Source organism: Mesoplodon mirus, assembly GCF_964341445.2.
Source record: "Mesoplodon mirus genome assembly, chromosome: 6".
Taxonomy (NCBI): Eukaryota; Metazoa; Chordata; class Mammalia; order Artiodactyla; family Ziphiidae; genus Mesoplodon; species Mesoplodon mirus.
This window is the reverse complement of record NC_138982.1, coordinates 117,988,819-118,131,905: the sequence shown is the minus strand read 5'-3', so window position 1 is coordinate 118,131,905 and position 143,087 is coordinate 117,988,819. Positions and strand designations below refer to the sequence as shown.

At 36.4% G+C, this 143,087-nt stretch overlaps 2 protein-coding genes across 8 annotated transcripts; one reads left to right on the top strand and one right to left on the bottom strand.

Moving 5' to 3' along the window:
• Positions 1–34,357: 34,357 nt before the first annotated feature.
• Positions 34,358–54,044, bottom strand: RBM11 (RNA binding motif protein 11; the record flags this gene model as incomplete). Of its 2 annotated transcripts, none has more annotated exons than XM_082624485.1 (5): positions 53,803–54,044; positions 50,199–50,361; positions 48,802–48,874; positions 37,009–37,105; positions 34,358–34,669 (listed from the first exon to the last, which is right to left on the bottom strand). In XM_082624485.1, the coding sequence occupies exons 1-5, from the start codon at positions 53,896–53,898 to the stop codon at positions 34,358–34,360; spliced, it is 741 nt and encodes a 246-aa protein (XP_082480611.1). In that variant the 5' UTR covers positions 53,899–54,044. The 2 variants fall into 2 exon arrangements, with proteins under 2 accessions (XP_082480611.1, XP_082480612.1); XM_082624486.1 differs by having other exon boundaries at positions 34,358–34,642.
• A 4,611-nt stretch (positions 54,045–58,655) lies between these two features.
• LIPI (lipase I) lies at positions 58,656–127,210 on the top strand. 6 transcript variants are annotated; one of them, XM_082624689.1, is made up of 10 exons: positions 58,656–58,933; positions 69,665–70,050; positions 72,270–72,378; positions 74,219–74,320; positions 84,648–84,737; positions 85,809–85,871; positions 87,538–87,642; positions 99,994–100,105; positions 110,134–110,310; positions 126,945–127,210. In XM_082624689.1, the coding sequence occupies exons 1-10, from the start codon at positions 58,825–58,827 to the stop codon at positions 127,030–127,032; spliced, it is 1,341 nt and encodes a 446-aa protein (XP_082480815.1). In that variant the 5' UTR covers positions 58,656–58,824; the 3' UTR covers positions 127,033–127,210. The 6 variants fall into 6 exon arrangements, with proteins under 6 accessions (XP_082480815.1, XP_082480813.1, XP_082480812.1 ...); XM_082624687.1 differs by having other exon boundaries at positions 85,704–85,871; positions 87,538–87,624; XM_082624686.1 differs by having other exon boundaries at positions 85,704–85,871.
• The last annotated feature ends 15,877 nt before the right edge of the window (positions 127,211–143,087 follow it).

Sequence of the window (143,087 nt, the reverse complement as noted above, 5' to 3'; positions counted from 1 at the left end):
TCCCCTACAGAAAACTGTTAAGGACAACAGGTGTCAGTAGAATTTTACAGAGTGAACTAAACTGCAAGGGCTTTAAAATGAGAAACTAATGAAATGCTTCCCTTAGTATTATAAAATAATAACAGTATAGGGAATCTAAATTTTACTTTTCCAATTAATCAAAAGCTATGTAATAAATGGGAAAACTTCGTAGTATAGGATTAGCAAAGAACTAAATGAAATACATGACTTATAAAGGGGGATATGAAAGTTAAGAAGAATAGCATTTTGACTTTTAATAAATATTGATGGATCATGAACCTTGTATAAATAAGTATTGGTGTATGCAACAAATCACTTTCCATGAGATGTGTCTAATGGTCTAATGAAATACTTTGTTTCAGTTCAGTAAGAAGGTGAAATAACAGAAGAGGGAGTAATTTTAAGAATTCTGTATAAATGAGGATAAGGCCATGTGATAATTTTACAAGGATGGGTATTGTGTTTGTATTATGTTTCAGGACCAAGGAACATTCTGTCTGCTTCTTGAAATTAACGTTAGAGGTAAATGGAAAGAATTTAGTATATAGGAAAAGAAAAGGCCAGCATCTTTGAGAAAGGTGTTCAAAAGATGTTACTTACAGGGAGTTTTAACCTGCCCACAGAATGGGTCAAACTGAGGTACCAAAAATGTCTACATGAGGATTAGACCAAACGATACCTCATGGAATTAAAGTACTGGGGAATATTTAGAACATTTATTTGGCTTTCTTCCTCCCTTCAGAGGGTATTTGTCTGGCCCCACGCAAAGAGGAAGTTGTAGATTTCACTTTAAAATAAGTGTGTCTGTGAAGAATTGAGGACTTAGAAATTTTGTTTCATGTCTTCCAGAACTTTTCACAAATTCACATACCGATTTGGGGGCATCTTTTACTCAGCAGCCTCAGCCTGAGGGGCCCTTTCTCCATCTGCACTTTTAAACTATTCACTCTGTGGATTCTTTGTGGAAAAGGCAAGGTGTTATAGAGATAGTTCCTGCTTTTTTCAGCTATAAGGAAAGAAGGAACTTGAACCTGAACCAGAGGGGGAAGCCAGGAAGAAGAAAAGGCCTAGAAATGGCTCAGGCTCCAAACTCAACATATGTCTACCTTCCTCCTGTTGGAGTTAATCCCCTCAGGAAAGGGCGGCTCTAGCAACTGGAAACAAGACAGATTTTCATGAATACTCAGCTCTTTAAAGAGACCCAGCTCCTTGATTGGTGGGGAAAGAGGAATCCCTAAGGTAATGGAATAGATGAAGTTAGAAAGGCCGATATGTGTGTTGGAGCTGGAGTGCTGGAGCCCCTACCCAAAGGGATTGAGGGAAACATCTCTGCAAGCCCCACAAAATTACATTTTAATCTCAAGCTTCCGCAAAAGGAGATACAAGATAAGACTGTGCTAATGAAAATGAAGGCATGAGTTTTGGGGTGTTTGTTTGTTTTTAAGAAAGAAATTACAGTTTTTATTGCTTCAATGCTTAGTTAAGGAAAACTCAGTGAAGTATTCAGATTTGTCTAAGGAACAGAAAATATTAAATAAAATGACCCTGGCATAAACAAACCTTACCACAAAATTAGCATTCTGATTCACTGAATTCTCATGCTAGCTGAATTGTGAAATATTTCCTTTCGCAGCAAAAAAAAAAAAAAAATCATAGGTAAGGAGTGGAACATATTTTATGTCACAATATTCAATTTTTTAGGTCGCTGGAAAGCTTCCTTAGTAGGATTCTTACCTTTCCAGGGATTCTGCTCTACTTTACATGTTCTGCAGGCACTGTACCTCACCCTTTCTTGTTGAGGAGAGCCTCATAGATCAGGGTCAGAATCCCTGAGACTGATTAAAAGTAAAGCTGAAAGAAAGAGCTGCCTGTTTCCTATTGTTACTTGGGCACATGGTTGTCACTGGGACAAGGGGACAATTCTTTTCTTCAAGGTGATTGCAGGTTATATCTTCATGGGAGGTGAGAGATGGAATAGATGTTATTTTCTTTGTTCTTGTTAACCTTGGTATTAAAATTGAATGCACAACTCTTCAGTTCTTGGCATACTATCATCATTTTGTTAAGGACCATTTTTATTTTATTTTGTTTTATTTCTATTTCCCCACCTTCCTATCCATTTTCCCCACCATAAGTCAACTTATCTGGAGTAACACATAAGTATCTTTTCAATTCAACTTCTACACATTTATTGAGACACTTCTTTATATTTAAAAACTCTATGGTGCTGTTTCACCTGTTTCAAATATATATACAAATGGTATTTTCCTATACAGTTATTGCAATACACCTCCCTACCTCCCTCCCCGCATATTTTTTCACTTAACATTATTTGTAGAGCATCTACCCATGTGAGGCTACTCACACATTGTTCCTGACTGCTGCGTGATGTTTTGTTCTATGCAAATACTGCAATTTCCAGGAACTCAGAATGTGATTGAGCACACAGGCTCCAAGGTAAGACTGCAGATGCAAGTCTGGCACCACCACTTACCAGCAAATCATTAACACCTCAGGGCTCATTTTCCCATTTATAAAATGGAATAGTACTGCCTCCCTCATAGGTTTGTTGTAAGCACTATGTGATTTATTCATGTAATAAGTAAAGCATTTAGAACAGCAAGGGCACATGGTAAATACTGCATAAATTATTATGATTATTACTTGACTAGTCACTTAGTGAACAATATGTAGGCTAACTCCAACTGTTTGCCCTCATGGTTAGTGCTGTAAGGACTCTCTTCAGGACTGATATTATATTTTTCTTAGATCAAGCGTTCTCAATTTTTGGACTGAGGACTTCTTTACATTCTTGAAAATTATTGACTACCCAAGTAACTTTTGTGTGTGTGGAGCAGCTCTACTGATATCTATGTTAGAAATTAAAATTTTAAGTGTAAAAATGTTTATTAATTATTTAAAGATAACAATAATAAACCCATTACATGTTTTCATAAATGTTAAAAATTAAAAACAAAGATGACAGGGTTCTCAGGATATATTCCAAATCCACCACATCACAGAGGAGGTGACCAAGTCAGGAGAAGGTTTGATGACTTTCCCAACATTACAGTCATAAGGAAAACTGGGGAAAAACATCAGATTTCCTTGAATCCAGGATTCTTTGTGTTTCTTTTTTCCACTTTACCCATCTGATACCCTTTCATTTTGCCTCAAGTAGCTACTGATTTGCAAACATAAGAGAGAAGATGCAAAGTCTGCTCATTTTTACACTAACAAAGAGTAACACAGTTTATTTGTGATTATCTTTGTTGCGATCCTAAAGTTGTATCCACATGACTTGGCAAAAAAAGGAGTTTCCAAACATTTTCCAAAAAATTTCTTCGGATCTCCACTGCATTTTGCTGAATGCTGTTCTTTACTTAATTAATATATTTAACAAGCATTAATTTAGTACCTCTGTGTGCTAGGCATTCTGGCAGGTGCTAGAAATGTAATGAATCATTCCTGTCCTCATCAAATTATGCACTAGTGGGAGAGACCAAGAAGAAACAAGTACACCAAAAATAAATAAATAACTACAAGATGTACAGTGCAATGAAGAAAATGAACAGGATGCAATATTAGAGAATAATCAACCAAGACAGGCACCTCCTTCCAGACTAGTTTGGTGAAGGCTCACAGGTTATGACATGATAAATACACTGTAGGGAGCCATAAAAATAGCTGGAGGCAAACTATTTCAGGTAAAGGAATACTATGGACGGAAGCCTGAATTCTTCTTTGTGTTTGTTTTTTCATACATTTTATGATGTAAATTACTTGAAAAATATAATATTCCCATGACTAGGTGTTGCTATACCTGCATCAGGACTGTATTCTTTATTTCTCCACCTTCCTTCCCCATCATTATCTGAAGCATTATTTGATTTCTAAGGAGGTAAATATGGGCTAAAGTCCACATTTACTGTATTTAAATGAACATTTATTGAGCCTTATCCCACATATCTGTATGGGATGCTTTCCGGACATTCTGTACATAATGCATTTCAAATAGATTTGAATATTTTTGCTCAAATTCATGTAGGATGCTAGAACAGAGCCTGGGAGGACTTTAAAAACATAATAATAGCTAATATGTATAGTCAAGTATATACTAAGATATTTACATTCAATATCTAATGAAGTCTACAAAACCAAACCCATGCATTTTTGAGAAAACAAATAACTTGTAAAGAGTCATATGGCTGATAAGCCAAGAGTTGACCAGAAGCAGTTTTACCATCAAGGTAGTCAGAAGGAAGGGAAACAGTGCACTCAAAACTCAAGAGCTGTGGTGGTTTGTATGTACATTCATATTAACACAGCTAGGGAGGATGGTGTCAAAAGGGGTGGGGTTTTTACCATAGAGGAAGGTTCGAGGAGAAATACATTTTCTCACTGTGTAAACCCTGTCTTTCAAAGGCAGGGTGATGCCTGTGAATTAGGAATACTTTTCTGAATTTTCCATAGTTTAGGTGAATAGTCATTGAGTCATTCATCAGTTATTCATTGACTATCTATTATGGGATAGGCACTGTGCTAGGTGCTGGGTAAAAAAAGGGTGGGGAAGTAAAATCCTGTCTCATAACACTTACAGTCTAGTGTGCTTGGGGGAAGACAATAAATAGATAAATGAGGAATGTTTTGATGTCAGATGGGAATAAATGCTACTGGGAAGAAGAATGAGGGGACAAGGAAAAGGAATATGGATGATGTTGTTGCATACAATGTTGTTGAATGGTGATCAGCAAGAGACTCCCTGAAAAAGCATCTTTCAGCAAACACCTGAGTAGAAAAAGGAACAAGGAATGTGGTATTTGGTAATATTCAAGGAAACCTTGACATGAAAACTTGCAAAGCGATGTCAACAGTTTGGAGAAAAGCTGGGACAACTGTGGGGCACTTTTCAGAATATCCACCTCACTATGGTTCTTGATGGGACAGTGGATGATATAGTGCGGACACAGAGGACCAAACAACCCTGATCCAAAGAAAGATTTATTAAAGTTGGATCTGAGTGTGAAGGTGTTTTAGAAATATATCAATTGACTTGGTTTGCTTCTATTTATCTTTTTTATGTAGGCACAACAGTGATACAATGAAACCACTGTCTAAAGTCTAAAGAAGCTCTCTAAAGAAGTATAAAATAACACATCTAATAAATAAGAGAATATTGTTTCATAGTTTCATTGATAGTTTTTTTGTTTGTTGGTTTTGTTTGTTAAAAAAATATCATTTCAAAATAAGGTTAATATCGTTTAAGTACCTAGAAGCAGAAACAGTAGAAACACAGATGTAGAGAACAGAGTTGTGGACACGGGCGGTGGGGGGAATGGTGAATTGGGAGATTAGGTTTGACATAAATACAGTACCATGTGTAAAGTAGGTAGCTAGTGGGAACCTGTTGTATAGCACAGGGAGCTCAGCTCGGTGCTCTGTGATGACCTAGATGGGTGAGATGGGGGGCATGGGAGGGAGGTCCAAGAGGGAGGGGATATATGTATACATATAGCCGATTCACTTCATTGTACAGCAGAAACTAACACAACATTGTAAAACAGTTATACTCCAAAAAAAAAAAATTGTGTCTATTTGAAAGCTTGAAAAAGAAGTCACAACAGGTTGTGTACAATTTCTGCCTCTTTCCCTATCCCTTCCTGGGCCAACATTCTCCTACTTAGAATCACTATCAATCTTTATCTGTTAAAGAAAAGGTGGTGGTTATAACACAAGAATGTAATCATTATCTTCCCATTAACATTAACAAGATGAATTTATGGGACAAGGATGAGCTATAGAAGAAAGTTTTATTAATTAGGCTGTAAAAATGGCATATTAATGAACAGAGGGAAATCAGAAAAGCTTTAGATTCTTCAGACTATGGAAGTGATTATCCTCAATCATAGTAAATTCCTACTAAAATTTAGACATGGTTTCTCCCCCCCTCCAGTGATTAGTTGGGAATTAATTTAAGGATTAATGAGAAAAAATTATTTTTATTCAAATTTGTAAAAAATGGAGGAGAAAGTGAAAATATATTATTTAATATGTTAAATTTATCCCTTTTTAATGAGCTGAAACAATCTAATTAAAGCTCACATTAATTTGAATTTAAATTTCAATATACTTATGTATATTTGGAAATAATAATTATATTTATGAATATATTAAGCAAATTACCTAAATGTATTATCTCCCAATTTTATGAATTGAACAAACATAAAAAATATTTTTTTTAAAAAGCGAAGAAAGGGCTTCCCTGGTGGCGCAGTGGTTGGGAGTCCGCCTGCCGATGCAGGGGATGCGGTTTCATGCCCCGGTCCAGGACGGTCCTGCGTGCCGCGGAGTGGCTGGGCCCGTGAGCCATGGCCGCTGAGCCTGCGCGTCTGGAGCCTGTGCTCCGCAACGGGAGAGGCCACAACAGTGAGAGGCCCGCATACCGCCAAAAAAAAAAAAAAAAAAAAAAAAAAAGCAAAGAAAAGAAATCACCAAAACTCCATATCCCCACGATGGTCACTCTATGTGTGATTTTCTGTGTAAGCACCATTATTGTAGTTAAGTGCATTTTACCAGGATTACATTTATGCTCTTCCTTTTGCTACAATGATTTCCTTTTGCTACATTATCTACACAATTATCACTTTAAAAAAATCAACCTACTATATTCTATTGTGTTAATGCAGCAAATTTAATTAATGAAGTAACGTCGATTCTTCAAATTTTAAATTATTTTCAAATTTTTACTGTCACAGAGGACCTAGTCATAAACCTCTTTGTGCAGAAAGTGTTTTTATCCACTTTTTATTACTTCCTTGAAACAAATTACCAAGAATCATTAGTTCAGGAGGTTTAAAATTTTTATTGGCGCTTGGTAACTTTTGGCAACATTATGTAAAAGTATACTACTAACATTGTTTCCAGGTCATATTTATTTCTAAATTGATTTATTTATTTCATCAATTCTGCAACTCTCCTCTAGTTCTATGGATAATAATGATTGTAATGGTGTAAACACCACTAACAATGATAAATCTATCTAGTTCAAAACATGCCAGGCACTATTCTAAGCACTTAATAAAGAATTGTAATGGAAAATTATAGATTTTGTATTTAAATATACTTGCATTTGATTACTTACTCTTTCACTAATTAGCACAGTGACCTTGGGTAAGTTACTTAACCTCTTTGAGATAAGCTTTCCCAGTCATACTATGCAAATAGTATTAAAAATCTTGCAGGATTTTTGAGAGGATTGGTTTTCTTAAGACTTGATTTTTTTTTTTTTTATTTAACCCTTTAACCTGACTGGAATTTATTTATGAACATGTTATAATTTGTGTAACTTTTTTTTCTAAATTGTTAATTTTTCATAACATTTCTTATTAAATATTATCCCTTTGCCAATATTTAGTGATATGTACTTCCTTATATTTAAATTATCATATACAATTGTATGTTTATGAACTTTCTATTCTTTTTCACTTATATATTTTCATGCCAACACAATAATACTTTAGTGATTGTTGCATCCAAATACGTTTCATTCTTTAGCAGGCTATACTTTGCTTGCTAAACTCATGGTTTTTATTGTTCCATTTGCTTCAAAGCACTATTTCATAGTTTTGAAAATTTATTTTTACCAGAAAATTTTAGAATTATTTTCTTGAGTTGCAAAATAAGTATATGGGGTGGGGTTTTGTTAAATGCATTCATTAGCTTCAGGAGTACCGATATCTTTTTAATATAATCAAAGTCAAATTGTTAAGGCTTTGTGGATAGTTGCTCAATGTAAACAGGTGCAGCAGTCTCTGTAAATGAGAACGCTGGGGAGAGAGGGGCCCTCCAGTGCTCCTATTAAAATCAGTCAGCTTTAATAAATGTTTTCACTAGAACAAAATCCATGTGTGATTGTATCTACAGAATTAACTGAAATATATTAAATCGGGTACCTTTTTTGAAATATACAGGATATGCATTCTAAACTATTCCAGTTAAGTATAAAATTTGCAATCCTATTTTAATTATCAAGAGTATAAATATTGGTATATTGAACCAGAATCTGGCATTCATAAAAAAAGCATGAGGAAATTAATTCTGACTAATGAATTAAATCCTGAGTTAATTGAAATCCATTTCAATTTAACTACATATGACCTCATTGTCATGCTATTTAAATGGAAGATAATAACATGGCATTTTATAAAGTTGATTTGTATGAAATATTTAAATAAGAAAAATGACAAACTTACCTTAAATGAATGGCCCAAGTTATATAGTACAATTTTAATATTTTAGACATCTGTTCACAAAATTTAAATTTGTTAAATAATAGTAATGATAATTAATATTATTAGCATTCATTTAGTGCTTCCTACATGGCAGGCATGTTCTAAGTGCTTTCTTTGTATTCACGTTATCTCAGAGTAAACTTATGAGGAAGAAATTATATGATCCTCATTTTATAATTGAGGAAACTGAGGCACAGAAAAATCTAAGAACGTTGCTCCAAATTATACAGTGTTTGAACCTGGGTTGTTTTCCAGAGACTGTGCTTTCAACCATTTCGCCCAGAACAGTTAAATACTTTATATAGTCTATCTTTCTTCAACTTTGCTTAGCAATTGCTTTTGATTATCTATAGATTTGTAAATTTTAGCTGAAATCCTTTACAATATTTTGACTATTTATTTCAGCTGATGAGGGATTCCTAGAGAAGATCAAACAAGGCTTAATAAGTGTTCTTGTTCAGGGTTAAAGGCTAATCATAGAACAAAACAGTGAGCATATAGTATTGATAAAAATAGAGCACAACTTTCAAATATGACTTTTCAATTAAAAGTATGACATATGATTATAAAGTATTGCCCTTTTGCCCATATAACACTTTCTGATTTAATTTCAAGACTATTTTATGATTTTATAAAAATTGTATCAGTAGAGGTTTATAAAAGATGTAAGGTATTAGTCTGACCTTTATTCTTTCTACACCAAAAGTAAAATAAGCAATTACATTCAGCTCCTATATAGAAGCAGGGGGATGTCCAGCTCTAGCATTAGCAATTGCAAATTCAGCCTTTACCTTTCTCTGGCAAAGGATGGCTGGTCGGAGCAAATCATCAGCCAATAGGAGCCCCCGAAGTCAACTATATATGTTGCTTGAGCACCATCTTCTGGACACTTTAAATAGCAACCAATTTGGAAACACTAAGATACCAGAGCAACGTTTGAATTCCAAATATACTTCTCTTTATGCCCCTGTGTAGTAGCAATCCATTTCCACTAGCTCTTCAGAATTAATTGCCCAGGCAGGATATTCACCTCCTTCTTTGCCTACTGATTCGCTGGGATGAGGAGCTGCAAGTGGCCAGGTAGTAGGCTAAACTTCCTAGTTTAATGGAACCATATTACTGGGTCTCCTGGTGGAAGAATTCCTCCCTTGGGAACCAAGACCACTAAACTAGCAGAACCACAAATCCTGAGGTCCCTAAGGGCTCTGACACAGCTACTTAACTCTGCCATTGTAGTGTGAAAGCAACCATAGACAATGGTGTGGCTGTATTATTACAATAAAAGTTTATTTAACAAATAAACCACAAGCTGAATGTGGCCTGTGGTTCATAGTTTACCAACCCCTGATATATATATGATACATCTCATATATATATATCTCCCTGATTTTTTGGCAAATATATACATTTAGAGATAGAGATAAACACGCTAGATATAGAAATAAATTTCTAGTAATAAGGAGCGTCTACTTGGCTGCTGAGACTGTTTTATCTGCCACCATGAACCAATAACCCTTAAAAGCCCTGTGCTAATCTTTTTCTTAATAACTGTGGTGTGTGTACACGTCTGTGTGTGTGTATGCATGTTAATCTAAAATCTTCTGTGATAACTAAACTTATCCTGCTTCTTAAGATTGTAAGATTGATTCAAATCCCAAATCCATATCTTATGAAATATTCAAGGGGATCCCCAAGGCTTCTGGGAATACCCAGCATAATCTTAGTCAGTGTCATCTTTACTTTCAAACTCCTACTTTAACTAAATTAGAACAAATAATTTATTGCCACTTCTCCACGACTTGTTAACTCAAACAGTGAACTCAGAGTTTTCCTTATTTTCTACACACACACACACACACACACACACACACACACACACACACACACTTTACTGAAGGCCTTATCTGGCATATCTGACTTTACGGATGTTCTGGACAGATGACCTAGGTTGACCTAGACTAGAAAGTAATAATTTGAAATTGAACATTAAACATTATCTCATGGTGCTTTCCACCAACAAAGGGTCCAGTCTCACAGCATTTTAATCAGCTCTCTCCCACACCATCCTATTCTGACACATTTTATTTTGTATTTTATATTTTATTTTACATTAACAGTTCTGACACATTTTATTTTCCCAACTTCCTGCTAACTATTGCCCTCTAGTGGCTTCTCAAGGTGTTTTCCTAAACACAGACTGCTCGCACCTAAAAAGAACTCAGGTGTCAGCTGTTCAGATAAACTCATCTTTAAACATTTTGCTTGCAATAGACTAAACCAGTATTCAGCATAGTCTTTAGATAACTTTACTTTGTAACTCATTTAAGTTATTGAGCAATAATTAGGAAGATATTAAGTATTTCTCCACATAATTTGCCAAAATATGGCATCTCTGATAATAAATGATCTGTCAATGAACAATATCAAAAAAAAGATATCTTCCAATAGGGTAATTCACTCGGCCACATTTCATAGTAGTTCATCTTATTTTGTGTAACACAAGAAATAATGAAAATTAGAAGGCTTAAAGGAACCATATTGATGTGTTTGTTGTTTTTGTTTTGTTTAATGGTACTGGCAACTGGATTTACTACCCATCTATAAAATTCTGTGGGCCAGAATAATATGTTTTAGTCTCAATGATCAGATCTCAGCCAAATACCTTTATAGACACTTGCGTGATTAAAAATATCTTTTGAAAGAAAGCTGTTCATTGTCACATTGTTCATTGTCCTTTGATACAACTCAGGTGGGCTCCCTGCCTGAGAGGGAATGTAGAGAGGACTCCTTATTTTTTGGAGCAGAGCTGTAACCTTAGCTTTTCTCCTGCTGGTCTTCAAAACAATCAAATATGTCAAGTATCTTCAGTTAAGACACATTATAGGTGCTTGTGAACAAGAGATCAGTATTCAGGAGTAAGCTCAGAGATGGAATATGAACTCAGGTATGATTCACAGAGGTCATGATGAGATATTTTTGACAAAGAGCACAGTGAGAGAAGAGCAAATGGTCAAGGAGATTTATTGATCAGTCCTAAGATATACTGAGTGCCCTTGACTCTGGACCTTTTACTAGAAGCTCAATGTCTAAAACTTCTTGAGTTAAGACTCTCGAGTGAAGTTTGATTTTGCTTAATATTTAGTTGACTACTTATTATGCTTTACTGGATTTGGTAATTCAGACAAAAAAAATATCCTCCACACAGGATTAGTGGGATCAATAGCCAAACTCTGTCTTTAATGATACTTACAGAACCCCAGGGAAGTGTCAATGGTTGGAAGTCAAGATGAGGAGTCCTATTCTCTGGAAGTAGTTTTCAGTTTGCCCTTATCGTTCTTGGGACTGGAATGATTTTCTTAACCTTCCTTTGACATCTGCTGGGTAGGATCATTGATTCTGTATAATGATTCTATATTCATGAGTGCCATCTATCTTTTCAGAAAGCTCTATGATTATAATATTACAACTCTTAGACACATGTAAGATGTAATTTTTCTCTTTTCTATTTCTCATTGCAAAAATGAATTTTGAAAGTGATTTTAATATTGCTATATCCATGGTAGCAAAGGGGGTGATGGATCAAAACATTCATGTTTTCTTTGCATAGAGAAAACTGGAGAATAAAGTAATGTGTCCCTACATCATCACTGCACTCTGGGATATCCAGATAGTTACCTTAGATTATGTTAAAAAGAATTTTAATTTACTATTTGTGATGTGTCACATTTAACAATCTGACTATGCTAGTTAGATAATGGTAAACAATTTAAGGGAATGAGATACATATCTCTTCTCTTGATTATGTTTTTTAGGGTGAAAAATATTAAAATTCATCCTTGCACTTGAATTGGAGAATTGTATAAATTATCTGTCTCAATAGATAAACACAGGCATAGAAATATGGAAAACTGAACATAGTTATAGTATATCCTTGTACATATTAATATTGAAAGCTATTAAATTGTGCGCTGTGTTGAGTGTTTTTTCATTTTCGTGCAAAACAACTTTGCTTTTGCTTTTAAGAACTGAGAAAACATCAGTCCTTTCCCACACACCCTCTCATGATTACATGTCAACTTCTTAAATTAAATATGGCATGTTAGATTTTTTTGCGGTCCAGAGGGTAAATAATATGTACTAAACATTTGTAAGATACCTAGGACATTCTTAGTTGCTTTATCCTTAACATGTGGAAAAGATTATTGTTTCCCACTTTGTGTATGAATAAACTAAGAAGAGAAATTGTACAAAGTTTTATTGCTGCATGTTTCTATATTTGATTTGAACTGGACATAGATTTCAGATATTCAGTTTCTTGAAGAAATATTAAGGATCTCTTCTATAGGGAATTTAAGATGACTAGTACATGGTAATTTATGAAAATGTCCTAAGTAATGATATAAGTCAATTTAATTGCATATGTTCCTACAGTAAAATTATTTTTCATTGCATCCTGACTTAAGTACCTAAGTATTAGTAAACAATGATATCTTCAGATGAATGGTAAGAACAATCAATACACAGTCCATTTGATTCAAAGTTACTATTTATCTCCCTTAGAAGCTATGGTGAAGGAACAGATGAATTTGCTTTCATGATATGACTGCCATTAAGAGGAGGAATCAAGACTAATGTGATTTTTTTATAAGATGTTTACTCTTTCCGTTTAAACTAATTGTACCCCAGCATGTATTTAAATGTTTTTCTTAGTAAAAGATAAAGTAAATGGCAGAAAATATCAGTAGTTTAAATTTTGAAAACAAAATCAATCTTTTATACCGTATTTTTCCCCACCCGGTTTCTTTGGTTCCCTTTTTACATCTCATGAATAAAAAGCCTCTAGTTAATGATCTCTTGTCTTTTGAGAAAATGGCTATAATTAATTTGCCTCACTCAACTTCTAACTCAGATAACTGAGTCTAGAAACAGAAGAAAATAAAAACTCACAACAGCCATGGTAGTAAACCTAACTGAATTTGGGAACATTTTCTACAAACTGCTAGGATGATAGAAATAAGAAACAAATTAGCTCAGTGATGGGAAGCAGTAAGCCATTCTCTCTGCATCCTCTGCCATTTTCTTCCTGTTTCAGAACCTGAAGGTCTTTATCAAATAGAAAAATTGACAGTTATTCTTCTATTTCCTAGATGCTACCTTGTGATGTCAACGTCTACAACCCAACTCAAATTTTTCTACATCTAATTAGAGACCAAAATTTCTGTAATACCAGTGGGATAGAACCAGGGGCCACCCAAAATTGAGACTGATGGTGGCAGCTTACTATCTTCTGCAAGATGTAATGCACACAAATAAGTATTAGAAAGAGGGATGGTGTCAGGAAGACCTCCAGTCATGGTACACACTGAGGGTTCTACAGATCCATGTGCATTATTCGTTCAGAGCAGTAAAAACCCAGGTGGTGAGTATAGAAAGGGCTCATTTCATTCCTTAGAAAGATAAAAGCCTTCTAAGTAATGAAAGAGCATATGAAATCAGCACATGCTCCTGAAACAGTGTTCTGGATAAAGTCCCAATAAAAGAATGGGACTTGCACCCAAGTTGGATCACAATGGACGTAAACTCATTGCTCGGTCCTTGCGATGTGGTAACACTGTGCCTGGGGAGAGTTCTCCTTATTTAGGACTGAGTACATTTTTAAAAGAGGGATTTTAAAATGTATGATAAAGCAACAGAAAAGAAGTCTTTGTGAAATTTCAGAGAAAGAGGAGACTCCAAAAATTATTTACTTGAAGACATATAATGATCAGCATGTTAATTCTCCTCAGGATACAAGGTGTTTCCACATTAATTAAGCATGGCAGAAGACCACAAAGAAAGAGCAGGTTGGCATGAAGGTGAGTTAGACATGACAAAAAGGAGATGGGTGAGAAAAAGAGGGACTTAATATATTCCATAAATGAAAAAACGCCAAATTGGAAGAAGAGTACAGCATATTCCAGGTAAAGTCAATGATAATAAATTCACACCTTAAAATATCCTGTGAATGAAAAGAAATTAACACCATGAACATACCTTCATATTTTAAGAAACAATGGTAAATAGAAAAATTCTAGAAATATCAAGGCAGGATAACTAAGTTGCTTACAAAGAATGAAAGAATATTTTTACTGGTCTCTGAGTTCATCTTTGGAAATTATTTTTCACATATTCACTGGCAATTTACTTTTCTTGTTTTGTGAATCACTGGTTAATATTATTTACTATTTTTAAAACTAAAAGATTTTAGTTTCACAACTGATTCATAAATGTTGGTTCTTATTTTAAAACTCAAACACTGTAGAAGTATAAAGGAAAAAATAAAAATCTGTTGTATCTCTCAACCTTCATCATAACTCCTCTGAGCAAATCTGGCCACTTTCAACTAATGCAATAGGAGGACTAAAAGAGCTCTTCTGAATCTATTAACTCCTAGAAATGTATGTCATTAAATAAAGTCATTAACAATCAGCAGTCTATACAGAGATGTGTAGTACAGCATTATCTATGTTAGTGAAAAACTTTTCAAATTCCTAACAATAAAGTAATGAAGCAATACTAAGAAATGTGAGTTTCTCAAGTCTGTATTAGCTCAGGGTTTAAAATGTGATCATATGAGCTCTAGTCTCTGTCTTGTTCTTGCCCACACCTGTTAATGGAAACACAGGAGTTGGTCTGTGAAGAGAAGAATTCTTGAAGTTGAAATATGGAGTGGTTACATTTTTTGGTAATGAGTCAAAATCTAAGATATGACCACAGGAGTGAGTGTATGAGGTAGGGCAAGAGTTGAGATCCTTAGAGGACAGTTCAGGAAACTAAGGAACAAGGGCTTTGGAAGGATCAGCTAGGTGTACATTGAAATCACTGAGAATTTTGGCAGGAACAGTATTGAAGAGATGGACAGTGAGCCAGGAGTGAAGTTGGACAGGAATAAAGATGCAGATGTAGAGAACGGACTTGAGGACACGGGGAGGGGGAAGGGTAAGCTGGGACAATGTGAGAGAGTGGTATGGACATATATATACTACCAAACGTAAAATAGATAGTGGGAAGCAGCCACATAGCACAGGGAGATCAGCTCAGTGCTTTGTGATCACCTAGAGGGGTGGGATAGGGAGGGTGGCAGGGAGATGCAAGAGGGAGGGGATATGGGGATATATGTATATGTATAGCTGATTCACTTTGTTATACAGCAGAAACTAACACACCCTTGTAAAGCAATTATACTCCAATAAAGATGTTTTAAAAAAAAAAAAGAAGTGAGAGAGATCACTGTAAATGATGCAATGGGAAGGCATGGCTGGTGATGTATCGGGATAGAGGGAAGAAGGGAGAGTGATCTTGAAGTGGCAATGCTGAGCAAAGAGCCAGCCACCCCTCCTCCAGGCTGAGCAGTGTTCGGTGGGTGCCTCCACCAGAGAGGGCTGCAAGGGAACCAGTGTCCTCAGAGGAAAACTTAGTTTCAGTTAGAGCAGGTAGTTAAGGGAACAGGTTAAGGATACAGGGTTTTTTTCTACTGAATGACTATGAGTTCTAAAAGCATAGCAGGAAGGTTCAGGAAGTGAGAAGGAGGGGAACATAAATAAGAGGAGAGATGTTCAGATGCCTCATGGTCCCTATAGTCTGGGAGAGGAGGGATGACCTGATGTGTTTGTTTTTTTTTTTTTTTTTTTTTTTTTTTTGCTGTATGTGGGCCTCTCATTGCTGTGGCCTCTCCCGTTGCGAAGCACAGGCTCCGGACGCGCAGGCTCAGCAGCCATGGCTCAGGGGCCCAGCCGCTCCGCGGCATGTGGGATCTTCCCGGACCGGGGCACGAACCTGTGTCCCCTGCATCGGCAAGCGGACTCTCAACCACTGCGCCACCAGGGAAGCCCTGATGTGTTTTTTTGTAGCAACTGAAAGCAATCCAGATGGATACCGTAATAAGAATCGTCTTAATGGGCTCAGGGGAAATGGTGACGGAGGAGCTGTGAGCACCAGGGTTGGCGGTAGGGAGAGAGAGAGTGATGAGGCTCTCGCCAGAGCATCACAGATATGGAGCCCTCCTTTATTCTCACTGAGGAGGCCAGAGGAGGGGACATCTTGCCAGTATACAGCTGTCCCTTTGGATGGAACCCCCAATAATCCAGTCTACTGAGGGATCTAGAACTCTGATTTAACAATGAAAGAGCTATAGATTCCAGATTCTTATTTATAGAATACCTTATACTCTATACTTTCTTATATCTAGATTCTTATTTAATAGTTCTAGGAAATACTGGGGGGCCTAATACCACTTAGATGTTTAGAGTTAGGAAGCCTGAGAATGACACGGCTGGATCTGCATCACAGTCAACTGTGAAGAAACAGGGTGGATTTGGAAAGAAGATGGGAAGAGACTATTTTGTCTCCTTGAATGAAATGTAAAGAAACGAAAGGCATTTAGTGACATAAACAGAGCTTTTGTAATCTACTTGACCTGAGAAGATTAAACTGGGTTTGAAGCTTTCTAGGTTGTGTGGCTTTGTGGTAGCCAGAGTTTAGGTGTGACAAAGGAATTCCAAGAGATAGCTACACAGATGGCCAGCTCAGAGAGTAGCTAAAAGCCAAAAATAAGCAGAATATGCAAATTCTTAGAATAGTTTTAATGCAAGTTATTTCCCAAGACTTTTTAAGACCAGGTTTTAAAATATCTGTTTATGGGGCTTCCCTGGTGGTGCAGTGGTTGAGAGTCCGCCTGCCGATGCAGGGGACACGGGTTCGTGCCCCGGTCCGGGAAGATCCCACATGCCATGGAGCGGCTGGGCCCATGAGCCATGGCCGCTGAGCCTGCGCATCCGGACCCTGTGCTCCACAATGGGAGAGGCCACAACAGGGAGAGGCCCACGTACCGCAAAAAAAAAAAAAAAAAAAAAACAACAAAACACCGAACAAACAAAAAAAACTGTTTATGGAAACAGCATATGATTAAATGGGATTTTTTTATGGTTAAAATGAAATGAGCAGTAAAAAATTTTACAGATTGCTCTCAGGATTAAAGCTCTGTAATTTTACTCACTCTCTAACCATAAGGAGGGAGAGGTGTCACGCTGATCTAAACTTCCTGGTTAACAAATATGCTGAAAAAAGATTAAAGGCAGGCTGACTTGCAGAAATGCATTTAAATTGTTCACTGAGCATATGGAAAGTTATTTGCATTGGTTAATGGAAGATGACAAAATAAAAATCAGTTCTTTCCTTTCCATCTCACTGGTATTTAAAAGCAAATAAAACCAATCTGATTGCATTAAAATTCTGAAAGTTGGGCTTGGCAGAAATACTTTAGAGAGGAATGAGAAAATATCCCTCCACATTTCTGCCTGAATTCCAAAGACGTCTGAAGAAAAAGGAGTGGCAGATGGAAGCCAAAACATAACACTTTGTTGTTGTTGTTGTTGTTTTTGAGGTACGCGGGCCTCTCACTGTTGTGGCCTCTCCCGTTGTGGAGCACAGGCTCCGGAGGCGCAGGCTCAGCGGCCATGGCTCACGGGCCCAGCCACTCCGCGGCATGTGGGATCCTCCCGGACCGGGCCACGAACCCATGTCCCCTGCATCGGCAGGCGGACTCTCAACCACTGCGCCACCAGGGAAGCCCCATAACACATTTTATTAATAAAGCTTGGTGGGAAGATGCAGTGGAGTATTAGATCCAAATGGTCCCAATAATGGGACTCTAAAATCCAAAAAGTTTACTAACGTAGTAAAGGTCGTGTTGGTAAAATCTCTGGTATGAGGAACAGAGAATTCCTACACCTTGAGGCCAAGTGACCACTAAGGAGACCAAGGGAAAGAGCAGTGCTTCTTTTTTTCCATTTTAAAATGATAAGAGTTTTTTTTTTTCCCATATCCCAGCTGCTGTACAATGAGATGTCTCACACTGAATGTCATTCCAGTTATCTATGGCAGAGTAATAAACTACCCCAAAACTAAGTGGCTAAAACCAAAACATTTTGTTATATTTCATGATTCTGTGGGTCAGACATCAAAACAGGGCTCAGCTATAAAATTCTTCTGCTCCCCAGAGCCTTGATCAGGGTCAGTTGGGGGTATTCAGCTGATGGGCTGATACAGAAGTCCGAAATTGATTCACTTGCATGCTTGTCTTAGCACAGATTGATGAAAGACTGGGTTCAACTCTGCTCTTCTATCTCTCCATGCAGTCTCAGGACCTCTCCACGGGGTTCCTCCCGCTGAACTTCTTACATGGAGACTCAAGACTCCAAAGGTGAATATTCGAGATACAGGAAATGGAAATGTTAGTCTGTTAAGAGTTGGACCCAGAATCTAGTGTCTCATCATTTTAGCCACATTCTATTTGCAGAGAAGTCAAAGAGTCCACTCAGATTCAAGCAGCGTGATAGTTTGCCTGCCCTTTGACTACACAGAAAATACATTCAGCCCTTCCCATGACCCCTCTGAGGTCTCATTGCACTAAGGCAACACGCTCAGGCCAGGTGCCAGGTGTGGATGAGCCTCCTTGGCTCTTGGGGTTTGATTCCTCTCTATCTGATGAGCTATGAACTAAAGAGACACGTTTTCCTAGCACCACACAATGGTGAGATAAAATAAGAGCAGTAGGAAACTCGGTTCAAATAAGTAGGGAATGAGAGGCACAGCGGTTACTGAAATCTAGGGTCAGGGACAGTTTTGCTCCCTGGGAATGATTCACCTCTGCTCTTGGCATTGCCTTTCAGCTCTTGGTTCTGCTTTTTAGGTCCTTATCTATATGTACTGATCAATTTTTTTTGTAACCAAGTGACCTCCTCAGCCTGCTTCCTGTCCATAGTAGGTTGGGGAGGTCCAAAGACTCCTTTGTATTTTGTATTGTACTTTTAAAACCCATGCTATTAGCATAAACCACTCACAATTTTTTTTTTTTTTAACTGAGACGGGCCCTTTTCTACCTCGGGCAGAGAGTAAGGCTGCTGTGGGGCAACATCTGTAAGATCCTTTAGAGTCCTAGGAGTCATGAGCTTACATTTTTTTGAGGTCTCAACAAGGAGATTTAGAGCAGCCACACATTTACAGTCTTTACTGTGAGTTTCTTTCAGTGCATTGGATTTTACATTTGCTGAGGCTATTTCTTTCTTTGAGAATGTTTTTGGGAGTAACTACGGATGAAAAACCATTTTATTTTCAAACCTGACAATCCCTGGATTCTTTGTATTTCCTCTAAATTCTTAAAGTCTAAGTGAAAATGGTACAATTCTTTCTTTACTTTCTCTTTCTTTTCCCACCCCCCTTTCATTATGTATTTAATCATAGAAAGAAGCCTGTTGGAATTTTTCATGTTCTGTCTATAAATTTCTCCAGCTATATCAGCGAGTTCATTAAATACTTTATTTATTTTCCACATTATGACTGGGAGCTATGTTACCAAACTTTCCAATAAAAATTTTCTTACTGTTTTTCAAATTTTCACTGTCTTCTGTAGACTCTTCAACTTTAACGAATCATCTTGGGAAGACCATTCCAGCTTCGGCCAGCTGCCTCTTCCTGCCATGCTGTCCCAAAGCCAGGGTCAGTTGTTTTAGGTTGTTGTTATGACAGCATTTCTATTTCAGGCACCAGATTTTGTAGGATGCAACCAAGGAAGAACTACTATGAGTGATAAGGAATGGGGATTTATTCTAGGGATTAAAACTTGTACTATCATTGAACCTGGTGGAGAAGTCTTGGAAGAGTGTTACCTCTGCATCCAGTAGCCAGCCTGAAGTTGCTATAGATCATTATGGCCAGAAGTAGAGAAAAAAAAAGGGGGATGTGAAAGTGGGGTGATCAAGGACAAACTGGAACCTATGTTTATTTCTTAGAATTTCCAACCAGGATGATGTGAGTGACTGCAGAAGCAGCTGACGCCTCACACAGACCTAGACACACGCCTGCCCCAGGACTCAGAAAAACTGAACAAGGAGATCCCTGAGATACTGAGGGGCTGTGGGCTTGAACGTGAACCTGCAGAACAGTAACAGTGTGGCAGTGGGCTGCAACAGTGTCTGATGTCCCACACACAACTTCAAAGCCTAATTGTTGCTGCTTCCATGTTTCCTTCCAGATACAGTTTTCCATATGCCTAACATGACCTGGAATTACAGAGACAAGAATTCTGGGAAATGTAGTTCCAGTTCAGCTAAATTGACACACTACAAATTCACTGAAAATGGGTGTAAGTCCTTCAAGGTGAGTTCATTTCCACCAAGTCCCTGATGTACCTCAACTTTTAAAGAGTTTAAGAGTTAATAGGAAGCTCATAAATATCCCAGCACTGACCAAACCCTCAGCAAATTTAGAAAAAAGCCAATTCCTAGCCATGAGGACTATAATTCTAGAACTCAATATTTAGCATTACCAAAGTCTATTGCAAGAGACTTAGCTGTAAATGAGTAGTGATGGGTAGATGGGACGATGGGTAGGGCATCCTGGTTTCAGTTCTGACAGAATGCTAGTGCTATCCATTTAATACCAGATAGTCAATGCTCACTGTATAGATACATAAATTGTAAACCTCAACTCATTCCTGTAGGAGGGTTATTTTGGTACAAGCATTTACCACATTTCTGGGTAAAATCCACAGACATATGCTTTTTTTTTCCGAAGTGGCAATCAAAACATTGCTAATTTCTCAGAAAGTGTGGACCTTTGCAAAGTTGGAAGCTTTTCTTTGCAATCTGGAAAACCCTCTTCATTTTCATTTCCTTACTCTTCATTGCTGTATTAAAGGGGAGCTTTGTCAGGTAATGTGGACTCCACACGTGGGAAGGTATTTTTAGCCTTGTTGCTTCTACCATTTGTTGTAGAATTGCTTAGACCTACAAAGTCTTCCTGCTTTCACATTTGTTTCAGCTAGAGAAAACTTCCTCTGAAGATTTCTCAGTTGAAGCTGCTGTTGATGTTTCTGGTGTTCAGGTACCTAACAGCCCAGAGAGAACAGATAACTCTGTCAGTCTCTCCTCCACTTCTGAATTCCATAACTTTCATGTACATGTTCATTTAAGAGAGAATATTTGCATGTCCACCTGTAATAACTACACCATCCTGTTATAACTCTAGTACTTCCTGCTCTTGAGCCAGAGGTCATGTTATATGAATTCCAGATTAGCCTTTTCCCGGTTTCTGGATGCTAAAAGGCTATACCATTGAAGATCTCTCCATGGGGAAATACTTGTCTTACATAGATATAAATATTCAAGGACTTGGGGATGTTTAGTCCTTTTAAAGTATTATGTGTCAATACCACTGGAACTAGGGTTGGCACATTTTTATAATAGGAAGAGAACTTGAAGAAAAAAAAATTTCATGTTACAAGAGTTACCAATTGAACAAAGAAGAGAGAAGAAAATATAAAGCAATATTAGATTGCTCACTTTCCCTTATTATTTATTTCTAATGACACAGTCATATAAACGTTCAAAAATATTGATTTTGTTTTATCCTTTTCACCCTGAATAGAGACTACTTAAAACTGGAATGACTGATAAAAATGTAAATTACATTGACACAAGAGGGCAGCCTTCTCATATATATTTTCAAAATAAATTGCCAGGACTTCAAAAAATTCTGTAGATATTTTAACTCACATTAGAAAAGAAGGAAAAAAAGGAATCCTAAGCAAAATTAACCCTTCAAGGTGATTATTTTGCTAGGTCCCTTATTTAATTATTGGTAAGTAGTTCTTGAATTTAAATTATCTTACATCAATAAAATAAAATAAGCAGAAAAACAAATTTTAACTGCAATAAAATTGCACTGATTTAAATGTTTTATGGAGATACAAAAGCCTGTGGAGATTATATTCTGAAGCTAGAGTAATTAAAACAATGTAGTATTTTTGTAAAGCCAACTACTTCAATGGAATATAGTAAAAAGCACAGAAACACGAACAAGAATTTATTATGTAACAGAGGAGTCATTTTAAACTAACTATTTGGAGAATAAATAGGTTAGCTCTTTAACTTATACCACACAACAATATTAATTCTAGATAGATTATATTATATATTTGAATGCTAAATATGAAATAACATGCCAGAGATAAAGCTGGAAAAAGTCACATAATTTAATAATGAAAAAGCCTTCCTAAGAAAGACACCCAAAGAAGGTACCACAAAGGAAAAAAATGACAGACTTGAGAACAAATTGTAAATTCTTCAGTTCAAAGGTCCCCAAACAAGACTTGACAAACAGGGAAAGTACATTTGTAACAACTATGAATGCAATGGTTAGTATTCCTTTCATAAAGGACCCACTTAAAATAACTAAGAAAATTAAGAAAAATATGAGTCCCCACTAGACAAAATGGACAAAGAACTTCATTTACACAGACCAGGAAGTGATCAATAATTAAAATAAAATAGTCACCCTCTTTTTCCTCATAAATTTCATTTATAATAAAGTAACAACAACAACAACAAGATAACATACTTGGCTTATTAGAGATTGGCAATTATAAAAGAAATTAAATATCTAGTGAGGGTAAGATTGTTGGAAAATGAGCTACCTTATATTGTCATGGATGAATGTTTGTGTTCCTCTAGAATTCATATGTTGAAACCGTACCTCTTAATGTCATGGTATTAGGAGGTGGAACCTTTGGGAAGTAATTAGGACTAGATGAGGTCATGAGGGTGGAACCCTCCTAAATGGGATTAGTGCCCTTATAAGAGTCATGGGAAAGCTTGCCTCACCTCTCTGCTCTCTGCCATGTGAGGAAACAATGAGAAGGTCACTGCCTACAACCTGGAAGAGAGTTCTCACTAGAGAACACCCTGGATGTCCATCCTCGAGAACTATGAGAAATAAATTTTATTTATTTATAAGACAGCCAGTCTATGGTAGCCAGAAGTGACTAATACTGCCAACAGAAACATAGATTACTATAATCTTTCTAAAGAGAAAACCAAAATAAGAAGTGTTAAGCCACTTACCCTAAGTAACAGATTGGATTTTGACACAGAGATCACTACCAGCTTGACCTATGATCCTTATGTTACAATAAATGCTTGGATTTAAGGAGTATATTATTTAGAATCTAAATCAAAGACCTAAGCAAAGAGAGGGAATTTATTGTAAAACTACAGATTCTTAGGTAGATTATTTGAACCATGGTCTCAAATGTCTTTATTACTCTCTTTTCTGCTTTTCTCTGCATATCTATGTTATTCTCTTCTGTAAAGAACTTTATCTGTTTTTCTTATACGCAAGATGAAAACGGCTACAGACATCTCCTAAATTTACATTTTCTGAATACAGCCACTCCTTCTCTTTCTCTTTTGTCTTTTCCAGAGGAAGAGACCATGACTGAGCCATCCTGGATTGGGTGCCAATTCTGATCAAGTCGTTTTGGCCAGAAGTTGAAGGCACCAAGAGACTCTGATTGGCTAGGCTTGGGTTTTGTACATTTAGCTGCTTCAAACATTCATGACTAAGGAACCAGTGTCATTTGGCTGCTATTGTGTGGATCATGGTGGTAGGGAATTGGTATTTCAATGAGATTATTTAAAGTGAGTCAATCCACAATAGGTGTGCAGATATAAGCAGGTTTCTGAACTTTGAAATGGAGGAACAGACTCTTCATAGACTGCTCTTTGTATTAAATTTAACAATTTCACCTTGTAAGTCCTCTTGTCAGGGAGCTGCTTACTCTCTCCAGACAAAAATCCTGCTTTATATTGTACCTTTCTTTCAAATTTTGGTACAGTCAATATGCCTCAAGTTTAGGTTTCTTTAAGCAAGTGACATAAAAACTAACCAAGCAAAAATTAAAAGTGAAGTATGTCATTTCATTGTCATTCATCTTTGTAGGTGTTGTCTTGCATTTAAAAATTCTTTTAATTTGTTTTTTGTTTGATTTTTTTGATACCGATAACTCTTAAACACAGACACCCATCCGCACACACACACAAACACACACACACTCCACTAGCTCTTTTAAAATTTCTCATGTTTTTTCTCAGTGGTGAATGTTATGTGGAGAAAAAGAATTGAAACTTCAGGAAATATGGGACTAAAATAGGAAAATTAGGGGATCAAAGAATGAAAAAGCAGTTTTGTCATAAAATGATTCTCTTCCAAAGAATATTTGCAGGAAAGCCTCCATTTAGTTTACCCAAAGTAACCTTAATAGATTTGAAATTTATACTAAGTTAAGGCAGAGTCTTTACACAGAGCCTCATTTTTAGTCACACTGACCATTAGGTCCAGGTTTGTATCTAGAAGAAGTGACAATGAAATCAATTCTAGCAAGAGGTAATTATGATAGCTGTTAACAAATTTCCATTTAAAAGCACCAGTCAGTTATTATGGATCCTGCAAGTAAATCTTTACTACCAATAGTGTGATAGTATATTTAGAGCCCGGGAACAGGTCCCATGACACTTATATCCTAGTTTTACTCTGCTGAAAAAAGATGTGCACTTTTGGGCAATTAAACTTCAGCTTCCTCATTTACAGGTGTTTTTCTCAGGACTAATGTCTGGCACACAGCCGTCTGAATAAGTAATAGTTATTCAGATTATTAGCTTCTTACAGCTTCAGTTCCTTATTCCTTCATTCATTAATCATTCACCCATTCATTCATTCATACTCCCCAAATCAAGTAATGAACATCTCCTGTACTAAACAAAGTTTGATTGATGTTCTATTCTGCTATCGCCTGAAGATTTAGTTCTTTGAAGCAGTTCAGTGAATTCATCTTCAGTGTTCTTCAGAAAAGTACATTATGGTAAACTGCACAATTCTTTCATAAGGTTCCCAATTATTTCTGTGGTACAGTGGACCAGAATGATTGTCTTAGTCCTACTTTGATGAGGGACGAGGAGGGAAGAAACTGCTGCATGGGCAGCTGGATAATCTGTGGGCAGAAGCTGGAGGTGGTACCAATTTGTGATAAAGACCGATCTGAGACTTTCATCAAAGCAATGGCATGTAACTGCCTCTCTCTTATGTTCACATACAACCCACAGGCTGACATTTGGAATTTCTTATCTTCTTGTTTCCTGGGTATGATGTTTATTTTAATCAGATTCTATCTTTGTGCACATATTCTGAGTTAGGTTAAGTTGGGGCAAATGGCTGGTCTGATCTGCCATCCAAAATCTGGTTGTATGGCCCTGAGCTTTGCTACTACCTAGGGATAATGTTTTAAGCCCAGGCGATTTTAATTCAATTTTAAAGCAATATAATCATTTAAGAATCTCTGGCTAAAAAAAGATGACAATTTTTCAGACCAAGTGTTGTACAGACATTTGAACAATTAAAAAATGTCTGGCCATGCATACAGAGGCATGTGTTAGTTGAGCCCAAAACACCTTAGCTCATAATAAACAGAATTTAAGGGTTACTGAATTTTGCCACTTAAGAAAGACTAATTTTTTTCAAAATGTAGTATCAGGTTCCTTACATAAATATAAACAGACAAGTGAATTTGCTAATAAAGGGAGCCACCACCCACCAGAATGGTATAAGGATTACTTTAAACTAAAAACATCTGAACAAACAGCAGCCTCAGAAAGAAACCTTATCTAAACTTCCCATTACTGACTTAAGCAGAGCCATAATCCCCTCTCTGAAGGAGTTTCCTGTTTGGGAGAAGACGGATCCTTAGCACTGGGATGTGAGAGTTCAACTACCATAAACTCTGCTTAGGGGGAGCTTCCAGCCCAGAAGGAGGCTGCCCCCAGCACCTGGATGAAAAATTGTGTAAACAAGCCTGATAGAAACTTCTATACTTTCCCACTGAAGCTCTAAACCACCCCTCCCCTTTTGTTAAACTGGTGTATAAACCATGACCTCTGGTGTTTGGGGAGCCCCGCCTTATAGTGTTCCCACATGCATGTGGATTAAACTGTCCTCCTATGTGATGGTTAATTTTATGTATCAACTTGACTGGGCCACAGGGTGCCCAGATATTTTGTGAAACATTATTCTGGGTATTTCTGGGAGGGTGTTTTTGGATGAGTCTAATATTTAAATTGATTGAGTAAAGTGGATTGCTCTCCCTAATGTAGGTTGTCCGCATCCAATCTGTTACAGTCCTGAGTAGAACAAAAGGTTGACTTCTCCCTGAATAAGCGGGAATTCTTCCTGCCTGGCAGCTTTGAAGCTGGGACATTGGTTTTTTAATGTTCTTCAGACTAGAAGCACACCATTGGCTCTCCTGACTCTCAGGCATTGAGTTGGACTGGAAATACATCACTGGCTCCCCTGAACCTCCAGCTTGCCTACTGCAGATCTTGTCAGCCTCCATATCATGTGAGACAATTCCTTACGATCAATCAATCAACCAACCAACCAATCCTATTGGTTCTGTTTCTCTAGAGAACTCCAATACATCTTGTTGATCTGTATGTTGTTAATTAATTCACAGGTCCCCACCCACTTGGACATAAGTTGATAGGGGAACTGTTTTCTCCCAACAGTTCTGATAATGAGGATGGGGTATTCCAGGCTCCCCACTCACTCTGGAGGCTAAAGTTGAGATTTTTGTTTTTTTAATTGGGGTATAGTTGTTTTACAATGTTGTGTTAGTTTCTACTGTACAGCGAAGTGAATCAGCCATATGTATACATATATCCCCTTTTTTTTTTTGGATTTCCTTCCCATTTAGGTCACCACACAGCACTATGTAGAGTTCCCTGTGCTCTACAGCAGGTTCTCATTAGTTATCTGTTTTATACATATTAGTGTATATGTGTCAATCCCAATCTCCCCATTCATCCCTCTCCCCCTTTCCCCCCTTGCTGTCCATACATTTATTCTCTATGTCTGTGTCTCTACTTCTGCCTTGCAAACAGGTTCATCTGTACCATCTGTACCAGATTCCACATATATGCATTAATATACGATGTTTGTCTTTCTCCTTCTTACTTAACTTCACTCTGTATGACAATATCTAACTCCATTTCGATGTGGGCCATTTTTGAAGTCTTTATTGAATTTGTTACAATATTGCTTCTGTTTTATGTTTTGGTTTTTTGGCCACGAGGCATGTGGGATCTTAGCTCTTAGCTCCCTGACCAGGGATCGAACCCTCACCCTGAACCATCGAACCTGCAAAGTCTGAACCACTGGACCACCAGGGAAATCCCTGCAGTTGAGATTTTGAAACCTCCAACCAAGCCAGAGAAAGTAAGCTTTCTTACCAGTCAGACTCTTGGGTCTCTGTTAAGTGTCCAATTAAGTGAGGGCAATAAGAACTTTCCCTTGACTTTTAAAAAGGGAAATATCCATAATTTAGATTTACAAGAAAAAAACTTTTTGGCTAGAACTTGTTCTCTGGGTATTGTGATTCTTGGTTTGGATTAGTCTTTCCCAGGGATAATCATTGCGTCCATTTGTCGTTGTCTTTTGTGTTACTGTTTTGTATTGTGCCATCTAAAAGTGTTTTTCATAAGAATGAGAATCGTAGGGTAGAATACAGGCATAGGTTTTATAAATCTGTTGTTTGAGCTGGCTTCATAGGCCAGTGAGTTTGCGATTCTCACTGGACTGCTGTTCACTTGGACAAACTTTTCTGTGAGTCACCTATAAAACTGGATGAGGCTCTCCTTCCATCTTGATTTTGTGTTCTGAAAGCTTGGCCTAGCTCCAGAAAGAGCATTCTCTCTAATTTTCTGCCTGCTGCAGGTGCAGATTATAGGGTCTGTGCCTGGGTGAGGTAGACTGTCAGGTCAGGGTTCTGAGACACGAGGTACCATTATCAGCTCTCAGGGGATTGTCTAATCTAAAACCTTTCCTATCTCACTGTCTTTGTAGTGTTGAGATTCTTTTCTCAGTATTGCCCACCCGGAATCATGGATTAGATGGTTCCTGATTAGAGGTGTCTTACTTTTGTGGGAGACTGGAGTACCATTCTTACTGCAGGTAGCAACTTGTTCTCCTTCTTTCCAGCTATATTTGGGAGTGACTTTGGATTATGGAGGCTGCATTTTCTGTGCCCTCTTCAGGGACACCTCTCATGTACATAGTTAAACCATATTCTAAGCCTGGAAGGTTACCTCCAGGTCTTCCCAAAAAGAGACTTATTGGTTTGTGTTACATTTGAACAGGTATACTTATGCGGATCCTAAGTGTCAGTGGCCAGACAATGGGTCCTATGATTTATAAAACTTTCATATTTAAGGGGATTTATAGAGAGCTCTCATCCTAAATAAATACCCTCTTGGTACCTCTGGGAGGATCAAATTGAAAGCAGGTCACAAAAAAGTATTACGGCTGGCTTAAAAGATTCCCTTAACAAAATTAAACAGCAGGAGTCAGACTTAGGACAAAAATTTAAGTTCACCATAAATTCTCCTCTGCCTCCCTCCTATACTCACCTTTAGCCCCAGTTCCCTGCTCCTGACCCCCCAGAAGAGCTTTTAGATCTCTGGACCCCTGTCCCAAATCTACATGCTTCCAAGCCCAGCCCCACTACTTTTTTTTTTTTTTTTTTTATGTGGTACGCGGGCCCCTCACTGTTGTGGCCTCTCCCATTGCAGAGCACAGGCTCCGGACGTGCAGGCTCAGCGGCCATGGCTCATGGGCCCAGCCGCTCCGCGGCATGTGGGATCCTCCCGGACTGGGGCACGAACCTGCGTCCCCTGCATTGGCAGGCGGACTCTCAACCACTGTGCCACCAGGGAAGCCCTCAGCCCCACTTCTTCAACCAATTATTTTAATCCCCCAAACGTCTCTGGCTTCCCCAGAAAATCTCTTGACCACCTTACACCTGCTTTAACCTCTCTTTCCTTACAACAATTATAGGAGGCTTTTAAAACTGACCTCAAAACATGAGGCAGTCAAGTCATTCATATGACTACTGTCAACCAAGAAGTAGCTCTAGCTGAAGCGCCAGAGATGCACAGCAAGGCTCATTTTACCATCCCTTTTGATTCCACCAACTTACGGTGACTGTAATCAGGCCTAAAACAATCAGGCCCAACCAGCCTCAAGCCTTCCTATGAAATCCCCATTATGCAGGTTCCCTGTATCCCCCACCACAAAGAATTCATGAACCCTGTACAGCAGCTGACTTTCTAAATTACAAAACCCTTTTCACCCCCACTTTCTGGAGATGCTACTACATCCAGAGAAGAACTAGCAATAGAAAGATGGCCATCCACAACCCAACTCACAGGGTTACCAAAGAGTGTCCTTCCCACCTCTGATTATATTAGAGTCATATGACAAGCCAGGTGGCCCCCTGGAGAAAATCCTCTTCACTGAGTATATAAACAGCCAGACCCTCTCCCAGGCCCTCCTCCAAATGATCAAGAAATGGCCCAATTGGAGCCATTTCTTGGCTGATATTTAGGACTTGAAAGGAGCGAGAGAAGACTTCCCTTCAAAAGTTAAGTGGGCTAAAGTAGAACTAAGTGCTCGGAAGGAAGGAGAATATTCTAAAGCCTTTGTGGAATGCAGTACACAGATATTCCAAAGACACAACTGCCCTAAATCCAGAGGCCTCAGAAGATAGAAATCTTTGAATTTATGTCTTAATTGAAAGTCTCTCTGATATAAAGAAGCACGTCTAAAATAATGTAGTTGGATGAGCAGGCAAGTCTCCATCCTCCCAGGTTTTATTTTCTTGAGGAATGGAGATTCTCATGCACTCCCATTGCAGTGTGTGTTTACATGTTATATATATGTTATATATATATATATATATTATAATGTTATCCTGAAATTACCTGTCAAGCTATGCTAGTAGACCACATGCTCCTTGAATGTTGGGACCACACTCTTTTAGTGATGTAACCTCAGCACCAAAATCTCTGTTTAGAATGATATTCATTCATTGTTGATTGGTTTGCTTAATGAAAACTTCCAGCAGGAAATGAACAGAACCTGGACAAATTCACAATGAGGAGCTAATAATCACTCAGAAACAAAGTGAAGGAAATTGTCTAGAGTAACTCCCAGGGTTTTGATTGGCATGCAGGAGAGTCTGCAATGTTTCACGTATGATTGACTTGGAGGTGGAATAAAATAATGAAGATACTTTCAGGCTGGGATAGGTGGCTGAGATGAGGGTTGTTTTTCTATCCAGGATCTTACCATTTTTCTCATTTAAAAATAGAAGCAAAGACATTAATTATTAGGATTCAGCTAGTGTGCTGGATGGATCAACAGTATGCATCTAAAAATGTTTTCATTTATTGAGCTCCTCAAGCAAGGTCAAGTAGCTGTGCCAATTATTGTTAGATCCAGGTTCCTTGCAGTAGATACTATACAGGCTTTTTGGGCTCAATCCTTCCCAGAGTTGATAACACAGGAAATATATTAGTATCCTTACCTACTGGTTATGTTCTCTAATTACAATGCAAGTAGCTTGTGTGTTTCTTAATCAGTATATAACCTGCTGGTAATGTAACAAGGTAGTACTGGAAGCTCAAAAGTAAGTTTTACCAGGAACCAGATAATAGATCACTTGTCTCACTTGCTAAGGGAGTTTCCGCATGTACATGAAGTACTTTTTGCAGGTTGGGCATGATTGGGAATAAAGAGACTTAGCCCACAGTCAGTTGGGGCGACATGTGACCTCATAGATCTCATCCTGATTGGGCAGAAAAACATCATCACTAACCACTTCAGCAAATATTGCTTAGTGCAGACTGGAGAGGCTGTGCTCACTGATCTTTTGTGGGCCTGAGGTATAGATGTAGATATCATCTTTGTTAAAAAGAGGTTTTTCTGAGCTTTCTGAAGTTAAATGTTATTTCTATAGAGATTTATATATTAGTGCTCATTTTTCACCAACATCACACCTATGCTATCAATTTACTTTTCTTGACGGTAAGTAAATTAATGAGAGACAAACTCAATTCTGATTTAACTAGCTTTGCTGGGATGTACAGAAATAGAAAACAGTGGTAGGATATGGACACTCTAAAGCTCCTGAGCTTTCAACACAGACCAGAGTGGCTGCAGTTGGTGTGCCATCGGTTCTTTAGGATGATATTATAGGAGCCATCTCTACTCCTCCAGGCTTCCTCCCCTTGGGAACCAAACAGCCAAGTCATCCTCCGGGAATAGCTACTGAAATCACATCTGCCACAGGCCACATCCACCCTAAGGGAAAATACACCCAGCTCTTAAATATATGTAAATTGAGATGAAGCTGAACAACCAGTGTCACATCTATCTTTTCATTTTGTTCACCATCCTGATAAATGGGCCTATTTTCATTTCTCTAAGTGCCTGACATCAAGAGTGCTTCCTTACCATTGAAGCATGTAAGTGGGCTAAGAAGGACTGAACAGCTCTCTGTTAAGTCATTGAAACGAGGTCAAAAATTGTCGAAACCCTCCAGCAACAGGTCCATAGTAGAATATTGGCCCAAGTTGGTCAAAGAAGAAAATATCTGGCGAGAAAAAAATTAGGGTAAAATTGAAAGTGTTGAATTGCAGTGCTAATGAGACACCCAGGTGGGTATGCTCTGTAGGCACAGGAGAAAAAGGTCTGGGGATGCCACTTTGGAAGTTCTGGCAAGAGGGAGAGGTCTTACTCTCTAATCACCCATCAGTTATTATTTTAGCCATACAAAGGAAAGGGTTGACTACACGTCAGTGTACAATGCCCCCAGCACCTGGACGGTGCTAAAGGAACGGTAATAATTCTTAACGCTGTTTCTTTCATTAAACTGTTACCAAAAACATTATTACATCAGAATTTTATAATAATCATGTTACAATAAATTAGTTATTATCTTATTATAGCTGCATTTAATGCTAGTATTTCAAAGGTGATATACTTGTTTTAACAGCAGTACATTTGAAACCATACCTCAGGACGTGTCATTTCAGCAAAGATTTCAAGGGTGTGTTCTGCATTCATCTTTTTGACCAACTTTAAATGTAATTTCCGCCTTGTTCTTCAACTGCCTTGTTTTTCAGTATTACAGAAAGTCAATTACAAAATAAAGTAGTGAATGTGAGAATAAAAAGATGATTGTTCACAAATTCCAAGCTTCTAGCATTTGAAGTAGAATGTGTACATATATACTTAAATAGATTTTGAGAGTGGAGAATTAAAATTGGAAAGATAATTTAAATACTGAAGGAAAATAATTCAAATAATTTTTAACTCAAAGATATAACATTGGGAAAATTGATAATTTAAAATCATACAGGATTGTAGATGATATTAACCTTTTTAAGGAAAGTTTTATATTTTCTAATAACAAAATACACCAGTGTAGATAGGTGAATTTGCCTTCTGCTTGGTTCAAATTGGTTGACTTGGTAGAGTTGATATCCAGATAATTCCTGCCTGTGATGGAAGGAGTTGAAAGAATTACTTGCAACTAAGATTTTAGTTCATGTAACAATATTTCAAGATAATTAAAAAAAATATGCCATCCTACTTGCTAAGATATTTCTTATATATATATTCCCTATAATGTCAATCACAATGAAATAATTTGGGGCTTAGGGAAACTGTAAGGTTTAAGAGTTGAAGAAAAGGCTGAGGTGAAGTTTATGTGTTTAAATATATATTATTTCCTATTTACATAGAAAGATATTTTTCCTTTGGTATGATTCCAAATTGCAAAAGTGTGAATTTAAAAAGAAAAAAAAGGTCATCTTTTTTAGTTTGAATATTCAATAACATGAAGTTATATAGGTCAAGCTACATCAAGAAGAATTTAGTTTTTCATGTTGATCAAATGGAAATAGACTAATATTTACATTTAAAATGCTATTGGGGCTTCCCTGGTGGCACAGTGGTTGAGAGTCCACCTGCCGATGAAGGGGACACGGGTTCGTGCCCCAGTCCAGGAAGATCCCACATGCCATGGAGCAGCGGGGCCCGTTAGCCATGGCCACTGAGCCTGCGCGTCCGGAGCCTGTGCTCGACAACAGGAGAGGCCACAACAGTGAGAGGCCCGCGTACCGCAAAAAAAAACAAAAAACAAAAAACAAAAAACAAAAACAAAAAAAGCTACTGCATTGTATATTTACAAACAAAAGTTAAATTCAGTTACTCATTTTGTTTAAAATATTTTTATTATTTTAAATAATAAATACCTATAAAGTGCTATGCAACATGCAAAAGAAATATCAAAGAATGTCTTTTCCTATTGAATTGGGTGGTTAACCCCCAATGAAGTTGTGCGATCCTTTCAATTAGCTTTAATAAATAAATATTTTCATCATTCTAGTTTATGATGAGCTACAAAGTTAACAAACTCGTCCAAATAAATCATTAATTTTACATGTAGTCTAATTACCTTCTGCAAATAAATGATTCAGAAATAGGAAACTTGATTTGATGATAAACATTAAATATCATACATTAATGAAATATCATTCCATTTATTGTTCATTACCAAGATTTAAATGTGTTGAATACACCCTCTCAAACCCAGTTGGCAAAAGAGCTGGATAATAAATAATGACATAGCCAACTAAAGGCAGGTATTCCTATTTATACACAACATATGAAAAGGACCAAAAACTAGCCATGTGATAATCATCTTTCCTTTGGTATCACTGTGATATATCCTCATTTTATTAAATAAACGTGTATGAGAATAAGGCTCAGAGACAACATATTTAGACATAAAAAATTAAATATTAGTAATAGAGGAAACTAAACTCTGCTTATTCTGTCTTCTTAGGAGAAACATGCAACTCAAATATTTGCACTAGTTTCATTCAGAAAATTGACCACTCCACTTCTCATCTCAGCCTATTTACAGCTGAGGGTTACAGGCGACAGTCAAGCAGAGCATGGTGCCTTATCTATAAGTGCTCAGTAAGTGACTTTTGATTAATATTTTAGCGCAAGTTCATTATAATATTAAAATATTACAACTCAAAGTTCATTTCTTGTTAACAACACCACTACAAATACAAAAAGCACACTATGTTATTTTTAAGTTTTTGTCATTCAAGACAAAAATTGAATAGCAAATCAGAGGTCATATTATTATGTATTTCAAAGAAGACAAGAAAGCCATGGAATTGGTCATTTAGTGGAATACAGAGTTTTCTTCTCTTTTAAGAGAATGAAGACCAGTGTAGATACATTTCATTAGAATGTAAATACTAGTATCTTTTTTTCTTACACTTTCGGAAAGTTTGGCTATATTCATTTCCTCTATTGTTTTCTGTGCTACTATCACTATCACTGGTTTGTTTTTGCCTCTTGCGTTTATTCATCTGATAAAGGTCAGAGTCACTTGGCTGTTGGTGAGCCCATTCATAAGAGCTGGGTCCAGCCTCTAGATCTGGAACACAATTCAGTGAGGAAGACACAGAAGTGCTATTAGGAAGTGGTGCTGTCATCTCATAGTAAGGAAGCTGCAGTGCTGGATTATATGCATGCCACTGCTGTGGAAAAAACCCACATACATTCATCTACCAAAACAAGCCCACAAAGTTAAAAAAAAAAAGAGTTAACAGTTTACATTCATTACACAAATAACTACAAGCAAACCAAACCATGTGTTGGTATAAGAAGGACAGTGACTTTTCATACTAGGGATATGGTAGTTTCCTTAAATGGTTAACATAAAGATTCAAGGTAGTGTTTAGCTTACTACAATACAGATTAGTGCTGTCCTATCGAAATATAATGTAAGCCATGTATGTAGTTTTAAATCTTCTAGTAGCCACAATATGAAAATAAAAATGAAACAGGTGCAATTAAATAAGGTAATTTATTTATCCCAAAATATCCAAAATATTATCATTTCAACAAGTAACGAATATAAAAATTGTTAGAGATATTTTACTTTTTTTATACTAAGTCTTTGAAATTTGGTGTGCCTTTTATAGCATATTTAATTTGGATGGTAAATTTTCATTGAAAATACTTCATCTGAATTTAGATTACATAAAATGTAGGTGAAAAAGTAGATATACTACCCAAGTTCTTTCAAACATACTTAAAAGTTTTGCAATAACTGAATCAAGTCTGTTTTTAAATTTAAATTTTAATTAATTAAAATTAAAAAAAATTTAAAACTCAGCTCCTTATGGATGGCTGATGGCCGCCATATTGTACAGCAGTTTTCAATTGTTAAGATAGACACCTCCTTGTTTTTAAACTAGTTTTTAACTCAAAGTAGATATTAATAGAGATAACATGATCTTGTGTGTGTGTGTGTGTGTGTGTGTATTTCTCATCTCATCAAAGATAAAAAAAAAAGCCAGAAAGAAGATATTGACAGTTTTAGATAAGAACTGGAAGTTTATTAATATCTCACTATAACTAAGAAAAGTTTTTTCTAAAAGTTAAATTATCAAATTTCCTTATGTTTGCAAAGTGAAAATGTCTATTTGAAAAATCTGAAGCTCACAGGTATGTTGGATTTTCGCAAGTAATCACATTCTGTGAATCAGAATACCTGTGTTATAGTCCCACATTTTTTATTAACAAGTTGTATAATCTTGGGCTTGTTGATTAATACTTCTGAACCTCAATTTTATTATGTATAAAATGAGGAGTTAGAAGAAAAAAATTTCATAAGTTCCCCTTTAACAATATAGACCATCATTATGATTTCTACGCCAGAACCGTATTTTTGAGAGTCTTTGGAAATAAAGTAGTTTACTCTATCAGTTGAGAAGCTTTGCCTTTAGTTAAAAGAAGAAATTTATTTTAAAAAATATCCATGTCCAAAGGCAATATATTTGTGATTGATGATTACATTTTACCAAAATATTTCACTAAATGAAATTATTCGATTCTAAAAACATATCTTCTAAAATAGTCATTTTTTCCACTTTTTTAAATTGGAGTATAATTGCTTTACAGTGCTGTGTTAGTTTCTGCTGTACAGTGAAGTGAATCAGCTATATGTATACATGCACCCCCTCCCTCTTGGACCTTCCTTCCCCTCCATCCCACCCATCTAGGTCATCACAGAGCACCGAGCTGAGCTCCCTGTGCTATACAGCAGGTTCCCACTAGCTATCTATTTTACACATGTATTTATGTCAAACCTAATCTCCCAATTGATCCCACCCTCTCCTTCCCCCTCTGTGTCCATGTGTCCATTCTCTACGTTTGCATTTCTATTCCTGCCCTGCAAATAGATTATCTGTACCATTTTTCTAGATTCCACATATATGCGTTAATATACATTTGTTTTTCTCTTTCTGACTTACTTCACTCTGTATGACAGATTCTAGGTCCATCCACACATCTACAAATGACCCAATTTCATTTCCTTTTGTGGCTGAGTAATATTCCATTCTATATATGTGCCACATCTTCTTTATCCATACATCTGTCGATGGACATTTAGGTTGTTTCTATGTTCTGGCTATTGTAAATAGTGCTGCAATGAACCCTGGGGTACATGGGTTATGGGTATATGCCCAGTAGTGGGATTTCTGGGTCATATGGTAGTTCTATTTTTTAGTTTTTTAAGGAGTCTCCATACTGTTTTATACAGTGGCTGTATCAATTTAAATGAGAACTCTATAGTCAAATTTTACTTGTACCATATCTAGTGTATCATCACTAGCACCTGCCCCTTTTCTGTTGACACATTGGCTGTTTGCTTACGTACTATGTGTAGGATTTCAGACGATTGCGTTAGAGCAGACTGCCATTGGGGCATAGAACTCAGGGCAGCTGCTGCCTTCATTCTAGGTTTAGATTTGAGCAGCTTAAGTTCCAAGTAGTTTTCATGTTCTGTATAGTTTGTATCATACTACATATTGAACCAAAGGCATATCAAACTTACCATCTTCGGAAAGAAAAGATATTCCTGAGGTAAAGCTGCATTATTAATTGGAGAGAACTGCATGGGAAAGGAAGTTCTGCCCATGACTTCTTCATTTCTTGGGGGACATAAAAGAAGTAACACAAAGTTAAAATTCCTATGCATACATGTCCTTTATTCTTATAATAAGACAGGTCTTCATAATTTAAAAAAAAAAAAGAGCTTCTCTAAAAGAACTGTATTAAGATAACTTTAAACACACGATCATTATAACACTGATAATGTAGTGACACAGCAGTACTGCAAGTCTTACTAATTACTACATACTGAAATCTCAATATTTAGAGTCACATTTGGCTTTCTGATAGGAAAATGTTAATCAATGTTATAGTTGTATAAAGACAAAGAACACTTAGATATGAAGAAAGCAAAGCAAGTCCTTAATAATCACCAAGGGTACATTCAATCTTCTACAAAAAAAAAAAAAAGTGAAAGGTAGAAATTTTCTCAATTTACTTTTGAAGGAATCTTCACTGTTTAACTACAGAAATTATGTTCTTTCCTAAATGGTCTGCTGATGTTAACATGAACACATAATATTTGCTTATTTCTTCCACACACTATTTAAAACAATACCAATCGCTAATTTAAAGGCAGTAGTGTCCTAAAGTTTTATTTATACATGTAATATTTGCTTCTATCAAGATGTCTAATAAATTCCAATGGTATGCATACTGACTAGACTCTACAGCTAGTCATTAGTCTACTTGCTCCATAGTATTCCACAATTTTAATGCTAATACTACTAATCTTAGGACAGGAAGTTTACTGTGGGGAAGGGTGAAATTAATACAGGCAGGAGGAGGCAAAGGCAAAGGCAGGAGAACAACAGGAAGCAGTCAGATTGATAGGCATTGGTAAGTGGTGAGAGTAGTATCACAGAAGCCAGTGGAAGACGCATTTCATTAAGGAAATAATTAGTGTCGGGTGTTACAGAACAGTAAACTGGGTAAGCACCAAAACTACTCAATTGTTGATCAGAAGGTTCCTGATAACCTTTAAAAGAACAACTTCCACATAACAATGGGGTTAAGAAGTGAATAGGAGGTAAGGATGCGAAAGATAATTTTTCAGTGAGAGGAAGGGGAAAAATATAACAGCATGATTTGGAGGTAGAGTTCAAGGAGATTGGAACATGTGTGTGGGGTAAGTGATGGAAAAAAAAGAGATAAAAAGTGCAATGAAGTTATAGAGTGGGGAAGATACAACCCAGTAACACAGGTGGTGAGATTAGCACCGTTATGAAAACAGCTGTAGACTTTCTAAAACCATTATCTTTCCTATGTGAATCTCAGGGCATGCACAGTTGTCTCCACAGAGGAATCACATGTAAATTGGGAAGAGCTGTGAGTTGAACCATGTCAACTCAAAATTTATATGTTGAAGTCCTAACCCCAAATACTTCAGAATGTGACCTTATTTGGAAATAGCATTGTTGCAGATGTAATTAGCTAAGAGGAGGTCATACTGGAGTAGGATGGGCTAAACAGGTACCCTTACTTATTATAATCAAAAGGGGAAATTTGGAGACAGATGCACACAGGGAGAACACCATATGAAGATGAAGGCAGAGAGCCAGGTGATGCTTGTACAAGCCAAGGAATATCAAAGATTGCCAACAAACCGGGAGAAGCTATGAGAGAGGAACAGAATAGACTTTCTCACAGCCCTCATAAAGAAATCTAGGGGGCATCCGGAAGATGGCGGAAGAGTAAGACGCGGAGATCACCTTCCTCCCCACAGATGCATCAGAAATTCATCTACACGTGGAACAACTCCTACAGAACACTTACTGAACGCTGACAGAAGACCTCAGACCCCCCAAAAGGCAAGAAACTCCCCACATACCTGGGTAGGGCAAAAGAAAAAAAGAATAAACAGAGACAAAAGGATAGGGACGGGACCTGCACCAGTGGGAGGGAGCCGTGAAGGAGGAATGGTTTCCACACACTAGGAAGCCCCTTCGTGGGTGGAGGTGGCGGAGGGGGAAAGCTTCAAAGTAGCGGAGGAGAGCGGAGCAACAGGGGTGCAGAGGGCAAAGCGGAGAGATTCCCGCACAGAGGATCGGTGACCTCAGGCACTCACCAGCCCGAGAGGCTTGTCTGCTCGGCCGCCGGGGCGGGCGGGGCTGGGAGCTGAGGCTCGGGTATTCGGTTTCAGTCGGAGCGCAGGGAGAGGACTGGGGCTGGCGGCGGGAAGAGAGCCTGAAGGGGTTAGTGCACCACAGCTAGCCTGGAGGGAGTCCGGGAAAAGTCTGGAGCTGCCGAAGAGGCAAGAGACTTTTTCTTCCCTCTTGGTTTCCTGGTGCGCGAGGAGAGGGGATTAAGAGCGCTGCTTAAAAGAGCTCCAGAGACAGGCGTGAACCGCGGCTAAAGGCACGGACCCCAGAGACGGGCGTGGGACGCTGGGGCTGCTGCTGCCGCCGCCAAGAGGCCTGTGTGCGAGCGCAGGTCACTGTCCACGCCCCCTTTCCGGGGAGTCTGTGCAGCCCGCCACTGCCGGGGTCCCGGGATCCAGGGACGGCTTCCCCGGGAAAGCGAACGGAGCGCCTCGGGCTGGTGCAACGTCACGCCGGCCTCTGCCGCCGCAGGCTCGCCCCGCACTCTGTGCCCCTCCCTCCCCTCGGCCTGAGTGAGCCAGAGCCCCCGAATCAGCGGCTCCTTTAAACCCGTCCTGTTTGAGCGAAGAACAGACGCCCTCCGGCGACCTACACGGAGAGGCGGGGCCATATCCAAAGCTGAGACCCGGGAGCTGTGCGAACAAAGAAGAGACAGGGAAATCTCTCTGTGCAGCCTCAGAAGCAGCGGATTAAAGCTCCACAATCAACTTGATGTACCCTGCATCTGTGGAATACATGAATAGACAACGAATTATCCCAAATTGAGGAGGTGGACTTTGAGAACAAGATTTAAGATTTTTTCCCCTTTTCCTCTTTTTACAACGAATTATCCCAAATTGAGGAGGTGGACTTTGAGAGCAAGATTTAAGACTTTTTCCCCTTTTCCTCTTTTTACAACGAATTATCCCAAATTGAGGAGGTGGACTTTGAGAGCAAGATTTACGATTTTTTTCCCCTTGTTCTCTTTTTGTAAATGTGTATGTGTATGCTTCTGTGTGAGATTTTCTCTGTATAGCTTTGCTTCCACCATTTGTCCCAGGGTTCTATCCGTGCGTTTTTTTTAAATTTTTTTTAATAATTACTTTTTTATTTTACTAACGCTACTATATTTTATCATACTTTATTCTATTTTAAATTATCTTCTCTCTTTCTCTTTTTCCTACCTCCCCTTCCTCCCTCCCTTCCCCCTTTCTTTCTTTCTTTCTTTCCTTCCACCCTCCTTCCTGTCTTTCTCTCTTTCTTTATTTCTTTCCTTCCTCCCTCCCTCTGTTTCTCCGTTTTTCTTTCTTTCCTTCCTCCCTCCCTCCCTCCCTCCTTTCTTTCTTTCTTTCTTCCTTCCTTCCTTTCTTTCCTTCTTTCTTTCTCTCTTTCTTTCTTCTACTAATTTTTTCTTTCTACCTTTTCTCCCTTTTGTTCTGAGCCGGGTAGATGGAAGGCTCTTGGTGCTGCAGCCAGGAGTCAGTGCTGTGCCTCTGAAGTGGGAGACCCAACTTCACGACATGGGTCCACAAGAGACCTCCCAGCTCCACATAATATCAAGCAGCGAAAATCTCCCAGAGATCTCCATCTCAACACCAGCACCCAGCTTCACTCAACGACCAGCAAGCTACAGTGCTGGTCGTCCTATGCCAAGCAACTAGCAAGACAGGTACACAACCCCACCCATTAGCAGAGAGGCTGCCTAAAAACATAATAAGGCCACAGGCACCCCAAAACACACTACTAGACGTGGACCTGTCCACCGGAAAGACAAGATCGAGCCTCATCCACCAGAACACAGGCACTAGTCCCCTCCACCAGGAAGCCTACACAACCCACTGAAACAACGTTAGCCACTGGGGACAGACACCAAAAACAACGGGAACTACGAATCTGCAGCCTGCAAAAAGGAGACCCCAAACACAGTAAGATAAGCAAAATGAGAAGACAGAAAAACACATAGCAGGTGACGGAGCAAGATAAAAACCCACCAGACCTAACAAATGAAGAGGTAATAGGCATTCTACCTGAAAAACAATTCAGAATAATGATAGTAAAGATGATCCAAAATCTTGGAAATAGAATAGACAAAATGCAAGAAACAGTTAACAAGGACCTAGAAGAACTAAAGATGAATCAGGCATCTATTATAAACACAATTGATGAAATGAAAAATACTCTAGATGGGATCAATAGTGGAATAACTGAGGCAGAAGAACAGATAACTGACATGGAAGATAAAATAGTGGAAATAACTGCTGCAGAGCAGAATAAACAAAAAAGAATGAAAAGAACAGAGGACAGTCTCAGAGACCTCTGGGACAACATTAAACGCACCAACATTCGAATTATAGGGGTTCCAGCAGAAGAAGAGAAAAAGAAAGGGACTGAGAAAATATTTGAAGAGATTATAATTGAAAACTTCCCTAATATGGGAAAGGAAATAGTTAATCAAGTCCAGGAGGCACAGAGAGTCCCATACATAATAAATCCAAGGAGAAATATTCCAAGAAACATATTAATCAAACTGTCAAAAATTAAACACAAATAAATCATATTAAAAGCAGCAAGGGAAAAACAACAAATAACACACAGGGAATCCCCATCAGGTTAACAGCTGATCTCTCAGCAGAAACTCTACAAGCCAGAAGGGAGTAGCAAGACATATTTAAAGTGATGAAAGAGAAAAACCTGCAACCAAGATTACTCTACCCAGCAAGGATCTCATTCAGATTTGATGGAGAAATTAAAACGTTTACAGACAAGCAAAAGCTGAGAGAGTTCAGCACCACCAAACCAGCTTTACAACAAATGCTAAAGGAACTTCTCTAGGCAAGAAACACTACAGAAGGAAAATACCTACAATAACGAACCCAAAGCAATTAAGGAAATGGGAATAGGAACATACATATCAATAATTACCTTAAATATAAATGGACTAAATGCTCCCACCAAAAGACACAGATTGGCTGAATGGATACAAAAACAAGACCCATATATATGCTGTCTACAAGAGACCCACTTCAGACCTAGAGACACATACAGATTGAAAGTAAGGGGATGGAAAAAGATATTCCATGCAAATGGATATCAAAAGAAAGCTGGAATAGCAATTCTTATATCAGACAAAATAGACTTTAAAATAAAGACTATTAGAAGAGACAAAGAAGGACACTACATAATGATCAAGGGATCGATCCAAGAAGAAGATATAACAATTGTAAATATTTATGCACCCAACATAGGAGCACCTCAATACATAAGGCAAATACTAACAGCCATAAAAGGGGAAATCGACAGTAACACAATCATAGTAGGGGACTTTAACACACCACTTTCACCAATGGACAGATCATCCAAAATGAAAATAAATAAGGAAACACGAGCTTTAAATGATACATTAAACAAGATGGACTTAATTGATACTTACAGGACATTCCATCCAAAAACAACAGAATACACATTTTTCTCAAGTGCTCATGGAACATTCTCCAGGATAGATCATATCTTGGGTCACAAATCAAGCCTTGGTAAATTTAAGAAAATTGAAATCATATCAAGTATCTTTTCTGACCACAATGCTATGAGACTAGACATCAATTATAGGAAAAGATCTGTAAAAAATACAAACACATGGAGGATACACAATACACTAGTTAATAATGAAGTGATCACTGAAGAAATCAAAGAGGAAATAAAAAAATACCTAGAAACAAATGACAATGGAGACACGACGACCCAAAACCTATGGGACACAACAAAAGCAGTTCTAAGGGGGAAGTTTATAGCAATACAATCCCACCTTAAGAAACAGGAAACAGCTCGAGTAAACAACCTGACCCTGAACCTAAAGCAATTAGAGAAAGAAGAACAAAAAACCCCCAAAGTTAGCAGAAGGAAAGAAATCATAAAAATCAGATCAGAAATAAATGAAAAAGAAATGAAGGAGATGATAGCAAAGATCAATAAAACTAAAAGCTGGTTCTTTGTGACGATAAACAAAATTGATTAACCATTAGCCAGACTCATCAAGAAAAAAAGAGAGAAGACTCAAATCAATAGAATTAGAAATGAAAAAGGAGAAGTAACAACTGACACTGCAGAAATACAAAAGATCATGAGAGATTACTACAAGCAACTCTATGCCAATAAAATGGACAACCTGGAAGAAATGGACAAATTCTTAGAAAAGCACAACTTTCTGAGACTGAACCAGGAAGAAAATATAAACAGACGAATCACAAGCACTGAAATTGAAACTGTGATTAAAAATCTTCCAACAAACAAAAGCCCAGGACCAGATGGCTTCACAGGCGAATTCTATGAAACATTTAGAGAAGAGCTAACACCTATCCTTCTCAAACTCTTCCAAAATATAGCAGAGGGAGGAGCACTCCCAAACTCATTCTACGAGGCCACCATCACCTTGATACCAAAACCAGGCAAGGATGTCACAAAGAAAGAAAACTACAGGCCAATATCACTGACGAACATAGATGCAAAAATCCTCAACAAAATACTAGCAAACAGAATGCAACAGCCCATTAAAAGGATCATACACCATGATCAAGTGGGGTTTATTCCAGGAATGCAAGGATTCTTCAATATATGCAAATCAATCAACGTGATACACCATATTAACAAATTGAAGGAGAAAAACCATATGATCATCTCAATAGATGCAGAGAAAGCTTTCAACAAAATTCAACACCCATTTATGATAAAAACCCTGCAGAAAGTAGGCATAGAGGGAACTTTCCTCAACATAATAAAGGCCATATATGACAAACCCACAGCCAGCATCGTCCTCAATGGTGAAAAACTGAAACCATTTCCACTAAGATCAGGAACAAGACAAGGTTGCCCACTCTCACCACTCTTACTCAACATAGTTTTGGAAGTTTTAGCCACAGCAATCAGAGAAGAAAAGGAAATAAAAGGAATCCAAATTGGAAAAGAAGAAGTAAAGCTGTCACTGTTTGCAGATGACATGATACTACACATAGAGAATCCTAAAGATGCTACCAGAAAACTACTAGAGCTAATTAATGAATTTGGTAAAGTAGCAGGATACAAAATTAATGCACAGGAATCTCTGGCATTCCTGTACACTAATGATGAAAAATCTGAAAGTGAAATCAAGAAAACACTCCCATTTACCATTGCAACAAAAAGAAAAAAATATCTAGGAATAAACCTACCTAAGGAGACAAAAGACCTGTATGCAGAAAATTATAAGACACTGATGAAAGAAATTAAACATGATACAAATAGATGGAGAGATATACCATGTTCCTGGATTGGAAGAATCAATATTGTGAAAATGACTCTACTACCCAAAGCAATCTACAGATTCAATGCAATCCCTATCAAACTACCACTGGCATTTTTCACAGAACGAGAACAAAAAATTTCAAAATTTGTTTGGAAAAACAAAAGACCCCGAATAGCCAAAGCAATCTTGAGAACGAAAAACGGAGCTGGGGGAATCAGGCTCCCTGACTTCAGGCTCTACTACAAAGCTACAGTAATCAAGACAAGTGTGGTACTGGCACAAAAACAGAAAGATAGATCAATGGAACAGGATAGAAAGCCCAGAGATAAACCCACGCACATATGGTCAACTTATCTTTGATAAAGGAGGCAGGAATGTACAGTGGAGAAAGGACAGCCTCTTCAATAAGTGGTGCTGGGAAGACTGGACAGGGACATGTAAAAGTATGAGATTAGATCATTCCCTAACACCACACACAAAAATAAGCTCAAAATGGATTAAAGACCTAAATGTAAGGCCAGACACTATCAAACTCTTAGAGGAAAACATAGGCAGAACACTCTATGACATAAATCACAGCAAGATCCTTTTGGACCCACCTCCTAGAGAAATGGAAATAAAAAGAAAGATAAACAAATGGGACCTAATGAAACTTCAAAGCTTTTGCACAGCAAAGGAAACCATAAACAAGACCAAAAGACAACCCTCAGAATGGGAGAAAATATTTGCAAATGAAGCAACTGACAAAGGATTAATCTCCAATATTTACAATCAGCTCATGCAGCTCAATATCAAAAAAACAAACAACCCCATACAAAAATGGGCCGAAGACCTAAAGAGACATTTCTTCAAAGAAGATATACAGACTGCCAACAAACACATGAAAGAATGCTCAACATCATTAATCATTAGAGAAATGCAAATCAAAAGTCCAATGAGATATCATCTCACACCAGTCAGAATGGCCATCATCAAAAAATCTAGAAGCAATAAATGCTGGAGAGGGTGTGGAGAAAAGGGAACACTCTTGCACTGCTGGTGGGAATGTGTATTGGTACAGCCACTATGGAGAACAGTATGGAGGTTCCTTAAAAAACTAAAAATAGAACTACCATATGACCCAGCAATCCCACTACTAGGCACATACCCTGAGAAAACCATAATTCAAAAAGAGACATGTACCAAAATGTTCATTTCAGCTCTATTCACAATAGCCCGGAGCTGGAAACAACCTAAGTGTCCATCATCAGATGAATGGATAAAAAAGATGTGGCATATATATACAATGGAATATTACTCAGCCATAAAAAGAAACGAAATTGAGCTATTTGTAATGAGGTGGATAGACCTAGAGTCTGTCATACAGAGTGAAGTAAGTCAGAAAGAGAAAGACAAATACCGTATGCTAACACATATATATGGAATTTAAGGAAAAAAATGTCATGAAGAACCTAGGGGTAAAACAGGAATAAAGACACAGACCTACTTGAGAATGGACTTGAGGATATGGCAAGGGTGAAGGGTAAGCTGTGACATGGACATGGACATATATACAGTACCAAATGTAAGGTAGATAGATAGTGGGAAGCAGCCGCATAGCACATGGAGATCAGCTCGGTGCTTTGGGACCGCCTGGAGGGGTGGGATAGGGAGGGTGGGAGGGAGAGAGACGCAAGAGGGAAGGGATGTGGGAACAGATGTATATATATGACTGATTCACTTTGTTATAAAGCAGAAACTAAAAAAAAAAAAAAAGAAATCTAGCAGACACCTTGATCTTGGACTTTGAGGCTTCAGAACTGTGAGAGAATTCATTTCTGTGTTTAAGCACTCTGTTTGCAGCACTTTTTATGGTAGCCTTAGCATGCTAATACAGGAACTATTTATTAAAAACAGAACTATTTATTGCCTAAGAGGCAATAACAAGCACAAAAACCCATTTCCAAGAAAGACTATAAGGTATAACAAGTGCACCATTTTTCTCTGCACAACACTTCTAGAACATGATAACCTTTTCCCATTCTTCCTTTATAATGCAGCACATACTAGAAGAATAAGGTACAACCAGTGAAGTGGAGTATTATGGAATATACACATATTTCTGATCTTCTACCCTAGAATTTGTGATGATTAAAAGTACATCAAACGTAAGTAGAGAATGCGAGTTACTCCCATCTTCTAGCTGTTTATCTAGTCTTTCTTCTTCTGTCCCAAACCTAGCAATAGCTTTTTTCCAAACTCCTGAGAAAAAAGAGGTATCTTTTGCCACTAGAAGAAGAGGGGAAGCTTTTATATTACATAAATGGCTCAATTCATGAGTCCATAGTTCCTCTCATATGAAGGAAGTGAATCACTACCTCTTTTTGCTAACATTCGCTGAAAGTATTAACTGGATACTTGCCATGTGCTCAGTATTTTAAATATCTTGAATTTATTATAAAATTTAATTCTCACAATAACCTTCTGAGGTACTATCCTCATTTTAGAGATGGGGTACAGTGTGATAATCTGTCCAAGGTTAATAAAGTGACAGAGGCAGGATTCAAATTCAGGCAGTCTGGTTTCAGTACCTATTTTGTCTTTATTTCACTGATAAAGAAATGTTGGGGAGAATGAAGACATGGAGCACACCGCGTTACACTTGGAGTGCAGTACTTCTCCTAAAGATAAGACTGGGACATCGTCAGTTCTAAGAGGCCACTCTTCCATGCCTAGGAGGGCTGATATAGTTAGCAGGCATGGGAGGTTCAGCTGTTGTTAGCCTACTGGAGAATACTCAGTTCTGCTACAGAAAACAAGAAAAAAACAGGGATGGATGAAACTCACAAGAAATGCTTAGGGTAGCCTTTAAGTAAGCTACACTGATGCAGCTGATGCAGCAGAGAAACAGGGTCTACGAATATTAGTGTAGCCAGAACTCAGCTAAAACGAGTTTATGAGATAGCAATGAAACTGTGTTAGAAACAGAATAAGCAAGTGGCTTGGGAGACACAGGCAGAATTCATAATACATATTAAATATGCATAATAAATAACTTAGTATGTTTTAAGAGATGCCACAGATAGATCCAATAGAAAATATGATGGAATAAGATTGTTACTCATAGAAAGAAAGGGAAGGAAATACCTAGTCCTTATCATGGCACCTATGGGCTAACAGTTTTGCTGCTTTTCTTGTTTTTGTTCTGCCTAAGAAACTCAGATAGAACCTGTGAGCATCTAGCTCCTTCTGTAGCCAGGTGTATTTGCCCCTATGTCTTTTTTTTTTTTTTTTTTTTTTTTTGCGGTACGCAGGCCTCTCACTGTTGTGGCCTCTCCCGTTGCGGAGCACAGGCTCTGGACGCGCAGGCTCAGCCGCCATGGCTCACGGGCCTAGCCGCTCCACGGCATGTGGGATCTTCCCGGACCGGAGCACGAACTCGTGTCCCCTGCATTGGCAGGCGGACTCTCAACCACTGCGCCACCAGGGAAGCCCACCCCTATGTCTTTTTGAGAGAGCAAGTGAGTGAAACTAGCTCCGGGAACTTTCTATCTGAATGGAATTCGTTACTCAAACCTCAACTCTAGGGTTCATGACCACACTATCAGTGGGAAAGGTTGATGCAGCACAGAGAGAAACAGGGCATATGAATACTAGTGTAATCAGAACTCAGCTAGTATGCTCCTTTCACCCATTTATGCTAACTATCCAGTATCTTTCCTTTTGCTTTTCACTATCCAGTATCTTTCCTTTTGCTTTTGACTGCATCTTTTAAATTGTTTTACTAAATGGTGTTATTTGAGCATCTTATTTGGTTGGGAGACTTTCTGTTCCATGACCTTTGGGATAGCTGAACTGAGAGTGTCCTTGCAGGCTACCATTGCATTGAGAAATCAGCCTACACAAAACTTGAGAATATTTTGAAAATTACCATAGAGAAGTTTTTAAAAATAGTAACATAAACAGTAGAGTGGCTTAATGTCAGAAGGCTTAATTTTAAGCCTAGCAACTATCACTTTTTCATCTTTGTGCCCTTGGCAATTAGTTAACTTTTGCATCTCTATGTTTATTCAAGTATAAAATATGGATAATAGTGACTCTGTGATCCATCGCAATGAGACTCTGGATGCTTAAGTGATTTAACAGTTATGAAAAGTACACAGTAACCTATAAAGAATGCCACAAATATATATCTCTCCCACCTACTGCAGAAAATATTGACTAAACTTTAAATGAAAATATTTTCTGTCACTTTTCATGTTTTTAGGAAAAATGAATTCCTTAATATTATCCTATGCCTAAAGAATAAGGTTTTACAGTAGTCCAGAATATATAAGAACCCTTCCTGGCGTGAGACCATATTTATTTGCTTTACCTTTGTGAAAAAAATATTTTTAATTACCTGTAGCTGTGTGAATTTATCTTGACACAGCTCTCAAAACTTTGGTTAGCTGGATCACAACAGCGAGAGCTCCCTTTAAAAGAAACAGAATAACAGATTACTTCATGTTACAAGTTTTTGGAGTTCTCACATTAAACCATTTAAAAAAATTCCATATAAGATACATGAATATATCTTTGATCTCCCAAGTAATATTTATAGGTTGTTTACATCACTATAAATGGCTAAATTATAACCAAGCTTTGTCCAAAGCAATGGGGGTAGAAAATAATTATATTGACATGGGGCCATATAAGACAGGTGACGCTATTTGGTTCTACACACCTGGAAACTAAAAATGTCAAATACACACCTGGAAACTAAAAATGGCAAATAATCAGTGTTATTTGCCTCCTGCATAGAAGGCATGAGTTCTCTAAACTGTACTGACAAAAGTGAATGCAACCTGACAGAGGATAATGAGCAGCTGGCTGGGGATGTGTCAGAACATGATATGGCCTGGCCCGTTTTACCAGTCAGTATGAGTTAACGGGACAGTACATGAGAGCATGATGCAACCAATTAATTATCTTTGCAAAAACAAAACAAAATGAAATGCAAAGTTATGCTTTTACTTTGCAACAAGGCATTGTTTCCTTATTCTTATTTATTTTTTTTAGTATAGCAAGAAGAATAAAAACCAAACAAACAAGAGATACATCAATAAACCTGAATCATTAGGGGAAGTAGGCAACATAAGCATTGCAAACATTGCAGCAAAAGCATAAGCATTGCCTCTATCAGTCCCTCAAACTATGAAAGGGCTAGAGCAATAGTACAATGTTCTCTGGGCATCTAATCAAAGATGATCAGTTCTTGACATGTAGCAGGAGAAGGCGTTTGAGGCCGTTCATGTCAGGAAGCTTTCTTCCATTAAGGGTCAGCCTTTGGCCAGCTGCTTTTACAGGGACTCAGATCCAGGGTGATATGTATAGCACGGTAACACCAGGAGAAGGACTAGGCACCCACCCTATCCTCCAAATAGTAGATATTTGATACCATTGACAAGAAGATCAGCAAATAGCCTTGCTATATAGAAGCTAGAGTTGTGTGTCCCCAGTTCATTTAGATTTGTTTAATTCTTAACAGCCAATAGCAACTATCATAGCTATTTGCTGGCTGACATTAAAATAGAACATTTAAATTTTTAATACAGAAAAGATGCTATAGAGTTGGCAACCTAATTGGTAATATTAACTATTGCATAACATTATGAATGTGTTCTGAGAAATTTTAAGAGACTACAGGGGCACTCTTTTGGTCTTAGGCTATAATATAGAAAATAAAAATGTTTACACCTCTGGGAACAGCACCACCAACAAAACACGCTTGGAAGATTCATCAGTGACAAAACCTACCAAATCGATACTGCACATTAATTGGTCTTCCATATAAACGAATTCCATTCAGCAAAGCTATGGCATAAGACACCGATTCTGGGTGTTTAAAGCAGACAAAACCAAAAGACTTCGGCTTTCCTTCTCTGTCTTTGCAGATAGTCACTTTGGTTAATGGCCCAGCCTGTAAGAAACTTAAAAATTATTTTCTCATAAATCTAAGGATTTTTTTTACACTGAGAAAATCAAGTATACTCAACTTTAGACTAAAAAAAAATCTGTTAGCAATAACAGCTTTATGTAGCTCTGTTAATAATGTATTTCCCTAACAATAAATATCATACTTACACTTTCTTGGCATTTTTCTGGCTCATTAAAAAACATTTATGGTGTTAAGATCAGGAAATTTTAGGTAATAGTTCCAAATCTTAAAAGGAAAGATATGTTACCTTTATGTTAGGCCTAACAAAACAATTTAGAGTGCATTTAAATCTAAGGTTAAAATACTACTTTGTCTCCACACATATTAGCAGTGTATAACTCAAAAATAAGTGAAATGACAAACCCAATGTTCTTTGACTTATCATAAAGAAACCGGTAACATTACATCAAAGCCTAATTTCTTCTGACAAGATTAAACATTTTCACAGGAGAAACTAAATTTTTGATCTGTATAGAAACTGTATTTTGATCTGGTAATCCCATTTGGTAAATATTCCCAAAGGGAAAAATGTTTTAATATGTTTAAAACTTTTAGGTAGGTGCATTATTTATAAGAATGAAAAATGAGGAAGGCTCTAAATCCAACAACAGGAGAATATTACTCCATGTTGTATTATTAAAATAGAATAAAATAAATTGAAAATATTCAGATTTTATTGAAATAAAACCTATAACTAGCAATACAGAGTAAAAAAGCAGAGCCAACTATTGTAAAATGTGTTAATTACAACCAAAAGAATATTACCTCTCCACCATGATAGTGATTTGAGTTAATGCTCACCAAGACTCACAATAGCTAAGAGTTAATGGTGAACGGCTCATAGTTTTCCATTGCACTTTAATGATTGATTACTGATCTCTGTTGAGTTCGATAAGTATATTAAGAAATTGTTTTTAGTCTAAAGAAAAATGTTAATTATCGTCTTCAAAATGATGCTGTATTTTAAGGTTCAATCTTTTTTTATTCTCTACTTTCCCAGAGAGTAGCTCATCCTCCCTTCTGTCTTCAAGAGCCACTGCATCAACAAATCTATTTTTCCCACTCATGCCTCATTCATGGAGACAGTCTCCTAGAGACCTCCATGTGATTGTGTTTCAAACTCAACATATTTGAAACTGAATTCATTATCTTTCCCCTTGGAATCTCTACTTCAGTATTTCTTGGTTAAAAGTACAAAGATATTGAAACTGATTTTCACTCTTCCAAGGATAAGCAGAAATTTGAAAGAAACCAGTAAAAAGGATAACTATATATAGTAATAAAATAAATCAAGTTTAATCAGTACTTTTCCACTGCTGATATTAAATATATGAAATCGCAAACGGACAGAATGTGCTTACATGCTTTGAGTTTCACAAATTCAAAACTATGCCCGTGCATTTTTAAAGATAAAGTCCAACAAGAAGGCTTGCTGGTAGCAATAATCACATCAAAACTTTTTAGTCTCTTTAAAACAGAATGAAACACATAAACAGTGTGGCCAGTTGTCAAGATCTGCTAACTTCTGTTGGGTTGAAGCCTTCCTAAAAGATATCTCACTTTAGCAAATTCCTCTAGAATACAGAAGGGCTTAGGCAAAAATACAAACGTATGCTTGGTTGTCTGAACTGTTAAAAGAGATGAATATTTTGTTTAGGGAGAAATTATAAACAATGAGATCTACCTATCTATCTTGTAGATCCACATACAACTGATATAGATCCAGTCCCTACTGACTAGAAATAATATATGTGCATGGGGGCCTTCATGCCTATCCCATTCCCCTCATCAGTCCCCTCTGTTCCTTTTTTGTTGGCCCAACAAAAAGAACTGTACTTTTTCTTTCTTTCTCTCTCTCTTCCCCTCCTTCCCTCCCTTCCTCCCTCTCTCCCTACCTTCCTTCCCCCCTCCCTTTTTTTAAGTTAAAATGATAAGTTTCAAGTAATACTGGGAGAAAAAATAACCATAGGACAAGACAAGTATTAGAGTAGATTAAAAAGGATGAGTTTAAAAACGATGGCAAGTTAGAAGAATAAGAATAAAAGCCTTAAAATCAACAATATTTTTCAAATAATAAAAATGCTTTATGTCCAGGAAAGGAAACTGAGTTCCTGGAGGAAATTCTATCAAATTGGGTGTATCTGTAATTAACAGAGGGGTGCTTTAGTTCAGAGATGAAGGTAGAGCCTTTCAGAAACTACATAAAGAACGCCTTTCACCTCCAGTACTCATACTTAGCCTTTGATATTTAGTTTTGCTATTGCTCCCTTTGAACTTGCCCTTATTCTGATAGGAGGAAGTCACTCTTGATTTCTCTTGATGTTAGTACCAGTAGTATTATTGATAGTAATAGTAGTGACATTAGTGGTGGCAGCAGCAGCAAACACTTAGTAAGGGCCAGGTTCAGTTTTGTTTTATCTGGATTCGTTTATTCAATCTTCACACCACATCATATTGTGGATACTATTACTCCCATTGACATTTGAGGAAACTGGGCACTGAGCTATTCATTTACTTGGCCAAAGTCACATTGCTGACATCAGAATTCACACTCTAAACAACTTTTCTATACTATGTGTCCCTCTTTTTTGCAGATTATCTTAAATCATGGTAATTAATTTGAAATTTCTCCTTTTAGGAAGACCAAGGGCTGTCTCTTAAATTTGTATGTCCAGCACCTTCCTTACTGTTTGTCACATAATTGTGGATCATTAAATGGTTAAATGAATGGCTGAATGAAGACATCTCTTTAGCAAGTGAGACCTATGTGTATACAGTAGGTGAGTGTTTACAGGAGACAGGAGTTTTAATCCTGGAGGTACCAGGTCTGGAAAAGTTTTCATAAGATCCTCTTGGTATGAAATAAAGGGAACTGGCCAGGAAATCAATTGGTCACAGTCGTGATTTGGCTGCCCCAATCATTTCAAATCTCATTTATCATTCTGGAGTAAAAATACTTGCCGTGTAAAAGGGCTTGGGGGAAAAAGTAATGTATATGGAAACATGTTAAAATATATTCCTCTCATTTCGCGGGATGTAAGGCGTGAGGTGCTTATTACCTGAAGCAAGACAGTGACAGGGCTGTTTTGTGTTTTGCCTGAACACACCCAAGGCCCAGGCAGCCTCTGAAAAGCCCTTACTCAGGGCTGGGGGTTGAAGGGAGCCCAGTCACTGCTCACCCCAGGACTCTGCAGTGGGGATGGGATGCGGAACGGATGGGGAAGGGGCGCACTCTGTCACTTCACTACCCAGTTGCTCACCTGGTGACAGGTGCGCCAAAGCGGAACTAAATTAAAACCAAGGCACAGGATGGGGCGGGAAGAGGGCCGGGCTCCGGATGGTTCAGGTGCGGCCCGCCCCTCTGGCTGCGCTTCCGGCTCGACGCGCCCCGCCCCTCAGCCACCCATTCTCAGCCGACAGTACCTGAAGGAACAGCTCGTAAAGAATCTCTTCCCGCACTCGGGCCTCTAAATTTCCCACAAACACCGTCCTGTCGGCTTCCTCCTGAGCAGGGAACATGCCTTCGCCTCGGCCCAAGAACTGAGGAGGCCTCGAGACGACGCCCCCTCTCCTCACCAGCGGAGCCGGCTACGGGAGTAAGCGCGCAAAGGGCGGAGCGAGGCTGCGGCGACTCGCCCCCAGCACCCCGTGGTTACCGCCCAGCGCGCCTTCGCCACGCCCCGGATCCGGCTGGGACCTTGGGAGAGTGGGTGAGAATAAGTAAGATTAGTGTGCAAGGGGCGTTGACCTCTTGCTTATGGAGGTTCCTTCATTTTCCAGGGCACGACATTATGAATTGATTTTGGATTTATTCAACAAACATTTTAAATAAAATGACTATAGAGGTGATTTAAAACATACTAACTTCATTACAGAAGCTCCCAGGCTAAGGGGGAAGACTAATTTCTTTGCTTCCAAAGAGTAAATGAATAAATCATTGGGATTTGAAGTTTGTATTCTTCATAAAACACTTTTTGAAAGTGAGTGCATGCATGCATGCATGCATGGATGTGGATACAGTAGAGTACTAGAATTAGTTTATTTACCTAGGAAGCGCTCCCTAGTGAAGTCTTGGAAAATGGACACAGGTTTTAAGTGGACTGCAGAAGGCATTTGAACTTAAGAAAACAGACTATACCAAGGAATACTGGAAAGGATATAGCAAGTTTTGTTACTGAAGTCAGAATTCTTGAGGATGGCTGCTGGGTGATTGTAGTAGGATCCAATGTTTGTATTTTGTATCAGGGCTGTACTTTGTAAGCTGTGGGAGCAGGGTGAAGAATTAATTCTTACTTGAGGATTGAAAAAAAAAACTAAAAACAATAAAGATAATTAAAAGAAAGAAGGAAGAAAACTTACTCAGAATCTCAGTGCTTTGATAAATTAACTGTCAACTGTTAACTTGGCTTCCTTTCTGATATGATATGTCTACATAGGACCCCGAAATCATCCTGTAAATATCATGCAAGTAATCACTATTTGGCCTTTACTTAGGTGTGGTGATAATTCATTTTTAATTGAAAAGGTATTCTTCTACATGGTTACTGGACCAAAGAAATCATCTTTTCTAATGAAAAGGGACACATGTTTGGAATCCTGATTTCTAACTGAACTCTGACAATACTTAATTTTATGACTTTAAGCAAGTAATTTCACTTTTTGGAATTCAAGTTCTGTTTCTTAAGGAACAGATTGGACTAATATAATTACCTCATTTAATAGATATTTTCTGAGTGCTCATTACATGCCAGGCACTGTTTTTAATCCTTGGGAAACAAAGGTGAGTATAAAGATCTGCCCTCCTAAACCATACAGTGTAATGGGAGAAACAGACTTCTTGAACATATAAATATAAAATCATGTGTCAGTAACTTTCACTAGTTACCTTTGGTTGATATATTATGAATCTGTAAGTCCTGTCTTCATTTATTCTTTCTTTCTTCTATCATCAATATTGTTGTAGTAGGGTAGGAGGGGGTTGAGAAAACCTGCACGTTGTAGGCATGTAACAAATATATGTTGATCAAATGAGTGGATACTTGCAGGTCTCTATTATGTGTAGACCTATCTATTTTTAAAATTCATTTACCCCATAAATTTTATCCAAACCAAGATATTTTCTCTTTAACTTCCCCTCAGACACTGCTTATCTGGGAGCTGTAACTTCAGGTTTCATTGTAAAATATGTAGTGCATATAAGTCATGATCATATTTTCTTGCTGGATTGAAATTTGCATCATTCTTTGTCTACAGTGTGCATGATTTTGGTGTTCTTATCACATCCTCTTTTCTTTTGGCAGTACATAAGTTTATGGCCCATGTACTTCTAGAGTAATTATTTAATGTTTTAAGCTCTGAAGGTCAGCTCAATGCAGTTAGCTGTTTGCTCAGAATTTGACCTCTCTCTCTATATATATATATATATATTTTTTCTAATGTAAGCTTACTGTATTTCCTAATTGAAATTGAGTGAATGCTAGTGGTAGGTAAAAAAGAATCCACTTTATTCTCAGAATTTCCTGGGCCATTAGTCACGTATAAGGTTTAATGGGTTAAATGAATGAATAAAGAATTAGCCTTTCTTCACTCATATCAGGATGTCTTATACCCCTAACTACATGAAGACATCAAAAATGAAAATGTATGTGTGTGTGTATACATAGATAGATATAGATATAGATATAGATATAGATGTATCTAGAACTCTAGAGTTCCTTTCTCCCCTTTTTTGCCCAGGTGACTTATTCTCTTTTGTAGTTCAGCTCTTTTGTCTCTTTTGTAGACAGCATTTCCTGCAAGGCTTCCCATTCTGCACTGTAGATTAGCTGGCTGTTCTACCTGTGTGGTTCCATAGTTTCCTAGATATACCTTTTTCCAGCCCTCCTCACTGTGAAGTACTATAGGATAAATATATTTTGGTACCTAGAACAATCCCTGACACCTCTGTAGATGTATCATAAATAGTTGTTGAAATAATACAGTTTGACTAAATGAATGTCTCTACTTTGTATGTCCAGCAACTAAGTTAAGCCTGGAAATTAATAGATACTTAATAAAAGTTGCATAAATGAGTGAACACATGAATGAATGAATGGAGAAACTTGGGAAATTAATGTTAAGGGAGTGTAGTGGATGCCTTTTAAAAACTGACCTCAATTTTGTCTTCATTTTTTTCTTCTTACTGTCTTTTTGTCTTTATTCTGATTTTCTTAACCATATTTGTCCCAAGTAAATATAACTTTGTGTTGCTATACTTACATAAGATGTTTATTGTAAAGACGTGTTCATAATATTTAAAGAGATAACTAAGAGAGTGAAAATCATCGAGTCTACCATGCAGATATAAACATTTTGGAGGAAAATCTTCCCAACTTTGATCTATACATATATACATGAAGCATATTTTAGGAATATAAACCTTACTATACATACTGTTTTTTAGCTTGCCTTTTATAACCCCAAAACCATGTAATGAAGGCTTTCTATACCAATAAATACTGATTTCTCTACATCATTAATTTTAATTCACAGTATGTATATAATTAGACTAATCCCCTACTGTTAGATGTTTATATTGTTTCCATTTTTTGGCTATTATAAAAATGTCGAGATGAACTTCCTTGCTCATATAATGAACTTCCTTGCTCATATATCTTTGTGCACATATATTAGTATTTCTGTGGGAAAGTATCTTGGATATTTAATTACGGAACCAAATGGTAAGATCATTAAGCATTTTGACACATGTTGCTAAATTATTCAACTTTTTGTGCCACAATATATTCTGACAAAAAATGACTTCCTCATCTCAATAAATACGACTCAACTACCTACTGTAATTAGCTATAGAGTGCCTAGAAGCTTGCCTGATTCATAGGGCTCCATCAATTTTATATCTTCATCATCATCATTCTCATTTTCAGTCTTATAGTATGATATATATTGTATGAATGTCTGCAAGATTCTTAAAATATTTTTTTATATCCAAGGAGACTAAATAGTACATTTATATTGTCTTACTAAACTATAGGCCTTTTATATAATATTTCATCATTCCTCGATATTTTGCTATTTAATGCAATGGCCATGAACAATCCCAGCTTTCTCAGTATTGACAGTAAGTGAAAAATATGAAAATGAAATATAATTTTATATTTTGAAACTCTGCCATGTATTGTCTTAAATGCCAACTTGATATTTTCAATGAGCACTTTAGAATGGCTAAGATGAAAATAATTTGCAAGATTCATATTACAGTGTCACATCAAAAGCACAGAGCAAAAGAAAAATATGTTAAATAGGAAAGACTTTTCAGTTAATTTGATTATAAACTTATTAAGAATTTCTCTTAAGATGAATGACATATTATCTTTCTTCCCACATTCTGAAAAGATGTAGTTTACTTATATCTTTGTTAGAAAAGCGTACTTGTTACAGCTAAATGGTGTGGAAGGACCTAGGTTATTTGTTGGTCTCCAGTCAAATTATCGTGGTGGCATCCTTTTAAAACTGAAGTCTCACATAAAATTCCAAGAGATCAAACAGGCCAAAATAATGATGACATCTCATCAGCGGTTACATTTTTCATGATTTTTAAATGAATACCTCATTTTGTTTGTGGTTCCTCTGAAACACCTCCCCAGACCTCAGCATAGTTTCTACTGATTGATGTAAATTAAACAGGTCTGTTCTTAAAGTATCTTTGGAAATTTACAGAGATTTGAATTTCCAAAATGCAAATTTAATTTTTGAACTTATAAGGCATGTACATAGAGAATAGCAATTCTCTATTTTCCTTGCCTACTAAAATCCATTTCTAAGAAGGAAAATAAGGGAAAAATTAAGTAAACATGTGAAAAGAAATCCAGTAATAATTTTTAAATGTTTGTTATATTGAAAACAGATTTTTTTTTTAATTTTCAAAGAGTAGATCTCAAGAGATAGGCTAGCATTTTGAATTTTAAAATAGCTGCTGAGTTTGGGTTGCAAAATGACATAAATATAAAAGGACCATATTTTATACTTGGCAGCTTGGTGGATATGGATTTTATTATTGGTTTTATGGTGTATAAAGACAACTTAGTTTGTAATCAAAATGAACATAAACCACAACTTTTTCTGACTCTTTTCATTTCTAGCATTTTCTGACATTACATTTGCTTTAGGCTTTCAAGGAACATATTCTTCCCAACCACTTCTGAAATCCTGAGGTTAAGAGGAATAAAGAAAGATATTTTTAGCTTTTTCTTTCCCTTAAATTCAACTTGGGTAGCTGAATGTTTGTGACTTATTACAGTCTTTAACTTAAAAATCCTTCTCACAAGTACAAGCTAAACTGGAGAAAACAAACTGCCTCACCTTTTCAACAAATAGGGAGGAGCAAAAGCCAGGGGTATTTTACATTAAAACCTACCAGACTGTGACAGTCCTACCAGAGAAACCTTAATGAATTTCAGAATTTCTTTTTTGGTGAACCTGAGTGCTTCTTTTACTTTTATCAGATTCCAAATGAGAGTATACATTTTTCTCTGTTTAATGTGCTGGGCAAGATCTGGTAAGAACTAATGCTTTGATTTATCTTTAAAAATTATGTATGAAATAATCAGTATGGTCTGTATTCTGGAATAAAGAATGATATGACATTATGGTATAAAAATATACTGTGATTATAGGTACTAATTATATCAAACAGATTATTATGAAGAAAGTTTGTGTGTGTGTGTGCATGTATGTGTGCTTGGTAAATTGTATGTTCTGTATTTTATTTTACTTTCTAGATAATTAGTAACTAGAGAATCTTTTACAAGGAGCTATAAATAGAGAACAAATACAAATATTCAAGAGAAATTTAGAATAATTTAGTAATAGAGAAATTAATTCAGTATTTGGAAATCATGACTTAATAAACATCTTGTTTCAATTTCATTTGTTCAAATAACCCTACTTTTGAGGAAAATTTTTACATGGATAAATTGTCAATTATAAAAGAAACAGTATAAACATACTCTACAACTTTTTTTTTTGTCCTATTACACTAAACCAAAACAAGTTTATAGTAATAACGTAGAACTTTATTGTCCTGGTTTACTGGCTTACGGTAATAAAGTTTACTAATTTTAGTAATATCATTTACTACTTTATGGTAATAAAGAGAACTACTTGTTCTACTTTATGACAATAAGAAAAGTAGCAAATTTACAATTCACAATGAATAGTTTTTTGTAGAGATTTTGCAAAATTAGGCCATTTCCTTCATTTTAAATTTCTTTAAAAAAAATTCTTGAATGCATACTTGAATAACCTTAAAATGTCAGCTAGAAATTCAAATTATTCCTTATTTCTTTCCAATTGTATATGTGAACTAAAAGTACACTCTGGAAATGTTTCAGTTTTACATTGAAATACAGAATCTAAATGGTAATAATATACAGTTTATTATTTATATTTTACTCACTTGGAATTCTCTTGATAGGCATTTTATGTTTTTGTAATGTATGGTAGTGGTGGCTAGTTCTGGTGGCTTGTTCTCCTAGGCCAAATCACTTAACCTCCTTGAACAGCAGTTCACTCATTTTTAAATGGAAGTATAATTTATAAGACTATCTCAGTGCATTGTAAAGCTCGAAAGAGATAACATAAATCAGTGATTTGGTCAATTATAAAGCAATATAAATTAAGTTAGAATAATCCACTGTGTTTTCTTCCACATGCTTTTTCTCTGTAATTCTCTCAGAGTAATTTCCAGGTGTAGGGCTTCATACTGTATCTACCTGTGTACAGTTATGTGAGACCTGTATGGACTATGTATATCAGAATTCCCTGAGTTACGCATTTAAAAGTGTAGGTGTACCTACCAAATCAGATTCTCTGGGGATGGCCCAGAAAACTAACAATACATTTGAATAAACTTTCCCGGTCATTTTTTACACCGATTTTTAAACCCACGCTTGGGAATTCCTGGTCTAAAGACTTATCAGTCACCTACTTTATTTTGCTTGTGTAGTCAGCTGCATTTTCAACAGCTTTCCAAACATTTGCATAGTTGAAAAAGTTACTGATTGAATATCTTGATTTCTTGTGACATGTTAAATAAATGTATGTTTTCAAAATGTGCTTTGATTGCTTCAGAATCAGAAAATTAAACATACTGTATCACTTTCTGTCACAAGTGTTCAGGGATTTTAAACTTCTACCTACAGTTTTGTGTCTCAACTGGCTCTATGGCCATGCAAACCTTTGTCTTCAATTCAGTTAATTGTCTTATAGTATCAAATCGGTCAGCTGTTTGTTATCTGGAATTCTGCTGGCCCCAGAAAATCTTCATTCTTCTTCTTACACATGAATAAATAATCAAGTTAGTGAACTTCTGATAGAGTTTTATTTATGTTGCTCAACTGTTTGCATAATAACTTGTGCCATAAATAAGCTCATGCTTTTCGGATCTCACCCACAAATGTTCTGTTGCTTCTGTGTGACCTTCCACAGGTCATTTAATTTTATCTATTTATTTATTTATTTAATTTATTTATTTTTGGCTGCATTGGGTCTTCGTTACTGCACGTGGGCTTTCTCTAGTTGTGGTGAGTGGGGGCTACTCTTCATTGTGGTGCGTGGGCTTCTCATTGTGGTGGCTTCTCTTATTGTGGAGCACGGGCTCTAGGCACGCGGGCTTCAGTAGTTGTGGCTTGTGGGCTCTAGAGCACAGGCTCAGTAGTTGTGGCACACGGGCTTAGTTGCTCCACGGCATGTGGGATCTTCCCAGAGCCAGGGCTTGAACCCGTGTCCCGAGCATTATCAGGAGGATTCTTAACCACTGCGCCACCAGGGAAGCCCCATTTAATCTTTTTAAATTTCACTTTCTTCGTACGTAAAATGAGGGAAACGATAGCAAATATAAAACAGTACAGTTCCTACGTGGAGTGATTCCAAAATAAACATAAGCAATTATTAACATTATTGATGTTATTGTTATTGCTGTTAACAAATACATTTCATTTTCAGAAATGGAGAAAGAGAAGGAAGGAGGTTTTCATGCAGGCTTTTGGGGATAAATATGGGTTTCAGAGGAAGGAAGAAGGGTTAAATCTTTCCAGGATGTGTTAGGATTGGTAACTTTTTATGACTGGGTTTTGAGGTCCCTCTTTTATTCATTTGGTCAGTGCTGAAAGTTGCAAGACAGACTAACTTGTCTCAGCAGCTAACCGAGTGTACAAATGGGTTTGAAATCAAAGAATATTAGAATAACACAAGTCATAGGGGACCATTTGTTTCAACTCCTTCCATTTAAAGAAACTGAGGCTCAGAAGTGAGAGGAGAAAAAAATTTGCTCAGAGTCACAAGGGAGGTTTGAGAGAAGCTAGAGTCACCTGGGTCTCAGTTGTCCACGTCCAAGGTGCTGTCCACACCTCTGGACTCTGTCCATTTGATTGCCTTGTCCTCCTCTTCACAGCCATTGCAACTATAATGGAAATATATTTCAGAGATAGAGCTGAACAACCTAGAATCATTATTCCTAACTTCATATGTCTTTGATATTTTAAAAAATTTTACTGCTTTTGTAATTTGAAACCTAAGAAGATTTTCAGAATTCTTTCTGTGTACTGCTATGTTGAGATTACTGCTAGAGTCATCATCTTTCTACATATTTGCAATGAAATCCAATACTGTGCCCCTGCTACTAAATTTCTAATCACAGTAGCATTACTTAATCTAGTCCCCAGAACCTCAATTTGTTCAATTTTCAAACAAAATCAGTGCTTATTTTTCTGTTCTAAATATCTTTATCTTTTTGCTGGTAACATTACTTGTTATCAGTTTTTAATTAACTGAAGTCTATTTAAACCACTTTTCCTCATAACACTAATAAAGAGTATGTTAGATCTAGAATACTCAGAAAAGATTAAAATACAGGAGAGAGAAAACACACAGAAAAATATAGAAAAACAGATAAAAAATTACCATCATCACAAACTACAATTAAGGTATTGGTTTATTTCCTACCAGTTCTATTACAATAAATATGTTTGTACGTGCACAAATGTGCATTTAGAGTGCCCTGTATATACACTATGTATTACAGCTAAAATTAGGACTATATGTGTGTATTTATATAGATTTCTTAATTCCTACATTATCATGGATACATCATAATTTATTTTTATAGACTTGCATTGCCATATATTTAGTTGTTTTCCTAAATAACTACTTTTAAAAATTCTGTGATATACATTGGTGTTAATGGTCATGGGTATAATGGTAAAAATATGTCATTATTTTAATTTTTACTAGATTTTAAGAAGATTGAACACATTTTGATACATTATGAGCTGCTTGAATATTTAATTTTGTAAAATGTATGTTTATATTCTTCACTTGGTATTCAGTTGGGGTGTTCTTTTTCTTCATTAATAGCTCTTTATATATATAAATTCCTTTTCTACTTTACATTGAAAATATTTCCCTAAGTTTTTTTTGTCGTTTGGCTAGTTTATAGTGTTTATGTTACAGAAGTTTTAAATTCATGTACTGTGAAATCTATTGGTCATATTGTATGGTTTCTTCCTTGGTTTTTATGCTAAAAAGTCATTCCTCAATCTGAGATCATGCACATATTAACTGTATTCTTCTTCTAGTTCACATAATTTTACTTTTACATGGAATGCTTTTTATATAACTAGAATCAAATAATTATCACAGCCAGTATTTATTTTAAAATAGGTATCCTTAGGTATCATGGATAATAGAGTGTATTTCTGGGTGTTCCATTCTTTTTCATTAATCTATCTGTCACTTCTTGATTCAGTTTCATAGGCCTCTTTTTACTTGACTTATAATATAAATATAATTTTAATCATGCCACCTTATTATCTGTAAAGTTCATTCATTTTTCTTGTGCAATTTTCCCCTTCCCCAAGACATCTCATCAATCAAGATACAAAACATTTCTTGAGTCCAAAAAGGTAGCTTCTAGCAGTTAATCTGCTCCCTAACCTCTGGCTCCGTACAACCCTGATCTGCTTTCTGACACTCTAGATTAGATATCCCTTTTCTAGAATTTCGTATACATGGAATTAAACAATATGTCCTTTTTCTGTTGTTATTTTATTATTTATTTATTTATTTAATTTCTTTTTTTATTGGGGTATAGCTGTTTTACAATGTTGTGTTAGTTTCTACTGTACAGCAAAGTGAAATGCAGTTCCCTGCACTATACAGTAGGTTCTTATTAGTTATCTATTTTACACATATTAATGTATATATGTCAATCCCAATCTCCCAATTCATCCCACCCCCCGCCACCCACTTTCCTCCCTTGGTGTCCATTTGTTTGTTCTCTACATCTGTGTCTCTATTTCTGCCCTGCAAACCGGTTCATTTTTCTAGGTTCCACATATATGCGTTAATATACGATATTTGTTTTTCTCTTTCTGACTTATTTCACTCTGTATGACAGTCTCTAGATTCACCTCACTCTGTATGACAGACTCTAGATTCATCCATGTCTCTACCAGTGACCCAATTTCGTTCCTTTTTATGGCTGAGTAATATTCCATTGTATATATGTACCACATCTTCTTTATCCATTCATCTGTTGATGGGCATTTAGGTTGCTTCCATGTCTTGGCTATTGTAAATAGAGCTGCAGTGGATATTGTGGTACATGACTCTTTTTGAATTATGGTTTTCTCTGGGTATATGCCCAGTAGTGGGATTGCTGGGTCATGTGGTAATTCTATTTTTAGTTTTTTAAGGAACCTTCATGCTGTTCTCCATAGTGGCTGTATCAATTTACATTCCCACCAACAGTGCAAGAGGGAATATGTCCTTTTTTGTTTCTGGAGTCTTTTGCTCAGGGTGATGTTTTTGAGATTCATCAAAGTTGTTGCATGTGTAATCAGCTTATTCCTTTTCATTGCTGGGTAGTGTTTCATCGTGTAGATAATCCATAATTTGTTTATCTGATTCCTTGATTGACATGTAGCTTTTTTCCAATTCGGGGTTTTTATGAAAAAGAACTACTATGAACTCTTTATACACGTTGTGGAAAATGTTTTCATTTCTTATGTGTAAACACCTAGAAGTGAATGTTTGGGGTCATGTAAGTGTATATTTAACATTAGAAAAAATCTACCAACTGTTTTCCAAAGTATATCATTTTGTCATTTTCCTCACACTGTAGGATGCTTCAAGTTGCTCTGTATCCTTCCAAATAGTTGGTTTTGTCAGTCTTTAAATTGTAGCCCTTCTAGTGATTGTGTAGCAGTACATTGTTTTGGTTTAATTTACATTTTCTTGATAACTGAGGATGTTGACCATCATTTTTGAGCCTAGTGGCCATAGACCATCTCTTGTGAAGTATCTTCAATTCTTTTGTCATTTTTAAAAAATCACGTTTTCCTATTTTACATATATGTGTGTATATACACACACATACAACATAACACACATATATTCTGGATACAGGTACTTTTTCAGGTGTATATTTTGCAAGCCTGCATATTCACATTCTTAAGTGTCCTTTTAGGAGCAGACATCCTTCACTATGACAATTTCCAATTTATCACTTTTATGTTGTGTGCTTACTCTATTGTATCTGAAAAATCTTTGCTTACCTCAAGATTGTTAATATTTTCTCTCAGTGTTTCACACACAAGGCCTGTTGCCTGCCAGAGAATGAAGCCAAATCAAAGCAAGCAGAGATGAGAGAATGAGAAGGAGAAAGAATGGGTCTAAGTTCTCTTTTACTCTAGAACTAGTTTAGCTCCATTGTAACTAAGTCTGATGCTTCTGGTGTCCCCACTGAATGTCCCTGATGTTCATTAAGGTTTTTCTCCTCTGGCTGGTCAGAACTTCAATGTCTCCTAGCCTGATGTGACCTTTGGAATTGTTGAGCTTACAGCTCTTTGTGGAGTTTCACCCTCTGCAGGCATAGGTTTGTCTCTAGCAACAGATTCAAGAGCACTCCTCTGCAGGGTTTGGAGCTCTGCCTCTGCATGGCTCCCTCCTTTGTGGCACACTGTGATACAAACCCTAGTTGCTTCAACTTCTTCAAACTCCCGTCTTTCTCCTCAACTTGACAAAACCGCCATGCTTTGTTGGGTTCAACCTTCCTGCACTGAAGTCTGGAAACTGCCTCCAGGTAGAAAGGTATTAGGTATATGGTTCAAATCATTTGTTTACCTTTTTTTAGATATTATAGTCCTGTGCTTCTTCTTGTCCAGAATCTAAACTTTTTTTTTTCATATATTTTATCGAGTGTTCTGGTTGTTTACAGAAGTAAAGCATGTCTGGAATAGTATCTATAATGACAGGAATTGGATTCTGTAAGATATTTTTTTGTTTGTTTTGTTTTAATTGTGGTAAAACATATTAAAAATGACCATTTTCACCATTTTTAAGTGTACAGTTCAGTGGCATTAAGTACATTCACACCGTTGTGCAACCATCACCACCCTCCATCTCCAGAACATCTTCAGCTTCCCAAACTGCAAATCTGTACCCCTTGACCTCCCCATTTTCTACTTTTCCCCAGCCCTTGGCAACCACTGTTCTACATTATGTTTTTATAAATTTGACTTCTTTAGGTAACTCATTTATGTGGAATCATACAGCATTTGTATTTTTGTGACTGGCTTATTTCACTTAATGTAACATATTCAAAGTTATTCCACGTTGTAACATGTGTAAGAATTTCCTTCCTTTTAAAGGCTGAATAATATTCCATTGGATGTATATACCAGGTTTTGTTTATCCGTCCATTCTTTGATGGATATTTGGGTTGCTTCTACCTTTTGGCTATTGTGAATAATGTTGCTATGAACATGCATGTATAAAAATCTCTTTTTTTTAATATTAGTTTCTGCTTTATAACAAAGTGAATCAGTCATACATATACATCTGTTCCCACATCCCTTCCCTCATGCATCTCCCTCCCTCCCACCCTCCCCATCCCACCCCTCCAGGTGGTCACAAAGCACCGAGCTGATCTCCCTGTGCTCTGCGGCTGCTTCCCACTATCTATCTACCTTACGTTTGGTAGTGTATATATGTCCATGCCTCTCTTTCGCTTTGTCACAGCTTACCCTGAGTCTCTGCTTTCAATTCTTTTGGATATATACCCAGAAGTGGAGTTTCTGGATTATGTAGTAATTCTATTTTTAATTGTTTGAGGCACCACCATAACATTTCCACAGCAGCTGCAACCTTTCAGCAATGAACAAGGGTTCTATTTCTCCACATTCTTTCCAAGAGTTGTTTCCTGGGTTTTTTGTTTATTTGTTTGTTTGTTTTTAATAGTAGCCATCCTAATGGGTTTGAAGTGAGTGTTATCTCTTTTCTTCATTGTTTTTAATTGATTTTTTGTTCTGACACATTTTGATCTCCATCTCATTTTCTTTTATGTATATTCTATAGATTATTTTGTTTGTGTTTATCATGGGGATTACATATAACATCTAAAGTTATGACAATTTATCTTAAATTGATACTAACTTAACTCCAATTAAGACAATAAAGACTTCAGTAAAAACTTAACTTTCACATAAAATACTTGTTTTGCCGAAAGCCTGCTTTTGGTTTTAAGGTTCGTTGGATTCACTGGCAAAATAACCACTCGTTTCACACAAATAAACAGCTTTAATCAACGGTTTAATGAAAGGTGATTTAACTTAATTTTTTTTTTTTTTTTTTTTTTTTGCGGTACGCGGGCCTCTCACTGCTGTGGCCTCTCCCGTTGCGGAGCACAGGCTCCGGACGCGCAGGCTCCAGACGCGCAGGCTCAGCGGCCATGGCACACGGGCCCAGCCACTCCACGGCATGTGGGATCTTCCCGGACCAGGGCACGAACCCGCGTCCCCTGCATCGGCAGGCGGACTCTCAACCACTGCGCCACCAGGGAAGCCCTCATTATTCCATTTTAAACTTAACCTATTGTTTTTCGCCTCAATATATTTTCTCTTAGTGGCCTCCTGTTTTTGAGATGTGGTTTTTCTTGCATTCTAATGAGGGTGATAAAGAGTTTTCTGCTATTACTTCTGGATCCTGGTAATAGGCCATAGACTTTTCTGTTGACTGTTTTAAGTGATTTATTTCCCTTATTTTATCACAGAGATTCCATTGTTTATTCCTCATTACTCATTCCAGGACCAGGTAAAATCTACCTTGGCTTGGAGTGGACCAGCAGTTTGGATGTATCAATTGCATTTAGACTTCTCAGAGTTCCAGCTTGTAGGAAGGTGGATAAGCACAATTCCCTACACAATTTGTACTGTGTAGTAAGCACTGATATCGCACTGAGGTTTATTTCTCCTCTCCACTTCCTCATTCCTTTGTATTTAGAAAAAATGAAGTCTCAAAGTTTTTCACTTGTCCAAGTATCTATCAGCTGTTAATCTGAGAATTGAATGTAGGTCTTGCTTCTTCTTCACTGCCTTCATCCTTTATTTTCTTCTACATAATTGTGACAATGTCACATATATAATTTCCAAACTAGATTGATGGCAACTAGTGCATATTATTATGGATTTACCAAATATATCTACATATAAAATATATATGTGTGGTTTTAAATATATATTTATATATGTTAAAATAAACATTTAAATGTATCAAATACCTATATATGTAGTGGCTTAAGCACATCATTATTTCTGGGCATTTAAATCACTTCTATTTCTCCAGTATTAAAATAATGTATATTCATTTTTTAACATGTGTTTAGACTATTTTCTTGGGATAAATTCTTAGAAGTGTAATTATTGGCATTAACATTACAAACATTTTTGTGCATTTTTGATATATATTGACAAATTGTTTTCCCAAATCTTCTTACCAAGTTAAATTTCCAGAAGCAGTATGATCATATGTTCTCATTAAATTTTTTTTTGAGATTATATGCTTATTTTGGAAAAAAATATAATTCTTAAAAATTATGAAAAGAAAATAAAAAGCAGCCATGTTTCATTGCCTAGTAATGACTATTGCTGTTGGTTTGGCTTAGTTATTTCATTTTCTGCTCTACTTCTTTCTAGGATGGATGGATGGATAGATATGTAGGTATGTAGGTAGATAGACAAATAGGATGCACACATTGATGAAATTCTATATGATGATAATTAAGGTGTTTTAAATTTTTGTGTGATTATGCATAACACTCTGATTAATGTCTTTATATTTTTTTAGATTTTTTTATTTTGTATTGAAGGATAGTTGATTTAATGTCTTTATATTTAATACAAATTATTTATTTCATTAATGTAAATCCTAGGAAGAAAATCAGGAAGAGTAAATATTTTTAAGATTATGTCTGTGTAGTATACACTTAGACACATATAAAATTTCAAAAGGCTGTGTCAACTTATGCTCTCAGCATCCATGTATATGAATATTTGTTACAAATTTACCCTTGTAAGTATTATGTATTTAAAGGATTTTTTCGTTTTGTTTAATTTGATAGGAAGAAAATGATATATTTTTTGTTTTGATTTGTGTTTATTTGATTACTAGTCAGGTAAAATATATTTTTTTCTAATGCTTATTATCCATACCTAAAGATTCTTCTGTAAATTTATTTTTTAATTTTTTAAAATTTTTGGCTGCGATGGGTCTTCGTTGCTGTGCATGGGCTTTCTGTATGGGCTTTCTCTAGTTGCGGCGAACAGGGGCTACTCTATGTTGCGGTGCGTGCCTTTCTCATTGCAGTGCCTTCTCTTGCTGTGGAGCATGGTCTCTACGCACGTGAGCTTCAGTAGTTGTGGCTCGAGGGCTCGAGAGCACAGGCTCAGTAGTTGTGGCACATGGGCTTAGCTGCTCCCTGGCATGTGGGATCTTCCCGGACCAGGGCTCGAACCCGTGTCCCCTGCATTGGCGGGTGGATTCTTAACCACTGCGCCACCAGGGAAGTCCCTGTAAAATTTCTGTTAAAGTTCATAGTCAATGTATGGACTTTTATTGGTGTGTATAACAATTTCCTTATTAACAATATTAACGATTTTAATCACACAGTTGCTATTTTGTACAGATAAAAATTAATTCTTAATTTTTAGCCAACCACATTTATTTCTATATTTCATTGTAAATTTTGAATACATCTAGTTCAAAAATTCTATTTAAGTAATCAGCAAATTACTTAAAACATTGTAGTTGCTCAGAAAATTATGTTAAAATGCTAATAAAGTGAAAACCTCCCCACCCTCCAAGTTCAATTTTTTTCTTTGCAACAGCAACAGGAATTGAATCAAATACTATCCCGATACTCAGCTTGACTGACTTCTTTTTTTAATTTCAGAGAATAAAGGACCATGCCTTAAATTCTCTCAGCTAAGTTTAAAGGATTCCTTCAGAGATCTGTTTAATCTCAAAATGGAGATATTTTTGATATTGTATACAAGGAACAACCCGAGCTGTGCTGAGTCACTGTTTGAGCAGGATAACTCACTTAATGTTAATTTCAACACAAGAAAGAAAACAGTCTGGCTTATTCATGGATACAGACCAATGGGCTCCACTCCACCATGGCTTCAGAACTTTGTGAGAATTTTGTTGGACCAAGACGATATAAATATAATTGTAGTAGACTGGAACCGAGGCGCTACAACATTTTTTTACAGTAGAGCAGTTAAAAATACCAGAAAAGTTGCTGTGAGTTTGAGTAGGTACATTCAGAATCTTTTGGTAAGTCTGGAATTTTATGTGTTATATATGGTATACAATATACAGTATGTTATGTAATACTGCAAAGTGGTAATAAAATACCATTTTCCTGTAGCATTTAGAATTACTGCATTGATATGCTAATGTATGCAGCCATCTTTTCTTTGTGTAAGGATAATTCTATACCTAGACCTGACCTTATTTTTAAAAAAATTATCTTAAAGACTCAACTATTGTGTTTTATCTTAAAATCTTTTAAGATTTTTGTTTTTTTAACTCTACCTATACTTCAGGATAATGTAGTGATTCTTTGTGCACAGAGGGGATAAACTATATAATCATTAGATTTTTTAGATATATTTTCTAAGGTATGTCTAAAATGTTTCAAATTAATCAAGTGTGCGTTGGTAACAGTGAGGGGAAAACAGCTTGAAAAGTAGCATACTTTTGCCAACCGTGGAGGCAGGTGTCAGTTTCATTTAGGTTTATCCAGCATTTAGGTCCAGGGTTGGGATGAGTCAAATAAATTCAGGCCAGTTCTAGGTCATCTATAATTTGATTGATCTTTGACTGCTAAGTCAATACATATGAAGATCCATGCCTGTTCTAGAGGGAGGTGGTAGTGATGGCACTCGAGAGAAAGAAGGGTGATATATGATTTGGGGACATTCTTGAGCTTGAAATCGCCTTTGAGTTGTGTTGTGCTGAACTTCCAAGCCTCTGCTGAAATCGAGCAAGCGTCATAGATCCAAGAAGCAGTTGCACATAGTGGTTAGGAGTCAGACTGGAGGGGTTCAAAGACCACCAAATCCATATCATCTGTGTGAGTTGGAGCAATTGCTTAACTATTCTGCCTCATTTCCTTGTCTATACATTTGGGATAACAAAACTTTCTAACAATATTTTATTTAAGTATTAAATGAAATTAATTCTTAACCAGCACTTGGCATATAATAACCATTGAATAAAATCAGCTATCATTATTATTTTTACATCCTCAAATTTGGACAAAACTAAACCATGCCTCTGGAGACAGAAGAAGTAATTGATTCACCTGTTCTTACTGATAGTCTATAAACTGCATAATTGATTTTTCCTTTTAGCGGTGGTCTTTTCTCTAATTAATAAATATGTACCTCAAAGTGTGGAACATGTGAATGTTAAATAGAGAAATTTAGGAAAATTGTAGTATTAGATTTCTAACAGTGCTTTTGCTTGCAAAGTCTCCGTATTAAGGAGAAGGGATGAAAAGTTCAGTAGCACTGAAGTTGAGAGTGATACTCCCTGGAGGTTCCAGGCACTGGTCTGAGAAATTTGAAGAAAATTATCATTCTGTTCCTGGAAAACCTGAATCTAGTTTCTCATTAGAGTAAATGTTCCACATCTTTCTGTAAGCCACTGGATGTGTCACTGTGTAGAATGGACCATGACCTGCTTCCTGAGAGTATGGTAGAAGAAATTCTTCCTCATTTAAGCTCCTAATGCCCCCATCCCCCTCCCCTGGGCTGAGACTCTAGAAAGTGTTCAAAACTTGGGCTTGGAAGATCAGACTCCATTACTCTCCAGCTTGTGTTGGGGGAAATCACTTAAAATTTCTGAGTCTCATTTTATCATCTCCAAAGTAAGGATGATTTTTCACACGGTTCAGTCTTCCTAAAGTTTTTGATACAATCTACAGATAAAAAAGGGAGGTAGATTAGTTTATATTTTGGAGTTGAACAGACCTGGATTTCAAGTCTTTTTCCCTTATAGTAATAAGTATATGAGACTTTGGGCAACTCATTATCAAACCGTATTTATTCAGCATTTAATAGGTGCTGGGGAAAGTTTTAGGCAATAGGATAAAAATATGTAGCTCATAGGACTATTGTGAATATTACATATGAGATTTAAAAAACACATACCAAGGTAGCTAGCACAAAGTAAGTTTTGTTATTATTATTACAAAATGCTTTATTAATTAAATGTATTATTTTGTACATGCTATTCTAGATAAAAATGACAGTTTTCTAAATTTTTAAATAAAAATTTAATGATATTAAAACTGTGTACAGAAAAATCAGATATTTTATGGAAAAAGTTGAACAAAGATATAGTTATTTGAAATTATAAAATCCCATTCCCTGTTTCCCAGAAATGGATTAAACCAGAAAAAATAATAAATTTTAGAATATTGATGCAACAGGCATAATTTGTGATTTTCTGAAATGAAAATTGTAACATTGTATTTTGAATTGCAGAAGCATGGAGCATCTCTTGATAATTTTCATTTCATAGGTGTGAGCTTAGGGGCTCATATTAGTGGATTTGTTGGAAAGATATTTCATGGTCAAGTTGGAAGAATAACAGGTAAAATATTTTTGACAAAATTAATATTTTAGTATACTTTTAAGCATCAGAAGTTATTACTTTATTTAACATTTAACAGGGGCAATATTTAAGGAAAGGAAATGATGCACAAACTTTTTTTTTCTATATTATATTCAGATGCTGGTCTTTGGTTAGACTCTTAAGTCTTACTTATTTCCTCACCAAACTTAAATTACCCATATAGAAATGGGAGGAAAATGATTAATTTCTGCAGTCCCATATGAATTTTAAGGACACATTATTGTAACAATCCTAAGGAAAGTTTGGCCCATTAAATGTAAAACTTTTTTCATGTATTAACTAAGAAGATAACCTATTACCATGTACTTAAATTTTAGAAACTTTAATGTATTTTAATTCTTTTAACAATTTTACTTGAACACTAAAAGGGAGAATCAGGAGTTGATATCCATGCCTGAGGGATTCTGGACCCCAGTTCTCCTTGTATTTCCTTAACAAGGTTACTGCATCCACAAAGCTTAGTAACCAAATAATGCTGACATGGATGTTCAGGCTTCCCTTTAGGAATGGTGGTGATTTAAAAACTATCCTTCCCCAGTTAATTTAGCTTTTTAGAATTATTGAGATCTATTCCCATAGATGATTTATAATAATTTCAAATGTTAATACTAGAGTCTTAAGTTAACAAAGGGGGAGGGTAGAGGTGAATAACTTGTTTAGATATTTAGGATCTTTACAAACCTTAAGTATACCTTACTTACTTTGATCAGTTTTAACTTCATTCTCATTATATGAATGTGAAAGTTGAGGTTAACTGCATGAATGCAGGAGTGTCAAAAAGTTAGTAACAGCTAAGCCAGGATTTATACAAAGGTCTCTAGCATCCAAAGTCCATTCTCTTTCAACCACCGTACTAGCTCAATTTGATCTGCTGGTAATCCTACTTTATTTTAAGGTGTGTTCATTCACATATTAGTCTAGTTTGAATGGTTCCACATGCCAAGCAATCATCAGGGTTTAAAAAGCCAGCAAATGCAGTGGTTCTACATCAGAACAATTTATAGGAAGAGAGAAGTTTCTGCCTCATTCAGTCATGTGGGCCAAATAAACTAGGGATAACAGAAGGTACTGAGATAAAGCAATATTATATTTTACTTTTTAAGATGATTGTTGCCCTATTGCATAGATGTTCTCAAGGCATTGCATTTCATGTCCTCCCCACCTTTTTTTGACACACTGCAGTAGGCCATGAGCTTCAAATTTTTATTTAGAATTTCAAGTACACCAGAAATAATATCTATATTTTATGAAACTTTTAATAAATTTTTCTTATGTGTATGCAGGAAACTTTTGTGAGAAATGAATGATAAGCTAATAATAAATATATTTTATTCCAAGCTCAAATTGCACTTAACATTTTAGACCTATAGAGAGATCCAGGATGAGCTGGTGCAGAATGAGGCTCAAGACAGGACCAGGATAGTATTTATTATTTCCCCTCCTCAGCGGTAGTAGTAGTTACTTTCTATTAAATAGAGATTTACTATCAGTGTATTCCTAATTACTTCTTAAGTAAAAATGCTAAAAAAACCCACAGTATTTTGTCTAGGCATCTGTAGTGTGGCTTAACACTACATCATTGATGAACTCTGAAGACTGGAAAAATGATTATTCAAATAAAGAAGATACTTGCTATTCATCTAATTTCATTTATTGTTAGATTTGTTTTTGGACAGGTTTAAGCTAAAACTGTATAGGCTCATTATGTTTATAATGTAATAATAATGCAAGCATATGATCTACTGAACTCTGTAGTATGATTGATTAATAGATTAATAGCTTCTTTCTTGAATTTCAGGTCTTGACCCTGCTGGACCACAATTCTCTGGAAAACCATCAAACGGCAAATTAGATTACACTGATGCAAATATTGTGGATGTCATACACACTGATACCAATGGTAACAATGTAGGATTTATTGCTTAATTATTTGAAAATAGAAAAGGAGATGTAGACACTGGGGAAGAGGAAAACTTAATAAGAGAGAGTAGTGGATGAAGTGGTGAGACTCTAATTATATAGTGATTATATTTCCCACAAGCAACATTTCTTGGAGTTAGTGATAACCTGTGGTGTCCAATGGAACTCTTTGCCTTCAGTTTTCCTCCTTCAGGTTTCAAGAACTGTCATGTCATCCTAAAAAAACTGAAATTTGATAAAAAATATATAATTCATCCTTTTCATGCTATTAACAAATTTTATTGATTTGATTGCAACTTCCCTCATGCTTAATGTTCCTGATGCATTTAGATTACCATTCTTTCTTCTCATTTTATCACTTTGTTGTATGTCAATTCAAATTGAGCACAGATCTTCAGGCACAGAGAGAGTACTTTTCCCTAAAGATTTTTAATTATTTTCCTCAAAATGTCTAACCGACTATTAATCGTTTTTGCCAGAGTGCATTGGACAGACACTTTCAGGTAATATTTTAGATGGCCCAGATCCCCTTCCTGAATTGAAACTGATGGTACTAATATTTATTGAGTACTTCCTATATACGAGGCACTTCACGTTCTTTATGTGAATTAATTATGGAATTCTCCTAAGTCCCCATGAGTAAGTAAACGTTATCATCCTTTTACAAATGGAGAAGAGGCTCAGGTCAAGGTGACAAGGCCAGTAGGAGGCAGAGTCAGAATTTGAAATAGAATCTTCTGATTCCAAAATCTGCACTTCACCAGTATGCTGCTCAAATTAACTGGTAATTTACATGTGTTTGGTTGGGGTGCATGGGGAGGATATAGTGCTAAGGCAGAGACAGAAGGAAGTGACCCAAAGACTGCTCCCAATTCCCTATTTCCTCAGGTTTATTTTCTCTTTGGTCCAGGTAATTTATTTTCTCCCATATTATTCTGAATTTACCCTGTGGTGATCCATACCAATGATTTTGTGAGATATATAAATATCCTTAATGCCATAGATGACAATTTTTCAAATTCTATGTCTATATGCCAATGGGCTGAGCCTATAGTCAGAACAGTTATGCTCTTTATTTGGAATCTAAGTTCATCTACATCATACAGAGAGTCAGTGCCTAAAGTCTCATAGTTCTGATACCCTCAACCTTTCACGTTTTCTTTCTCTAGCCCTGTATATCAGCTTATCATTCCCACACACAGCACACCTAGGGCCAATTACTCTGCAATTTTGAACTCTTCTTTTTGAAATTCCAACTTCAATTCTGCTTATGGCCTTTTGAATTAGCTCTTCATACTTTTTATTGTTTTTGTTTGCATTTTTGACTTTTCCTAATAAACTGTTTGGATTGTCTTATATTCTTAATATCTTTTGATGACTCAGCTTATCAAATCTAACTTGCCACTAGATGCCACATAGTTGGCACCTTTAACTGATCTTCTTATGACTATCACAAAAGAGGAACACAGATTTTTGATACTGCATATTCACCTGTCTCAAGGATTCTCTGAATGAGATACTGCCCTTTCCTTAAATACTAACCTATGAGTGCATTTTCTACTTGCCAGTAATTCTTGTCGTTTTTCAGTTGTATATGTTAAGGAAGCTATGTTGCCTTTCATAATTGTTGATTAGGTAATTTGAACAAACATTCCTGCTGGGATATCAGGAAAAAATTACCAGTCTAATATACAGAAGACAGAAAAATTCCAGGGAGGTGAACTGGTAATTTGGAGTCACTTTCCTCTGGTGCAGAGAATATGGGAAGTGTTTTTGAAATCCTCATATGAGGCTTGTAAAACATCTTATACTACTTTTTGGGACCCCAAGGTGTAGCACTATAGGAATAAAGGTAAACTTGAAATAAACCAGCCTTTTCATAATCTCTAGCAAAGCTTTTAATAATCTGAAGTTGCCAGAAAAATCTCACTTATTGTGTTTTGTTTAAGGAGCTCTTGGATTGTTGGACCTGCTAGGTACCTGATAGAAACCAATAATAGTCCTTTTTTGTAGGAAGATCACATCATCTTTGGTCTCAAATTATTTTTATAAATATATTTTTAAATTTCCAGCATCTAAATAAAGATAGCCAGGTACACTTGAAGCAAGAAACATGCATGAGAACCAACAGAAACAATAATCAACAGAAACAGACCCATAGGCCTCCAACTATTGTAATTATTATACACTGGCTAAAACGTACTTAATATTTTCAAAGAGATAAGATTGCAATTATCAGCAGAGAATGACATTTAAATATAAATATGACCTATTATATTTGATAAAAATAATAAAAGTTTTTAACTTAAAAAATAAGATAATTGACAATTATTGAATGGGTTTAACAGAAATTTTGAATCAGGTAAAAAGAGAAAGCGAGTGACTTGGAAAATAGGTGAGAAGTCTGTTTCTAGAATAAAGTAAAAGGGTACAATACGGAGCAAAAATCAAAGAGAGCAGACAGTACAGAGAGGTAAGAGGTACATAGGATAAATAGTGAGAAGGTCAATCATGTTTCATTCAAATTCAAAATAAAAGGAGAAAAAAATGGAACAGAAATGATATCTAAAGAAAATATCTCAGAATTTCTAAAAACTGAGGAATTATAATCAATAAAAAAATTGGAATGCACAGTTAATTCCAATGTGAATAAATAGACATCCTCATTGAGACACATGAGAGTAAAGTTACAGAAAAGACCACATCAAAGCATACAGCATAAAATTAAATGAATAAAAAATGACCCAAATTACAACTAGTTTCTCAACAGAAACAGTGGAATCTAGGAAAGAATAGAGTTATATTTCCAATATGGTGAAAGAAAATAGCTGCCTAGTGTCCCAATCCATTTCAGGAAAAAAAATGGAAACTATATAGTTTCAAACAAGTATACACTGAGAGAAATTGTCATCAAAAGAAGGAAAATTATCCTTTGATGGCTATTCAGGAAGGAAGAGTATTGAAAATGGTAAAATACAGTTCAATCTAAATGGATGTTGATGGCAAAAAACACTGTTATTGTTCTATAGAATTTGGAATATATAGAGAGAATTAAAATACATTAAAAAAATAGCATATCTTGGGGGCTGTTAACTGAAGTTCAAGCATTTTTTGTTCCTTTAATTGTATGGAAGAAAGATTAAAAGTAATTGCCAACAGTTGGTATTTATAAATCAAGGCTTTCTGTTAAATCTCTAGGTATCAAAAAAGAAAAGAGTAAGAGTATATAACTTCCAAACCAATGGAGGACAAAAGGGAATATTTTTTTTTAAGTCCAGAAGAAGGCAAGAAAGGCGAGAAAGAATCATAAAGATCAGACAAAGTAAATAATATGATGGTACAATTAAACCCAGCTATACCATTAAATGTAAATAGCCTATATTAAATTTAGGCTATTAGATTCAATTAAAATATGGTGTCACACTTAGTTAAAAAGACAAAAATTCAATTATGTGTTATTTATTAAAGACATATATAACAGTAAGGAAGCAGAATATGTGAAAGTAGAACATTGATATGGAAATATTACCCACCAAAAGGTGGTGAATCTACATACATTAACTTAGACAAAAATAATTTTATCTCAAAATTAGTAGAAACATAGAAAGGGTTAAAATTATAAAACTTTCAACTCACCAGGAAGATAGTTTGTATATACCTAATAACATGGCTTAAAATTACATAAAGCAAACTTTACACTATCCCATTGCAGAAAGAAAAGCAACTGTACAATCATAGTGGGAGATTTTAATTAGAAAAATTGATCTAATGGACATTTATAAAACATTATACCCAACAACTGGAGAATATACATTCTTCTAAAGCACCATGGATATTTTAGAGAAACATACACTGGGCCTTAAAAATATTCTCAAAAATTTCAGAGGGGGAAGCATAAAAGGTAATATTCTCTATATTCAAAGCAATTAAACTATAAATAAATAAGAAAAATATAAGTAGAAAATCCATATATTTTTAGAAGAAACATATTTTTAGATAACTAATGAGGGAAGAGTAAATGATAATGGAAATATAAAATATTTTGATTCAATAGTATTAAAGTTACTACATATTAAAATTTGTTGGAGTCAGCAAAAGCCATGACTAGAAATACATGTCCAGTTACAGATATTTTAAAAGGCTGAAAATCAATAATCTAAGCATCTATCTTGGGAAATTAAGAATTAAACATAATACATACCCATAGATATTATGAAGCTGATGATAAACATACAAAAATGGAATAAAAATATCAATTAGAAGTGATTTGAAAAGCCAAAAATTTGCACTTTAAAAAGACAACATTAATTATTTAAAACTATGTCATTTTTACCTTCTTTCAACAAAATGAAAGGAACATAGAATGCTTGAACTTTATATATCACCCTCCAGATTAATGAGTCCTTGGAGAGAAAAAAACAGAAAGGACAAGGAGAGAAAACACAACTAATATCAATAATAATAAAGGAGATAGTGTTACAGATAGTATAGGTATTAAAATCATCACAAAGCAATGTAATGAACAATATTTTGCAAATATGAAAATATATGACCATATGGTATGATATATGAAATATAAAAATTCTTATGAAAAGCAAAAGTATTTACCAAACTGACAAATGAAAAGGGAAAATTTGAAGAGTTTTTTAACTATTGATAAAATAGAAACTGTAATTTAAAGCCTTTCATCAGAGTAAATTCCCAGGCAAGTTTTTGTTCTCTACCAAACAATTAAGTGATAAATAAGACCACAGTTTCACAAACACCTTCAGATAATAACAAATAAATAGGAAATGGTTTGCAACCTTTTTAGAAAGCCATCACAAACTTAATGTCAAAAGTTGAGAAAGACATTGCAGAAAAGACAGTTTGCTGAACATTCTCTGTAATAATCATAGATGCAAAAATTCTGCATAAAATATAACATTAGTTATATTATACATTAGTTATTATAACAGCAACATATAAAATTGGTATTGAATCACATCCATTTGGATTTATTATCAAAAGCAAATTTAGTTTAACATTCAAAAATCAATTTCTTAATTCATCTCAGCAAAAGAATAAGGGAGAAAATTCATTTAATAATCTCAATCAAATGCAGAAAAAGCTTTAGGGAGAATTTATGTATGGCAAAAACTGGAAAATTGGGAAAAGAAGTAAAATTCCACAATCTGTTAAAATATATCTATTCAAAAATCTGTAGAAAATGTCACGTTGATGACGGAATTTGGAAGACTTTCTTTTTGAGACTGGGAACTGGAAAAGGATGCCTAGTCTAGTCATTCTGAAGCAACATTTTACTGGATGTCTTAAGTGCAGTAAGGGGAGAAAAGTATTAAAAGATATAAAAATATAAAATCATTTTCAGATGATATGTTTGCATACATAGATAACCCCAAAGAATCTCCAGATAATTAACTAGAATTCACAGGAAAATTTAGCAAGGTTGTTGAATATAAGCTATACATACAAAATTCAATTCTTTCCAGAAACCAGCAATAAGAGTTAGCAAATAAAATTTTAGAATTATACCATTTTAATAAGATAAAATATAACATACCTAGAAATAACTCTTAAGAAAATTGTGCAAGTGCTCTATGTAGAAAACCACAAACACTACAGACCAAAACAAAAAGGAAATAAACCACACATATGAATGTGAGTATCATATACATGTCAATTTTTTGCAAGTTAACCTACAGATTCAATGCAATCTTTGTCAAAAGCCAATATTTTAAAAATAACCTCACAAGCTAATTATAAAATTAATATGGAAATGCAAAGGGTCAAATATTAAAGTATTCTTTTTTTAAAAATTAATTTATTTGTTCATTTTTGGCTGCGTTGGATCTTTGTTGCTGTGCACGGACTTCCTCTACTTGTGGTGAGTGGGGGCTTCTCTTGTTGCAGAGCATGGGCTCTAGTCACCCAGGCTTCAGTCGTTGTGGCTAGCGGCTCTAAAGTGCAGGCTCAGTAGTTCTGGTGCATGGGCTTAGCTGCTCTGCGGCATGTGGGATCTTCCTGGACCAGGACTCGAACCCATATCCCCTGCATTGGCAGGTGGATTCTTTTTTTTTTTTTTTTTTTTTTTTGCGGTACGCAGGCCTCTCACTGTTGTGGCCTCTCCTCTGGACGCGCAGGCTCAGCGGCCATGGCTCACGGGCCCAGCCGCTCTGCGGCATGTGGGATCTTCCCAGACCGGGGCACGAACCCATGTCCCCTGCATCAGCAGGCGTACTCTCAACCACTGCGCTACCAGGAAAGCCCGGCAGGTGGATTCTTAACCACTGCGCCACCAGGGAAGCCCCTGTTAAAGTATTCTTGAAGAAGAAAAAAGTGCAAAGACATGTGCTTCCGTATATCAAGTCTTATGAAATGGTAGTAGTGAAGACAGTGTCATTAGTGTAAGGGTGACAAAAAAGTCAGTAAAAAAAAAAAAAAACAGAGTTATGGAACTTATTACATTTATTATGAGTTTGGTACTGCTGGGCAGTGTGAAAATGATTCTTTTTTTTTTCTGGGTTTCATTTTTCTAATTGAAGAATAGTTGATTTACAATATTGTGTTAGTTTCAGGTATACAGGATAGTGTTTCATTTTTTTTTTTACAGATTATATTCCACTATAAGTTATTACAAGATATTGGGTATAATTCCCTGTGCTATACAGTAAACCCCTGTTGCTTATCTGTTTGATGTATTAATCCCATACTCCTAATTTGTCCCTCCCCCTGCTCTCTCCCCTTTGGTAACCATAAATTTGTTTTCTATGTCTGTGTGTCTGTTTCTGTTTTGTATACACATTTATTTGTATTATATTTTAGATTCCACATATAAGTAATATTGTATAGTGTTTGTTTTTCTTTGTCTGACTTATTTCACTATGCATAATATTCTCTAAATCCATTCATGTTGCTGCAAATGGCAATATTTCATTTTTTATGGCTAAATAATATTCCATTCACATCTTCTTAATCCAGTTGTCTGTTGATGGGCACTTGGATTGCTTCCATGTCATGGCTGTTGTACATAGTACTGCTATGAACACTGGGGAGCATGTAACTTTTCAAATTGGTGTTTTCATTTATTCCAGATATACACCCAGGAGTGGAATTGCTGGATCCTATGGTAGTTCTATTTTTAGTTTTTTAAGGAACCTCCATACTGTTTTCCATAGTGTCTGCACAAATTTACATTCCCACCAACAATGTACGAGGGTTCCCTTTTCTTAACATTTGTTATTTGTAGACTTTCTGATAAGTGGTTCTGTGTCAGTCAACTGAAAACTCAAAATGAAATAAAAAGGTCTCTAACTCCCATAAAACACAAAAATTATTTTCCTATGGTGTGTATAAATGTGAAAGGAAAAGCAATAAACATATTACAAGATATTATTTTAAAAATCTTCAGAACATAATATTTTTCTTCAGTGTGCATGAAAAACCATAACCCAAATTCAAACATTAAGATGTCTGATTATATTAAAATTGAGAACTTCATTAAAGAACACTTTATGAAAGCTAACAGCAAGGCAAAACAGGAAAAGAGATAAGTAAGCACTATACATCAGTAATAAAGAAAAATACAACTTAATTAAAAAAAATCAAGACTTGAACAGACATTTTACAAAAGAGAAATTCCAACTAGGCAATGGAAAGTTCTTAAAATCTTCAGTGAGCAGAAACATGTAAATTAAAACCCCAATGAAACAGCACATGCCTACCAGAATGACTAAAATTGGAAAGCCTTACAAGACCATTTATTGGAGAGGATGTAGAATAACAGAAATATTCACATGTTGTTGGTAGGGGGTAAATTGGTACAACCTCTTTGGCAAATTATTTAGGATTAGTTATTAAAATTGAAGATATTCATATTCTGTAACACAGCAATTCTACTCCTAGGTATAAAATCAACAGATATTCCTTCACATATTCATTGATGTGTGTGTTCAAGAATGTTCATAGTATTAACACATATTAACCCCAAATTTGAAACAACATATGTCCACCAACAGGAGAATGGATAAATATGTGGTAGTATGTTCATTCAATAAAATACTATATAGCAATGAATGATTACAAATGAATGACTACATTTACACCTGACAATGTGGTTTAATATCACAAATATACTGATAATTGAAAGAAGCCAGATACAAATATGAGTCAATTTATATATATTTCCAAAATGAGCTAATCTAAAATATATTGTTTTAGAGGCATCTGTAGAAGGTAAAGAATAGCAATAGAAAAAAATAAAATAAAAGTAAACGTGGTTCTTAGTTTTATAGAAAAGTAAGAAGTAGTTACTGGGTTAAGGGCACACTGGGAGTTTCTAGGTTCTATTTCCTGACATGGGTGTGGTAGCTAAGTGGCTATTTGCTTTATATTCATTAATTAATCTTTAGTTTTATATTTTATGTTCTTTTCTGCATGTAGGTTTTATATTTTACAATAAAAAGAAAATTAGAAAGCCATATCTGCTCTCCCCACCCTTTTTGAAATCAAAAGAATGAATGGCCTAAGCAGACCAAGCTGTCCTGCCCCTTCCATTTGATAAAAGGGAAATGACATGCCTGAATCAAGGGCTGCTTGTAATAATAAATATCTTTTGCTTCTTCCTGATTCCTGAGCAGTCTTCTTGGTTTGATTTTACTTCAGAAGCAGATTAGAGAAAATGATGGTTCTAAACCTGAAACACCCTAGTCTTGGAACTCTATGTTGAGTTCAGATAGGAGGAAATTGTAAAGATCTCCAAAATGATTGGACATTTTTGGGGTTATATTTAGAAGACTGTCCTTCCTTACTAAAATTCCACAAGCTAAGTGGATAATGGAATGTAGAGGAATTGGTTAGCATACCCTCACCACTGTCACAATCAAATCATACATATGCTTCCCTGGATTCCAGGGAGTTCTAAGGAAGTCATCTAAGTTGTCCTTTGTCTTTCCTTATATGCTGTATCCCCTCCCCTGTAATGTACCTGCCCAGTGTCCTCATGCCCTGCTAACACCTCACTAGCTGTTATCGTGTTCTGATACATACTAGAACTAAATCAAGTAGCTGCAACTTGATCCCTACCGTCAGACCCAAGTATTTATCTTCATTGTACTGAATCTATTGCTGATCTCTCTCAAGAGTTCATTATGTTGTAGGAAATTGCTTGTACCCCAAGCCAAAGCATTGCAATCTTACTTGGCAGCAAGATTTTATATCTAACCGTAGTCCTGAATATTCTGAGCTTGCTAACCTCTTTTCCTTCCTATGGCTCCCCTGGGTTATAGACCCCATAATGGTAATGCACCCAGAACTTGCACCTTCCCTGGTGCCCCAAGGCTCTACAGATACAGTTGGCCGTCCGTATCTGCAGATGTGGAGCTCTTGAGCACAGAGGGACGACTGTGCTGCACCATTTTATATATGGGACTTGAGCATCCTCAGATTTTGGTGTCCGTGTGGGAGGGCGGGAGATTGGAGGGGCAGTCCTGGAACCAATACCCCATGGATACCAATGGACAAATGTATACAGAAACTCTTAAATCATAGCTACATGTTTCATGTCACTCTGGCCCAACTTGTTCCAGCAGAAGCAGCGTTCGATTTTTCCAGTTAGTGAGTATAGCACCAAATCCTACACATTATTATCCAGAATGAGAGCGAATGATCACACTCACCTAAAAGGTCCTAAATGACTTGGCTTCATTTCCTCCAGTGCTCTTTCTCACACATTACACCAGCTAACCTGGATTCTTTGAATACTCCATGTGCACACAGATACCTTCTTGACTCACTGCCTTGCTCACATCCTTCACATCTTTGCTCAATTCTCACCCCTCAGTGGGAAATTCCCCAACCAAACTACTTAAAAGTGCAACCTACCACACTCACTAGGCATTCACTGTTCCTTATTCTACTTAATTTTTCTCTACAGCACTTATTATTATCTGACATACTGTACTTTTACTTATTATGTCTTTCTCCCACTAGGATGTAATTTCCACTATGATAAGGATTTTTGCTCTATTTTCCTTTTTCACTTATATATTCATAGCACAAAGAACTGTGATGAACCCATAATAAACTGATCACATGTAAATGTGTTAAATTAATGAAACATAATTTGCATGAGGAATTAATTGAGGAATTAGTACCAGAAAAACTCATCTTTTAAAAAATAGCATTTTTCTTATTTTCAATTCAAATTTTGAGTCACTTTCAAAGGATTTTATAGGAGATTTTGTTTTACATAAGTGTTGCTGACCTAATTATATTTACTTTGTGATTCTGGGTGCTTTTCTTCTCAGGTTTAGGCATTAAAGAACCCTTGGGACATATAGATTTCTATCCAAATGGAGGGAAAAAGCAACCTGGCTGTCCTAAATCAATTTTTTCAGGTATACCAATAGTATTTTAGAATAACTTGTGCATGAGTCAAAATAATGAAAGAAAACCAGTTTACTTTTTTCCCTTATTAATCTGGGGGCAAGATTTTTTTTTTTATCACCATTGCTCATGATTCAGGAGTTATTGGTGGAAAATGGTTTAATGTGATCCTTCTCAGTTCATAAATGTTACCAGTAGACATCCCATTTGGTTATGGGTGAAACCTATTACATTATAGTCTCAACAGTTTTAGTTTATCATTTTAAACATTAGGAGAAGTTATAAGTCAATGAAGAAGCATGTATAGCAAAATTATATAACCCAAGTTTGGCTTCAGGATTTAATTTTTACCATTATCATAGTATTGTACAAACACAGATTTATGAACTTCTGCACTTGGTTATTCTGTACATAAATAGCTGAGTAACATCTCCAGGTGTGGAATTTGGCTCACTTCAGAGCTATGGCAAAAAAATGTTCTGAGGTCTACAGTGGCAACCAGTCAAGTACCACATCATTAAAGCCCACTGCAACTAGAGAAGTTTGGTTAAAGGGATAGGGATGTGAGAAGTTAGGAAAGGAAAGAGACATGATAAAGTTTTAATGTCACCTTGTTTCACAGTCATCTCCGACACTGAATAGAAATGTTAGGCGTGAGAGTTTAGAAGGGAGATATGTGTATACTAGTTATTAAATATGGTAGCACTGTGTGTAGAGTTTGTCGAATAATTGAAATTAAACATTTTTGCTGTGTTATTACTTTAGAAAAATTTCTAATAAATCTCATGTAAAAGGCATATTACATTTAAGTTTTAAATGGTAACATTTGTTTAGTTGTCTGAGATAAAACTGCATTGTAGTCAGCACTTTGATATGCATACAGTGCACAGCATTAGGTAGAACTTAATATTTAATTTTTTTCAAACTTACTTGAACTTGGCTTAATACATCTAACTGCTTGACTTTGAACACTTAAGGACTTGAATTTATTAAATGCGACCACCAGAGAGCAGTTTACTTATTCATGGCAGCTTTGGAAACAAGCTGCAATTTTATTTCATTTCCTTGTCATTCATACAAAGATTACAAGACTGGTTCATGTGTGGATTGTGCCGACTTTAAGGAAAACTCATGTCCTAAACTAGGTAAGAGAGATTGTCATACTTACTATACTTCTTTGTGGAAAATGAACAATGTAATTGTGTTAGTGTTTTCTGCTGGAAGCTTTCATACTTACTTGTGAATATGCTATTAACATTTTATGGAAAAATTTTCTGTGGAACAGAGAAAATAGTTATTTCCTACTAAATATTTTTCAGATTCTTAGTGAGAGGAACTTGGTCAACCTCCTTTCTGTGCTCCATGTAGTGGGCACATTTGGTGGTCTCATGATGATCCTTGTTCTTGATTCACAAAAGGATCTCACTATTTAGCCTCCATCTATATTTCCACTAAAGAAAGAAACTTGTGCATTCTTAGTGGTACTGAGGGTTTTGTTTGTTTGTTAGTTTGTATTTTTAAGGGAAGTCTTAACAAGTGAAGAGATGTGAACCATGGTTAGCTTTTCATTTGCTATTAGCAAGTAGATATGAATCATGCATGGTTCACACCATCTAAATCAATAAACTTAAGAGCAGTTAAGTTTTGCAACTTTTGATAACTAAAGCCTGCCAGTGGGAAATTATAGAGAAAAAAAGAATCCATATAAAAAATAGAATGTTACCTGTTTGTTCAGGGTTTGCCAAAGACAATACCAGACCCCAAACCTGTCATGGGCATGTAGACATCTGATCAGTATCATGATAGGCTCTACCAGAAATGTTTCCAAAGCCAAGTAACCTCAATGAAATGGGTAGCAATTACAAAGGCTGAATTAAACAGCCTCCTGCGGTTTTCTTTCACAGGAGGTTTATACTAATATACTAGAGAATTGCTAGAAGAGGCAGGCAATATGCAGGCTTTGCATGACTTATTTCCTCATAGACCCCTTCTGTCCACAAAATATCTTGTGGGATTAGTTTTCTTCAGGCCTCATGTTGGGGATTGCTTTTCTGGTCCCGTTGCTCTTCCATATAAATGAGGAAATTATGACCCCATGTGAACATATGGATTGCTGAAGGGCACAAGTGAAAACGGGAGTTAAATCTCTGAATTTTCAATTCAGTATTCTTTCTACTGCATTCAAATTTCAAATTCGGAGGTAGCAGTGTGGAAATAGACACATACATGAAGTAGGAAGCATATTAAATATGTTTGTGTGTGTATATATTATATATTCTGTATGTACAAATATTGTATCTGAAATATATATTATACATACAATATATAGTGTACATAGATGCTATCTATAATATATACATTGTATATATAATGTATACATATGTGTACTGTATCTGTATGAATGTGTATATAGGATAATTGAAGGCTGTGCTCATGGAGCTAAATTCTGTGTTCAAGTTTTATCTAATCAATTTATTCTGCTGAATTCACTGAAAAGAGTTTCAAGTAAAATTCTGCATTTGTAATAGTAAAAACTTATACAAATGGACTTTAACTATATGGCATATACAAAGCTCTGATAAGGTTTCCAGGGAGTAGATATTTTTGTGAATCTTGAATTTAAGAGTGGTTATTGTAGTTGAAATAAATAGAATGTGAAATTATTTGAAAAATGATTTTTTAATTATAAAAATTCATAAATTATTATTATTATTATAATACATTGATCCTTTAGTTCTTTTAGTGATTTGATATTTTTGTATGCTATTTGATAAAAGTCCAATTACTAATATTCTATTTCTCAAATCTCAGGTTATCAAACTGAGCTATGGAAAGATGTTTTAAAAGAGAGAATAGAGAACAGAACTCTCAGGACCACTGTGTTTTTGGATACTGTTGGCACAAATCCATTCTGTAGTAAGTTAACATTTTTAACAAATGAACCAATGATTAGTTTTATATACTAATTCATATTTTTATTCAAAATTCAAATCTCATAATGTACTTTCAAGGAAATTTAAATTTTGTTAGAGCCAGTTATACAAATTCAAAGAAGGATTTAATTTTTGAATAAAATGAGCATATGCTTTGAGTAATATTCTTCCAAAAAAATTGAGGTCTTTTTTTTTTATCCCCAATTTCCATGATTATCCTTCCCACGTTTATAGTTATGTCAGTATATAAGAGATTACAGAGTTTAAGACATCTATCTACACTATTACCACCCTTTCAGAAACTGAAACTAAATTATATAAATACAAAAATATGCAAGTAAATAATAATCTTCCCAATATATTTAGAGTTAGACAAGAGGAAAAAATTTGAAGAACAGAAGAGAATCTCAGAAATGTATTAACTAATTAGATTTATGAGGAGCTATTTAAAAAAGTAAAATTATTCTGTTTGGAGAGCAAGATCTTATAAAGTGCTTTATAAATAAAAGCAAATCCTATTATATGAAGAATCTTATGAAATAAGTTTCCAGTCACTGCCATTGATCTTGGTTACTGGGGAATAAATATTTAAAATAGACTCTTGAGACTTCCGGGTAAGATGGCGGAAGAGTAAGATGCGGAGATCACCTTCCTCCCCACGGATACACCAGAAATACAGCTACACGTGGAACAACTCCTACAGAACACCTACTGAACGCTGGCAGAAGACCCCAGACCTCCCAAAAGGCAAGAAACCCCCCACATACCTGGGTAGGGCAAAGCGGAGAGATCCCCACACAGAGGATCAGTGCGGAGCGGCACTCACCAGCCCGAGAGGCTTGTCTGCTCGCCCGCCGAGGCGCGCAGCGCTGGAAGCTGAGGCTCGGGCTTCGGTCAGAGTGCAGGGAGAGGACTGGGGCTGGCGGCAAGAACTCAGCCTGAAGGGGGCTAATGTGCCACAGCTAGCCGGGAGGGAGTCCGGGAAAACTCTGGAGCAGCCGAAGAGGCAAGAGACTTTTTCTTCCCTCTTGGTTTCCTGGTGCGCGAGGAGAGGGGATTAAGAGCGCTGCTTAAAGGGGCTCCACGGACGGGCGCGAGTCGCGACTGAAAGCGCGGAGCCCAGAGACGGGCGTGGGACGCTGGGGCTGCTGCTGCCGCCAAGAAGCCTGTGTGCGAGCGCAGGTCACTGCCCACACTGCCCTTCCGGAAGCCTGTGCAGCTCGCCACTGCCGGGGTCCCGGGATCCAGGGGCGGCTTCCCTGGGAGAACGCACGGCGCACCTCGGGCTGGTGCAACGTCACGCAGACCTTTGCTGCTGCAGGCTCGCCCCGCACTCCATGCCCCTCCCTCCCGCCCGGCCTGAGTGAGCCAGAGTCCCCGAAGAGGCTGCTCCTTTAACCCTGTCCTGCCTGAGCGAAGAACAGACGCCCTCCGGCGACGTACATGCAGAGGCAGGACCAAATCCAAAGCTGAGACCCAGGAGCTGTGAGAACAAAGAAGAGAAAGGGAAACCTCTCCCAGCAGCCTCAGAAGCAGCGGATTAAAGCTCCACAATCAACTTGATGTACCCTGCATCTGTGGAATACATGAATAGACAACACATCATCCCAAATTGAGGAGCCTGGAGTCAGTGCTGTGCCTCTGAGGTGGGAGAGCCAACTTCAGGACACTGGTCCACAAGAGACCTCCCAGCTCCACATAATATCAAACGGCGAAAATCTTCCAGAGATCTCCATCTCAACACCAGCACCCAGCTTCACTCAACGACCAGCAAGCTACAGTGCTGGACACCCTAAGCCAAACAACTAGCAAGACAGGAACACAACGCCACCCATTAGCAGAGAGGTGGCCTAAAATCATAAAGTCAGCAGACACCCCAAAACACACCACCAGACGTGGACCTGCCCACCAGAAAGACAAGATCCAGCCTCATCCACCAGAACACAGGCACTAGTCCCCTCCGCCAGGAAGCCTACACAACCCACTAAACCAACCTTAGCCACTGGGGACAGACACCAAAAACAACGGGAACTACGAACCTGCAGCCTGCAAAAAGGAGACCCCAAACACAGTAACATAAGCAAAATGAGAAGACAGAAAAACACACAGCAGGAGAAGGAGCAAGATAAAAATCCACCAGATCTAACAAATGAAGAGGTAATAGGGAGGCTACCTGAAAAAGAATTCAGAATAATGATGGTAAAGATGATCCAAGATTCTATTTCCCAGATACAAAATCTTGGAAATAGAATAGACAAAATGCAAGAAACAGTTAACAAGGACCTAGAAGAACTAAAGATGAATCAAGCATCGATTAAAAACACAATAAATGAAATAAAAAATACTCTAGATGGGATCAATAGCAGAATAACTGAGGCAGAGGAACGGATAAGTGAGGTGGAAGATAAAATAGTGGAAATAACTGCTGCAGAGCAAAATAAAGAAAAAAGAATGAAAAGAACAGAGGACAGTCTCAGAGACCTCTGGGACAACATTTAACGCACCAACATTCGAATTATAGGGGTTCCAGAAGAAGAAGAGAAAAAGAAAGGGACTGAGAAAATATTTGAAGAGATTATAGTTGAAAACTTCCCTAATATGGGAAAGGAAATAGTTAATCAAGTCCAGGAGGCACAGAGAGTCCCATACAGAATAAATCCAAGGAGAAATACGCCAAGACACATATTAATCAAACTGTCAAAAATTAAACACAAAGAAATCCTATTAAAAGCAGCAAGGCAAAAACAACAAATAACACACAAGGGAATCCCCATCAGGATAACAGCTGATCTCTCAGCAGAAACACTACAAGCCAGAATGGAGTGGCAGGACATAATTAAAGTGATGAAAGAGAAAAACCTGCAACCAAGATTACTCTACCCAGCAAGGATCTCATTCAGATTTGATGGAGAAATTAAAACATTTACAGACAAGCAAAAGCTGAGAAAGTTCAGCACCACCAAACAAGCTTTACAACAAATGCTAAAGGAACTTCTCTAGGAAAGAAACACAACAGAAGTAAAAGACCTACAATAACGAACCCAAAACAATTAAGAAAATGGGAACAGGAACATACATATCAATAATTACCTTAAATGTAAATGGACTAAATGCTCCCACCAAAAGACACAGATTGGCTGAATGGATACAAAAACAAGACCCATATATATGCTGTCTACAAGAGACCCACTTCAGACCTAGAGACACATACAGACTGAAAGTAAGGGGATGGAAAAAGATATTCCATGCAAATGGAAACCAAAATAAAGCTGGAGTAGCAATTCTCATATCAGACAAAATAGACTTTAAAATAAAGACTATTACAAGAGACAAAGAAGGACACTACATAATGATCAAGGGATCGATCCAAGAAGAAGATATAACAATTGTAAATATTTATGCACCCAACATAGGAGCACCTCAATACATAAGGCAAATACTAACAGCCATAAAAGGAGAAATCGACAGTACCACCCTCATAGTAGGGGACTTTAACACCCCACTTTCACCAATGGACAGATCATCCAAAATGAAAATAAATAAGGAAACACAAGCTTTAAATGATACATTAAACAAGATGGACTTAATTGATATTTATAGGACATTCCATCCAAAAACAACAGAATACACATTTTTCTCAAGTGCTCATGGAACATTCTCCAGGATAGATCATATCTTGGGTCACAAATCAAGCCTTGGTAAATTTAAGAGAATTGAAATTGTATCAAGTATCTTTTCTGACCACAATGCTATGAGACTAGATATCAATTACAGGAAAAGAGCTGTAAAAAATACAAACACATGGAGGCTAAACAATACACTACTTAATAACGAAGTGATCACTGAAGAAATCAAAGAGGAAATTAAAAAATACCTAGAAACAAATGACAATGGAGACACGACGACCCAAAACCTATGGGATGCAGCAAAAGCAGTTCTAAGAGGGAAGTTTATAGCAATACAATCCCACCTTAAGAAACAGGAAACATCTCGAATAGATCATGAGAGATTACTATAAGCAACTCTATGCCAATAAAATGGACAACCTGGAAGAAATGGACAAATTCTTAGAAATGCACAACCTGCCAAGACTGAATCAGGAAGAAATAGAAAATATGAACAGACCAATCACAAGCACTGAAATTGAAACTGTGATAAAAAATCTTCCAACAAACAAAAGCCCAGGACCAGATGGCTTCACAGGCGAATTCTATCAAGCATTTAGAGAAGAGCTAACACCTATCCTTCTGAAACTCTTCCAAAATATAGCAGAGGGAGGAACACTCCCAAACTCATTCTACAAGGCCACCATCACCTTGATACCCAAACCAGACAAGGATGTCACAAAGAAAGAAAACTACAGGCCAATATCACTGATGAACATAGATGCGAAAATCCTCAACAAAATACTAGCACACAGAATCCAACAGCACATTAAAAGGATCATACACCATGATCAAGTGGGGTTTATTCCAGGAATGCAAGGATTCTTCAATATACGCAAATCAATCAACGTGATACACCATATTAACAAATTGAAGGAGAAAAACCATATGATCATCTCAATAGATGCAGAGAAAGCTTTCGACAAAATTCAACACCCATTTATGATAAAAACCCTGCAGAAAGTAGGCATAGAGGGAACTTTCCTCAACATAATAAAGGCCATATATGACAAACCCACAGCCAGCATCGTCCTCAATGGTGAAAAACTGAAACCATTTCCACTAAGATCAGGAACAAGACAAGGTTGCCCACTCTCACCACTCTTATTCAACCTAGTTTTGGAAGTTTTAGCCACAGCAATCAGAGAAGAAAAGGAAATAAAAGGAATCCAAATCGGAAAAGAAGAAGTAAAGCTGTCATTGTTTGCAGATGACATGATACTATACATAGAGAATCCTAAAGATGCTACCAGAAAACTACTAGAGTTAATCAATGAATTTGGTCAAGTTGCAGGATACAAAATTAATGCACAGAAATCTCTGGCATTCCTATATACTAATGATGAAAAATCTGAAAGTGAAATCAAGGAAACACTCCCATTTACCATTGCAACAAAAAGAATAAAATATCTAGGAATAAACCTACCTAAGGAGACAAAAGACATGTATGCAGAAAATTATAAGACACTGATGAAAGAAATTAAAGATGATACAAATAGATGGAGAGATGTACCATGTTCTTGGATTGGAAGAATCAACATTGTGAAAATGACTCTACTACCCAAAGCAATCTACAGATTCAATGCAATCCCTATCAAACTACCACTGGCATTTTTCACAGAACTAGAACAAAAAATTTCACAATTTGTATGGAAACACAAAAGACCCCGAATAGCTAAAGCAATCTTGAGAACGAAAAATGGAGCTGGAGGAATCAGGCTCCCTGACTTCAGACTATACTACAAAGCTACAGTAATCAAGACAGTGTGGTACTGGCACAAAAACAGAAAGATAGATCAATGGAACAGGATAGAAAGCCCAGAGTTAAACCCACGGACATATGGTCACCTTATCTTTGATAAAGGAGGCAGGAATGTACAGTGGAGAAAGGACAGTCTCTTCAATAAGTGGTGCTGGGAAAACTGGATAGGGACATGTAAAAGTATGAGATTAAATCACTCCCTAACAACATACACAAAAATAAGCTCAAAATGGATTAAAGACCTAAATGTAAGGCCAGACACTATCAAACTCTTAGAGGAAAACATACGCAGAACACTCTATGACATGAATCACAGCAAGATCCTTTTTGACCCACCTCCTAGAGAAATGGAAATAAAGACAAAAATAAACACATGGGACCTAATGAAACTTCAAAGCTTTTGCACAGCAAAGGAAACCATAAACAAGACCAAAAGACAACCCTCAGAATGGGAGAAAATATTTGCAAATGAAGCAACTGACAAAGGATTAATCTCCAAAATTTATAAGCAGCTCATGCAGCTCAATAACAAAAAAACAAACAACCCAATCCAAAAATGGGCAGAAGACCTAAATAGACATTTCTCCACAGAAGATATACAGACTGCCAACAAACACATGAAAGGATGCTCAACATCTTTACTCATTAGAGAAATGCAAATCAAAACTACAATGAGATATCATCTCACACCAGTCAGAATGGCCATCATCAAAAAATCTAGAAACAATAAATGCTGGAGAGGGTGTGGAAAAAAGGGTACACTCTTGCACTGCTGGTGGGAATGTGAATTGGTACAGCCGCTATGGAGAACGGTATGGAGGTTCCTTAAAAAACTACAAATAGAACTACCGTATGACCCAGCAATCCCACTACTGGGCATATACCCTGAGAAAACCATAATTCAAAAAGAGACATGTACCAAAATGTTCATAGCAGCCCTATTTACAATAGCCCGGAGATGGAAACAACCTAAGTGTCCATCATCAGATGAATGGATAAAGAAGATGTGGCACATATATACAATGGAATATTACTCAGCTATAAAAAGAAATGAAATTGAGCTATTTGTAATGAGGTGGATAGACCTAGAGTCTGTCATACAGAGTGAAGTAAGTCAGAAAGAGAAAGACAAATACTGTATGCTAACACATATATATGGAATTTAAGAAAAAATAATGTCATGAAGAACATAGGGGTAAGACAGGAATAAAGACACAGACCTACTAGAGAATGGACTTGAGGATATGGGGAGGGGGAAGGGTAAGCTGTGACAAAGTGAAAGAGCGGCATGGACATATATACACTACCAAACGTAAGGTAGATAGCTAGTGGGAAGCAGCTGCATAGCACAGGGAGATCAGCTCGGTGCTTTGGGACCGCCTGGAGGGGTGGGATAGGGAGGGTGGGAGGGAGTCGCAAAAGGGAGGGGATATGGAAACATATGTATATGTATAACTGATTAAATTTGTTATAAGGCAAAAAATTAAAAAATAATAATAATAAAAAATAAATAAAGAAAAAAAATAAAAAAATAAAATAGACTCTTATTATTTTAAAATATTTTAGGTCAGTTATTGCAGATGTTTTGCAGTCAAAGTTATTATCAATTTTTAAGATACTCTTTATACATTTGTGATGTGCCCTGTCATTCAGAATTGGGCTCATCCATTTTTTAATTTAAAATTTTTATTGAATTAAATTTAGATTCACATGCAGATATAAGAAATAATGCAGAGGGATCCTGTGTACAATTTATTCAGTTTTCTTCATGGTAAAATTTTGTAACACTATAGAATAAATGCAATATCATTACCACATGATATTGATATTGCTAGAATCCATCCATTTTATTTATATTTCCTCACTGGTGTGTGTGTGTGTGTGTGTGTGTGTGTGTGTGTTTAGCTCTGTACAACTTAATCATCATATAGGGCTTTGTATCTATCACCACAGTGAAGATATTGGACAGTTCCATCACTACCAGACCCCTTGGGTGGCACTTTTATAGCCATATATACCAGCTTCTTGTCCTGTTGTTTCTAATCCCTGACATCCATTAATATACTCCTAAAATTTTGTCATTTTGAAAATGTTATATAAAGGGAATCGTTCACTATGTGACCTTTTAATTGGCCTTTTTAAAGTCAGCATGATTCTCTGAAGGTTCATCCAGCATGTAACAATAACTCATTCCGTTTTATTGCTGAGTAGTATTCCACAGTATGTATGTACTGAAGTTTGTTTAATCATTCATCTCTTGTAGGACATTAGGCACGTGTTTAGATTTGGCTATTATGTTTAAAGTTGCTATGGATATTTGTATAAAAGTTTTTGTGTGAATTTAGGTTATCATTTCTCTGTTAGAAAGGCCCAGGAATACAAATGCTGGGTCAGAAGTTAATTGTACATTTAACCTTATAAGAAATTGAGAAAGTGTTTTTCAGTGTGGCTGACCATTTTACATTACCTGCAGCAAAGTATGAGTGATCAAATGAGTGATTTCTTACTAGCATTTGGTGGTGTCATTATTTTAAAAAATTATCCTTCCTGATAGGTATATAGTGATGCCTTGTTGAGGTATTAATCTTTGTTGCCTTAATGGCTTAAAAGATTGTGTATCTTCTCTGTATATCCTCTTTGGTGAAATGTGTGTTTGTGTCTTTTGCTCATTTTCCAATTGGATTTTTTTTAACTATTGAGTTTTGAGGATTCTTTATATATTTTTGATAATAGTCCTTGTTTCCTTGTTTAAGATTTGGTCTGCAATTATTTTTTCCCAGTCTGAAACTTGACTGTCTTTTCATCTTCTTCACAAGGGCTTTCACAAGTGCAAAAGTGTTTACTTTTGATGAGGTCTAATTTATCATGTTTTCCTTTCATGGACTGTGCTTTCGGTATCTAAGAACTCTTTGCTGAGCCTTAGGTCCTGAAGATTTTCACCCCAAATTTTTTTCTAACAGTTTTATAGTTCTATGTGTTCCTTTAAACATAGACAACCTTGTTTTAAATTTATATTGAAAAGTACATACCCTAGAATATCTAAAATAATCATTGCCAAGAAGAATAAAGAAGAAATAATCAATTTGACCTTTCTTCTGTATCACATCTCTTTTTCTGATTCTCTTCTTCTGTTTTCCTCTTCTACCTTTAAGGGTTTGTGATTACAGTCTTTGGGACTGCATTGGGCCTACTTGGATAATTCAAGATAATCTCTCTATTTTAAGGGCAGCTGATTAGCAACCTTAATTCCATTTGAGATCTTAATTATCCTTTGCCATTTCAGGTAACATATTCACAGTTCCAGAGATTAGGGCACGGACATATTTGGGGGGGTCTACCACAATTATAATATGCATATGTGAGTTTTCACAGTTTACTGGTATCAACATTTACCACGTCAAGTGAAATGTGGGAACTTCACTTCCATTTAGGTTATTTTACATTCTCCACTTTTATATATCATTGTCTTGAGTATTGGATCATGTGATAATTTTTATTTCAAGTATCAAATATGATGTATAAATTCACAAGGATAAGGGTAATTTATTGTACATACCCATATTTCTTATCTTCCCATTATTATCTTTTTGTTTCTGATACTCCAAGATTATTTATTTCATCAATTCCTCTGTGTTCCTTCTTACAATATTTAAGAATGGGTCTGTTAAAGAGAGATACTTTAAGTTTTTCTTTGTCTGAGAATGTCTTTATTTCTCCTTTATTCTCAAAGGATAGTTTTTCTGGGTATAAGATTTAGAGTTGAGTTCCTTCTTTTAGCACTTGAAAAATGCTGTGTCACTTCCTTTTGGCTTCTGTGGTTTCACATGAGAAATCCATTGTAACTCAATTTCGTGTTCTCCTGTAGATAACACATCATTTCTCTTTGGCTGCTTTCAAGAGGTTTTTCTTTGTTTCTAGTTTTCTGAAGTTTAATTGTAATTCTTTTGTTATACTCCCACAGGCTCCTGAGGTTCTGTCCATTTTTTTTCTCAGTCTGTTTTCTCTCTGTTTTCAGGTTGAGTTTCAGGCAGATCGATCTGTTCTCCAGTTCACTGATTTCTATCCTCTTTCATTTCCACTCTGCTATTGAGACTATCCAGTGAGTTCTGTATCCATTATGGTATTTGTCATTTATGTAATGTCTACTTTATTTTCTTTTATAGCTTCTATTTCTTGGTTGAGATTTTTCTATTCCTTCATTTTTTTTCAAGAGACTCTGACTTTGAAGCATTTTTATGACAGTTCCTTTAAAATCCTTGTCAGATAATCCCAGCCTCTGATTCATTTCAGAGCTGGCATTAGTTGATTGTCTTTTCTCACCAGAGTTGTAATTTTCTTTGTTCTTGGTATAATGGGTAATTTTCAATCACATCTTGGACATTTTCTCTATGTGACGATTTGAGTCCTGTTTAAATCTTCTATTTTAACAGGAGTTACATTGTTTAGGTTTTGGCTTTATGTATTCTGAGGCTGTGAGTTTTAGCTACATAAAGCTTCAGGATTATCATATTTTCCTGGTGATTTGCTTTACTTTGCTCTTTTTTTTTTTTGCTTCATAAATAAAAATGCATTATTTTTTGCCTAACAGACTATTTTATCAGATTTTATCACAACAACAATTTGTCTCATAGAGCCTTCGAACCTTGTGTCTTCTTTTCTATCCTCAATATTATATTCAGTAGTATTTTATTTCACTTATTTAACAATAAACAATTATTATGAATATTATCATTAATCAAATGCTCACTTATATTTACCAATTTCAGTTTTCTACATTTTATCTTGTCCTTTCCTCCCTTCCCAACTCCTTCCTTTGGGATTTAATTTCTACCTTGCTAAAATAGATCCTTAATGACTTTTCACTAAGTAATGTCTCTCAGTTTGTTTGTTTGTTTCCTTGAAAATGTCCTTATCTTTTTCTTACTCTGGAATGTAAATTTAGTCCAGAATAGAATTCTATATTGAGAGTTTTTTTCATTGAGTACTTTGAAGATATTAATTCTCTCATTTTAAGATAATTTTTTTCATTTATTAGCAGTCTAATTGTTCCCTGCAGATAATCTATATTTTTCTTCTGGTTAAACTTATGTATGTATATATGTATTTATTTATCCATCTATTAATTTATGCATGATTTGTTGTTATTTTCTAGTCTCAGTGGTCAGTTCAAGTCTCTATTAAAGGAAAAAATATTTGTGTTATTTCAAAATAAAGATTCATGTCACATTTTAACAGAAAACTCTCATCAGTCTGCTCTTCTTCAAAATTCTCCCTTCAGAACAGGTTGGATTTTGTTTTTTCCAGAATTTAGGTACCATAATACTGGAGGATTTTTCATGTAAATTTTTGGAGGTCCTTAACCAATGGGGACTTGTAAATTTAAATTCTGTGTTACCTGGAGTTTTATTTAGTCTTAAGGAATTTATTTTTCCACTTAAGGCCCATACACAACCAGTAGAAAGAATTTTTCAAGTTTCTCTTACAATGACAAATCAGAGAGCCTGACTGTGCAATGTTTCTCACTATAGCTCCATCACTTAGTGTTGTCTCCTGCTGTAGCATGGAAATTGACACTTCATCCTTTGTCTCCATGCTACACCCAGTTCTCAAGTCCCGTGCAGATCCAGGGCTTCAGTTCTTCTTAAGCCTTGCCTTTAATTTCTCTTCATTGCTGTCTCCTGATATTTTCTCTTCCTTCAGCTGAGCTTGGTCATGTTTTCGATTTACACCCAGAATTTCTATACACTTATAGCAGGAGGCAGGCTTATTATGTAACATCTCAATATATCATACTGCCAGGAATCATCTGAGCAAGTATGAGCACCCACTTTTTTGGGTGAGGGGACCAAAGTATTTTATCTAAAGCTGGGCAGTCACTTCAAAGTAAGAAGTGTTCCTTTATGTCTTTTGTGTTAGCAATTGATGAGGGTCAGTTATAAATCCATTACCTTATTTGAGGTAGTACTAAGCATCTGGCATAGGCAAGAAGTTACTCTGGGCTGTTTAGTAGCAACATTTAATGGCTAGCATGCACAATTTTTGTATATATGTATTTCACAAGAAAAGTTCATCTATCCCATGTTCTGTTTATATACATTGTCTTCCAAGAGTTTTGCACAATACTGGGAAAATTCACGGAGAGTAAGAACTTTCTGTGTAGACCAGACAATATCGGGTATAGGGATGAGTTCAGCATCTTTGCCTCTGAAAGATATATCAATTTTTTTGTACGGGCATTTTGAAAAATAACTACTATGAGCTCACTCTATATAGAACTGTCTAATTTTACAGTCATTCCAAAACAGCCAGTGAAATTGGGAATTATATTTGTCAAGCAAATTTAGCTAGGACTATTAATCAGATAGTTAAGGAACCTTATCATATTTACCTTAGATGTGCTATTGATAGAGAAAAATTGTTTAATTGACCTAAATTCTGATATTTTTCGATTGCAGACAAGTTAGTATTTACTAATTATTTGAGCAACTTTTCACCATACCCGTGACTGGCAAGCTTTTATTCCTCATTTTCAAGACCAGTTAAAAATTAACAAGAGGGAATTCCCCTGGTAGTCCAGTGGCTAAGACTACGTGCTCCCAATGCAGGGGGCCTGGTTTGATCCCTGGTCAAGGAACTAAGAGTTCGCAACTAAGAGTTTGCATACCGCAACTAAAGATCCCGCAGGCCACATGCCACAATCAAGACCCGGCACAGCTGAATAAATAAATATTAAAAAAAGATTAACAAGAGGTAAAATATATTACTTATGTACCAAATGAGTGCCTCTCTATATTATTTGCAGATATTATATATGTCTAGATTACATAAATATATATTTACATGCATATCTGCACCAAAACAAAGTTAAAAAATAACATGAATTGCATTCCATATTTTTGTTTTGTAGCCTATTATTTTGTTCTCAGTATAATTGTTCTGGATAAAACAATGAAGGATGGCTGTATTACATTTAAATTATTAAACCAACTTGGGATGGTTGAAGAGCCAAGGCTCTATGAGTAAGTATAATTTAGTATATTTTTGTTTTGTAAAATATGTTTTCTCGAGCTTTTGGAGGATAATCTAAATAGTATACATTTTCTATGCAGTGAGTCTTAAACTGTTAAATATTAAATGGATCTCTGGTGTCATATTCTAATTCATTCATTCTATGGAGGGAGACGCCGAATTTGAAAGAAACTAAATAACTTGTTCATGTGATAGATATAGCTACTACAAGAGTTAGAAGAAGAGAAGAAACTTTCCACCTAATTTTGAACACTGATAGAATGCATTGTAATAACTAATAATATCACCCCATAATATTTTATTACTTTAAATTGCTTAGAATTGTGTATATATGTATATACCCATGCACACATATATGTATGATTCATCACATATTCTTATCAGACACATGCTTCATTAGCTTTTGAATTCACTTATTCAACAAGTGTTATTCAGAACCAACCAAACGTATTCAGGCATTTCACCAAATGATGGGGATCCAAACTGAAATAGCAATGTTACCGTGCTCAAGGAGGTCACAGAATCCTGGAGGAGACTAATGCATAATTACAGCTCTGAGTAATAAGTTTTATAGTAGCAGAACACTTATGTGCTATGGGAGTACAGAGGAAGAAACAAGGAAGCATTTGAAAGGGTGGTATTGCAGTCAGGGAATGGGAGATGGTGTTTTCAAAGGCATGGATAGGAAAGTACGTGAGTTCATTAACAGCACAGATTGCAGTCCTAGAGCAGTTGTTTCAAACTTGTTCAGAAGGCAAACAAACCGTGAGTCTTGCTTTCCTTTACAAGAATCATGTTCTATGCAGAACACCATGAAATACTGATGCATTTTTATTCAAACACTTGATTAGTGCATTTTTCATGAACAATGTAAAATATAAAACCCATACGCATGGTAAATCTACCCATTTAAGCCTGGCCAATGGCTTTCTTGTTTTTCTATTAATAATTCTTTGCTAATAAATTTAAACATGCTTTAGGATTTTAACCCTTTTAGATGCCAGGGAAGTCAGAGATTTTTAAATGATCTTTTATTTCCCTTTTCAAAATTAGAAAAGGAATTTTTTTGCTGTAGAAAATGTGTTATACAGTAGAAAGTGAGAATAATCTATAATTACATTGTCCAGGGATATTCACATTTACTATTTGGTTTATAAACATTCCTCTTTTTCTTCCTCCCCCTCCTCTTCCTTCTCCTTCTCTTCCACCTTCATCTCTTCCTTTTCCTCCTCTTTCTTCTTCTTCTACATGCCCCTGCACATGCATGCATTATTTTTTTACTTAGCAAAATTAGGATCATTTTGCAAATGTTTTCTGCATTCTGATTTTTATACTGAATGCTATAGTGTGCTCACTTTTTCTGTGTCACTAAAAATCACTTACACATCATAATAGGATGCCAAATATATTAATATGCCAATATAGGATTTTAAACAGAGAGTGTCAATATTGTGTATTCAGGGTAGAATGACTTCCCAGATGGATGAGTAATGGGGAGATTAGTGTGGAACAAGTCCAGAGTGGTTGCTATTGTAATAATTTATATGAAAGATAATGGAGGCTTGGATCGAGTCACTGGAAGTGGGTTTTTAGGATTTAGAGTAGATTTGTTTTTGTGATTAATTAAACTTGTGAAAGTGAAGGGAAAAAACCCAATCTGGAGTGACTTTGAGTTTTAAGCTTGGCGACTATTTGAATTATGGTGCCATTTACTGAGCTAGGAGATACATGGAGATGAGCCAATTTAATCATTAAATAAAATTTCTTGAACTGTACTAGAAATTAAGGACAAAATTTAGGGAAAATTAGATTTCTGTCCTTGCATAATTTTTGTCTAGTGAGCAGTTTGCAAATACATAATACAAATAAAATGATGTTCATCATTCCTGTTTTCAAACAATATTTAATGAATATCTATATTGAGCGAGGCACTGTATTACGTGCTGAATATACTATGATGAGGAAAACAGACATGATCCTACCCTCATTAAATTTACAGTCTAATGAGGGATATAAAATAAATAATTATTAAAAAATGTAAATAAAAATCTGTGAAAAATGTCTTGAGGCAAATTATAGTATGTATGGGAACATAAAATAGGGAATGTGAAATAGTTAGTGGGGTCACTAAAACTTTCTCTAAGGCCTTTTTATATTACTTGAGACCAAAATGAAGAGCAGGAGTTAGTCACTCTGCTGCATTCTGGGCAGAGGGGCCAACAAAGGCAAAACTCCTGAAGCAGGAGAAAGTATAGTCCATTTTTGGAGCTGAAGGAAATTTATTATGTCTGAGAATAGAGGCAGGGAAAGGAAGAGAATGATGAGAGAGGTAGAAAACACTTAGATTTTGTAGGAATTAGAACCTGGAGGACATGTTCAAGGATTTCTATTTTATTCACTGGGCAAGTGAAAACCAATGAAGTGTTAGAGCTGGGGCAGTCTGGTTGGAGCCAGGACTGGATTATTATTTTGGAAAAGCAATTTAACCACAGTTGATTGGAGAGGGAAAAGACAGCATGCTGTTGCATAAAGACCAGGAACAATGGTGCCCTGAGATAAAGTGTTTACAGTGGAAATGGAAAAATGAGGATGAGGATGGATTCAAAGCAGGTTCAGGTTATTTCATAGACAGTCAGCAGGCACATGGGATAGATTAGATGTAGGAGTTAAAGAGAGGATGGGGGGACCTTCAAGATGGCAGAGGAGTTAGACGTGGAGATCACCTTCCTCCCCACAAATACATCACAAATACATCTACATGTGGAACAACTCCTACAGAACACCTACTGAACACTGGCAGAAGACCTCAGACTTCCCAAAAGGCAAGAAAATCCCCACGTACCTGGCCATGTGGCTGACAGGGTCCACATGCCTGGCCATGTGGCTGACAGGGTCTTGGTGCTCCAGCCTGGTGTCAGACTTGAGCCTCTGAGGCGGGAGAGCTGAGTTCAGGACACTGGACCACCAGACACCTCCCAGCCCCACGTAATATCAATTGGTGAGACCTCTCCTAGAGATCTCCGACTCAATGCTAAGATCCAGCTCCACCCAATGGCAAGCAAGCTGCAGTGCTGGAGGCTCCATGCCAAACAACTAGCAAGGCAAGAACACAACCCCACCCATTAGCAGAGAGCCTGCCTAAAATCATACTAAGTTCACAGACAGCCCAAAACACACCACCAGACATGGCCCTGCTCACTAGAAAGACAAGGTATGGCATCACCCACCAGAACACAAGCAGTCCCCTCTACCAGAAAGCCTACACAAGCCACTGAACCAACCTCACCCACTGGGGCAGACACCAAAAACAACGAGAACTACAAACATGCAGCCTGCAAACAGGAGACTCCAAACACAGTAAGTTAAACAAAATGAGAAGACAGAAATATGCATAGGATGAAGGAGCAAGATAAAAACCCAACAGACCAAACAAATGAAGAGGAAAGATGCAGTCTACCTGAAAAAGAATTCAGAGTAATGATAGGAAAGATGATGCAAAATCTTGGAAATAGAATGGAGAAAATACAAAAAACGTTTAACAAGGACCTAGAAGAACGAAAGAGCAAACAAATGATGAACAGCACAATAAGTGAAATTAAAAATTCTCTAGAAGGAATCAATAGCAGAATAACGGAAGCAGAAGAATGGATAAGTGACCTGGAAGATAAAATAGTGGAAATAACTAATGCAGAGCAGAATAAAGAAAAAAGAATGAAAAGAATTGAGGACAGTCTCAGAGACCTCTGGGACAACATTAAATGCACCAATATTCTAATTACAGGGGTCCCAGAAAAGAATAGAAAAAGAAAGGGTCTGAGAAAATATTTGAAGGGATTATAGTTAAAAATTTCCCTAACATGGGAAAGGAAATAGTCAATCAAGTCCAGGAAGTGCAGAGAGTCCCATACAGGATAAATCCAAGGAGAAACACACCAAGGCACATATTAATCAAACTATCAAAAATTAAATACAAAGAAAAAATATGAAAAGCAGCAGGGGGAAAGCAACAAATAACATACAAGGGAATCCCCATAAGGTTAACAGCTGAACTTTCAGCAGACAGAAGGGAGTGGCAGGGCATATGTAAAGTGATGAAAGGGAAAAACCTACAATCAAGATTACTCTACCCAACAAGGATCTCATTCAGATTCGATGGAGAAATTAAAAACTTTACAGACAAGCAAAAGCTAAGAGAATTCAGTACCACCAAACCAGCTTTACAACAAATGCTAAGGGAACTTCTCTAGTCAGGAAACACAAGAGAAGGAAAAGACCTACAATAACAAACCCAAAACAATTAAGAAAATGGTAATAGGAACATACATATCGATAATTACCTTAAATGGAAATAGATTAAATGCTCCAACCAAAAGACATAGACTGGCTGAATAGATTCAAAAACAAGACCTATATATATGCTGCCTACAAGAGACCCACTTCAGACCTAGGGACACATACAGACAGAAAGTGAGGGGATGGAGAAAGATATTCCATGCAAATGGAAATCAGAAGAAAGCTGGAGTAGCAATTCTCATACCAGACAAAACAGGCTTTAAAATAAACACTATTACAAGAGACAAAGAAGGACACTACATAATGATCAAGGGATCAATCCAAAGAGAAGATATAACAATTGTAAATATTTATGCACCCAACATAGGAGGACCTTAATATATAAGGCAAATGCTAACAGCCATAAAAGGGGAAATTGATGGTAACACAATAATATTATGGGACCTTAACACCCCACTTTCACCAATGGACAGATCATGCAAGATGAAAATAAATAAGGAAACACAAGCTTTAAATGACACATTAGACAAGATGCACTTAATTGATATTTATAGGACATTCCATCCAAAAACAACAGAATACACATTCTTCTCAAGTGCTCCTGGAACATTCTCCAGAATAAATCATATCTTGTATCACAAATCAAGCCTTGGTAAATTTAAGAAAATTGAAATTGTATCAAGTATCTTTTCCAACCACAATGCTATGAGACTAGATATCAATTACAGGAAAAAAATGTAAAAAATACAAACACATGGAGGTTAAACAATACACTATACTAAACAACCAAGAGATCACTGAAGAAATCAAAGAGGAAAACAAAAAATACCTAGAAACAAATGACAAAACACGACAACCCAAAACCTCTGGGATGCAGCAAAAGCAGTTGTAAGAGGGAAGTTTATAGCAATGCAATCCTCCTCAAGAAAAAAGAAACATGGCAAATAAAAAACCTAAACTTACACCTAAAGCAATTAGAGAAACAAGAACCAAAGAACCCCAAAGTTAGCAGAAGGAAAGAAATCATAAAGATCAGATCAGAAATAAATTAAAAACAAATGAAAGAAAGAATACCAAAGATCAATAAAATTAAAAGCTGGTTCTTTGAGAAGATAAACAAAATTGATCAACCATTAGCCAGACTCATCAAGAAAACAAGGGAGAAGACTCAAATCTACAGAATTAGAAATGAAAGAGGAGAAGTAACAAATGACACTGCAAAAATACAAAGGATCATAAGAGATTACTACAAGCAACTATATGCCAATAAAATGGACAACCTGGAAGAAATGGACAAATTCTTAGAAAAGCACAACCTTCCGAGACTGAACCAGGAAGAAATAGAAAATATAAACTGACCAATCACAAGCACTGAAATTGAAACTGTGATTAAAAATCTTCCAACAAACAAAAGCCCAGGACAAGATGGCTTCACAGGCAAATTCTATCAAACATTTAGATACAAGCTAACACCTATCCTTCTCAAACTCTTCCAAAATATAGCAGAGGGAGGAAATCTCACAAACTCGTTCTACAAGGTCACCATCACCCTGATACCAAAACCAGACAAAGATGTCATAAAAAAAGAAAAGTACAGAGGAATATCACTGATGAACACAGATGCAAAAATTCTCAACAAAATACTAGCAAACAGAATCCAACAGCACATTAAAAGGATCATACACCATGATCAAGTAGGATTTACCCCAGGAATGCAAGGATTCTTCAATATATGCAAATCAATCATTGTGATATACCATATTAATGAATTGAAGGATAAAAACCATATGATCATGCCAATAGACACAGAAAAAGCTGACAGAATTCAACACCCATTTATGATAAAAACTCTCCAGAGTGTAGGCATAGAGGGAGCTGACCTCAACATAAGAAAGGCCATATATGACAAACCCACAGCCAACATTGTTCTCAATGGTGAAAAACTGAAACCATTTCCACTAAGATCAGGAACAAGACAAATTGCCCACTCTCACCACTATTAGTCAACATAGGTTTGGAAGTTTTAGCCACAGGAATCAGAGAAGAAAAAGAAATAAAAGGAATCCAAATCAGAAAAGAAGAAGTAAAACTGTCACTGTTTTCAAATTACATGATACTATACATAGAGAATTGTAAAGATGCTACCAGAAAACTACTAGAGCTAATCAATGAATTTGGTAAAGTAGCATGATACAAAATCAATGCACAGAAATCTCTTGCATTCCTTACACTAATGACAAAAAATATGAAAGAAGTTAAGGAAACACTCCCATTTACCAATGCAACAAAAAAGAATAAAATACCTAGATATAAACCTATCTAAGGAGACAAAAGACCTGTATGCAGAAAACTATAAGACACTGATGAAAGAAATTAAAGACGATACAAATAGATGGAGAGATATACTGTGTTCTTGGATTGGAAGAATCAACATTGTGAAAATTACTATACTACCCAAAGCAATCTACAGATTCAATGCAATCCCTATCAAACTACCACTGGCATTTTTCAAAGAACTAGAACAAAAAATCTTAAAATTTGTATGGAGACGCAAAAGACCCCAGATAGCCAAAGCAATCTTGAGAAAGAAAAATGGAGCTGGAGCAAGCAGGCTCCCTGACTTCAGACTAAACTACAAAGCTACAGTAAACAAGTCAGTATGGTACTGGCACAAAAACAGAAATATTGATCAATTGAACAGGATAGAAAGCTCAGAGATAAGCCTACACACATATGGTCACCTTATCTTTGATGAAGGAGGAAAGAATTTACAATGAAGAAAAGACAGCCTCTTCAATGGGTGGTGCTGGGAAAACTGGACAGTTTAAAAGAGTGAAATTAGAACACTCCCTAACACCATACACAAAAATAAACTCCAAATGGATTAAAGACCTAAATGTAAGTCCAGACACTATAAAACTCTTAGAGGAAATCATAGGCAGAACACTCTATGACATAAATCACAGCAAGATCCTTTTTGACCCACCTCCTAGAGAAATGGAAATAAAACCAAAAATAAACAAATGGGACCTAATGAAACTTCAAAGATTTTGCACAGCAAAGGAAACCATAAACAGGACGAAAAGACTACCCTCAGAATGGGAGAAGATATTTGCAAATGAAGCAACTGACAAAGGATTAATCTCCAAAATATACAAGCAGCTCATTTAGCTCAATATCAAAAAACCAAATAACCCAATCCAAAAATGGGCAGGAGACCTAAATGGGCATTTTTCCTAAGAAGATATACAGATTTCCAACAAACACATGAAAGGATGCTCAACATCACTAATCATTAGAGAAATGCAAATCAAAACTACAATGAGGTATCACCTCACACCAGTCAGAATAGCCATTATAAAAAACTCTACAAATAATAAATGCTGGAGATGGTGTGGAGAAAAGGGAACCCTCTTGCATTGTTGGTGGGAATGTAAACTGATACAGCCACTGTGGAGAACAGTATGGAGGTTCCTTAAAAAACTAAAACTAGAACTACCATATGACCCAGCAATCCCACTACTGGGCATATACCCTGAGAAAACCATAATTCAAAAAGAGTCATGTACTACAATATTCATTGCAGCACTATTTACAACAGCCAGGACATGGAAGCAACCCAAGTGTCCATCGACAGATGAATGGGTAAAGAATATGTGGCACATATATACAATGGAATATTACTCAGCCATAAAAAGAAACGAAATTGAGTTATTTGTAGTGAGGTGGGTGGACCTAGAGTCTGTCATACAGAGTGAAGTAAGTCAGAAAGAGAAAGACAAATACCGTATGCTAACACATATACAAGGAATCTAAAAAAAAGAAGGTTCTGATGAACCTAGGGGCAGGACATGAATAAATACACAGACGTAGAGAAGGGACTTGAGGACACAGGAAGGGGGAAGGATAAGCTGGGACGAAGTGAGAGAGTAGCATTGACATATATACACTACCAAATGTAAAACAGATAGGTAGTGGGAAGCACCTGCATAGCACAGGGAGATCAGCTCGGTGCTTTGTGACCACCTAGAGGGGTGGTATAAGGAGGGTGGGAGGGAGACGCAAGATGGAGGGGATATGGGGATATATGTATGCATATGGCTGACTCACTTAATTACACAGCAGAAACTAACACAACATTGTAAAGCAACTATACTACAATAAAGATGCTAAAAAAATTTAATTAAAAAATAAAGAGAGGATGATCTCAAGGGCAAAGCCTAGTTTTCTGGCTTGGGTAATAGATAGTGGTGCCATTTAAAATTATAAGAAAATTTCTAAGTTTTAGGGCAGCAGTGTCCAACCTTTTTGGCACCAGGGACCAGTTTTGTGGAAAACACTTTTTCCAAGGACTGCTTGGGCACGGGGGGAGTTCAGCCGGTAATGCTAGCGATGGTTCAGGTGGTAACGTGAGCGATGGGGAGCAGCAGATGAAGCTTCACTAGCTCGGCTGCCATTCACCTCCTGCTGTGTGGCCTGGTTCCTAACAGGTCATGGACTGGTACTGGCTTACAGCCCGGGGGTTGCAGACCCTGTTTTAGGGTTTTTGTTTTTCTTTTTTGGTGAGAGGTGAGTGTTGGGAAAGATGTCATTAAATTTGAACTTAGTGACCTTTAGGCATCCTTGAGATATCCAAGTAGACATGGTGAATAACAGCAGGTATATGTGTCTGGGTCTCATCAGACAGGGCTCAGCTGGGGGCAGAGGCTTGGTGGAGCACACAGTTGGTATTTGGAACCAGTGGAGCAGATGTGAGTTTTGGGGGGAAGACAACATGTTGCCATCTGGATATGTTGACTCTGAAGTATCTCTGAGAAATCTAGATAAGATCTTGGACAGAAATTAGAGATATGACCAATGACATTATATTCTGTGAAAGAGGAGGTAGTCACTCTGCCACAAGGGAGCAGGGATGGGTTTTGAGGGGATTGACAACAACCTTTTTTGGATCTAGATGCTGTGGGAGAATCAAAAGGAGAAGAAAGCAGGGACAAATACAAGATGGCAGAAGGGCTGGGTGTCCCGCTGGTTGCTTTTCAGCTATTCTATGTGTGATAGTTGCCTTTGCTCAAGTCAGTCATTGTTGCCTCAAAGGAAGAAGTTAGTTCAACAGATTTTTTTGTTTCCTTTCCTCTTGTTTTTCTTTCCCTTTCCTTCTCTTCTCTCCTTCCTTCATCCCCTTCCATCCTTTCCTTTGTATCTTCCACCCACCTCCGTCCCTTCCCCCTTCCCTTTCTTTCCTCCTCCTCCTCTTTCTTACCTTTCTCCTCCTCCTCATACTCCTTTGCTGTTTCCTTTGGAGTCAGGCAGACCCATGAAGTGATAAAGTGGCACAGAACAACAAAGGATCACTATCTGAGGGCTCAGTCTATCCAAAGAATGGCAATAGTTGTTCAGGGGCCTATAAGAAGAAGCAAAATGTGACTTCTCTAATCTTAGTAATATGTACAATCTAGATACCAAGTTGGAAAGACAAGATGTCCCATTTTTTCTCAGAAAAGTTTTCTCAAAATATTTGAATGTGGGGATATATATATTATTATTTTATTTTGTTTTTAATTACTGTTTAAATTATTTTAATAAATACTTTACCACGTATTTTATTGTTTGGCCTTTTCCCTATAATATTGGTATTTCTATCTAATGTTTATAAGATTGTATTGATTTTGAAGTTGTATTACATTTTGTAGTACTAATATGATGAGATATGAAATTTTCTCTTTAGGAAGAACAGATTATTTTATAAACTTCAAGAATTCAAGATTCTTGCTCAGTTTTTAAATGATGTTGTAAATATTTCAAGCATTAGTTTGGCATATTTTCAGAGCTCAAGTCAGCAATGTTCCACATGCAAATACACTATTCAGCGTCTCAAGTTAAAATCACTTACATATCCAGAAAGGTAAGAAAACTAAATTTTGATTTCAATGTTATCTTTTAAACTTGAAAATATTGCTTTGCTAGGGAATGGTTTAAAAATTCATGTATTCGAATATCTGTTTATTGTATTAAAATAAATAAAATTAAAATATCGTATTTTATATAAATGTTGGAATATCTAAAAGATACAAAAATTTTTTTTGGCTTAGATGAGATTTATTTTGGAATTACATTACCCAAGCAAACAAAAAACACATACAGTCATTTCATGAGACACAATAAACATGAAAAAAGTGAGACAAATGTCTGCCTTAGAACTTTATCATCATTTCAATGGGTTTCTGATTGCTAGAAATCTCTCTTCTTTGGTTGACTGCAACACTTTCTCTTTATCTCTGTTTATGTTCCTGTATTTATATACTTGATTTCCCAATTACCTTTTTGTGAATGTCAAACACAGTAAATAAGAATTTCTGGAGAATAAAAATAATAAGTGGTAAGCATATGCATTTAGATGATGTCTACTTCAACAAAGGAGAACTGGGAAAATTCTTTGAAGTATGTTATTTTGTAAACTTTTGGTATGAGAATATTTAGTCATTCAAAAGTCAGTGAGTGGGGACTTCCCTGGTGGCACAGTAGTTGAGTCTGCCTGCCAATGCAGAGGACACAGGGTTCAAACCCTGTCCGGGAGGATCCCACATGCCACAGAGCAACTAAGCCCATGCACCACAGCTACTGAGCCCGAGCACCTCAACTACTGAAGCCCGTGGGCCTAGAGCCCATGCTCCGCAACAAGAGAAGCCACCACAATGAGAAGCCCGCACACCACAACGAAGAGTAGACCCAGCTCACCACAACTAGAGAAAGCCCGCACACAGCAATGAAGATCCAGCACAGCCAAAAAATTTAAAAAAAAAAAATATTAAAATAATGTCATTGTAATGGAGAGACAACAAGGGGTAATTATAATTTTGCCTTTGACTGAAATACTTACAAAAATACCAAAATATATGGACATTTTCAGTTAGGAACATTAGCAAAACCATTCCCTACCAAAGTATATCAGAGAGAGAAACAGAAAGCTTTGGGGGGGGTCATGTTTAAAGGACTAGAGCTGCAAGATTCTTAATTTTCAATGGATCTCTCTATCTATTATTTTAACAATGAAAACCTATGCTAAATATAAGAATAGAAACTGTAGAACTGCAAATAGAACTTTGTAGTCCTCAAAAAATAGATTTTAAAGAGGTCATGGTTGTTGCACTATCTCCTCCATTAATACCTCTCTGAGCCTCAGGATGCTGAGGATGAATAAAGAAGTGTAGTTGTTATAGTTTTACATGCTCTGTTTCTGGCACTTAAATGTAAAGAATTTATATTGTTCTGGAATATAGTCTTCTCCCTGTATATCATAACTGGAAAGAGAAACAAAAGAGTTTCTTCCTCAGTCTAGAAGAAGCATATGCTGTAAGTCGTGGCCAGGCATTAGCTAGAATCTTTGTATATAAAACAGCACATGAGCTCACTATGAGAAAGAGAAATTTAGTTCCATACATCTGTACAGTAAAAGGAACCAAGGATAATGTACAGATGGGCAAGTGCCAGAGCTAGATACTCATCTCTCATTGTTCAAGCAGAGGTGAACAGGAAAAAAACACAACAACAAAATGGTGCCTAATTCAGCATCAGCAACATAAGAAAGATCCAACAATCAAGATTGAGAAATAAGGTTGACTTTTTAAAAGATTTATTACAGGAAATTTCACAAAGAATTGCTTGGTGTTCTCAATAATATTTAAGGAAACAGTAATCCGTGAAGGAACAAGTGAAGAGCAAGATGATCAAGCAACTGACTGTGATTAAATGGAACTGACAGAGTTAAGAAACTAAGGTCAACATCAAATTTAGTGTCAACATTAAAAATAAGAAAGAGTAGAATTATAATGTAGAAAACTCATTTTTTTTTTTTTTTTTTTTTTTTGCGGTATGCGGGCCTCTCACTGTTGTGGCCTCTCCCGTTGTGGAGCACAGGCTCCGGACACACAGGCTCAGTGGCCATGGCTCATGGGCCTAGCCGCTCCGTGGCATGTGGGATCTTCCCGGACCGGGGCACAAACCTGTGTCCCTTGCATCGGCAGGTGGACTCCCAACCACTGCGCCACCAGGGAAGCCCTAGAAAACTCGTTTTTAATAACCTACAGAATAAGGTAATATAATAGAGAAGATTGAGGAATAATTTTGGGGGAAAATAATTAAAATGCAAAAATATAGATACCTAGTATTGCTGAAGAGGAGACAACAGAAGAAGTAACTACAGATATGATAAAAGGAATCTCTCAACTGAAGATCATACAGATCTCAAATGGATAGAATGAACTAAGAACCAGGAAACTAAAAGAGAGCAACATTCAGAGCCACTCATATATTTTATTTTTAAGATTGAGTGATAAGTATAGAATTCTTCAAGTATTCAAAGACTTCTTCATGGAATGGAAGATTTAATGCTGTAGCAGTGGCAATTCTTATTAAACTCGCCTGTAAGTTTAACATGACTCCCATCAAAATCTCCAGAAGAGATGGCTTAGCTCTTCCTAATTAACTTGGAATAACAAATTATTGAGATGAGCCAAGAAAATTTGAATAATGAGAGTCGTGTTTATAACTTTAACTATGAAACAGAAAAGCAAATTCCAAAACAGCAATAATTTTAAAAATTTGATACTGGCAGCAGAATATATACGCATTTAAGGGAGTAAAAGGAAAACTCCAAAACGTAATTTTGTAGATGATGTGAATAACCTTTCAAGTAATGACACAAGAATAAATGACAACTGAAAAAGAGTTTAATGTCTTAATTATAACATATTCAAAATTAGTTATAGATATAGTAACATATTAAATATAAAACAGTAAGGAGAAAACATAGGCAAATGTTTATGTATGCAGAATAATGAAAGCCAAGACAGAGAAACTAAATGGAAAATATTAATCAATTTGCCTCCATACAAATTAAAAAAATAAAATCTGTACGTCACAAACATTATTAACAAAAACAAAATAAGAAAACTTTTATAATGTGTGGGATATAGAATGGCTTTACATTATTTATATATTAATACATTTTACAAAAATACAGAAAGACACATCTCAGTTAAAACACAGAGAAACATCTTTTTAGTTGCCTTAGTCAAAAAACCTGTGTTCAGCATAGACGTCTTTTTCTGTCACAGTCCACAGCCAATCATAAAAACTTTTGCCCCTACCTTCTAAACATATCCAGTATTCAACCACAGTCTCAATAAAAGCCAAAGCCCTCACAATGGTTTACAAATCCAACCTGACTTGGGGGCTACACCTCCACTTTCCCATACCTCTTTGACCTCAGCTTTTCCTTCACTGAACTGGCTCTTTAGATCCAGCATTGCAGGCCTCCTTGCTGTTCCTTGAACATACCAGGCAGGGTCTTTCTTAGAACCTTTGCACTGGCTGTTTCCTCTGCCTGAAAATTTCCTTCCCTAGAAGGCTAACTGTCTCTTCAGGATTTTGCTCAGATGTCATTTTTTTCAAAATAGCAATCCTACCACTCCTGATCTCCCTGACCTTGCTCGTTTTGTTTGTTTTGTTTTTCCTCATAGGACTTATAGGTAGTATACTACATACTTATTTATTATGTATGTTGTTTATTATTATTTATTATTCTCCAGAATAGATCATATCTTGGATCACAAATCAAGCCTTGGTAAATTTAAGAAAATTGAAATCATGTCAAGTATCTTTTCTGACCACAACACTATGAGACTAGATATCAATTACAGGAAAAATATGTAAAACATACAAACACATGGAGACTAAACAATACACTACTTAGTAACCAAGAGATCACCAAAGAAATCAAAGAGGAAATCAAAAAATACCTAGAAACAAATGACAATGAAAACACGACAACCCAAAACCTATGGGATGCAGTAAAAGCAGTTCTAACAGGGAAGTTTATAGCAATACAATCCTACCTTAAAAAACAAGAAACATCTCAAATAAACAACCTAACCTTACACCTGAAGCAATTAGAGAAAGAAGAACCAAAAAACCCCAAAGTTAGCAGAAGGAAAGAAATCATAAAGATTTAAAAAGGAGAAGACTCAAATCAATAGAATTATAAATGAAAAAGAAGAAGTAACAATTGATGCTGCAGAAGTACAAAGGACCATGAGAGATTACTACAAGCAACTCTATGCCAAAAAAATGGGCAACCTGGAAGAAATGGACAAATTCTTAGAAAAGCACAACTTTCCGAGACTGAACCAGGAAGAAAATATAAACAGACGAATCAAAAGCACTGAAATTGAAACTGTGATTAAAAATCTTCCAACAAACAAAAGCCCAAGACCAGATGGCTTCCCAGGTGAATTCTGTGAAACATTTAGAGAAGAGCTAACACCTATCCTTCTCAAACTCTTCCAAAATATAGCAGAGGGAGGAACACTCCCAAACACATTCTACGAGGCCACTATCACCCTGATACCAAAAGCAGACAAAGATGTCACAAAGAAAGAAAACTACAGGCCAATATCACTAATGAACATAGATGCAAAAATCCTCAACAAAATACTAGCAAACAGAATCCAACAGCATATTAAAAGGATCATACACCATGATCAAGTGGGTTGATCCCAGGAATGCAAAGATTCTTCAGTATATGCAAATAAATCAATGTGATACACTACATTAACAAATTGAAGGAGAAAAAACATATGATCATCTCAATAGATGCAGAAAAAGCTTTTGACAAAATTCCACACCAGTTTATGATAAAAACCCTCCAGAAAGTAGGCATAGAGGGAACTTTCCTCAACATAATAAAGGCCATATATGACAAACCCACAGCCAACATAGTCCTCAATGGTGAAAAACTGAAACCACTTCCACTGAGATCAGGAAAAAGATAAGGGTGCCCATTCTCACCACTATTATTCAGCATCATTTTGGAAGTTTTAGCCACAGCAATCATAGGAGAAAAAGAAAAGGAATTCAAATCAGAAAAGAAGAGGTAAAGCCGTCATTCTTTGCAGATGACATGATACTATACATAGAGAATCGTAAAGATGCTACCAGAAAACTACTAGAGCTAATCAATGAATTTGGTCAAGTTGCAGGATACAAAATTAATGCACAGAAATCTCTTGCATTCCTATACACTAATGATGAAAAATCTGGAAGTGAAATTAAGGAAATACTCCCATTTACCACTGCAACAAAAAGAATAAAATACCTAGGAATAAACCTACCTAAGGAGACAAAAGACCTGTATGCAGAAACTATAAGACACTGATGAAAGGAATTAAAGATGATAATAGAGAGATATACCATGTTCTTGGATTGGAAGAATCAACATTGTGAAAATAACTATACTACCCAAAGCAATCTACAGATTCAATGCAATCCCTATCAAATTACCAATGGCATTTTTCACAGAACTAGTACAAAAAATTTCACAATTTGTATGGAAAGAGAAAATACCCCAAATAGCCAGAGCAATCTTGAGAAAGAGAAACAGAGCTGGAGGAATCAGGCTCCCTCACTTCAGACTATACTACAGAGTAATAGTAATCAAGACAGTATGGTACTGGCACAGAAACAGAAATATAGATCAATGGAACAGGATAGAAAGCCCAGAGATAAACCCATGCACATATAGTCACCTTATTTTTGATAAAGAAGGCAAGAATATACAATGGAGAAAACACAGCATCTTCAATAAGGTGTGCTGCGACAACTGGACAGCTACATGTAAAAGAATGAAATTAGAACACTCCCTAACACCACATACAAAAATAAACTCAAAATGGATTAAGACCTAAATGTAAGGCCAGACACAATAAAACTCTTAGAGGAAAACATAGACAGAACACTCTATGACATAAATGACAGCAAGATCCTTTTTGACCCACCTCCTAGAGAAATGAAATAAAAACAAAAACAAATGGGACCTAATGAAACTTAAATGCGTTTGCACAGCAAAGGAAACCATAAACAAGACCAAAAGACAACCCTCAGAAAATATTTGCAAATGAAACAACTGACAAAGGATTCATGTCCAAAATTTACAAGCAGCGCATGCAGCTCAATATGAAAAAAACAACCCAATCCCCAAATGGGCAGAAGACCTAAATTTCTCCAAAGACATTTCTCCAAGGAAGATATACAGATGCCAACAAACACATGAAAGAATGCTCAACATCATTAATCATTAGAGAAATGCAAATCAAAACTACAATGAGATATCATCTCACACCAGTCAGAATGGCCATCATCAGAAAATCTAGAAACAATAAATGCTGGAGAGGGTGTGGAGAAAAGGGAACCCTCTTGCACTGTTGGTGGGAATGTAAATTGATGCAGCCACTATGGAGAACAGTATGGACGTTCGTTAAAAAACTAAAAGTAGAACTACCGTACGACCCAGCAATCCCCCTACTGGGCATATACCTTGAGAAAACCGTAATTCAAAAGAGTCATGCACCACATTGTTCATTGCAGCTCTATTTACATTAGCCAGGACATGGAAACAACCTAAGTGTCCATCAGCACAGATGAATGGATAAAGAAGATGTGGCACATATATACAGTGGAATACTCAGCCATAAAAAGAAACAAAATTGAGTTATTTGTAGTGAGGTGGATGGAACCAGGGGCTGTCATACAGAGTGAAGTAAGTTAGAAAGAGAAAAACAAATACCATATGCTAACACATATATATGGAATCTAAAAGAAAAAATAAATGGTCATAAAGAACCTAGGGGTAGGACGGGAATAAAGATGCAGACCTAATAGAGAATGGACTTGAGGACACAGGGAGGGGGAAGGGTAAGCTAGGATGAAGTGAGAGAGTGGCATGGATATATATACACTACCAAAGGCAAAATAGATAGCTAGGGGGAAGCAGCCGCATAGCACAGGGAGATCAGCTCGGTGCTTTGTGACCACCTAGAGTGGTGGGATAGGGAGGGTGGGAGGGAGGGAGTCACAAGAGGGAAGAGATATGGGGATATATGTATATGTATAGCTAATTCACTTTGTTATAAAGCAGAAACTAACAACACCATTGTAAAGCAATTATACTCCAATAAAGATGTTAAAAAAAAAGATGTGGAAGGGGTGTGTGTGTGTGTGTGTGTGTGTGTGTGTGTGTGATGGAATATTATTCAGCCACAGGGAAGAAGACATCCAGCAGTTTGTGACAACATGGATGAGTCTTGGGCACCCTATGCTAAGTAATTTGTCAGAGAGAGAAAGAGAAATACTGTATGATATCACATGTGGAAGCTAAAAAAGCTGAACTTATAGACACAGAGACTAGAATGGTCGTTAACTAGAGCGTGGGAAGTGGAGGAAAAGAGATGTTGGTCAAAAAGTACAAGCTTCCAGTTATAAGATGAATAAGTTCTGGGGAACTAATGTACAGCTGAGTGATTATAGTTAACAGGTATTGTATTATATACTTGAAAGTTGCTAATACAGTAGATCTTAAATGTTCTCACCACACACTAAATGGTAGTTATGTGATGTGATGCATGTGTTAGCTAACACTATGATGGCAATAGGTACTATGATAGGGAACTATCATACCTACCTGATTCCAAGTTCACACCCCTCAGGGGGAAGAAAAAGTTTTAAGGTCCCACTGCATCTCACAGATTTTGATTGGGCAAGTCCATATCTTTGAACCTCACACTGTGCTTGGGGAATTATATTCTTCTGATTGGCCAGGGAAATAAGTTCTTTCAGTGTTTTATGCTTAACTCTGAGACAAGATGGGATCAAGTTCATCCAAAGTTTATAGATTTAGAGTGGGGTAAAGAATGATGGGAGTAATATTGCCTGAAAGGGATAGATGCTTGGTGGCAAAAATAACAGACCACTACAGAGAGACTGAAAATATTTTGATAAGTCAGCAAAACATTAATTAAACATTGATTGTCTGGCTTGTAATCTATCTTACTAAAGTTAAATATTGATTTAACTAAAAAATATAATTCTGACTGGCTGACACAATTAACTTGTGAATGAAAGCAATAAATGAATAGCTGCTAGAGCACTCAAATTCAGATCTTTCAGAGTCTGGATACTTCAAACAATTTGGGGGTAAGTTAGGTTTTTTAAATAGGTATGTTTATAGTTCTGCATGACTATAATGTAATTTTGACCGACAAGACAATGTGAGATTAAACATTGAAGTAACTCCTCAAATAATTTACTCCAGTATCATGAGGGTTTATGTATAAATTTAGACGTTTGTCTTTTTTCAAATTAATTAAACATCTCAATCTATAATTTTGTAGCTTTGGCCTGTATGCTTTACTTACTTCATGGTAACTTCTCTTGTTAATTTAGTATTTCATTTCATTAAATAGTTTCAAGATTCTTTTGAAAATATTATACATGAAGCTTAGATTTAATGAGGGTAAGTATTTGGTTAAGAACAGCCAAAGAACTGTCTTTAGAGAGTAACCTCAGAAAACCAATTTACAGTCATACTATTTGTGCTGAAGTCATTAACACTTCATTTTTTGTCTTTTAAACTGCCCGGTTAAAAGGCCAAGGGTACTTTGGGAGAATGTGGGGATTGGAACGCTAGAATTGTGAAGGGCATTTAAAGGTAACAATTTTGGCAAAACTGTTTTACATTTTTATGGAGTTTGCTCACTCATTCTGAAGCCTGTCCCCCATTTTCACTATCCACAGCCCATTTTCTCGGGGGTCCTCAAATGGTGCTGTAGGTCTGTGTAATCTTGAGAGGTGACACAGATAAAGAACTCCAAACAATGTCAACAGTGTGAATAGCCAATGTGTGTTTCTATATGTAATGTAAACTATGCCTCATATAAGAATAAGGTTTTAGGACGACTGGAAATGAGCTTTTGTATACCATTAAAGTATTGAACAAAAAGGTTACTATACCTAAATATTTTTAGAAATTCAATATTTTATTTACCATATTTAGGGACAAGATACTTTATTCATATTCTACATCTAAAATTATTTATCTTAGATTAAAATTTTGTTGCAGTTATATACATTTTTTAAAAATATTTGATAATTAAGATAAGTGATTATCTTTTTAATTTGCCTAAAGTTATGACATAATTTTAAATGGTAATTGTATAGTTGGACAATATAAGCAAGAAATTTCAGGTTATAATCCTAAAAACTACAGCACATATATTTTCACTAACTATGCTGTAAGATACAACTATAGTTATTATATAAATACCCAATAATTGATACAAATCTTAACAAAATTTGATTAAAAGTACATTACATAAATAAATATATAAATATAAATGCATTTTACAATCAACCCGTGTTCACAAAGTAGTTGCTTTTCTTTCTATATTTGCCTTGCAATATGTTCCATATGTTTTCAGTGACATATATGTGAAGTATACATTCGGCTCATAGCAGATGCTCAGTTAGTAGCAATCCTTTCGTTGCATTTTTATTCCCTTCTCTTGTTGGTCCCCAATTTAACTCTTCTTATACCTCCTTTTATCTATAAATACACAGCTCAAGCAATAGACTGGCCAAGCCCATAATTATATGAAAAATATAGGCCTGTTTTGCTGAAGTAATTCATCAATAAAATCATTTATTCCCAATAATTCTGTGAAACTATGTCACATTCTCCAACCATAAAAACACTCCTACCTTTTTGTACAAGTTCCATTCATTAACACTTTGTAAACTTCTTATCCAAACTCTCTATTCACTTCTACCACACTTCCCACTCTTATAATGTAGTGATCAGAATCCTCACCCATCAGCGTTTTGGGGGATATAAGAAGACTCTCAGCAGAGTTAAGAACTTCAGAAAAAGAAATCTGCATTGTTTGCAAATTTATCTCATAAAGTGGAATTTATCTTGTGAGTTATTTGCCTTAACCTCAATTTAACCTTCTCCTTTAGGATACTAGTATATAAGAAGGAGGATTTTTAGTTTTTTTCCAAGATGCATGTTTTAAGGAAACATTATTGTGTACAAAGGATTGATGACTTCTTTGAAGATTTAGGCATTAAAAGGATATCCCGGAGAAGTTTGTTTTAATATTAGTGAACTTCTTTCAAGATGAATTATAGTGGTTAAATTTATTTAGCATCTACTACATCCCAAATGCTATTTTTACAATTTTTGCAACAACTCCATGAGTTAAGTGTTTTCTTTGTTTTACTAGTAAGGGAACAGAAACTCAGAGGTTTTATAACATGTCTAAGGTTTCTCAGCTGAGAAGTGCCTTCGCAATGACTCGAAGCTAAAGTTTTCTTGGCTTTTTTCATTTGTTGTTTTCTTTGCTTTTACTTGCTGCTCTTTTTATAGGAATAAACAGTTTTTCACTAATTAATATAGTCAACTATTCCCATTGTGGAACATTTGGAAAATTTAATTCATATATAATCCTACAACTAAGAGATAACAGTGTTAATATTTTGTCATACTTACTTGTAATTGCACATGCTACAGTTGAATCATGAATTAAATTATTTACATTTAATTATAAGCAGGCTTTTTGTGTAGAACCATGCAGCTTATTCACTACAATAATAGCTTCAAGGGTCACTGTTCACACAGATAATAATGTGACCACATTGGACTTGGAGCTGTGCAACATCATGTACCTGGTTATAAGCAATTTTTCTCTTTTTAACTGTAAGTTAATGACTCAATATATTTCATCTTTTGTAGAATATTCAACTTAGATTTTCCTTTATGTTGAATACTTTTCCCCCAATTTTTGTTTTTCATAAACACTATCCATGTATAAACAACTATCTGCACTTTAAACAAGTGCCTTTTTTATATTCATAGAAAGAACATTTTCAAATCTTTTACCTCACCACATGATGTTCACACCTTGACACAGAATGTCGGTGACCCTACAGACAGTCATAGGTTGCTCCATTTATTTCTCTTTTTCAAGTCACTTATAAGAGGAAAAGAAAGTGTAAAGGCAGACAGGTATGTCCACTATTATATTTGATTCACTGTCTCCTTAATCGTGTTTTACACAGACAAATGTTATATACAACTCCTTCATTGGTTAAGTAAGAAATGTGGTAGTCATTGGGATAGGCTGCAGAGAAAAAAATAAGCATGTGTGTCATTTTAATTTTTGTATAAAATCTAAACAGTGGATAGACTATGAAAATTTACTAAATTTACAAAATTTTGATGCAATTACTTCTACTCAGGGAAAAAAAAACCTAAAATACATTTTGTGGGTGGTTAACAAAACTCTTAACATTCCCTGTTGGCTGTGGATGCTAACAGATGCTTGGATGAAATATGTGCTTTAAGTTTAATTACCTAGATAATTGCAGTAACCATTTAGTTGCTTTTCCCATTTAGATCTGTCCATACAGATAATGTGCAATTAATGAGAATTAGCACTGCCAAAGCATTGCGAATGTGAGTTATAAAAATATGATGCCTTATGGTCCAGACTAAACTATGTATCTACTCAATCAGTAATTAGCTATCTGTAACAAACTATGATAGAGACTACACAAACAACATAGTTCTTCTGAGCTTTTCCAGTGGACTAGGCTTTCAAACTTAGGGGCTGAGAGGAATATTCAAGTGGAGGTACCTGGATGACTTCCTGAGAAAAGTTGAACTAAACCTACTTTTAAAAACTTTACTTAATAAGTAAAATGTACTCTTTTTGGTATACAGTTCTATGAGGGTTTTTTTTGTGTGTGTGTGGTATGCGGGCCTCTCACTGTTGTGGCCTCTCCCGCTGCGGAGCACAGGCTCCGGATGTTCAGGCTCAGCGGCCATGGCTCACGGGCCCAGCCGCTCCACGGCATGTGGGATCCTCCCGGACCGGGGCACGAACCCGTGTCCCCTGCATCAGCAGGAGGACTCTCAACCACTGTGCCACCAGGGAAGCCCCAGTTCTATGAGTTTTAATACATGCATAGAGTCATATAACCACCACAACAATTAAGATACAGAACATTTCCATCAATCATAAAAACTGCCTTGTGCTGCCCCTTTATTTTCAACTCCCCATGCCCACTCTCTGACAACCTCTGCACCTAGATTTGCCCTTTCCAGAACATTATATAAATGGAATCATATAGTATGTTGCCTTATAAGTATGGCTTCTTTCACTTAGCTTTAGACATTTAAAATTCATCCATGTTGTTGCCTATATCAGTGGAATGTTATTGATGAATAGTATTTTATTGTATGGATATATCACAGTTCCTTTATCCATTCACTAGTTGGAGGAAATATAATTTATTCATAATTTTTCATATCTGTCCATGACCAGAGCCAACATAAATATTTGCCTGCAGGTTTTTATGTGAACATATGTTTTCATTTCTCTTAGATAAACACCTAGAAGAGAGATTGTGGGGTCATATTGTGAGTGTATGTCTAACTTTATAAGAAACTGCCAGACTGTTTTCCAAGGTGACTGTACATTTTGTATTCCCACTGGCACTTATCAGAGTTCTACTGCTCTCTTACACCAAAAACTGCACCTTCAACCGTTTCTTTGTTGTTTGTTTTTTATTTTTGCTATTCTAATACTTGTGTAGAGGTAGTTCACTGTGTTTTTAATTTGCATTTCTCAAATGACAAATGATGTTGATGACCTCTGCCATTTAATTGAGGGTATCTGCATCTTTAAATTTAATGTAATTGTAGATATATTTGGGTTTAAATCTATCATCTTGCTATTTTGTTTTCTGGTTGTCCCATCTGTTCTTTGTTCCCAATTTCTCATTGTCTGCCTTCTTTTGGTAAATTGAGGAGTCCTATGATTACATTTGATCTTCTTTATGGGTTTATTATCTATAACTACTGTTTGATTATTTTAGTGGTTTCTTTGGGGTTTATATTATAATCTTTATTTTATCACAGTGTACCTTCAAGTGAATTTTACTACTTTACATATAACATGAGAGCCTTACAGTAGTATACTTCCATTTCTCTCTTGTGCTGTTGTTGGCATACATTTTAATTATACATGTGCTAAGATCTCTATAATACAGTACATCACTTTTCTTCAAAGAAGTATGTCCATTAAAGATATATAAATCATTAGGAAAAGTCTTGTATATTTTTTTCCATATCGTTACCATTTCTGGTGCACTTCTAACCCTTATGTAGATGCGTATTTCCATCTGGTATAATTTATCTTATAACAAAAGGAGTTCCTGTAAGATTTTTTTGTAGGATCTGATAGTTGTGAATTCTTTCAACTTTTGTGTGTCTGAAAAAGTCTTTATGACGTCTTTATTATGAAAGATAATTTCTCTGGGTATAGAATTCTAGTTTGACGGTTGTTATTATTGTTTTACTTTCAGTACATTAAGAATGTTGCTGTACAGTCTTAGACCATTCATTGATCTTAATGAGAAATATATTAATATCCTTCCTTTGTTCCCATGAGGAAAATAAGCCTCTTTTCTCTGGCTTGTTTTAAGATTTTCTCCTTATCACTGATTTTAAGCAGTTTGATTCGATGTGGCTTTTTGGGATTTTTTTTTTTCATATCTGTTGTGTTTAGTGTTTGACCTTATTGGGTCCATGGGTTTACGGATTTCATCAGATTTTATCTAAATTTTTAACTTCTTTTGAAATATCTTTTTCTATGTCCCTACTCTCTCCTCTCCCTTTGGGGACTCTAATTTCAAGTTTATTAGGCTGCTTGAAGTTGTCCCACAGTTTACTGATACTCTGTGAAGTTTTAAATTTCATTTACTCCCTACATTTCATTTTGAATAGTTTCCATTGCTGTGTCTTCAAGTTCACTATTCTTTTCTTCTGCAATGTCAAAGTTGATATTCATCCTATCCAGGGTATTTTTCAACTCAGATGTTATAGCTTTCACCTATGGAAGTTTGATTTGACTCTCTTAATATCTCTTATGTCTCTACCTAGCTATTTGAACATATGAAATACAGTTACAATAACTTTGAATATCTTTGTCTGCTGATTCTCACATCTATGCTAGTTCTCAGGTGGTTTCAATTGGTTGACCCTCATATGGTTCCATTTTCCTGCTTCTTTGCATGCTTGGTAATTCTTGATTAGACACCAAACATTGTGTATTTTATCATGTTAGGTGCTCCATATTTTTGTATTCTTATAAATATTCTTTAGGTTTATTCTCAAGATGCTCTTTTGTGTGTGTGTGTGTGTGTGTGTGTGTGTGTGTGTGTTACGTGGGCCTCTCCTGTTGCGGAGCACAGGCTCCGGATGCGCAGGCTCAGCAGCCATGGCTCACGGGCCCAGCCGCTCTGCGGCATGTGGGATCTTCCCGGACCGGGGCATGAACCCGTGTCACCTGCATCAGCAGGCGGACTCTCAACCACTGCGCCACCAGGGAAGCCCTTAAGTTACTTTTAAACAGGTTGATTCTTTCAGGTCCTGCCTTCAAGGTGTTTTAGGCAGGACTGGAGTAGGGCTACGTTTAGGGTTAATTACCCCCACTACTGAGGCAAGACCATTCTATTCTTTTTAACTGATCATCTGGCAGGTAGGAACAGACACCTTTGTTAGTGCTGGGAACCTTATCCTAAGTAAGTTTTAAAAATACTAGATGCATAGATGTGGTGATATGTTGTACAAAAGCCCTAGGGAGCTTTTTCAAGTAAAGAAGCATGTCTATTCCCTGTAATTTGGTAGAATATATATGGATTAAAATTAAAAGCTAAGTATATTTAAATTTTAGAGAGATTTTTTAACCCTTGGATTTCTTGTATTATTTTTTATTAAAGTTTATACTTTATCAATGTACTGTGCTCATTTCTGCTAATTTGTGGTAAACAAAGCATTAGAAATGCAATATTCAGTGCTCTTTTTTTTAAATTAAAAACTCCACTAAATAGTTTTCTTCCTATGATAGTTCAACATATATCACATAGTTTTTTCTAAATTATAGAGTTTAAAAATTTTGATTTGGGGAGAAGGAACTATTAATAACATAGGATAAATGATCTCAAAATCAGAGTCCTGGTAGTAGAACTAGATAGGCTTTTCACTATGTAAAAACAAAGAAAATTAATTTTTCTCATATGTTTTGGTAAAATTTAACTTTGGTAGGTGCAATGAACCTGACTAAACTGCTTTGTAATGCTTGCAGAGGCTTTGTAAAATGTGGAATATTTAATAAAAATATACATTTACTATACTGAACATATTTGAATGGTAACAGGGTTATGAGCTTTTATTTTTTTGTAGAAAATAAGTAAGAGCACACTTGTCCTAATATTGTATTATGAATATGTGAATAGAACAATTACTTAACAATTGAGGTAATTTATTAAAAATTCTAATAACACCCTTGTCCTACGATGACAACTTAAAAATTAAGCAGATCAGGGATGTCCAGAACACTGAAGGCTCACTCATTGAATAAAGGCTGTAGCAGGCTAGATTAAAAATTGACATAAGTATATATGTATTTGTTGAGGAAGTGGTGAAGTCATTCTTCCACTTATTTCTTAATAATGGAGAAAGGATTATATCTGATTTTTTGATTATGTTCTGAACTCTGACAATTTAACAAAAAGCTACTTTTGCTAATATCTAAGAATCAGAATCTTATCAACTTGAGGTACTGTCATTTCATATTTACTTCTATACTATTAAAATTAAAATTCCTAGATGCATTTATTATTTCAAGGGGAAAATATTGTAGTATTCTATATCAGCTTTTAGAATTAAAGATGAATATGTTCATATTTTATTACTTTTCAAATATTAGCAGATATAGGAAATTGATTAAAAATGGAAGAATTTAACCTAACAATACTGTTGATATTTTTAAAACATGTCCAATGATGTCTTAATCAAGCTAGAAGGAGACAGACAGCAATATATCTCTTGAACTAGAGCAGTGCATATGTCAAATAAAGGCGAACTACCAGCACCTGTGCAGTTGAATTGCTCCCTTTTCCCTGACTAAGTTAGTATGGTTGATACAGGAGATTTACATTTATTACACCATTTTTTCCTTTAGCTCCTTTCCTGAATTTTGACCAGTCTTTGCTTATTCTAGTTGAGTGCTTTCTTGAAGTTTTCAAGACATTAACAGGAAGATAAATTACGAGACAAGATGCCTGATTCACCACAGTGACGTGACTTCTCAGAAACCTTCAAATACTAAATACACAATTTCTCCAAGATATAGAATACTTTAAATGTTATTATTTCCATTTTAGCAGGTGGCAGAGGATTGATTAAAACATTTGGCAAAATTGTCTGTGCAATTCAGCCCAACTCTTCCATGGTGGCTATCACGGTAGAAGAAGTGGCCCAGCCACTAAGAATTAAGTTCAGTTTTCAGCTATTTCAGTATTCAAAAATATTTCCCATTCAATGTAAGTATTCCAGTGAAGCAGCAAGGAGAGAAGATGTTGAAGCACAGAGAATTTTTTCTTTCTCACAAATACTGTGTCTATTCATCCCTACGTAGACAAATGAGATGGAGTAGAAATGATCCTAGAGGTTTATCTCAACTCCCTGCATTTAGAGAACTAGTTAGTTACAGGCATAGGGTATTCCAATATTTATGAGAAGAAAATAAATTTGCTGTTTTACTAATAGTTATTTTTTCTCTCTCTCTTTCTCTTTCACAGACCACCACTATGCACTTATAATTTTGTACTTAAAGAAAATGAGGAAATATTTCTCAGTCCAAATACATGCGTACCAAGTGAAATATAAAATGCCTTCTTCTATCAAATGTAACAACTTATTTGTGAATTAAAGAACTTATAAATGGAAACAACACAATTAGTATTTCTTTCAGAATGCATTGTTCAATCTGAAATTCAGATATTTCTACTTGAATAAATTTTTAAGAATCAAAAATATAGAATATTTTAAAATGCATATGCTAAAGCATTCTGAATATATTTTAAAAGCTATTTATTTCTGTTTACCTTAATCAAATGTTTCTCATTGAATGTTTCCCTTAATTACTTAGTATTAATAGATATGTCTTTAGAAAAAGAGAGAAGCTTTTTGCTTCAACACACTGTCTAAATAGTATCATTTTCTGCTCAGAATGCAGTAATAAATGAATTTTTTAAAAAATTTGTAAATTTATCATTTTGAGAAGTCACTTGGATTAATGTAAATCTTGTAAACATAAATACGCCTTCTGTTTAGTGAGCTATTTGGCATTTTGTAATGCTTGGTAAATAAAGGCTTTGTTTCTGTGGAGCACAACAATCTATGGGCCTGAAATCCTTAATGTCAGATCTGGGCTCTACCATTTACTAATGGTGTGATCTTGAGTAACAAAATTTACCTCACCATGTTGCAGTTACCTAAGAATTTTTGTGAAGATTGATTCAACACTTTGACTAGCGTCTGCCCATAGTGATAATAACAATAAAAATAATAACAGCTAATGCTTACATACATCGCTGTATTCTTGGCATAGTTTGATACTTTATATACATCAATTCATTTAATCCCTACAAAAGCCCTATGAGATTGGCCTTGTTATCTCCACTGATGAAGAAATAGAGGCATAAAAATGTTAACTAATTTACCCAGGATTGGGTAGTTGTGTCCTTATACAATTATGGCCCACTCTAACGGACTCATTTTAATTTAATCACCTCTTTAAAGACCCTGTCTCTAAATATACTCACATTCTGGGGTACTGGGAGTTAGGGATTTAGCATATGAATTTTTTGGGGAAAAAGTTCATCTCATAATACCTTCTATCACTCATTAGCTCCACAGTGATGACCTTTGTATGATGACCTTTGAAGGTGAATTGGGACCATTATTGGTGCCTACCTGGAAAACACTGATGTGTAAGACCCTTGATGTATTATATGTGTGTTCCAGGCAGAAACAAGTAGAAGGCTCTTCACATTTTGCTTAGGGATTTAAGCAGTGCTGCCTGCACCTCTACTGTCTGTCAGTCCTTCTTGAAAATAGCTCCTTGAATTTCTGCCTAAGCCCTTCACTCTACAGGCCTCTGACCAAGCAATAGATACTTTCTCTCTCCTCTCTGTCACTTAGGCATTTGCTCACAAACTTCCCACATTCTTAAAACCACAACTGCTTATGTAATTTCACTTTTCCAATGCCCCTCAAATAGTTTGTCAGATATCCTCAGAAAATTTGAATCTCAGTTTGTGACATTTAAAATTAAATAAAATGCATTAGAGACATGTTCCTAGGGGCAGAAATCCTGCTCTAGTATTTGTGACTGCTTAGGGCCTCTGGGTAGCAGAGAAACAGTACACGACTTGTCCCACAGCATATTAAATTAGGGCCCTGTAACCATCATAAGAAAACTTCCTTGTCATAAGTGATGGAATCTTTCACGGATAAGTTGAAGATATAAACTTATGAAATGTTTATAGGTTTTCCTATTGCATTACCTTCACCAGTGTCCTAATACCCTCTACTTTTTTAAAGATGAACAATGAAAGGAAACCTTTGGAGCCTGTCTTGAGGGTGAGGGAAGTAAACTCCTCTGATCCACAAGTCTTCAAGCAATACTTTTTTTTTTTTTTTTTTTTTTTTGTGGTACGTGGGCCTCTCACTGGTGTGGCCTCTCCCGTTGCGGAGCACAGACTCCGGACCCGCAGGCTCAGCGGCCATGGCTCACGGGCCCAGCCACTCCGCAGCATGTGGGATCCTCCCGGACCGGGGCACGAACCCGTGTCCCCTGCATCGGCAGGCAGACTCTCAACCACTCTGCCACCAGGGAAGCCCAAGATTTTGTTTGTTTTAACAAACTACAATTTTAAAAAATTGCATCATTCAGATAAGTTGCAATACCAATCTAATTTACTGGATAATTGTTTATGTGTGTGTGCCCATTATTGACAAGGCACAATTATGTAAGCTTACAAGCAGCCGTAGTCATAAAAGTATTGTCACGAGTCATAACATTTATGGTCTATGTATTAATCCTGTTTTTTCAAATAATAATAATAGCAAGTACATAATGAGTAATTACTATATTCCAGTCTGTGTTTTAAGTCTTTCATTTGCAATATTTCATTTAATGCTTACAAATGTCCTATCAGGTATGTTATTTTATCACCTTCAGTGACTAAGGGGAGAAATAGAAAAAAAAAATCCTTCAGACTATTACTTTTAATACTTGAAAGATATATTGGTTGTGTTTTGATAGTTATCTATTGGGTATTTATTAGGCATCCTGTAAATGTTTGTGAATGGGTGAACAGGAAGTCAAATCCACTGGATAAAAAGCAGGACAAAGGGGGAAGCCTGGCCCTGAGAAACTGTGAAGTGGCCAGTGAGTGCCTGCCAACAGCCATAAAGCTTGCTGCATGGGAACATCCCAGCAAGTCATCAGACACATGTGCTGGTTTTCTGGTCTGTGCTTTCAGGATCTTAGGATGAAGACGCTGCTAAATACCTGAATCCTTCCCAAGATAATATAACCTGCCTCTCCAAGTGGCATAAACAGAATTGTCAGAGGACATTAGGGGATGACATTGGAGTTATGAAATGTAGGACTTCAGTGCACAGATAGCATTTTCATTCATAATTTCTTTTTTCCTATGAACATGTGGTACATGAAAAAAGGATATATGGGAGGTGAACAGCTGGTTATGCAGATGGTGTTGATGAGTTGAATTTGGATTTCTGTACTATGGCTTGAGTTTCTGGAATGTGAGGCTCTTGGCTGGGGGTAGGATTATATATCTCACAGGGACATGGAAGAACGTGTTTGCATGGAGGCTAGCAGTCATGATTAAAGTGCTTTATTTATTTGTTTGTTTGTTTGTTTGCTGTAAGTGGGCCTCTCACTGTTGTGGCCTCTCCCGTTGAGGAGCATAGGCCCCGGATGCGCTGGCTCAGCATCCATGGCTCACGGGCCCAGCCGCTCCGCGGCATGTGGGATCTTCCCGGACCGGGGCACGAACCCGTGTCCCCTGCATCGGCAGGCGGACTCTCAACCACTGCGCCACCAGGGAAGCCCTAAAGTGCTTTAAATGGAACATAATATTGCAGAAAGTGTTTGAAGATTCAAAGCAACAGATCATTCACCCAGATTCACTAGGACCCTTTGAAAACTCTTCCAGATTTCCTATTGATCCCCATCAGCACCTTCCAGCTCTTAACTCAGGTTTACCCTCGCACCTTCCTTCACACTTGGGCACTTTCTTGGCCTTTTCCATGGTTAACCTGTTATCTCTCCCAAACTCACTCCTTCCTTTGCTTTTGCCTCCTCCTCTGTTTCCCAAAGATGCTATTTCATGTCTCTGTTACGGCATAGGGTATTATAACTCTTTGCTTACTTGTTCATATCCATCACTAGAATGATCTTCCTGAGAGTAAGGAATTTTGTGTTATATATACATTTTTGTATTTTCAGGGCCTAGATGAATGCCTGGTTTGTTTCAGGGGCTCCATAAACATCCGTTGAATGATAAATTCAAAATTAAATATATGAAGCAGTAAGTTTCTTTTTGGCTTAGCTAGGTAGGAGTGGGCAGACACCAATGATTGCTGGCTACTTAGAAGAACAAAATGTTTCAAGTGGTTCTGGTTAGAGATCAGAGAGCCCTCACGAAGATAATTTAAGATTATCTTTGTCTTACATTCTTTTCTAAGAATGTAGTAAAACCAGATTTGATTTTAATATTAGACAATGTTAGTCAAGACAATTATAGTATTTAAGAATAATTTGCATTTAGAATTAAATTTAAAAGTTCTTTTACATATATTGTTAAAGTATTAAAATATTAACATTCTAAACACAGATGAATTATAAATTTTAGGTTTTTCCTTAATAACTCTCTGGGAAAAGAAACAATTTGAAGGTTAAAAAAAAAGTCTACTGCAGGCATAGATCCTGAAATCATTGGAACTTTGTCAGTGGAAACTGTCTTAAGTTTTCAAAGGAGCTTTTACTCTCTAATATTTATTAGTGTTGTGTTTCTCTTTAACACTTGGTAGGAGAGATGTTTAATTAGGAAAATGTCTATGGAAAAAGCTTTTACAAGATAAGAGTTGTCAAAATGAATGAAGAGTGAAGAACTAGAAAGTGGATTTACTCTTAGCAGAATACTCTTTAAGTGGGGGATATGGGATGAGAAAGAGAGAGAGTGACAAAGAGAATCAGAATTTATTAAGAGTACATATTATTCTAATGATTAAAGTAAATGTATTCTCAGAACCATGTGACCTGGGTCACTTCCCACAAGAAACTTTCCTTCTAAATGCCAAGGTACGGTTTCTGTTAAATAATGAGTTACTGAACACAGGGACTATCTTATTTCAACCTTATTTTCCCACAGCCTGCACCAAAAAACACTTGATCAATATTTATAGATTTGAATATAGGCACAGTCTTTCACATATGGTAAATAAAAATTATGTGAAAGACATCCCAGTGTTAGGGTGCTGGCAACCAACAGTGCTGGATTCACCCTTATCTCCCTTCCCATTGAACGAGTCAAGGAAATACACAGAATCTAGGTTTGAAAATCTCTGCAATCTAGGAAAACTGTTCACAATCTTCCAAACTTCAGGAGGAAATTATAATAATCAAAGCCAAATAGGACATTGAGGCAGACAGTTGAGCTGAGAGTAGGAGGAAGAGGTTGACCCACTGCTCTGTGATTCCATTTCACTTGATTCCATTTCACTTTCCAACTAGAGGTATATGGTCATTTATCTACTGGCAAGTAATTACTTTCTGAGAGCAAGAAAATTTTCACACTCTCCTCCATTATTTCGCTTTCCAGTCATCAGGAGCCCACAAGTCCTGGAAACTTATGCTGTTGGAAACAAATATAGACAGGCAATGATGGTTTGCCACCTGTGGTAAATTTTTTTTTTTCAGTAATGGCCCACAATTTGTTCAAATCTCCCTGTAACCATTCCTGTAGATAAGCCCCTGAAACACTTACTGTAGGCTTGAACATATGTCTTAATTTGGACACTGGTACAATAACGAAATGTGACGCAAGCTGAGTCCTGAAAAGTACCTGATACCATTGGATCCCAGAGACCTCAGTGGAAATGCCCAAGCTCGTCTCCTGGAAGGATGAGACACCAAATGGAGGAGAACTGAAACACCCCAGCCAACAACTGCCATCGAAAGGACTGACCATAGACACGGAGACTGGCAGAGCTGGCCCAGACCTGAAGAAACACATAACCAACCCACGAAGTCATGAACTCTAAATAAAGCGGTGGTTGTTTTAAGATACTGTTTTGGGACGGTTTGTTATACACCAAAAGTTAAGCAATATACTTTCCAAAACTTGAAATAGGTAGAGCATGGATGACAGCAAGAAAAACTGTGTATTTTATATATATATAATTGTTAGACAACAAACAAAATATAATATGTATCTTATAGAAGAACGTTATATAGTATACTTTAGTATAACATATTACAATAAAATATATTACCACCATCTGCAAACAATGTTGTGAGTTCTCCTTTCCAAAGTTATGAGATGATAATGCTGTCTACAAACAAAACACAATAGAGTAAACTACCCTCATAACAAATAAGAATGTAGTAGAGTGGTAGGATATAAAAGAATACACAGAAATTAATAACTTCCCTATATTATTAGCTAGAAAATATTGAAAATACAATCATAAAAGAGACCTACTTCACATCTGCAATAAAGTATAGTATACCTAGTTTGTTAGCTTTTATAAAACATTGATTTTTATGTTTATAAACCTATCAATTATAGAAAAATGGAAAAATAAGTAAAATTTAAAATCATAAAATCTTATCCCTGTGAACATTTTTCTTAATTTCTCTTTCTCTCTCCCCACTTCACTGATTCACTCCAAACATGTATCTCTGTATAAAAAGGTACACAGAAAAATTTTTTAGATCATATTTGCCAGTAACTTAGAAATTCCTGAGACATTTCCTTACTTGCAAGCTAACAAATTTTTCTGCTATAGTTTTATGGATGCTGGCTGAAGATACATGATTTCTGACTCAGAGAAAAAAATAACCTCACAATAGCATAGGCAGAGTATCCAACTCTGACAGCTCCAGCTCTCACAGGGCAACACAAAGTGGGCCAAGTGATGCATGAACACTGCAGTGCAGGAGAGCAACCCAAGCTTAGGGACGCTGATGCAGTTCACTTACAGAACTTTTCCCCAGAGGGAGACCTTATCTGTATTGTACTGTATAGTAAACAAATATTTCCTTTGCTCCAGAAGGAGACATGGTTTATATTCTAAGGCTGTTTTCTTTATAGACATCCTCAAAGACAGTCAAGAACTAGGAGGTCAGTGCCTGCAACCTGTGCAGAAATGAAAGAGACCCCAAAATTGTATCTACATTCCTCCCACCACCGCCTACAAAATCCTGTTTTTTAAAAAAAGAAAAACAAGTTTTTAAAATACATAACACTATGCCTTTAATGTGCTATCATATTCTGAAATGGTATTAAAAATTAATTTCTGAGTCTAGAAGATTAATATGAATTTGATTTTATTTAGTACCACTCTAAATAGTAATAATTGTAATAACTATGAGATATGAACTTTATAGTATTAAGAAAAAATAACAACATATTGTGAGGTGACGTACAAATAATGCCAGTCATCATTTCTAGTTGTAATAGTGCAGTGATTATTTTCTGCTGTAAAATTGATAGACGAAAAAGAAAAAAAGATTAGAATAAATGAATTCAATGGTAAATTTTCAAATGTAGGTGGGGCAAGAGGAATTGGTTTCTGATTAAAAAAAAAAAAAAAGAGAATCTCAACAGAAATGCCCACGAAGCACCATCCCTTCATGGTGAGAACTGCCAGAATATCAGAACACCTAAATCAGTGAGAACTCTGTAGAGTCCTGTATGTACCAACTGTTATGGTTTAGGAGCAAAGTTAAACTCAACATGGAACGCCCACATTCAAGGCTACCAAGCTAAAGCTAAGGAATCCAGTTCATGGGTGGCTCTGCATCTGATCCAAAAGAGCCTGGGAATGGGGTTATTTTTGAAACATTTTATCAAGATTGTAAATATACTCTGCCCACTTTCTCTGGGTTTTACCAGATTGAGTGCATCTATTTTTAAGTGTGGAATGAACATGCAAACTACGTGTTTAGGCATAAAACACTGTGATGAATACATGTATAGGGGAAAACAATACAATGTCTCTATCACTGTCACTATATTTTCTCCCTGAAATCTCATCTTGCAAAATAAGCTACTGAAGGAAATTGGACATCCCTCAGGACTTCATGTCTTAAGCATTTCTGAATGCATTTCACAGAATCAGAGTGTCCGGGGTTCTGACTCTGCTGGAGGATGGGGTGCTGGAGAGTGGTTTCGAATCCAAGCCTGGGTGATAGTCTTCCCGAGTTCAAATCTTGGATCTGCCACTTCCCATCTGGGTGCTTTTCACCTGACTACTTAAGCACCCTGTGTCTCCATTTCCTTAGCTGAGAAGTGGTGGTATTAATTATAATTTCTTCACAGGGTTGGTGTGTGGATTAAATAATTATAATGTCTAGAACATAATGACAGAATTCATAGAAATATAGTAATTGTTATAACTGTTATCTTTATGTATGGTAGAGACCAGAAGCAGGACATTGGTCATTGGTGTCAGCTACTTCAGGAGTTACAGAGTAGCCATGCTGCATGGGCAATATATGTCAGGGTAAGATTGTGCTCTGACATCATTGGAAGATGCTCATTTGGCTTGCTTGTGAGCCAGAGGGTCTCAATTTGAATATTGCTTGAAATGTTATTTTATTAAGACTTTTTAAAAGAGCAGTTTAAGCTTCACAGCAAACTTGAGAGGAAGGCACAGAGATTCCCCATATGCCCCCTGCTCACATACTAACAGAGCCGCCCACATTATCAACATTCCCCACAGAGTGGAAAATGTGCTGAATCTACATTGTAGTTGATGAATCTACATTGACACATCATAATCACCCAAAGCCTGGAGCTTACATTACGGTTCATTCTTAGCGTTGTATATTCTATGGGTTTGGATAAATTCCATAGTTGTACTTTTACAGAATGCCATATAGTTGGAATCATACAGTATGTAGCCTTTTCAGATTGGCTTTTTCACTTAGTAATATGCATTTAAGTTTCCTCCATGTGTTTCCATAGCTTGGTAACTCATTTCTTTTTAGTGCTGAAAAAATATTCCATTGTCTGGATAGATCACAGTTTATTTATCCATTCACCTACTGAAGGACATCTTGGTTGCTTCCAAGTTTTGGCGATTATGAATAAAACTGTTATAAACATCCTCGTGTAGGTTTTTGTGTAGACATAAGTTTTCAGTTCCTTTGAGTAAATATCAAGGAGCACAATTGTCAGATCATATGGTAAGAGTGTGTTTAGCTTTATAAGAAACCATCAAACTGTCTTCCAAAGTGCTGTACCAATTTGCACTGCTACCAGCAATGAATGAGGGTTCCTGTTGCTACACATCCTCACCAGCATTTGGTGCTATCAGTGTCCTGGATGTGGGCCATTCTAATAGATGTATAGTAGAATCTAACTTTTGTTTTCATTTACATTTCCCTGATGACATATGACGTTGAGCATTTTTTAACATGCTTATTCGTCATCCTTATATCTTCTTTGGTGAAGTGTCTGTTAAGGTTTGTTTTTTTTTCCCCATTTTTCAATAGGGTTGTTTATTTTTTATGTTATTTTTTTTAACATTTTTATTGGAGTAAAATTGCTTTACAATGGTGTGTTAGTTTCTGCTTTATAACAAAGTGAATCAGTTATACATATACATATGTTCCCATATCTCTTTCCTCTTGTATCTCCCTCCCTCCCACCCTCCCTATCCCACCCCTCTAGGTGGTCAAAAAGCACCGAGCTGATCTCCCTGTGCTATGCGGCTGCTTCCCACTAGCTATCTATTTTACGTTTGGTAGTGTATATATGTCCATGCCTCTCTCACTTTGTCACAGCTTACCCTTCCCCCTCTCCATATCCTCAAGTCCATTCTCTAGTAGGTCTGTGTCTTTATTCCCATCTTACCCCTAGGTTCCTCATGACCTTTTTTTTTTTTTTTTTTCTTAGATTCCATATATATGTGCTACCATATGACCCAGCAATCCCACTACTGGGCATATACCCTGAGAAAACCATAATTCAAAAAGAGTCATGTACCAAAATGTTCATTGCAGCTCTATTTACAATAGCCAGGAGATGGAAGCAACCTAAGTGCCCATCTTCAGATGAATGGATAAAGAAGATGTGGCACATATATACAATGGAATATTACTCAGCCATAAAAAGAAACGAAATTGAGTTATTTGTCGTGAGGTGGATGGACCTAGAGCCTGTCATACAGAGTGAAGTAAGTCAGGAAGAGAAAAACAAATACGGTATTTTCTTATTGTTGAGTTTTAAGAGTTCTTTGTATATTTTGTATAAGTCCTTTATCAGATGTGTTTCTCCCAGTCTGTGGTTTATTTTCTCATTCTCTTGGCATTGTCTGTTGAAGAGCAGAGTTTTTAACTCTAATGAAGTCCAGCTTATCAACTACTGTTTTCATGGATCATTCCTTTGGAGTTGTCTTATCTAAAAAGCAATGGCCATGATAAAGGTCATCTAGGTTTTCTTCTATGTTATCTTCTAGGAGTTTAATAGCTTTGCATTTTGCATTTAGGTCCATGATCCATTTTGAGTTAATTTTTGTGAAGGGTAGGGTCTTTCTCTAAATTCATTCATTTGTATATTGATGTCCAATTGTTCCAACTGTGTTGTTGAAAAAGTGACCTTTGTTCCCTGTACTGCCTTTGCTCCTTTGTCCTATATTTATGTGGGTCTGTTTCTGGGCTGTCTGTTCTGTTCCATCAATCTAGTTGGCTATCCTTTTGCTGCATCATCTTAATTACTGTAGCTTTATAATAAGTCTTACAGTTGGATAATGTCAGTCCTCCAACTTTGTTCATCTCCTTCAATTTTGTGCTAGCTATCTCCTGAAACATTTTTTAGAGAGTGTATCTCTGAAGACTTACTTTTGCAGCTTTAAAATACTTGTAAACATTCAAGAGCTCCTCATGCATCTCCTTAAAAGGAGTGAGGTTACCCTGTACTTAACAATGAGCCTTCCTAAAGTATGCTAGGTATTTGGAATATAAAAAGGGAGAAATTTGAATTCCTAGACTCAAGGAAGTTATATTCTATTAGAAAAGAGACCTGGTTAAACCTATGTTGTCATACCCTGTGATTACTGCAGAAATAATGATTACTCCGAGGGCTGGTGTGGAGCAGAGGCTGTGTATCAGCTGCAGTGGAGGTTAGGGAAGGCTTGACTGATAATAGAGATGATTAAGTTGGTTCCTGATGGATGTTCAGGGATTAGCTCATGCAAAGAGAGACCTATAGAGGAGAATGTAGCTTGGTACAGTTGTAGAGTATGAGGCAAGAATGGAGAACAGATGTTATACAGCTGGGTCTGATTATATGAAGTTTTGTATGTCACAGAAAAGGAGTTATTCTAGTCAGGAGTTATTTAAGATTATCAGGTAACAATAGGGCATGAGCATACTTGTGTTATTAAAAAGACATATCTCTCATATGCCTTATTGGAGAGGACGTTACCAAACCTTCTGCTGGAGCCCTGAACATACTTAGGTAGGATAATAAAAGGAGATGTTAGGTAAGCCAGAGAAATAAAAGATGGACAGATTCAGCACAGTGATACATTGGAGTTTTGTAACAACAGCCTGGAAAGAGCAAAGGAAAAGTTCATGTGTCTTCTCTAATACATGCTGCGACCCCTTTTGAGTTCCAAAGGGAAAACTCAGTGGGAGTTCTGTTAAATGTCCTCAGATGAAGTAAAAACATAAGAGAAACAACTAAGGATTGCTATATACCATCCACCTGAAAACTGTATGGGTTTTATTTTGAAAGACCATACTATAGTCTCTTTCTGGCAATAGCCGGGACTTGAAGAACATGGCAGATTTAGTTGATCTACATAATAGAGATAAAATCTGAATGGGACCTGCTATTTGAAGTACTGTTAGTAGTGACGGTTTGAAAATCCATGCCTGCCAAACATAGAGGTCCCAAATGAGTCACATCAATACTCTCTAGGCCCAAATTTCATCACATCTCGGCAATTCCTTCTCCAGAATAAGGGTATTTTTTGTTTGCTCAGTTTTTTTTTTAAGAGATCATGATAAGCATCTTAAATGTTATTTTTATTTTCTCTTTCTTCCTAGGAAAAAAAATCACTGACTAATAACTATATGTATCTACTTATGTCCCTGGGTGGGGAAAGGGAGGGTATTAGAGATCTCCCAAATTTTCCCATTGAGAAGATCCAGTTTTTCATGTGAGCAAACTTGAATGTATAAATTGAATATAGAAATTATGCTGTGGATAAAAGTCAAACACCTACTTATAAAATTTATTAATTATACATATTATGTAAGATGATATGCTGATATAGAAATTCTTACTTTTCATGAAAGAATTTACCCAAACTCTTCTCATGCATTTTTTAAATAAATATCTTTTTTTAATCAATTAAGCCCTCTTTAAAGTTATCTTACAGGGTTTTGTAGGCCATAGTTTTCTTGTCTAAGTTGTCTGAGTTACAGAACTTTTGGAATCTGTATATAGTGTTACAGGGAATTTCCTATTGCTTAAGGGTTTCTCTCTCAATATGATACAGAATAAAAATGCACTAAAAGGACATAGATCCAGAGTTCCCTGCTCTAGAGACAAAACTATTACCAATTTCTTGTATATCCCAGATATCTCGTACCTGGAGTTAAACTATTCATTTTAAGTAATCATGAAGTGCCATGTTTAATTGCAATTTTGATGTTACACTATTAGGATTGATTATTAAGTCTTTGATAAAATTATTTTACTCCTCTTTTGACTCTGAGGGGGTCTAAAAATTCTTCTAAATCAGGGTAAAGAAGCCACGCCTTTTATATCCACAGAACCAGTCCCTGGATAGGGACTGTCCCTGAAAAGGGGCTGTGAACTTGGATGAGATCATTTTATTCATCTGCATATTCATCTGCATTATTGCAAGGAGTCAGCTGTCAACACTCCCAGGAGCTAGAAGAATGACGCCGTAGTCCTGAAGATGGCATCGGGGTGGCAGAGCATAGCCTTGGTAAGCAGAGCCAGAGCATGGGGGATGGAGGTGGTTAGGCATTTAGTGTTTGGCCATCTGTCCACACAGTCTGCTGCTGGCCTCTCCTTCGTCCATTCCTGCATGACACATTTAGGACAACAAGCTCACTTCTGCTGCTTTATTGTACTTGGAGTGAGAAAATCCTCCATGAGGGTTTCCCTGGTTGCACAGTGGTTGAGAGTCTGCCTGCCGATACAGGGGACACGGGTTCGTGCCCCGGTCCGGGAGGATCCCACGTGCCGCGGAGTGGCTGGGCCCGTGAGCCATGGCCGCTGGGCCTGCGCGTCCGGATACTGTGCTCCGCAACGGGAAAGGACACAACAGTGAGAGGCCTGTGTACCTCAAAAAAAAAAAAAAAATCCTCCATGAGTCTCCCCTCGGCCCCTTCCACCTAGACACCCTTGTTGCTGTTTTTTTTCTGGGACCTTTACATCTCCTGGGATATTTCTAGAGAACTGCTCCTAGATCTCTACTGTTCATCAAGGGGCCCCTCCTTCCCCCTCATCTCAACCATGGGGAGAGAGTGTAGAGGTATGGACAGTGGATTTTTTCCTAATCTGGGGACAAGCTTTCTCCTTTCACATGTATACACGTCTTTCTCACTCAACAGAATACTTCTCTCCACCAGTTCCATGATGCTTCTAAATTGTCCCTAAGGCTCAGGCTTCTAGAAGTCAAAAGACAGAAAGAATTGCAGGTTTTTATGCCTTTGCATGAAATTCTTCCTTCTTCTTTGCTATTTCTCTAAATCAGTGAGACCAGAATAGCTTTGCTCCTGGAACTGGGGAAGAAGACCTCAGGAAATACTGGAAATAAAAAAGAATCCCCGGGCTTCCCTGGTGGCGCAGTGGTTGAGAGTCCGCCTGCCGATGCAGGGGACATGGGTTCGTGCCCCGGTCCGGGAAGATCCCACATTCTGCGGAGCGGCTGGGCCCCTGAGCCATGGCCGCTGAGCCTGCACGTCTGGAGCCTGTGCTCCGCAACGGGAGAGGCCACAGCAGTGAGAGGCCCGCGTACCACCAGAAAAAAAAAAAAAAAGAACCCCCAAAATTGATATCACAAAACACTACAGTCTTTCTTTGCACTTGTTTATTTATATCATCTCTCTCCTACATTGGACCAAGAGCATTTGAAAGCCAGAAGATATGTACTAGTCATCATTCCATTACTGATGTTTACTGATTAACTGATTCTTCAATCTGGAGGTGATATTCATAGTTACAGTAACATAGATGACAACTTAAGCTGTTAAGGTCTATGATATGTGCCACTGACACCTTGATCTATAGTGAAATTTAACCAATTTTTTTAAAAGAAACAGAAAAGTGGTTTATAAATGTTAGAAATATATCCATTACGTAAATTAAATAATGAGAGAAGTTTAAACCTTCATCTCCCTGGAACATCTATCTAATCAGAACTATCCATTATCCAAAATTTCCATATATGCAAAACATTATTAAAATATCTCAAAATACGCTCAGGTTTTATTTCTTTTTAATACTATTATGAGTTGGATTCTAAAGGGTATAAGGTTGTTTTACCAGTAAAACACACAACACATTGTCACAAGAGGGCAGCCTTTTAACATGAATTGTTCCTCAATCTAGAGTCAATCCTTGAAATTTTAAGGTTACTTTAATACACATAACTAAATAATAATAAAACAATACAAAGCATTCAAGCAGCTTTTTGCATTATGCATGTTGTTTTGCATTACTACTATGAAAAATATTTAAAATCCACAAGGAAAACAAGAGATGAATTGTCTCATGTAGAAAGATGGGTTTATATAGGTTGTATCCTTTAAATGTCAACAGTAGGTCAGTGGCTGAGTTGAATACATTAAAATTTCATGTGATCAAATGTGAAATTCTCCTCTGAGCTACCCAAAATTCTAACCAAGCAAGGGCAAGCTGGAAGCATCCAGACTGATATATTACCCAAGGGCAAATGAATGTCATTGGATGTATGTTTCTAATTTTTAACCTCTTAAAGTGTCTAAAGACACAATGCCATTTGGATATATTGATAAAGAGTAAACTGTAAGAGGTCTTGATGTATGGCTCAGATCATCAGTGTCAGCATCTCTCCCTGTCTGTCTGCCCCTGTTCTAAGCTGAATAGTTACCTCTCTCAAAGTCAATGTTCTTTCCAGGAGCAGCCCACAGTGTCATAAATGTCCACCTTACCCCATCTTGCTCCAATTTGGGTTTCTTACGGAATTGGAAACTCTCCCAGCCAACTGTGGTTTCACAAGCCCTCCAGGTGATTATGATTGAGAACTACAGGCAGCTGCTGGCAGGGAACAACAAAGGCCAAATCCCCCTGTGTAGTTTAAAGACTGCATCCAGTTTTCAGCCTTAACATTGGGTTGGCCAAAAAGTTCATTCGGTGTGAAGTAAAAATAAAAGACCCATTTTTCATTTTCACCAAGAACTTTATTGAACAACATATTCGTTAACCAAACGAACTTTTTGGTCAACCCAATACCTCTCTCCTATCCACAGTCTCATCCCCGGCCACTAACACACACTTATCTGTAGGCTATATCCCTCTCTCTGTCTCTAGAACCAATCCTGGGGATTAAAAGAGCTCACATTTAAAGTTTTATTTCTGCATCACATCTGACAGTTATGGAGTTTTCCAATTAAGATCTTAGGTTACCCCATTTATTTCCAGACTCATGTTCTTTCTCTCTACCACTGTCTACCTCATAATTACTTCAATAATCTGGCAAGTAAGATTCTGTTCCCTAAGAATCCATATTCCTGAGCTCCTGTTTTGGTAATTGGCTAAGTAGTCCAGTCATTCTCACTGCCTGAAAGCCCCAGGCAGACAGCCTTCTGCTTTGGCTTCTTCTAAATTTTTCAATTATAAACCTTCCGAGGGCCTAATTTTATTCTAAAACTGGATCTCTGCTTTTCTTGCAAGTTTCACTCAACCTAAAGGCCTAATCTCTTTTTGAATTTCAAGTACTGACTATTCTAAATGTGCTTTTTGTGGATAATATACTCTTTCATCTTAGACACCATTGCCAATCCATTTACCTTGAATGTAATTGAAATAGTTTCATCTGTATTATCTCCCAGTAGTGAGGACCTTCTTTACCAAACCCTGAAGGGGGCTGGGGGTGTCTGTCTAATAGCATGTGACCCACTCCTTGTGTGGACTTTATGTCAGAGCTAGGCCTTTCCCTCTTTACCCAGCTTGGTTCCCAGTAATTAGATTTACCTCACAAATTTCCAAGATAACACTCATGAGTCAGCACAGTTCCTGGGGTTAATACAAACTGTGAAATAAGCCTGGCTTACATATGGAATTAAAGTGTAAAGGGGCAGGAAAGAATTGTTTTTTCTTTCCTGATAGATCTTTAATTGTTCAACTATACTCACTGGTTTGTGAGTTTTGAAAGTTTCTTTTGTTTTTCTAATTAATTTTTATTGGAGTATAGTTGTTTTACACTGTTGTGTTAGTTTGTACTGTACAACAAAGTGAATCAGCTTTATGTATACATATATGAAAATTTCTTTTTGAATTAGTGAAGAACTATTCTTCCCCTTAATTTGCCCTTTTTTGGGGTTGCAAGTGGACACTGTAGATGGTCTTTAGAATTTAATACCAGGGGCTTTC

What these genes read in the sequence shown, in the direction of transcription:
- LIPI (XM_082624686.1), top strand. Translation starts at nt 58,825, where the DNA reads ATGAATTTCAGAATTTCTTTTTTGGTGAACCTGAGTGCTTCTTTTACT. An exon ending in TGGCACAAATCCATTCTGTA is followed by an intron (nt 87,643 to 99,993) that starts GTAAGTTAACAT and finishes TTTGTTTTGTAG; the next exon opens with CCTATTATTTTGTTCTCAGT. An exon ending in GAAGAGCCAAGGCTCTATGA is followed by an intron (nt 100,106 to 110,133) that starts GTAAGTATAATT and finishes TTTTCTCTTTAG; the next exon opens with GAAGAACAGATTATTTTATA.